Source organism: Hyperoodon ampullatus, assembly GCF_949752795.1.
Source record: "Hyperoodon ampullatus genome assembly, chromosome: 5".
Taxonomy (NCBI): domain Eukaryota; kingdom Metazoa; phylum Chordata; class Mammalia; order Artiodactyla; family Ziphiidae; genus Hyperoodon; species Hyperoodon ampullatus.
The window spans coordinates 91,920,374-92,064,552 of record NC_136918.1 but is presented as its reverse complement, the minus strand read 5'-3'; the positions used below and the strand labels follow the sequence as shown (position 1 = coordinate 92,064,552).

The window sequence follows — 144,179 nt, the reverse complement described above, 5'->3', positions numbered from 1 at the left end:
TGAAAAGTAAGTATTGGGAGGATTTGACCTATTAGTAGAAAGGTCCTAGCTACTTTATAGAGACATATAATGCAAAATGGTATTTTAAGTTAAAGAAGATCTAGGATAATATGATTGCAGTTTTCAAGCATAGTTGAATGTGGCATTTCATGGAAAAAACCTAGGTTGAAAATGTTGTGTAGTCCAGGTAGAAACTTCATGGAACATTTACAGTGTTTTTGAATTTGTGATGTGCTGTACTGTCACTAGTTCCTTGAGATAGGATACACCCTCAGTGTAAGGTGTGAATCATTTAGAGGTTGAAGTAGGGGGTGGTGTAAAAAGCAGCCACAACAGTGGAAGAATATAGACAATGTTTTTTTTTTTTTTTTTACTAAGTTCTGTCGTCTGTTGGAATATGGTATGGTGAGTTAATCAAACCTTTCCAGGATAATATTATGATCTTATGAATTTTCTCATAGGTCTGAATTCCTTCTTAGATCTCATATATTGTTTTGCCTTTTTTTCAAGGTGGTTGGCAAGGCAGTGGATGCATTTGTTTTGAATGTTGAATGGCTGTTGATCATTTTAATGAAACAAATTTAACGACGTGAATTTTTTTAAATAATTTTTAAAAATGTTTATTTATTTTTATTTTTGGCTGTGTTGGATCTTTGTTGCTGCGCGTGGGCTTTCTCTAGTTGCAGCGAGTAAGGGCTACTCTTCGTTGCTGTGCGAGGGCTTCTCAGTGCGGTGGCTTCTCTTGTTGCGGAGCATGGGTTCCAGGTGCACAGGCTTCAGTAGTTGTGGCACGCGGGCTCAGTAGTTGTGGCTCGTGGGCTCTAGAGCGCAGGCTCAATAGTTGTGGCGCACGGGCTTAGTTGCTCTGCGGCATGTGGGATCTTCCCGGACCAGGGCTCAAACCCATGTACCCTGCATTGGCAGGTGGGTTCTTAACCACTGCGCCACCAGGAAAGCACAATGACATGAAATTTAGTGAAAAGAAATGTTTATACTTTGTGGAAAGTGTCAATGATTTGCTTTCTTATTTTAAAAAAATATAAAATGAATAAACTTTTAGTTATTATTAAATGTTGCCTTTTCAATTTCCTCAGTGATGAATGAAAATGAAAAATTAATCCCAGGGATGACTTTGTTACTAGTCCCAGCTCTTTCACCTTGAGCAAGTTCTGGGACCTTGAGCAAATTTCTTCATTGGACCTGAATTTCCTCCTCTTTCACAGTTGAACGGCTAATCTTTAAAGTTTGTTCTAACTCTAGAAATCTGTGATTTTGAGTCAAGAACAAAGTAGGAATTTGAAATAAGTATGAGTATTCATAAATCAAGTTATTGAGGTTAATAAGAGAAGGAGTTCCACATTCATTATGTTTTTAGCAGAATTTTGATGAGGAAGAAAAGAGAACAAGTTGGTAGAGAAAATATTCCTTACAGAAGTGATGCAAGGAGTTACATGGTAACACAACCTTGTGTGGGATTCAGTAACAGTGAGATTTGTTTGATTCAAGCAAAGGTTTTTCCTCGAGTAAGATAGTGAGTTTTTATATCCTGTCAAAAAGTTCCATTTCTGATAAAATGGCCATTTAAAATCTGTTTATAATAAACTTTTATTCTACATTTCTTTCAAACCCCCAGCATTTTTGCTTCATTACCCACCCACTCCCCACCCCGCCAAACCATAAGAATTGTTTTATTCATTTCCTCTTTAACTGAGTTGTGTAGTTTCTTCCCCAAATTAAAAGCATAGCCAAAAGTTAAAAAACTGTCAGGCTGTTGGAGAAAGAAGATTAATATTAAGATCAAAGGTGTCTCCTTTATAATAAGATTTTCCTTTTTACAAATTGCTCTTTGATAAGAGAACAGATTATTAGTAAGACCCACTTCAAAATTTTTTCTTAGAAATATCTCTTAGGATGTTTGTCTACTGTATGTTTTTTCAAAAATTAGTGTAACATATTACATGCAGAATTACTTTCAAAATTAAGAAGCCTATTTGATAGAGATGCATTTCTTAATATCTAAACATGTAGACCTTTTTTCATTTGATAGTTTATTTTCATCTAGAACAGTGAGAAGTCTCATAGAACAGTGTCTGTAAAAGAGGAGCTGTCTTCAGTGACAGTCTTCAAGTATTTCATTTATGTTGGAAGATAGAAATGAACTACTTTTTACAGGGGGGTGTGATCACAAAAGTAAAGTTAATTCTTCTCCCTTTCGAAAAAATAAAGTGCATTCAAGCTTACATATGATGTATTTTGACCGAAACCATTAATAATACTCATGGAGATACATTTTTCAAGGGAAAAGAGCCTGTAAGTAAATCATCTATAATTGCCTTAAAAGTTGGAAACAAGTGTTACAGGAGCCTGAAAATGAGGCATTCAGATGTAAATATCTTTGAGAATTCTCAGACTGTGTAAGTAGCATTAAAAATGGTTCCTGTTGATTCTACTTGATTCTTTTAATAAGTGCCAGTAATACCTTTGATCCAGAAAAGGTGTATGTGAACGTTCTTCCAAACACATACATCGTGTAATTCCTGAGTCATGGTCTCACTATCCTTTTAATTTTTCACAAATTAGTCTAAGTTTGTAGTAACATAAAAAGATCTCCTTTGTAATGATTTAAAAGTTATCTCATTTTGAAAGTTTCAGACTGGAACCCTTTGCACCAGTAATGACTTTGAGACTCTTGACATTTAGCTGGATGACTGATCCCAGTGTATAGTTGCCAAGTAAAGGGAAGACCTCGAGGCCTGCGATGTGTAGAATTGCTTTGACTCACTCTGGTCCTCTGGCAGCCGTTGCAGCCTGGAGGCAGCAACACCAAATCTATGCACTTGCACATTTGAAAGCTGCTTTTCTTAGGCTCCCACAGCAGTTTGTATAGAGGAGGAGCCAAAGTAAAATGTCGACAGAGGCTTTCTCAAAAGCAATTCACTTATAAGCTACAAAGAACCCCTTTTAGATTTGGTCCTATCACTACACTCCTCAGACTTCAAGCCTTTGCTGAAGACGTAATGTTAGAGACAGGCCAGATAGGTTTTGTTGCGTTGAAGTCTATTGTAAAGTGTTCTCAGGAAATAGAGCCTTAAAATAATTTAGAGCTAGATGAGCCTCTCCAGAGCCAGATAGAGCAACCAGAGATTCAGAGGTTAGGTCATTTAGCCAAGGCATGCCCCTGCTTAGAGTCGGTATTTGAATCCACGTTTTTTGTTTTTTTTTCCAGACTTTCACTTAGTGTGTATTTACCGTGTCAGGAATATGGCCCTATGAGTACTAAGAAATAAACAGTAAAGTAGTAACAAAAAGGACACTTTTAACTGTAGATTAAAAGTTAAAGAGAAGTGTCACTTTCTCCAAATCTGACAGGAAGACCACAGATAAAAGTTTCAGACCCTGGAAACTGCAACTGATTCAGAGCTGAAAGAATGTGTGGTGTGTATATACTTACTCTTTGAGGTATGAGAGGTAAAAAATAGCAGTTCTGAGGGAAATCAGAGTTTTTCTTAAGTAATATAAGTTAGCCTGTGCACTTCTGTTTACCCTGCGAACTTCTGTTTCTCAACTATCACTTTTTGAGCACCTGTTGAGGAAATGGTATCTCCCCAGCTGTTGAAAGTTTAAGGACCATGCCAGTGGGGAGCAGAGGTGGCTCCTTCTACCCTCTCAGTAAACAATAACGGTTCCCACTTTAATAACTGCTGGGTCTGCTCCCTGGTCTCTTGGTCGCCTCTTCAAAATCACTGATGTACATTTCTCCACAGAAGCTGCTTTGCACCCATCCCGCTATATTTTCTTTGATGATCATGAAGAAACTCACAGCTCTAACACTCCTATTTGCCCTTCATGCACATCTGGGCAGCATTTACCATGTGGACCTTTTATTTTAGTTTTTAAATTTTATTATTTATTTATTTTTAAGATTTAATTTTTATTTATTTTTGGCTGTGTTGGGTCTTCGTTGCTGCGCGCGGGCTTTCTCTAGTTGTGGCGAGCGGGGGCTACTCTTGGTTGTAGTACGCAGGCTTCTCATTGCGGTGGCTTCTCTTGTTGCGGAGCACGGGCTCTAGGCACCCGGGCTTCAGTAGCTGTGGCACGTGGGCTCAGTAGTTGTGGCTCGCGGGCTCTAGAGCACAGGCTCAGTAGTTGTGGTGCACGGGCTTAGTTGCTCCGCGGCACGTGGGATCTTCCCAGACCAGGGATCGAATCCGTGTCCCTTGCCTTGGCAAGTGGATTCTTAACCACTGCACCACCAGGGAGGTCCCCATGCGGACCTTTTAGATTAAAAGTGAAACTGTAGTACTTTAAGAAGAATTTAATGGAAACATTCCATTTCTGTTTGAGGAAGAATAAAAAGGCAGTGTGAGATAGTGGGAAGGGTTCTAATTTTGTGATTAAGAGACCTGTATTTTCACTCTGCCACTAAGTTATTTGGTGAACTGGATCTAACCTTTGACCCCTGTGGATCTTGTTTTTTCCTCATCTATAAATTGGAGGACACAGTGACCTCCAAGGATTGGATTTTGGATTTGCAGTCCCTGTCCATTCTATAAAAGGAAGCATCTCATTTTTAGAAGAGTAGCTCCTTACCTTAAACAGAAATTATACTATAAATTAAATATGACACCCAGGAACAGTAGTAAAACATGCAAAATTTTCCTAAGATGTCAAATACAACCGGTTGTGAACAACTCTTTTCTGAGTCAAAACTTTTCATCAGTGAGTATGATGCTCTCCAAATAAATTAGTCATTTCTGTTTTACAATGTGGGAATCTGAAAATATCTAGATAATTAGAAGCTTTTAAAAATATTTATAGAGACTGCTTCCAAAGGCAAAATATTGAGTCTATAACTAGGAAAATTTAGATAGATATGGAATTCATCTGTTTAAGGTCTACCCCTAAACTGTTATCTGAATTATCACATACTAAAACTATGAACACTTAGGTACCTCAGCCTTCTACTTTACCTCGATTATGTGTTTATATCACTTTAATTCTTTTCATTAATTTCATTTTAATTGGTCATAACTTGTGTTGCTGCCACCTCTAATGGTAAACGAGGGCCTTTGCAGCTTGTACAAAGGCTTTGCTGGAAACCCTGCTGATTTCTAAATACCAGATATAGTGTATTTAGACTAAGTGAATTTGTTTTCATATAGTGTAGAGCAGATGTAATTACTGTCCTCATATAATGATGCTAATATTTTATTGTTATCAACTGAAGTGAATGATAAAAGGATGTTAAATTGGATCTCCTTTCTAGCTAATGTATGCTGTCGTTACAGGTCCTGGAACACTTAGAAGATAACTGGGCTCTTTTTTATTCTCTGTGATGGTGGCAGAGGTTCAACTTGAGATATAAAATCAATATTATCAGTCAGAGGTGTGTTTTTTTAAAAAAATGATATGTTATCCACCAGCTCAGATCACTAATTGGTGAGGAAACGCTGTAAGGGATGGCTGTTTCCTCATATAGAGTAGCTGTCTATTTTTATTGAGATATAGTATTATATTAGTTTCAGGTGTACAGCATGATTCACTATATAAGTGTGTGTATGTATATATAGTAAAATGCTTACCACAATAAGTCTAGCTAACATTCATCGCCACACATAGTTAGAAATTTTTTTTCTTGTGATGAGAACTTTTAAGACCTTCTCTCTTAGAAACTTTCAAGTATGGACTTTAGTATTATTAACTATAGTTACCATGCTGTACATTATATCCCCAGGACTTATTTATTTTATAACTGGAAGTTTGTACCTTTTGACCACCTGAAGTAGCTTTTCTAAAGATTACTTCATAACACTGAAGTGTAAGCAGAGAAAGTTTATAAAAATATCCACTAGGTGGCGCTTTATATTTGTGTTTAGAATTAGCCCTGCAGCATTCCTGACTAAAGGGTATCATTGAAACAGAAAATGTCTTTCTTTGAAGGTTGGGTGTTCATGAGTATCTGGACTTACATGAACTTTAAAATAATCCTAAAGTGAAAAGTTTTTATCAGTGATTTTGTCGTATCGCCCACTCATTGTAAGGAAAGTTTCTACAACATCCCTGACATGTTCTCAAACACATGATGTTGGTAACCTGTATTAGTAACATGGGGAAGCCTGCTTTCCTAACCATTTTTATCTTAATTTTATAAAAAAAACAGCAAGCATAGAAAAAACTGGTCCTCTATTAGAATAGCCATCAATTAGAAAATAATGTATGTTTTCTGCCACATACAGACATTGTGCTTATAACAGATATAAATTTTATATTTGGTGTGGTTCCAAAGTTCCTTTTAAGATAAGGTTGTAAGAAGCACTGGCCTGATTCTATGGAAGATTTTTGCTATTCGAGTTAAGCTTTCAAATAGTTAATTATTAATATGCTAATAATCTTATTCTGCATAGTGCATACAAATTTATGAATGATTTGGCTAAGCTCTGTTTAGCCAATTAGTATTTTTAAAAGCTTATTCTTTATAAAAGCTTACAGTATACCCCAGTGTTTTCTTACTTTCGGTTTTTGAATTATTTTTATTTATTAAAAACTTAACAAAAATTTAAAAAACTCAGTCCTGTTATATAGAGATAATAGTGTGAACAATTCAGTGTTCATTCTCCCAGGCTTCTTTTTTTTGTCTATGCATATATAAGCATATTTATTATGTCGGGGTTTTTTTGTTTGTTTTTTTTTGTTGTTGTTGTTTTTTTTTTTTTTGCGGTATGCGGGCCTCTCACTGTTGTGGCCTCTCCCGTTGCGGAGCACAGGCTCCAGACGCGCAGGCTCAGCGGCCATGGCTCACGGGCCCAGCTGCTCCATGGCATGTGGGATCTTCCCGGACCGGGGCACGAACCCGTGACCCCTGCATCGGCAGGCGGACTCTCAACCACTGCGCCACCAGGGAAGCCCTGTCGTATTTTTATAAAAGAGAAATTTTAATCTTATGTCTCATGAACCTGTGCCTTATTTTTTTCATTTAACAGTTTATCTCAAATATCTCTTCATGTCAAGAAAAGGATTTTCATGTTGTTCCTTTTAAACTAATCTCCCACTGTTTATATTTTGGTTTTCCCCCAGTTTTTTCTACCCATAGAATTTTGAAATGCAGAAGTATTCCTTTACTTGTAATATTTACTGATAAGAGCACTAGATTAAAGCAGCGTGGGTCAGCTTAGCATAGCATCTGTTTATAAGTTGTGGCATCTGTTTATAAGTTAAGTTCTCAGTGTTGAATGAATTTGTTCCTTTTTTTTTTTTTTTGCGGTATGCGGGCCTCTCACTGTTGTGGCCTCTCCCGTTGCGGAGCACAGGCTCTGGACGCGCAGGCTCAGCAGCCATGGCTCACGGGCCCAGCCGCTCTGCGGCATGTGGGATCCTCCCGGACCAGGGCACGAACCCGTGTCCCCTGCATTGGCAGGCAGACTCTCAACCACTGCGCCACCAGGGAAGCCCGAATTTGTTACTTCTTTGACTATATGAAGTTAATGATTAGTAGTTGTTCATTATAGTTTATTTCAAGTTGATTTGAATGCTTATATTCTGTGACTAATCATAACGATGATAATAATAGCAAACTCTCATATACACTTACTCTATGCAAGGTTCATACATATACACTTACTATAAGCAAGGCAGTACTCTAAGCAGTTCATGTATATATATATAAAAAGAAATTGGTTTAACCCTCACAATGTGGTAGGACTGTTGTTCCCCTTTTTATAGATGAGTATGCTAAGGCACAAAGAGGTTAGGTTACTTGCTTCAGGTAACACCGTTAATTATTTGTTGATCGAGGTTTATGAATCCAGGAAAAAACAAGAGTCCACACTGTTAACCTTTCTGCCAAACCACATGAAGCACTAGATGTAGCCAAAGTGGAATTAGGCAGGATGGTCTGGGATTTCTTTCAAAGTTGTATTTAAGGGCTTCGTTTAAAAAAAAAAAAAAAAGACTAGAAATCTAAGTGGCTTGTTTAAAATTGATATCAGTATCATCAGATTTTCTTACTGAATATGATACTGGACATTGTAAAGTTCTCAATATAGATTAGAGTTATGCTACCTAGCAAATATTTTGTGAAGATGATACAAAGATACATAATTTTTAACTTGTTTGTAATTTATAGACCATGGTAATAATTTAATGTATATTACCCTAAATTTAGGCTCATGGAATTTTCTGGGCTTTGATTCAGGGCAGGCATTTAAAGCAGAAAGTCTGGTAGCAATGAATAGCACCAGTAAGAAAGTCCGATCTGAGTCCCAGGGATCAAGGAAGGCTGGGAACAACAAGTGTAAAGCAGAGCGTAATTTAAGATTTCAGATGCTTCCTGTTGAGCCCGTAAGTGTTACTGTGCCCAGAATGCCATCACTGACAAGCGAGTCCTATTTTTGGATGATAGAGGGCCGAAGAAGCCAGACTTGCTCATTGGCCACATGGGACTGTTTGGTCCTGAGGAAAGTCTAGAAAAGTTGTTTGCAGAGCAGAGTTGAAGGGTGGCATAAACGAACACATCTGGCTTCCCTGTTTTAACTAGAGCTAACCCTGAGCAGACTCATTTATCTCAAGGAGTGTCTGTTCCCAAGGCAAAAGATCGTGAAATCCAAATAGGATTCCAGAAGCCAAGGAGTACAAGTGGTGGTAGACATGCAAAAAGCAAGGGTGAAGTGGTTTCCAAGTAAAATGAGAATGTTGATTGGCCTGACTCTGGCGACAGAGCCAAATTATGAAAACATTAGGACTTGCTGCACCTGAAGGAGGCTGGGTTTTCAGTCAGAAACCACTAAAACCACTACTTATCTAATTTATAGGAGACCATTTGTGATTCTATTGAAGTACCAGGTCTTGCTATACCAGTTTTTAAAAGGCCTCTAAGCTGTTGACGGGTCCTATAGGAGCTGCTGCACATGTAAATAAGGCAGGCATTCATGTTTCAACTTCTATGTAAGTGATTATTCAGTTCTGACAGTGAAAAAAAAGTAGAGATTTACAATTCTGAAACAAATTAATTTCATTAATTGAACAAGTTGGGTCTTTGTCGCTCTTCAAATAACTGACTAGAGGAAGCATGATTGTAGTGCAAATAAATAATGCTTTAGAAACCTGTTTTGACAAGGTTAAATCAATTTAGATATCTCATATGTAATCAACACAGATAGACATGGAAATATTAACTGACATAGAAGTTTTATGACATAAGGGTTAATGGTCAGAGGTTCATAGAACATATTCAAGCTGACCAAGGATGCCTTAAGAATATAGTGTAGGTGAGCCTTGCATATTCCTGAAAATGGAAGGGGTGAGGTTGGGGTGATGGAGGTGTTAGTGAATGCAGTCATTCATGGGCTCTTCATGTGGGGAGAGCCCTATGAAGCTTGATTTTTAGGGAGTTTAAATTACCTTTGTGAATTTTTATATATAGGGTTTATTTAGAGCAGTGATTCTCAACTGGTGGGGGTGTGGTGCGGATCATAGTACTCCCTCCAGACCCTCACCTTGGGAGTGTTTGGAAAGTTGTGGGACATTATTTTTCTCAGCGATTGGGGAATGTTACTACCTGAGATTGAGGATGGGGATGAAAGGATGGGAAAGGAGCTAAGATGTATGTTGACTCAGCAGGGAGTGAAAACAGTCTCGCCTAGTAAAGACCTGTCCCACCCAAAATGCCAAAAGCATCCTCACTAAGAAATGCTGATTTAGAGTAAAGGATATTCCTGTAAGTTGAGCAGAACCACATAAGTAATTGGAAGTTTCTCTTCGGACTCAGAGGATGCATGCCACATACATAAAGAATAAGGTGGATGGTACTATAATCCTGTAGAAATTCTGGAGGTTTCTACACTTACTATTTTATAAAGTTAAATTATCTTGTGAATACTTCTACTCAGTTGCTTAACTGAGGGTAAACTTTTATCTCCCAGTCTCAGAGTAAAACTAACAGCGGGGATATAAACTCCCCAAATCTAACATCTGTTGGCTATAGAAGTCAATCTAGATCGTGGAGGAGGCTGCACCTATAGCCACACCTAAAGCATGTTCTCAGCAGCTACTGATCATGTAATCAAATGTAAAATAAAATGACACATGTTCAGCATTCTTCATAAGAGCACAGTGTAATGAAATCCAAAAGATAATTTGTAGTTAGTGAGGGAGAAAAATCAAGTTTTATAATCGTACTACAGAAAAAAACTAATTTTGTCCCTCTCTTTTTAAAAGCAGATGTTGAATAAATTCTTGAAGATGTTAGGAACATGGATGGGGGGTGAGCAGGGGGTTGAAGGAAGGAAAGAAGCCTTAAGTTGCTAGAAACCTCTCATAAGGAAGGAACATTTACTAGCTTTCTTTCAGTGTTTTATGTTACTGAGATTACAGATGATTCACTATGATTTCTTGAGCCATTTCTGACATTTGTCTGCAAGTTTAGTTATTTCTAGGACAGTTTGTTCTTTTGTCTATCATTTACTGGATGCATTCTTTGTAGTCAGTATGCTTCAGTCAAGTGTGGAAGACATGACAATTTCTATCCAAGGTGATAAAGTCACAGCAGCTGTGTGAATAAAATACGGTGGGGCCCAGGGAACACATTCTAGCAAACCAACTCTGGCGTTTGATCACAGTGTGGAAATCACTTACGTTACCTGGAAATGAGATAGAACAACGTCTCTACTCTCCCACTAGACCCACAGCGGTGGTTAATAAGCTAGGAGGCCTCTGGGATAAATAGACAATGGAATTTTTAAATTCACTCTTAATTAGCATATGGTATGTTGAGAGTCTGCTATATTTCTCTGTATGTAGTCAAATGCATGCTTCACGTCTTAATATTCTAACTATAAAACCTTCTACAGTAATTGAATTACAGACAAAAAGGCCCATTTGCTGTAGTTGCAGTCATTATGTAGTGAAGCAGTTAATTTTGAGCAAGTGTGAGAAGATGTCACATGGTCGCAGGCAGGATCAGAAAGAGAAAATGACTTTCCACTGCAGCTTATTGATTTGGTACCTCAGAAGCCTGCTACTTTGTTCTCTATTAAATTACATTTAAAATATCTGCTTTTAAAACACCTTATTGGCTTTCTTTTTTGTTTATAATACATGTCGAAAACACTGAAAAGCCTGAAGACAAAAAATGGAAATCACCCTCAATGCATATACTACTCCATATCCATTGTGACCACAACGTTTTGATGTTTATCCTTCCAGTGTCTTTTCTATGTATAGATACACTTCTACAGGTTGTTTTCTTCTAAATTAGAATCATGGGGTATAAATGTTGCTATAAATGCATTTAAGGAAAGGGTTTTTTTGGTTTTTAAAATTTCTTGATTACCTAATTCCTATGCCCTTTCTTGTTGAGAGTTTTCTTCCTATTTAGTGTTTTATTTGTATTTCACAAAGATGGTGGGATTCAGGGTTTGATGTGCTCTGGAGCTGTACATTTTAGAAATGTATGCTTTTTTATGTGTGTTCCCTATATATCTGTAAAATCACTGTCATTTCGTAAGGATGGGAGGCAAAGTTTTCTTTTTCAGGGAAAAGAAAATGGCTATTTTGCTAGAATATTGTAAGGATTTATTAATGACAACATTTGCCTGATGCTGACAGAGTGACATGATTATCGTTCCTTAATTCTGCAACCTAGGATGTTACTTGCAGGTACTGTGAGTCACTGTGTGTTCACATGCTTAGGTGGTTAATGCTACTTTCAAAGAGTCTCAAAATTTAGATTTGGCTTTTGGGGTCAGGTTCAGTCAAAATCATATTTTATGAAAGCATGGAATACTTTACTATCCAAGTTCAGATAGCAGTTCTCTGGTATCTATCAATATATCAGCTCTACACTTTGAGAGTGTATGTATATGTGTATGTGTGTATGCCTGTGTGTGTGTGTGTGTGCGCGTGTGTGAACTTTAAAAGCATAGCTCTTTTCTATGGAAGGTGTTCTTTTTCTCATTGCCTGAAAAAATTCTATTGTTGTAATGGGGGATTTTAACCTAGGATTACAAATCTTTCTTAGCGTTCAGTTAGATACTACTGTTTCTCTCTACTAATTGAGCTTTAAGGGCTATTAATTACCAAAGATAAGAGCTTAACCCCATAATTTTACCATGTTAATGTCTCTTGTTTCCTCCTTATATTAAGAGATCCACAACCAATAGCTGTTGAAGTTAAGAAAATATTTTTGAATAAATGGTACAATGCTATGGTATTTATCTCCCCTAATTGTTTAAAATGGACCATGGAGACACTAGGAATATTTTTATTGTTTTAAAATAGACTTGCTTCATTATTGAAGCCACATATTACCATTAGACTTTTGCTGAAATAGAAAATGAAGGTTGAGAATGGATTTCATTTTAAAACCTTAAACAGAGTTTAGGTTTAAGGTCCTCAAACTTTTTTCTCATAGTTGTAATTATGTTTTACTGAGATAATGGTCCCTGTCCAAGGAGATGCTGAATGACTCTCCAGGACAGTCCGACATCACACAGGTGGTCAGATGGATGCCATTACTATGACAAGTCCTCATATCGTCAGATCAGGCAGAACTCTCCCAGGCAGCAGCAGTGGCAGAGCATAAGCAGCTACTTCTAGGCTGACGGCTAAAAGCTAATAACTCACATGATTGAATTTCAGGGAACATTTTCCCCATATTTGGGAGCAGGGGTGCCTAACTGAACTATCAGTGTCAGCTATGAACAGTGAGAAAAATGCTTTTCCAAGATCAAAGGCAGATATTGTACTTGGAATTTGTTCAAGAAGAGTAACTTTGCAATTACAGATATACTTTTAACTGCAGTATCTTGTTATCTGTCTTCAAAGGAAAACTGCTTGTTGATAGTTAGGCTACTTCCTGCCTTTCATCTTTTTTTCTGACTATGGACAAAGGGCTGGGGGGAAGCAGCACCATAGTAGTAGCGATCCTTTTTTATGAGTCGTTTTAAAACACCCGCAACTGATTTAGGCATTTTAGAAATTAAAATTGGCTCTGGTAGAAATGCAGTTCTAATTCTGTGGTAGGGTCACTGCAAATGGCTTCCAGATAACTTCCTGCCAGATCAGGTCAACGGTGTAATCTTCAGAGAAAAAGGAGAAAGGAAAATAAGAATTTACATGCTTTAGGAGCCAGGCCCTTATATAGATTGATAGGAGGCTACCAAAGTGGAGAAGCAAGTTTTAAGAAATAGGAAACCGTCCTGACAGGAGACAGTATCCGACAGGGTAAAGATACTGATTTGTCAGCTTGACAGGTTCTTGTTCTTGGAACTGGTGTGAAGCTACCTCGATCCGCTTAACCAGAGGGTATTTAATCAGGTGCTTGCTGCAAGGAATGTTGAAGGTGGTAATTTGGGTCCACATTAGGCTAGTTGCAAAGTCACACTTGAACAACCTAACCAAGATGACTTTTCTAAAAGAAATTGAAGGAAGGAGAGGGAGGAAAACTCATCCAGGATTGAAACTCATCAAAGTTTGCTGAAAATTACGTGTGAAAGAAACACCATTTCCTTTCTTTCTCAGCCTTCATTTCTCTTCATCCACTCTCGCCAGTGATGCATCTGTAAGAGGATAATGCAGGCTATCCTGCCATGAGTAATGAATCCTGATTTCCACTTTTCTGATTGCTTGCTATCTGCTGTAAGTAATGCCTTACAGAAATACTCCCTGTGTCCTAGAGCATTTTGACTAATATTGTGTTTTGGGCAAAAGTCCCCCAAACCATGGAATCCTTCATTCAACTTTCCTGATTTTTGTCTTTATTGATTGGTTTTCAGTTAACTCTCAGTGCAGGTTTTTGCTCTCCTACATTTTGCGGCCACTAGGTTTTTTGTTGGTAGGTACTTTTTCTTTGAGATGTTTTATTCTTTCAAATAGCAAGGAACCTGGAGAATTGTAAGTTGCTCTCAAACAGATCATTTCTTGGCTGTTCCATTCTGCAGTGATTTCTTTCATTAGGATAATAGAATAAAATTGCCCTTTAGAAGCTTTTCCTATATTGATCGAGTTCATTTCATAGGCTGAAAGTGGAGGAAGAGAAAGAAAGAGTTCTGTTATTTGATTGTAAATAAATCTGGCAATTCTGAATTTTTTAAATGGCGGTTTTCTCATTTGTCTTACTAATAATACAACTTTAAAGCAATCTCAGGTTTGTAATTCAGTAAACAACAAACCAAAATACCCTAATAATAATGATAATAATTTGCTCAAAAGGGACCAAACTTTATACCAACTCAGAGAATAAGAAGATTTAATTTTAAACCCAATCTTTTGTGAACTTACGTTTACAGATCTTTAAATTGATGGGGTTGGTCTGTGATTTCTAAGGTCCCTTTTAGTTCTAATGTGCAGTTTTATTAGCCAACCCAAATTTATATCTCGTAGAATCCAGTGTCTAGAAACAACCAGGAGAAATCTTCTGGTTTGCCTCTCTCCATTTTAGCAGTAGTAGAGTCCAATTTTTATATAAGAATAACCATTCTTGGGCTTCCCTGGTGGCGCAGTGGTTGAGAGTCCGCCTGCCGATGCAGGGGACACGGGTTCGTGCCCCGGTCCGGGAAGATCCCACATGCCGCGGAGCGGCTGAGCCCGTGAGCCATGGCCGCTGGGCCTGCGTGTTTGGAGCCTGTGCTCCGCAACGGGAGAGGCCACAACAGTGAGAGGCCCGCGTACTGCCAAAAAAAAAAAAAAAAGAATAACCATTCTTCCCTCCACCCCTGTTCCCTTTTTAATGTGTTTAAAAGAATTTCATCTTTTTTGATGATAGGTACCTGGCCAGTAATTTCTGACTGCAGTATGTTTAGGGAGCATTCCAGGCAGGACTTGAGAATTATAGTTACAGAATTCCCAAAGTTCCGTAGTGGTTGTGGTTCAGATACTGTCACATTTATGAATGAAGTAGTTATAGCTCTTGCACCTGTTGCACCTCCCACATACTTTGCTTTATCCTACCCAGGGTATGAGATTTGTAGTAACAAAGGAGAAATTAGGATTTAGGGATCCATGTAACCGTTTGGTAGCAGAGATACCTCTTAGATGAACCTCAGAATTTTTGAAAGTTGTTATAACATATGGACTCCAGGATATTTGGGGAATACTAAGTAATGCAAGTTTTAGTTATGAAATACTTAACTAATCAGCCAAAGAGTGGGGGGGGGAAATCACCCAACAAAATACTTATCTGGATTCTGTCTGTTAATATTTACTTCTTATATAAAAATCATTCAATGAACTCAAGGATATTTAATAATACAACTCTTATAAACTACCGAGGTAAGGCAATGATTTAATTGTGGTGCAGGCTCATAATGCTAATTACAGGGAAGTTAAACTATACTAAGTCACTTTAGCAGTACATGGTGCATGTCACTTGAAAAAGAAAATCACAGGTTAAAGCTGACAAAGGTAATCATCATGTGTTTTACTTCTGAGGCCCTCTTGATCTTCAGAGGACTCAATAGGAACCTTTTTAGTTTAACCCCATTTTAAAAAATGCATTGCGACAACTGCAGAGTTTATCATTTTGCCAAATGCTTCTAGAGCCATCTATGTATGGACAAGAAGTATTGAACAGCAGTGTAGTATGGCAGCTGGACCACTTGAGTCTGAATCCTGGTGTCCATTGTACCAGTTTCCTGGCTGTTACCCTGGGCAAGTTTCCGTCTGGGCCTCAGCTGCTTTATCTGTAAAATGTGGATAATTAGGCTTCCTACTTCATAGAGTTGTTTTGAGAATTAAATGAACTAATGATTGTAGTTAGAATAGTGTCCTGATGTATGATTAAGTCCAGAAAGAAAATGATAAAAGCCATACTTTGTGCACATGAAAATTCTATTTTCAGTTTTAAATTACAAGTCTTTCCTTATTTACAATTAAAATGTAGTTAACTAAATTGAAAGTAAATGTCTGAAGTGGAAGTGCTTATTATTGTTTCTATTACACAGCATTCTTTTTGACTTTGTAAATCCTAAATATTAGGTATAACAAATTTAAATGGATATATGATGACTAGATTTCTATTACTATAGACCTGTGGTAATTTTTAGGTAGAAAAGTAAACATTTTAAACTGTCTGGAAGTTAAGTGTTGAAAGAATAGTGACAGTAGTTGCCTGGGCTTGGCACAGTTAATAATTCAGCACTTTCAGTGGTGAAGGACAGCCCCCTTTGTCTACTGTTCATGTATTAGGTACCTATAATTCCCCATTAATCCTTCCATCACCAAGGAGCTCTTCAGTGTTCCAGCTCGTTCCCCTCTTGGCACATGAATGGTTTGGATTGATGTGAAGAGACCCAGGATGTAAAGTCTCAGATTTAGCCACATTTATTACCTGTCTGAGCTGCATATTGTGGTGTTCAGATTTTCCAGTGTCATAGGCAGAGTTTTGCTCCAGATTCTCCAGGCTTATGTGATTCTGAATAAATGCAAAAGTAGGGCAAAGGTGATTTAATCCTAACCAACCTGTTAGCAGTCTGAATCTCCTGGTCTTTGAGAGTTTAACATCTCCATAAAAAAGCATACACTCAGTTATTTATAAAGTAAAAAAAAATTACTAGGCGCCTCCATGGCCTTGATTTGAAGCTATTAGAAATTGACTTTTTCTTTTAAGGAAAAAAAATGCTTCCTATACACTCTCGAAAAAGATGTTGGGAAGTCTTATTTAAAAGTTGGAAGAGTGGCTTTCTGGTGACTCAAACCCTCATGTGCTTTAATCAGTAAAAGAAGTGGATAAATGAGAATAATTACTAAATAAAGTTCAAAACTGGGTAAAAAAAAGTTGGAAGAGTTATTTTTCCTTAATATGGAATTCTAAGAAGCACATGGAAAATGTTTAAAATGTCAGTAATTAAAAACAACTTAATGAAGATATACAAAATTCAAAATTGTATTCAATTTTCAAATTATAGAATCCAGTGTTAATTAATGGTAGAAGGGGTTGGCATAGACTGTGAGAAAAGCAATGTGGGAAGAAATATACAAAACAGCTGTTGTATTTTTTAAAGACCTACCTATACAGGTGAATTGTCACCAGTGTAAATGCTGTGTGAGGGGCTGTGAAAGCTGATTTATTGTGTCTTTATCTTCCTGGTAGGAGATGAGAGAGGGGAAGGAAGGCCTATATACAGGAGAGGGGGGACTCTGCAGTACAGCCTGGTCTCAGCTGGAGACATCGAGGCAAAAATCATAGCAGAGAATGGTAATAATGGGTCTTCAAGGTCATCTAGACCAAGGTTCTGATGCTTGAAGACCTTCCACAGTTTTCCTACTTAATCAATTACTAATTTTGTCCTTGATTCTGGTCTGGTTTTGAATCTTTCTCTTTTTCTGAGGTGAAAACCAGGACTAGATGCTGGGCCTCCTTACTCTGAATCTGCTACTATTACTGGTTCCATAGTTCCCATCTTCTCTCGATGCAAAAACTCTACAAGCAAGAGAAAAATGAATATGAGAAGCATGAAAATATTATTACACTTTACACCTGTCTCAGATCATCATTGACCAGTTTCTGTGTGAATGCCAACAAAATTCCAGTTCTGTGTTCCCTTAAGCATCACTTTTTCCCATAAAGTGCCAGCCAATTCTTCTTAAGTCAAGCCTGAGGTTTCAGGAATAGCCAGCCACCTGACTTCCTTCCAGCTACCTCATCCTTTGGAAAGTTGCAGACCCTAACCCAGTCTTAAATAACAAGACAACGAGGATCTGAATAGTTGTTTTCAGGATCTTTTCAAAGGGCTATTTTTGCTGGTGCCCAGAGTAAGAGAAGCCAGGTGAGAGCTGGCAAAGTTTGCAGTAACAGGGAAATCCCAGAACCTGGAGTTCACCCCTGACAGTGCCCTCAGTGATGTGGGTATGTTTAGCCTTTAGTTAAAGGGTTAACACTGGGACAAATTGGGATCATCAAAGTGAATAAAGAGAATTGTCTGAATTCTCCAATGTCTATTATAATTGCCAAGTATCTGGGTGCCGAGAATGTCTTATTATTGCATACTAAATATTCCCTAATCGTTTGGACCATGTTTATTGCACTCTATTGTGTGCTGTCTAGTTCCCAAATTGTTTCATTATTATATAGATTTTATCTCAACAACAAGTCCTTTATTGGTCCAACTCATCTTTTATAATCAGTTTCATCTCTCTTTTTTTTTTTTTTTGCGGTACGCGGGCCTCTCACTGTTGTGGCCTCTCCTGTTGCGGAGCGCAGGCTCCGGACGCGCAGGCTCAGCGGCCATGGCTCACGGGCCCAGCTGCTTCGCGGCATGTGGGATCTTCCCGGACCGGGGCACGAACCCGTGTCCCCTGCATCGGCAGGCAGACTCTCAACCGCTGCGCCACCAGGGAAGCCCTCATCTCTTTTAATCCTAGTGCATTAGTAGGTCCTTAAAAGGTTGATTTGGGATCAGGAGGTCTCCCTAGAGGAGCAACATAAGAGCTGAGGAGGAATTTGCCTACCTCTCAGGAACAGATTTGGTAGTCACTGAATCCAGACAGCTGGGATAGCGCTGCAAGCAGAATTCTGTGACTCCTCAATGAGGCTTACCTTCCAGTTTGAGAAATGCTTTAATAGGATATAAATAATGTACCTGATATTTCCTGTTAGCTTGTGACTTTGGGTACACATCAGACAATGACAGGTTTTATTTATTTTTTTCCCTAAAATCGGGGTGAGCAAGCATATTTTATTTACTCCAGTTGGTTCTTTTTCAAATTCTTGCCCAAACTTACTTTTATTCTAAAACTGTATATATTATTACATATTTTAAAATCCAGTAAATACTTGGATATATGTAAAAAACCTCTTTTTGTAATAAATATGTTCTGAATTTTTGTTTATACTTAAAAATATTTGCAATAACCACAGGAAGTCTTATGCTTCTGTAGGATTATATGGCAGATTTGTAGTGCCCTTCCCTTACATGTTGTGTTGCTCATGGAAATGACAAGCTTTCATGGTATGTGTTAAACTGTAACCTGCCTATTGTGTTCAACGTAGAATGCTGAGTTGAGTTGAGAAATCATGTTGTTTGTTCCACCCTGCCTCTCAGAATAATTAGATGGAGATGCACGTGCTCTCCATCAGTAAAGCATATTTGTTTTGAAAGACACAACACTCATGGGCTATCAGTCATAACTACTTCTGAGAGCACTTTAGGAGCTGCAACATCAATATTTACAAAATGCAAAGTGAAGCAAAGTACCCTGAGTCACAGATACATATGCTTTCTTGTTCCCTGATTCCCTCCCTTCCCCAATGTATGTAGTATGTCTAAATCCATACAAAGGACTATTTTGAAATATGACTGGAAATTTGGGAATTCTCTAGCTAAGTAAATGCTAAGGCACTAAAAAAATGCTTTAAAAGGCTTATGAAATGGATTACTTTTCCTCTCAAAATAAATGTATTGACTGAAAGCTAAAATCAGTGATGCAGTTAAGTGGAAGAAAGTAGTCGTGCTTTGGGATTAAAGTCAGAGCCTTTAGGCTGTGCCCCTGTTTTGCCCCTTGATGACATTGGAAAAATTATGTAAATCTGAGGCTCCTCTTACTCAGCTGTAAAGTGGGCTTAATTACACCCACTTAACAAGATTGTATAATATTAAATAAATTAATATATGCAATACATGCTTTGCAAGTTACAAGGTGGTTCATGATTGGGAAGTAGCAATTAAAGTAGCCAGGAGGTTTTTAGAGCAACACTGATTTTTCTTATTAGAAAATATGTTTAGAACTTATTAGTGAAATGTACCCAAATTTCATATTATAAAGAGCTTTATTATAATAATCAAAACAGAATTTCTTACATATGTCCGCAAAGTAACTTCCATCTTTGAAAAAAGGAGGTGAAAGAAAAAGGAGGTGAAAGAAAAAGGAGGTGAAAGAAAAAGTAGTGTGGGCATATGGGTAGCACTGTGTAGCCCCTGTTGTTGACTGTATATTCTGCCATTAACTCTTGCTGCTGTGACAAATCACTATGTGTATGAGTGAGGCAAGCTCCCTCCTGCTTGCCCACTCTACATAATGCCCTTCATGTAAATATGGAAGGCCTGGTTAGATACTCATTGCAAAGTACTATGGAGATTCCAGGTTAAAAGGAACTGAATTAATGAGAAATGGTCTTAGTAGAGTTAAGAATCTTGCTTAGGGGCAAAATGACACTAAATTTGAAAATTCAATATTTGGAAGACTGCTTCTCCCTAAAATCAGCTAATGCCATGCCTTAATGATGTAGAAGAGCTTCTTAAGTGATTTTCCAGGTTTATTTGGTTTATAATTTTTTATATAGGAGCTTTTGTTTTCTTTATAGTATAACGCATTGCGTTTTTATTTAAATAAGATGCTAGAGGATAAAAATTCGTCCAGCAGAGGGAGCAGACTTACGTAAATTAGGTTGTAAGAAAAATATTGCAGGATGCCTCAGTAAACATATATTTTGTGGGCAATGTCCATTCTCATACTGTGCATTGAGAGAAAAATGGAAGGAAAGAAGACTGAATTTAGGGTCATCCTAAAACAAACAAACAAACAAACAAACAAATATAAATGGCTAGATCTAGCCATTTATATTCTCACTTTGGTAGTTTTCAAAAGGGAAAAAACACGTGGTATGCAAATAGGAACTTGTTTTGTTAATTCTATGAAGTGAAGAACTTTTTAAAACAAATATGAATTTAATACATTTGGTAAATTTAAAAAAGCTTTCAGTACTTGGCACTGAAGTTAGAGCACATTCAGACCAAACATTTTAAAGGACTATAACACCTGAAAGGAATATAAATGGAATGTATAATGCTCTGAACAGGGCACTGTTATGACTCTGAATCAGCAAATAAGCACTTTTGTATCTTGTGTATTAAGTCAGAAAATTGGAATATATTTAAGGAAAAAATTTCACCAAGTGTGAAGCAAGTATAAAACATGGTTTTCTGCTTAACTCTAAATGGAAACTATAAATGTATCATAGCTCCCTATATATTCTAATTAATTTCCTTGGCAAATGTGCAGTCTGATATAACATCATTAAGTTAATGCTTTTTCAAGCACTTTTCATTAAATACATAATATATTCAAGACAGTAGTCCAAGCATTTGGGAATATATAGATAAGGAACATCCTACCTTCTTAAAATATGTGACCTGGTAAATGACAAGTTAACTCAATTCCGGTGTGCCACAGTGTAAAGCAGGTGGGCATTGCAGAAGCTAGGATAAGCTGCTTCAGTAAACACTGTAACTACTAAAATAAGAAATACCAATTCTTTTTTACATTGTAGAAAAATAGTTTTGCTTTGTAACCATTAAGACTGAGAAGTTTTGCTTTATTAAGTAAACTAAATTTAACTGTAACTTAAGATTATTTGCCATCTTTTTAGAGTAAAGAACAGTAGCTTAGGAAAAAGAGATTTCCATCTAGAAGTATCATAGATTGTTGATTCTTAACTAGAACCATTGTTTCTGGGTGTTTTTTTTTTAAGTTATAATTAGAGATCAGGATGGTGAAAGACATCCAGACCTTTTTTATTAGTTTAGAAAACGTTTTAAGTTAATATAAATGAAAAAATAATTTTTTAAACTTTGATTATTTTAGATGGAGTTTAATATATTTGCTTTTAAAAATATGCATGTGCATTCTTACAATTTAAAGGGCTGTTTGCAAACTGGTGCACAGGAGATTAAATAGTGTTCAGTGATGGGTACAGGAGAAAAGGGAATAGATAATTATTTCTCTTTATGAGGTCAAAATTATTCATTGAGTCATTTTGACATTTGTTGCCTAGAAACTAGTATTTCCAAACAAGTAAAATTGCCAGGTGTTCTGGTTTGGTAGTTTGAGAATGCTATTTGAAGTGGGTGCAAGCAACTTCTGAGATGGAGAGTCACAGGTGAGGAAGGAGCAGAAAAGAAGCAGTGGCAAGTGAGAAGCAATGAAGGTGACAGGAAGAGACTGCAGGGAGCAGACCTGAACAAGTGTTTGCCCACAGTGGGCCCGGCTCTGTGTCAGGCCTTGCAGATACTGTGGTGAATATTATACAGCCCTCGTTCCCTGTCAGAACCAAGTGGGATATACAGAGGGAAACGCTCCGTTTCATTGGGGGATGGATATTGAGTACAGGGTACTGTGGAGACACCTAAGAAGCACCTCTTTCTCAGACTAGTAAGGGCCAGTGGGGGCTTATGTGAGATCCGAGCTCCACTGGGAGGAGACAGTAGTACAGATGCTAAGAGGTGAGAGTCCCTGGTGAGTTCCCGGTGATGTCATGTAACACAGTGTAGGTAGAGCTTTAAGAGTGAGAATTGAGCAAAGAAACGTGAGCCGTAAAACTAAGTAGGGACGAAGTCAGGAAGAGTCTTGTGTGCTCTGTGAAGGAAGAGGTTTGGACGTCTTCCTGAGTACGTTGAGGGACTGACTATTAAAGAGAATCATGCAGGAGAAGGGCATGAGCAGATATTTGTAGTGTGGAGAACTGGAGTCAGCATGGCTATAGATAAGAAGACCAGACCGCTGAGCCAGTATGGGGGATGGACGGGAGCAGACCATACATGTAACAGGTGGAGGGAACAGAACGTGGTGAGAGGTTAGGTGTCAGGGGCTAGGAGCCGTTTGCAATGATTTGAACTTACGGTGAGAAAGTAGAAAAGATAGTATATGTTTTCCAGATGTTTCTGTGAAAGGAAGGAATGTCTAGTTCCTAGACACCATGCGGGCTCTGGCGTATTTCCCACGGATATGGTGGAGACACAGGGCTGGCCCAGGCAAGGTGTTTTCTCTGAGAGGCTAGAAATCAAAGATGTAAGCGTGAATTATTGAGGTAGAGAAGCCAGAGCCTGTGACACAGTGGGAATGAGCTGTGAATGCTTTCTAGGAAATTAATCCTGGGCTTTAGAACCAAGAAGATTAGGAAGGAAGTCAATACGGGAAGTGCAGAGTGGAGCCTGTGAACAGTCTTAGTACCAGACAGGCCAGTTCTTCTTGGCTGCTAGTTTCATGGCTTGGGGTTAGGCAGTCTCCTGGCCTGATGGCTGGAGGCCAATTTGTACCAAAAAAGAGGACTAGCTAAAGGAGGAGGAGGATTCAGAGAGGGCTTTAGACTTGAGATTGTGTACAGACCGAAAGAGAAGGTATTAACTAAAAGGAACTGTTGATAGTTCATCAATAGTTCATCAAAGAAACTGAAAGACTAATGGCCCAGGGTAGCAGGAAAGATGAGAAGCACAGACTGGGAGTGAGAGGAGCTGACCTTGAAACTCTGCCATTGAGATAGGGTAGAAGAAACAAGTTTTGAAATTGGTAGGCAAGGTGGGACTTTGGGAGGGTCCACCTATGAAGACCTTTCTGTTAACAGGGGGCAAAGACATTTTCTTAGAATGACTAGGATTACGGGGGGAAGGACAGTATGGAGAAGCTTGGGCTCTGGGGACAGAAGACCTAGGTTTGAATCCTGGCTCTGCCACATGCTGGCAGAATGGCCTTGGGCATGCTGTTGAAGCTTTGTCATTCCCAGCTGCTTCCTGTATAATATATGACCATTATAGTTCCTTTCTCCAAGAGGTATATGGAGGATTAAAGAAATTAATTCATGTACAGTATTCAGCAGGTAGCAAAGGTTTAATCAGGTTAGTTATTATTAGGAGGCAATATTGTATAATGGTCCAGAACCAGACTCCAAAGCCAGACTGGAGCCAGATACTGGCTCCGCCAATTATGTGCTAGCAGTGTGACCTTGAACATTCTGTAATGTACAAACATAATGCATAGTTAATCAGGTGATCAGTAAATATGTATTCAACTTCATTGACAATAAATGACTCCGTGAGCTTGTCTTCTTGTGCTTCAGCTTCTTTCCAATGTGATAATTGTGTCCCACCATTTTGATACATATAATATTATAAAAGCCTTTGTTAACTTAACAAACTAAACAAGGCAAACTATATGTTATCTGTGCCTCAGTTTTTTTCATCCGTAAAAAAAAAAAAAAGAGATTATAATAGTACCTACCTCTTAGGCTTGTGGTGTGTTAAGAGAATTAATAAGTAGAATGCTCTTAGCTTCTGGCACATAGGAAGCAATATATACATAAGCATTATATATATAGAAGCATTTTATTTATTTATTTATTTTTGGCTGTGTTGGGTCTTCGTTTCTGTGCAAGGGCTTTCTCTAGTTGTGGCAAGAGGGGGCCACTCTTCATTGCAGTGCGTGGGCCTCTCACTATCGCGGCCTCTCTTGTTGCGGAGCACAGGCTCCAGACGCGCAGTCTCAGTAGTTGTGGCTCACGGGCCTAGTTACTCCACGGCACGTGGGATCTTCCCAGACCAGGGCTCGAAACCATGTCCCCTGCATTGGCAGGCAGATTCTCAACCACTGTGCCACCAGGGAAGCCCTAAAACATTTTATACATATATATAACTATTATTACTATCCTTACTCATCATCATCAGCAGGGGTTGAGGAGAAACCAATAAGTTATAATGGGCACTGTGGGATTGGGTGGGACTAAGACACGTCAGGACTATGAACGAGCACTGAAGACCAACCTGAGATTGGAAAAGTCTGTAGTAGTGTGAGGCCACGGGAGCAGCTGGCAGCTTGGGGACAGACTGGGAAAGAAAAATGGTTAGATGAGTTCAGAGTTGAGGTTAATTAGCAGACCAGTTATGATAGGAAAAGAGAGCTAGTGAGCTGAAGGTGCTATGCTATTCTATTTTGAGAGAATAATGAGAGTCAGTAACAAATAACCAGAGAGGGGAATAAAGCTATGGAAACATGTTCTTAGACTAGAACTGACAGCTGTTTGGAAGTGACTTAGATTTCATTATATTTATTACATCGCCTTGTCAATTTGCCTGTTTCTCCCCTCCCCTCCCGAGCAACCCTTCTGGGTTCTTATTTTTCCTTCTCTGCATATTTTCTTTTCAAGCCTTATATCTCTTCTGCCTTCTAGCAAAACAACGTAAAGAAACAGCATACTAAGAAAGCAGAGAGGTATTGTTTCTGTGTTCACTTCCTCATATACTCCCTGTCTAACACAGGATGTTTGCTCTGACAGATCCAGAAAATATAGCATCTGGCATGTTCTTTACCCTCAAGGGTCTCTGTGGGAGGAGTTCATATGGAATCATTATACATACATTGTATGGGAAAATGATGATTGTTATACAATCAAGGGTCAAAAAATATGGCACAGCCATTAAATGTGGGTGGCCAAAACAGGTGCTCAGGAAGGAAAGAGACAGGAGCTGGGGCAAGTGAAGATAGCTCTTCAGAAATAGGAGTTCAGGGGGACTTGCACAGAAAGTGAGAATGGGTGTGTGGGGTACAGTGTGCGGGCCTGGGAGAGCTGAGGAGGAAGCACAGGGCAGGTGCTGCCAGACAGGACGACACCAGCCCGGCAGGGGAGCAGAGGCGGCAGGGGCGATGGTTAAATGAGAGGTAAGGCTGTACACTTAACTCCCACAGTGCATAGCTCAACATGCGATCAATAAATACGCGTTCAGCTGCATTGAGAATAAATGAGGAAGAGACTCCCGTGAGTTTGTCTTGTTGTGCATCAGATTCTTGTCGGTGGGATAAGTATGTCCTAACCATCTAATTAAAAAAAAAAAAAGCACCTTTGTTAATTTAGAAGCGAAAAGAGGCAAATGTATTATGCTAAGCCTGTTGAAGAATAGGAATTTGGTGACTTTGTGATGAAGAATGTAAATGCCACGATAAAATTATAAGAAAACAGAGAGTTGGGCTTTTGGGGGAGGGTGGTGTGATGGGGAACATGTTCCAGCCTGTTACTGAATTCCTTGTGTAAGTAGTTTTTCTTCCCTAAGTCACTTCTTTTGGTGCCTTATCTCTTTCAAGGTAGCTGTTGTTTCAATCTGTAGCCTAGAGTAGCATGCTTTTTTTTTTTTTTTTTTTTTTTGCGGTACGCGGGCCTCTCACTGTTGTGACCTCTCCCGTTGCGGAGCACAGGCTCCAGACGCGCAGGCTCAGCGGCCATGGCTCACGGGCCCAGCCGCTCCGCGGCACGTGGGATCCTCCCGGACCGGGGCACGAACCCGTGTCCCCTGCATTGGCAGGCAGACTCTCAACCACTGCGCCACCAGGGAAGCCCGAGTAGCATGCATTTTGAGAACCATGTTAAACTCTCCTAAGGCTAAATGTCATGGAATTGTAAGTATTAGAGATCTTAGAATACATATTCCTTCATGAGAGAAGGACACAGGAACCAGAACTGCCAGTATAGCTAAGCCGTTCTTTAAATAGTGTGTGTCTTATTAGCATTCATGAAGAGCATGTAGATAACATCTTGACAGAGTTAAAGTTTCAACTTGAAGAGCTACTGCTTTTCAATAAGGAGTGCATTTAAAGACACTCTTTGCATGACTAGAGTGAATTGCTTCTAAAATGAGAGTATTACTTTATAGAAAGATATTTTTCATTTAATCTGTCTACAGTTTAAAATTGTCATTAGAATTACAATAAATAATAATGATTAGCACTTGTAGGGCTTTAATCTTCAAAGAGTTTTTAAAGTTAATCTAATTTAATTGTCGCTTGGAGTCATCAGAGATGTACACCTACTTTTCTTCCGTGAACCATTGAAAGTGTTCACTTTCCAACCCTTCAGTGCTCCCTTTAGGTAGTTCCATGGCTCATAAGCTATTTGTTCCATGGGAAATGCCCAGAGCATCAACAGATGGAAGGCTTTATATTAGAGCTTCTCATCCTAGGTGTGCATTTGGGCTTTTGAGTTGGGCTTCCTGCTTCTAGTGCCAGCTTCTCTGCTGCTAACTGTGTGACCTTAGGCAAGTGGCTTAACCCTCAGCTTCTTCAACTGGGATGCATAGTATAGTACCTGCCTCAAGGGTTCTTATAAGGATTAAATGAGATAATGAATATTAAGTATGAAGCGATTAGTATTTAATAAATATTAGCTGTGTATTAGTATTGTTTTTAAAATTATCCCGAGGAACAGTTCATTCTGGGAAGTTGTGATATGTGGTTAAGTGTTAGGTGAGGAAATTATAAGCCATAAATACCCTTTACAGGGACTGCTGTGTACCAGGCTCAGTTTGAGGTCCTGGGACAGAAAAGTAAGAAACCATGACACCTTCCCTCTAGAAGTTCACAACCTATTTTGTGGAGGATAGTGAGGACGTAGATAAAACTAACTGAAACACCATGGTAAGTGCTTGACCAGCAAGCTCAAGTGTGATCAAAAAGCGATGGCATTTGACTTAAGGTTTTCACAGAAAGCTTTAGAAGGGAAGTGATACATTACCTGGGCTTTGGAGGAGGATGTCCGTTTTGGCAGAAAGTGGGAGAATTTTAGGGAGTGCGCAAGGCAGTGGAAGCAAGGGGTGTCAGGAGCAGCAGCACTCTTCAGAAGGTTTTAAGCAGGTTGGTCCAACTTGTGGGAAGCTCTAGAGCTACCGATTTACCACCATTTCTTTGCGCTGATTTTTCATCTTCTCTGTAGATCCGAGACAGCTCTAAAGCTTTACAGTCTTAGTTGGACCCAGGAGAGGCCTTACTTGAGGTTAGAACGCATGGCTGTCTGACAATGAAATTTCGTGGGCCTCCCTTACCTTCCCCTGTCTCATTTGGTCTGAATTTCCATTAATATGATTTGAATGGGATTTTATTGGACATTGAGGAAACAGTTTAAACTCTAAAATACCCCTGTGACACAGTTAAATTTACACAGTGTTTTAAAAGCTAAAGTGTACTGATTGCCTAAGTTGTGAGACAAGAGGAAAGACTAGAGGATCTTATAGAATTTATGACTATGCCAAGGCTCTGTTTCTGACTGTATATCACTCAGACAAAAGAAAAGAAACTTTCCGTCTTTCTTTTTCAGTTGCTGAGGATGGAGCTTATATCATCTGGGAGGCATGTGGACCACTGTTAAATGGGAGTCCTCTGTGCTCTCTCTTGAACTGCATCTTAGGCTGAGTTAAGCGAGAACGTGCTGCCTGTTAAACCCATACTCCCTCTAAAAAGCTTGTGGGTAGGGCCTCCCTGGTGGCGCAGTGGTTGAGAGTCCGCCTGCCGATGCAGGGGATACGGGTTCGTGCCCCGGTCTGGGAGGATCCCATATGCCGCGGAGCGGCTGGGCCCGTGAGCCATGGCCGCTGAGCCTGCGCATCCGGAGCCTGTGCTCCGCAACGGGAGAGGCCACAACAGTGAGAGGCCCGCGTACCGCAAAAAAAAAAAAAAAGCTTGTGGGTAAAGGGAGGATTTACTAACATGGAGTGAGAACCTTCTAGATGCCAGGCTCTGTGCTGGGTGTCATATAAAAAGTGTTCTCAAAGTAGAGGTATTACTTAGTTTTAATGTGTGGAAAGATCAGCAAGATGAATAACTTTACAACAAGCAGTTAGTGGTAGAGGCCGGATTCTAAAGGAGGCCTGTTAGGCTTTAGTGTCCATTTTTTTCTTTTGTTACATGTGGTATTTACTTTGTCCTGTTTCTTCTATGATATTTCTTCTTTAAATTTCTCATGAAGTTTGACCTCAGTAAAGGTCTTCATGAATGGACTTGCTGCATTTGAAGAATATACGTAAATGAAGTTTTTCCTAATTTATCACCAAGTTGATTTACATTTACTTCAGTATTATGAGTACTAATTAGGGTAACTCATCTGGCAAAGAAAAGGGAACACATGGGTTGGTTTGTTTTTATAAGATAAGTACATATTCAATACAGCTGACCCTTGAATGCAGGGGTTATATAGCTTTAGAGTCACCTACCTGTATCCATGGCTCCCCCATCTGTAGATTCAACCAACCGTGGATCATGTAGTAATATAGTCTGTTTTTATTGAAAAAAATTTGATATATAAGTGGATGCTCACAGTTCAAACCCGTGTTGTTCAAGGGTCAACTGTATTTTGGATAGGGACCTTCAGCCGCCATCGTTCGGTAATCTCAGCAACATAATTTTATGATATTGAGTCTTTCAAGTACAGAGTCCACTGGTAGTTGAATAACCTGATTTGTTATTCTACAGTTGCCATGCAGAAAGGAAGAAGGACCCCTTTTGAATAAGGTCCCCCAATTGCTTCATTCATTACTTATAGATTGCTAGCTTTATTTGCTCATGTTCCAGAACAAGAAGCCGAACTTTATAATGTGTGTGGGGTTTTTAGTGGCAAAGTAATTACAAAGGTAGCTCTCTGTTACTGTCAAAAATTAACAATTTTTCCTCCTCATTGTTGAAATAAGAAAAGCAATATGCTTGAGTCTCAAAATTCTGCCTTCTTTTCCCTTTTCTTTCTCAGAAGATGTTTTTCTTCATCTTTTCTTGCATTCTTCTCTCTTGCTTTCTCATTACTTCTGAATGATAATCAGGAGCATCATCCCCTCCCCCCTCCCCCCACACACATTCTTTTGCCTTCTTTCAACAGTTTGAAGACAGATCCATGGTGAATTAAAGAGTAATCAGATAACTATAAGTTATTAAAATCTCTAGTTTATAATTTGGGGTATTTCATGGTCATTAGGTCAGTTACACTTTTCTTGACTATTTTGTCCCAGGTTTACTATCTTCAATTCAGCTTTCATTCATGCTAAAAATACTTACTTCCCCCCTACTTTGTTCTAGACTGTGCTAGAGGTTATCAATCTTACTTTTCGTACAGCCCGGGCGTTCGGTGGTTCTCACACAGAACATGCCACCCTGGCCCGCATTCAGTGTTATACATAGTTTTCAGACCTCCTTTTTTCCCACTCAGGAAGAAATATCTAAATTCACAGGAATGAGAGAGATGGGGGTTAATTTTGAAGCCATTCTACTGTATAAAAGTAGTGAATTATCACCATAATTTAGCATGGAGTTTCATATGGTTGTTTATAACAATCTCACAACTAACTGATCTTGATGTTCTGATAAGCCAGATGCTTCTATATAAAGATAACTAGTCTTGGATCATCAAGAAAAAGGCCTAGTGATGGAGGTAGGATGTACCCAAATAATTGTAATTCAAGGGAAAATGTGGTAAGTGTTGTTAGCAATATAAAATCTTTCTATTGTATTTATGGGGATGGAGAGATTAATTTTGGGAGTATCAGAGAAGATATACATTATCGTAGTGCTGTAGCAGCTATGTGGAAAGAATCAGAACATTGAGGTGGGAGGAGGTGAATGTGGTTATTTTGAACCCCAAAGCCACATATACCATCCGTTCATTTAATTCTTGATATTCTATTTTCTGTTTGAATATTGAAATTACACATAAATATATGCAAAGGCACATACACTTAAACACAGTTCACACATAATCAAATAGCATAATCAGAATCCTTGAGGCTAAATGATGTATTTTTCTCTAGGCACCAGCAATCACTTTGACCTCTCCCGTTGATAACAGCTTGCCTGACGTATAGTTTCCCATTAATTTCTTTTATTGTTTAAAAAATGTGTTATAAAATATCCGGTATTAAAACCCAGTATGGGTTTAATTACCACTCAAGCATCTCATCCTGAAGTGATTAATAAGCCACAAAAATAGCTGTTTCCTCTTCTCTCTATATAGCGTTGGTATTTTTAGAAATTGGGTTTTCCATGCCAAGTTTTATTTGTAGATAGACTGGGAATCGTTAAATGGTCTATCAATTCAAAGAAATCGTTGTTCCTTTATTATTTATTAAGAGCATACCAGATAACTAATTCCATTTAGAGTTTTCAATAACTTCTACTCTTGAGGCAGCCACATGAATCATGTAATTGCTTCAGATACTCAGAAGTTTCTTGCTAAGAAAACCACGGGAACATGTTTTTCTCACCTCCCCACCTTTTTTTTTTTTTTTGGCTAGACACAGATTTTAATAATGAGGATTTTATCAAAATGAAGATTAAAAGATTATTAAAATGAAGATTTTATTGTAGTACAAGAAATAATCTGAACGTCTGTCAATCATGGAATAATTGAGAAAATTGTGATATGTTCGTATTTTGGAATATTATATAGTTATTACAAAATGAGGATATCAAGGTGTATTGACTTAGAAGAGCATGATATTTTCAACTTAAAAGTTTTAAATGGCTGTGTTACTGATATATTTGTGTATAGAAAAAGGTACAGAATGATATTGTCCTAAGGATGTTAAAGTTGGTCAAAGGATAGGAAAACAGAGGGGATGATTATTAACAGAAGAGAATCCAGAAGTAGACTTACACACATGTGGTAATGTAGTATAGGATAAAAGTAGCATTTCAAAGGAATGGGGAAAAGCTGGATGATTTAATAAATGGTTTGGAACAGTTGGTTAGCTATTTGGGGAAAAAAAAAAGCTAGATCCCTCCCTCACTCCTTTGTCAGAATGAATTCCAGATTGATCAGTTATTTACATGGTTTCTTTAAAATAATGAAGTCACGTAAGTTCTCAAAGGAAACATTAGTGAATATTATTCGATTTTGAAGTGAAGAAGACTTAAATATGACCCCAAACTCAGAAACAAGGAAGGAAGATTAAAAAATTGCTTATGTCGTATTGTTTTGAAGGCTTGAGAACTAGATGAATATTGAAACTATATGTTCATGGATCCTAGTGTCAGCAACATGGCATTAAGTTTATTGATAGGGCTTCCCTGGTGGCGCAGTGGTTGAGAGTCCGCCTGCCGATGCAGGGGACACGGGTTCGTGCCCCGGTCCGGGAAGATCCCACATGCCGCGGAGCGGCTGGTCCCGTGAGCCATGGCCGCTGAGCCTGCGCGTCCAGAGCCTGTGCTCCTCAACGGGAGAGGCCACAACAGTGAGAGGCCCACGTACCGCAAAAAAAAAAAAAAAAAGTTTATTGATAGTACTTTACAAGTGTTTGGACCAATACAGTTTTAAACTGACCAAAAAGACCACCCCCCTGTGATTTTGGCAACGGCATTTACGTTTGTAATTGGCAGCATGAACCATTTAAGTTGATGGCATTTAACTGTATTGTTTCAATTTTCACATGACTGTGTATAAAGAGTAATTTGTATATTAATGTTACTTCAAATGAATGAATGAAAAATATTAAATAATTATGAGAAAGCATGTAAGAAACTGTGTACAATTTACCTTTGGGCTGTGGGACTGGGCATGATGGAGAAGGTAAACCTCATTTTTTGTTATTTTCACCTTTATAATATAAATACGTAGTTTCTTTCATTGAGAAAAACTTTTTAAAATATTCACTGAAAAATAATTTAGAATTTTCGGCTTCTGAAAGATACTGTCAGATTCATAGCCTGACTGTAGCCTAGCTATTTCAGCCAATCGTCTTTTAGGGGAAAAAAGCCTAGAGAGCAAAACTTTGTTGCTGGATTGTAGTGCATATGTAATAGGGAGATGCAAAGATCTTTGTGATTTGTTGTATCACAGGCCGGTACAGAAGGGTGCTCATCCCACTAAGTGATTCATGCATAGACGGGATCCTTGGAGGCTGCACAGTTAGTTTTTGAAAAATGTGTGTCGTCTTATGAAATAGTTTTATTTTAAATCTAAAACATTTGATTCTTATAAAGCATTCATTTTACTGAATAATACTTCAGACTCAGATTTATCATAGTATAGAATGTGAAATTCATGTAAATTATAATGATAAAATAGGAGCCATTGGAGAATGTAGGGAGGCCCACCTCTGTGAGCACCTTTGCTCCCCTGAGAGGTATCTTTCACATTCCTCTGGTGGAAAACTTTGAGAAACACTATTTTGAGTAAATACAAACAGGTGACAGTAACTTGTAATCATCCTAACACTTTATTTGGGTTTTGAGTTCTGAAGTTATGAAGTGGAAGGAAGCAGATTTCATAAAAGGCAAATTTTATTAGCAATTTAACCCACTAAAATGAATGTTTGATTATGTACTTAGTTCTTACTGAATCCAGTAAATGTCTAAGCTGATAGATATTTTAATCATTAAAACTATAATCCAGTTAAAGTTAAGGAAGCTAAATAAACTAATTTTAATCAAATTTACTTTGATTTCTCTGTTTCTCCTTTTTTTCATTACTACAGGTCACAGTAATGAAAGGCAGTAATAGAAATAAAGATCATTCCGCAGAAGGAGAAGGAGCTGGAAAACGACCAAAACGCAAGTGCCTTCAGTGGCATCCATTGCTAGCAAAGAAACTTCTTGACTTTTCAGAAGAGGAAGAAGAGGAAGACGAAGAGGAGGATATTGATAAGGTAATTTCCTCCTTTTATTGTAGAAGTTTTAAGTTTATTTGACCATTCATTCTGGAAACTGCAGTGAACATGTGTGGTGCAAAGGAGGCGTTTCTAGGAGTCTGTATAACTTGAATCCTAGTTAACGACTTAATCTACATTTTTATTCCAAATGTTGATGACTCTTAAAGTATCTGTAGTAGTAGTTTAAACTGAAACAGATCCTTCTTAAATAGTATTTCTGTCAATTAACTAATAATTTGCAGAGAATAATCAAACGCAGTGAGTTCATAAAATTTATGTGCTTACCTGCACCCACCTGCGGCTCTTGGCCTCTCTTTCTTCCCTCCCAGCCTAGCCTTGCCACTGTAGGCAGGTTCAGAGCTGTTCAGGTCCTCATCTCTGAGGCCTCCAGAGCATCTGGCTGCTGTCACCCCTCCGTGCCTCTGTGCTCAGTCAGGCCTCCTAGTCCCCTCCTCTGGTCTCAGACTTGAGCAGCCGGCTCTTGCGAGAAAGTCACACAGCCATGCAGCTGACTTTAGAAAGCCACACGTCCCTCCAGATCTTGGCATGACTGGTTCCTCCTCTTCATCATTCAGGTCTCAGCACAAGGACTACCTCCCCATCATCTCAGGTGTCCCTCCAACCCAGTGTGCATTCCACGTCTGAGGATTTCCTCCCTCACACTTCTTCTTATTTGCCTTGTGTTTAGCTGTGCACTTGTTTATGTCTGCCTTCCTAGACTAGGCTATAAGCTCGGTAAGAGCAAGGGTCTTGCCCTTCCTGTCCTCTTCTCCTTCCTCAAAGCCTAGAATGGTGGCTGGCACAAAGTAGATTTTGAATAGTTATATGCTCAGTAGAAGAAGAGATGAGTACTGGACTTCCCTGGTGGCGCAGTGGTTAAGAATCCGCCTGCCAATGCAGGGGACATGGGTTCGAGCCCTGGTCTGGGAAGATCCCACATGCCGTGGAGCAGCTAAGCCCGCGCACCACAGCTACTGAGCCTGTGCTCTAGAGCCCCCGTGCCACAACTACTGAAACACATGCGCCTAGAGCCCATGCTCCTCAACAAGAGAAGCCACTGCAATGAGAAGCCCACGCACCGCAACGAAGAGTAGCCCCCGCTCGCCGCAACTAGAGAAAGCCCGTGCGCAGCAATGAAGACCCAACGCAGCCATCAATCAGTCAATCAATAAAAAATAGATGAGTACTTATTTTGTGTCACTACAAATTTCATAAACATGCTTTTACTCTTCTTCAGGCCTTCGATATTCATTCAGTTTTTTGTCCTAGGCTTGGGTCAGCTCCCTCTTCCACTCGTCTCAGCAGGAATTATAAACATTTTTCCTGTTTCACAGACATCTTCTCTGGGTACTGTTTATGGTCTCCTGACTGTTGAACTTCTCTTTCACAGAGAAAATAGAGGCCACCAGAAATGACTCCTTCAGCTTTCTCTACTTACTCATCTTACTCTTATCTCACTCCTTATCCATCTTTTCCTTTCCGTTTTCAGAGAAATGGTGTTATTCTTCCTGTTTGAGGAAATTGCCAAGTTTATGCTTATGCTTAATTTGATCTCTCTGACACATTTGCACCTGTTGATCACTTGGTCCTTGAAGCTGTCTGCTGTTTCCATGACAGCAATCACTCATTTCTATTCCTACCTTCCCAACTATACCATTCTGGTTCCTTCTAGTTGATGTCCCTCCATTATTCTACCTTCAAATGTTGATGTTCTCTGGGATTCTTATCTTAATTCCTGTCTCCACCCTGGACCTTTCTTCTAAACTCTGGACTTGTATTTCTGACTGTTTACTTGACATATCCACTTAGATATCAAATCAGAATCTCAGTTTGAATGTGTTCAAAATGAAGCTGTCACTTTTCTCCTGCAAACCCCGTCCTCCTACATCTTTCCTTTCTCAGTGAATGGCACCTCCAACTGTCAAGTTGGTCAGACCTGAAACCTTGTCTGTTTTCTTTTGCTCAAGTCTCACATCTGTCCATCCATCAGTAAATTCTCAGCCATACCTTCAAAATAGTTCTCAAGTTGACCCCTTGTTAGCAATGTCACTACTGCTACTTGATCCAAGCCACCACCAATGCTAGTGCAGATTATTGTGTTCTCCCTCTCTCTCTGCCTCTGCTCTTGCCGTTCTACAGTCTGTTCTCAACATAGAGGCCAGAGAGATCCTTCCACAGTGGCAGGCCAGTTGTGCTAGTCTTCATCTTCATGAGGATGGGGAGTCTGTACGCTCACTGTTCTGTCTGCATCACCTAGAACAGTGCCTGCTCCATATCGGGTGCCCAGTAAATAGTTATTAAGTGAAAGAATGAAGTCATCGAGTCCTCTTCTCTTTTTTTTTTTTTTTATTAATGTGGTACACGGGCCTCTCACTGTTGTGGCCTCTCCCGTTGCGGAGCACAGGCTCCGGACGCACAGGCTCAGCGGCCGTGGCTCATGGGCCCAGCTGCTCCGTGGCATGTGGGATCCTCCCAGACCGGGGCACGAACCCGTGTCCCCTGCATCGGCAGGCGGACTCTCAACCACTGCGCCACCAGGGAAGCCGAGTCCTCTTCTCTTTTTGGTCCACATTCAGAGATCTCACCCACACCCTTGGTCTTACTTGTTTATATTGGTACATCAGTTCATTATCCCAACTGGGACTTCTCTGCTAAGAGGCACTTCACATTCTGCCACCAGATCTAATTTCTCTCATTTGAGAAAAAGTGTTCTCTGTTGTGTATGAAGGAATCTTGCTGCCAAAGTTGGAAACACTCTTCCTTTTTCAACCTTTACATCCAGTTAGACACCAATCACTCTTGGTTCTACCTCATTAGTGAATATTGTTTCTGTTTTCAATTCTCCATTCTCGTGATTACTGCCTTGATTCAGCCCTGCCTCCATTCTTGCATGGACAGCTGGAATAAACTTTTAACTTGTTCCTCTAGTTTTGTTTGACTCTAGTTTTGCTACTGTAATTCATGCTCAACACTGATGACAGGAGTTTTCTCAAAATACAGATCTAACAATGTCTTTCCCCTGCTTAAAACCACTCATGGCTCTTCATTGCATCCAGCTGTGGTTTCCATATCCTGGTCCAGTGCTAGTGTTGATTTGTTGCAGAGTGTTACTTGGCCTCTGGTGAAAGAAAAATAGGTCCAGATACCTTTTCATTTTAATTTAATTTGTATATCATACAATTATTTATTTGTTTACTTACTTTTTGATTAGTTAATTTAATGAAACAATTATAATATTAGATAGTAGTTAAAATTTTTTTTTAATGTCCATACTTGGCAAAACAAAAAGTTGGTAATCTGTGTTGATCCCCTCCCAAGGGTTTTTATTGATCCATGCAGTCTGAAACCACTCATTTACAGGGTTAAATGCACTTTTTTTTCTTTTTTTTTAACACGACAGAGCACATTCTTCATGAAGTGACCCATACCTTCTTCTGTAACCTTAGATTCCTGTTCTAATCTTTTATATACTGGTACTATTGAGCTGCATATAAGTGTCTGAACTATTGAGCTTTAATCTCTGTTAGTTCCCCATGACTCCCCATTGACTACCCTACACACTCTGATTCATCTTTCAAAATTTAGCCCAGACCACACCTTTTCTAGGGAGACTTCTCTGTTCTCCTACCCATCTGCTAGTGCTTCATTACTGCACTGGTTCATTGTTGCAGTCATCATCCTGCTTTTTAATTTATTTGCTTATATATCTTTCTCCTCTCCCCAAACAGTGAGCTCCTTGGGCCAGGATTTGTCTTATTTATCTCAGCTCTTGGCTTGAGTTTTATGATTTAGTAACTGAATCAAAAGTTATTCTTTTCTGAAGGGAAACTATAATTACTTCCTCAACCTACATAATACATTTTTTTATGCCTGATTTTTTTCTGTAGCTTCTTAGTTTCAGAATGCTAAATAAATATTCCTTGAAAACTCACATCATTTTTAATGATTTTACACATAATGAGGAAGATCACTCTGTATCCTTCACCCCCAGTAATAATCCCTAATGTAGTTCCAAATCAAGTAGCTATGACTTCACGATTGTTCTGTACTATTTGTGTTTGAAGATAATTGATGGTTAATTAAATGCATGTGCAATACTTAACTTAAACTTAAAAGACTTTTAAAAAACATCTAATTGGATGAAGCTAATGATTTGTCCTAGAGCGTCTCTAACAGTTGCCCAATAAACACGATATAAGAGAACCTGGTTGCCTTATAGTAGTGGTTCTCGAAGTGTGATCCCCAGGCTAGCAGCATCAGCGTAACCTGGCAACTTGTTAGAAATACACATTCTCAAGGCCCACTCCAGACCTACAGAATCAGAAGCTCTGGGAATGGGACTTAACAATCTGTGTTTTAACAAGACCTCCAGGGATTCCAGTGCCCACTCATGTTTAAGAACTACTGCCCTACTGTGTAATGCAGTCTAACAACTACCTCGATCCTTCTTGATTTTAACTGTGAAGCAGCAAGTAAAGAAATGGTTTTAGTAAGCATACTGGACTTCTGTTCTTGGTCGCACTGTCATATTTTAGCCTTAGAAGATACTTAACAGTCATGTTACATTCTGAGATTCTGTGATCAGAAATGTGCTTTAAGAAATTTAACCTGCAGCCATGCGCAGGAAGTATTGTAAGAGATTGAAAGCATGATGACAAGGCCATAGGCAAGAGTGGTACTAGGGCAGTGGCAATGAGAATTACACAGATGGAGAGGATCAGAGCTTTGCAGAACCTTGAAGACCTTGAATGAAATGCTTAGGAAAAGGGAGGATTCAAAACAGATTTTGAAAGTTTAAGCCCTATCACCATTGAATTTCAGTGGACAAGAAAGTGTGATATCTACAAGCTTGAAAATTTACTATGTAGTTCTTCCTTCAAATAATGTTAGAGGTCTGTTTTGATTTTTAAACTAGGAGGCTCCACTTGTGATATGCACAAAAACATTAAGTAGTCTGTATTAGATTTTTATCTACTTTCATGTTAAACATTTTCATATTATTAGTTGTACAACAGGACATTCCAAAGAGTAGAAAGGGGCTTCCCTGGTGGCGCGGTGGTTGAGTCCGCCTGCCGATGCAGGGGACGTGGGTTCGTGCCCCGGTCCGGGAGGATCCCACATGCTGCGGAGCGGCTGGGCCCGTGAGCCATGGCTGCTGGGCCTGCGCATCCGGAGCCTGTGCTCCGCAGCGGGAGGGGCCACAACAGTGAGAGGCCCGCGTACCGCAAAAAAAAAAAAAAAAAAGAGTAGAAAGACAGAACTAATGCTCATGTATCTTATGTGGATATTGTTGTTAATCTTGAGACCCATATATCACAGAATGGGTTGAATCCTTCATTCAGTACTTAGTTAAATACTAATGTTAGACCAGACATTAAGCTATGCACTGTGTATGAGGAAAATAAGAGAGCTTTTGTCCTCAAAGAGCTCACTGTTAGTGAGAAAAAAATGTAAGCAATTATAACAACAATGTAATATATGCTGTAATACAGACATGCACAGGTTGCTGTAGAAACTAAGCAAAAGAAAACATCTTAAGTTGGTTACCAACCACAAACAGTGGTTGATGACTTTTAAAAAATCGTTTTTTTCCCCCAATTTGTAAGTTGTTTAAGTGGAGCTAAGGAAAAATACAATTTGAAAACCAAGACTAATTGTTAAAGCAAAGTTATCCAGGATGTGTTAAACATTTGGCTTTTGTTTTATTGCTAATAGGTTCAACTTCTTGGGGCCGATGGTCTAGAGCAAGATGTTGGTGAAACTGAAGATGATGAATCACCAGAACAGCGAGCCCGGAGACCAATGAATGCATTTCTCTTATTTTGCAAACGTCATCGCTCTCTTGTACGTCAGGAACACCCCAGGCTTGATAACCGAGGTGCTACCAAGATACTAGCTGATTGGTGGGCTGTTCTCGATCCAAAGGAAAAGCAGAAATACACAGACATGGCCAAGGAGGTAGGTTACAGTGATGAGGTTTTATGGTGACCGTGAGCAACCAATCCTATAACCCCCAGTCAGTAAATTTGGAGTCTGTGCTAAAGGTCTAGCAGCACGCAGGTGAATCCTTGAATCAAGTGTTAAGTGAAGACATACAAGCTTTGTTCCTATTCCTGAGTTCCAAGTCCACCTTGCAAATACTGGTGAGGTGCCGAAAGCAACCTATTACCAAGAAGTTTTTTCTCATTGTATATATTCCACTGATTGATGTGGGGGATTGATTTTTATGAAGGTGATTTTATTTATTATGAATGGTTTTTGTTTTTAGTTTTTCTAGGAACCCGCTTCTGCTGTCAGAGAATGCCCATAGTAAAGATGAAAATATTAATCTAGTTCTGATGCTGAATAGCTTTGTAACCATATCTAAGTCAATCTCTGGGTCTCAGCTTTTCTCTTCTTTTCTTTTTTTAAAATATGTTTTTAGAATGAGAAAGTTAGAGCAAAATTTGTATCCCTTCCAGCGCTAATACTTTTTGATTTTGCAATAAACGCAATTATCCAGAGATTTGCCTTGTTTCTGTAGGTTGTGCAGCATGAATATTTAAAACCAGTAAATGAATGAATGGCAGTGGAACAGGATGTACTGTGATGTGTGCATGCATGTAAACACTGTGTAGGCAATAGTTGGTGAGAAGTATTTCTATGCAGGAAGGCTATTCAGAGAGGTGGGGCATTAATTCCAAAATGTGAGTAAATTTCTTGAAAAACTGTATTCTGGTCTGTTTCTAAAATAATCTTAAATTAATGTGAGTTCATTATGCATTTAAAATGTAATGTCTAGTGGATTTAGCAAGTAAGGGGAAAGCAAAGCAATATCATTGTGGTTAAACTTGAAAGGAGTAATTCTAACTGTTTCTTGAGGGTTGCAACTTGCAAATAATCTTGATTCATGAAAGCCCTAGCCACGCAAACATTTGGTTAAGTTCTATGGAAAGATGAACCAGCAGGGGACAAATACAGAGTTTCTAGTGAGACATTTTATTAGATATCTCAGTATGTAGAAAAATAGTTATTTCAACTGCTGTGGTTTTATTGAGTTTTTTAACAAGCTAATATGGAACATAAAAATTTCTTATGCAATGTTCAGGGACATTTGAATCCAGAGTAAATGATTAGCATAGTTGCTATGTAATTAACGATTACATAAGGCTTCAGGAATTAACTGTATTGTTAAAGACAGGATTTTAACTATATAGAGCATCTAGAAAATTTAAAATCAATTCCAGTAACCTACATTATTTTAAATGTTGCAGGACATTTTCATGAGCATAACAGTAATTAACAGTAAAATTTTCCTATTAAATAGCTTTAGATCCTTTCGTAGTCATGCTTATATGATAAAACAAACAATTATCTGAAACCTCATAGGGAACTGCATGAACTTCCTATAATTAAACTCTTGAGTTTGTTTTTGGATTAATGTTTTTGGATAACATGTAGCCTGTCTCACATATACTGTTTGCTTTTTCTTAAATACTGCTACTTTACAAACCAAATAGGTGGCCATTTTTAAGAGGAGGAAGCATTATTTTCATACAGGAATTCCTTTACTAATTACTTAATTAGCTTCACATTATTTGCCATTGTGGTGAGTAATGAAATCTAAATCTGATAAGGTGCCCCCCACTGCAAACTACTTCAAGTAGAGACCATAACTGGATCTTCCATCTCACAACTTGCCTTGTTGCTCTTATGAAATATTGTCTCACTTCTAGTACCAAGTGTGGAAGGTTCAGTTGCTTTGAAAATCCTTTATACAATTGGTTTCTAGGCATAAGTGATACTCGTTTCAACTTATTTACCAAATGGTTTCGAAATTATGTTAAAGTGCAGGTAATTGTGCTGGTGCTTTTTGTGTTAATATTGCAGCCTTAATTGAAATGTCAGCTTAATCAACAAAAACTTATTGGGTGGCTTCAATGTGGCTTCAATGTCTTAACGATTGTTAGTGATAAATATGGTCTCAGTTCCTCAAGGTCCCCTCTCTCCAGGCAGTCATTTTTAAAACTATTTTTATATGTGTAACCTTTTAATTTTAAACCCCCAATTTAAAATGTGTTCTCTATTAGGAACAAGACATAGTCTTGCAGCATAGTTTGCATGTGAGTGTAAATAGTTATGTGATGTTCACCAATATCTATTCTGTCATTATCAATTGAATGAGAAATACTTAATTTTTCCATTCTCTTCTTGTTTTTAAAATATATTCTTCAAGTAATAATTAATACAGCTTTGAAGAGATCATTTTTTTTAACCTGTTAAAACTTTCTCTGACTCTTCCCTTGCTTTTTGATTATTTTCTATTTGTGCATCTGGTAAGAGGACGTACCTGTTTGGGGATTTCTTTTTGGTTTCTTGAATTATTTCCCAGTACTGATTGGCATTGTTGAAAAAATGGTTGAATGAGGGTTTCATATTCTCTGATGAATCTCATTAGAGCAATAATTAGTTATAAGTAATTTAAAAAATACTGTCCTAAGGATATAACCTGGGTTCTTTTCTTAAATTCAGCAGTGTGCATGATGGTGCAGTGTTGTGGACATTCACAGGCTCTAGCTTCTTCAACTGCCTGTTAGGAGACCCAGAAACAATATTATTTTTCCTTTTAACATTTTCCCTTACAAATATATGAATATAAGCCTGCATTTTTGACTAGGATATTGCTGGAAACTTCCACATGTCACTTAAACTAATAGTCATAGTTAATTAATGGACAGTCAATGTAGAGGATCACATATGTTGTCCTTCAGGTAGAGCAGAGTCAGTGCAAAGAAGAGGGGAGGACCTGGAAAGTTAAGGCAATTTTGAGTGACCTTTATAATACCTCCTCCTTTGGTTTTTGTAGGATCTGAGGCATGAGGCAGAATGCATGCATTTATTAATTGGTTCATTCCAGACTGGATGTTTTACCTAAGCACAAACATGTAAAGTCAGTTATCCCATTCTTCAGAGCAGCGATCTAAGGCTCTTTGGAGTTAGTATCTTGACCACTTCTACATTGGTGGAGCCTGGGATACTCTTGCTTATTTGACTCTAGCATCCTTTTAGTATATACTGCTCACTTTAGACAGCTGAGAGACTAGAGATTTGAGTAAGTCAGTCAAAAATGGTAACAGTAACATGTCGTGGGTCTTACGGGAAGAGTCTGCCTGTGCAGAGGTTGGGGTCAGGTTGGGGGTATTTCAGATAAGGCTTTATGAAGTTGATAGAATTTGGCGTGGGCTTTGGTACAGGATTCAGAAGAAAGGCAAGGATAAGAGCAGATATGGAAAAGTGAGAACAATTTTAAGAACAAGAAAGTTTTACCCCAAGCCTGGGGTATTTGTATCAGAGTAACAGGAAATGATGATAGAAAGGCAAAAAATCTTGAGAGACTGGCCTGAAAAGTTGGAAGTTCAGTTGTATGTCAATAAAAGAGCTGTGGAATTAAATGCAATAAAATACAGCTTGAAGGGAAACTGTAATAGCCTTTCGTAAATGTTGGTATCTGTTGTTGTCAGTAGTCTAGGAGAGATTATCACCACAAATCTCCATGGGGTCTTTAGTGATCAGTTCTTCCTCCATGTTTCTTCAAGATAAAATTAACGTATTCATTCCCTTGCTTTGATTTCATCAGAAATGTATTCTTCTCCAAAGAAGATTTACCGTCATTTTCTCTTGTATTACTCTGAACAGCTTTTGTTAATTATCACATCATGCTTAACAGAATTTGTATTTTTACAAGAATGCTGTGGCATCTTTCATACTACTAAGCTAGAGCAGCACCTCATTTATCCCCACATTCTGGAGAAACAAGTGTTACTCAAAAGTGATTTCTAGGTAGATGAAACTTAGCTGTTTTTTTAAACACTCTTATTTTATATATTTATCCCAGAAATTTTATGTAATATTTTGTTTAAATACTTCCTTACTTAAAAATTTCAGAATGCCTGTTGAATTTTTTCAAAATTTCAACCCATTGTTTCTCTACAAGAATAATTTTATAATCTGTAATTTGGTGAGACCTTTGTGAACAATTGAGTTACAGTCATATTTTTATCTGTATATTAAATGATTCTTAACCCTTTTGTTCTTTTGAATTTCCTCTTTGCTTTTCCATGAGTCTTTCTTTTCGGTTCACCCTCAGCTGTCAATTGACATTTCTTTCTTCTGTCAGCCACTTTGGACTGCCTCTAATGAAATGACTTTACTCTGTGTGGAGTTTTCTGAGTATCACTTAATTAGGGGCCCCGCCACTTTGCGGGGAGGTGGGTAGTAAAACCAAAGATTTGGGCTTCATGTTTCCCAGTACTTTTTGTTTCTGAGACCTTTCCCATTCCTGTGTTCCAGATGTCAGGACTTTCTTACTATAAAAAATATTCAAGTGTTTATTTTTGAAATAATAATATCAAGTTTTGAGTATTGCTTTATTCTGCCCAGGATTCCATTATAAACATTTGACTCACTTAATCCTAAGAATAATCCCATGAGTTAGATATTATTTTCCGAAAGCTAAGGATGAGGACACTGTGGCCCAGAGGACTTAAGTGACTTATCCAGGGCAGCAAATTAGTAGTAGTAGAGCTTGGGTTCTCATACTTGGCCTTCTCCATTCTCAGACCTTTCTGAGTTTCCACATTTATAAATGGCAATAAAGATGCCTGCCCTCACAGGGTTGAGGTAAGATGCAAATAAGGCATTGTGTGCACAGGCATGGTCTGAAGTTTAAAATGCTATACACACGTTAGTTGTTCCTGATAAACAAACTTATGTTTGTTTGTATTTGTTACTTCTTTACCTAGTAATCTTTTACTGTTTTTATTAGGACCTGTTAACATGCTGAAGTGCTACTGAAATACAAAATTAGTCCTTGAAACACAAGAATCAACAAAACTAAAATGCATCATTTGCCCAACTTGGCAGATACTGTCCAATGTGATTAATAATCCCTAACAAAATAGATGTTCCATTAAGTGAGCTAACTACTTGATTTCAGAAACATCAATCCATTTGCTAATTGTTAGTAAACACTACCATTTAAATATTCAAATCAAATAAAACTATAGGGACTTTATAAAGACCCCATAGCTAGTGATAAAAAAAATAGACCTCATAGTGAGTGACATATTGAGAATTTAAACTGAGTCTCTTAAAACTAACTTTTGGTATTGGTTTCAGATGTTAATATTTGGATTGATTGAGGGACCTAATACTCCAATATCCTGCAGTAAATCTTGATTACTTTGGAATTTGTGGTCATTCAAAGGGATGTAGGTAAAAATTAACTTTGGTACCGTTTGAAACATTGCAAATTTATGCCATAAACTATTTTTAAAAGAAAAAGTTTAAAGTGTTTAAGGAAATTACTAAACCTAAGCGAACACATTTTTTAAAGAAAACATTTTACAATTCAAATTAGTTAACATGAATTATCTATTCATACATTTTCAGAAATGTAGATAGTTTCTTACCCAGATCCCTATCTACCTTTTAAAATGTACCAAAATTACATTTTAAAAGAAATTCTGAAATTTTTGGTACTTTTTAAATAGTGCTAACTGATTAAACTGACTTTCTCCTCCTTACCCAAATTAGGGAGTAAAATTGTCCTTTAAGAAACTTTATACGTGGAAATGAACTGCCGTTGCCACAGTAATCCTTATAGGCAATTTAGGCAACTGTATCTGTAGCCAACTCAGTTTTTCCTTTATGACTTTTCTACAAGAGAACCAAACAATTCCCTGGTCACTTATTCAAGTCACTTTTTGAAGTGTATAGCTTTTACTGTAGTGGCTTTAACATGAAAGTTTTATAGGTTAATGTATAATTTGAAATATTTTTATTCTGTTGGAACTGTAAACTTAATTCAGTGTTCTGTCATATAAAAGTCTAATTAATTTTCTTCCTATTAAAATATCTGGTAAGAATAATTCAGATCTAAATGAGAAGTTTTAAAGTTTTGTGAGGGAAAGTTCCTAAAACTGAGGAAGTACAAATTAATGCCACTTCTCAAATATCTTCCTCTCTTCCTCCACCCTATATAATGTGATTTCTGCCTGCCAATGTGAAAAGGTACAGCTGTCTCAAAATTCATTAGCTGTCTCAAAATTTATTATGCTAGGGATTCACTTAGCCCCCTGCAGAGTTCTAAGATTTAAAAGTGTGTTATAGCTCTTTAAAAATCAGATAATTCCTGTGTAATCTCTCCTTCATAATTCCGGTAGTTTTTTTTTTTATCATGGTGATATTTCACGTATTTGCACCAGAAGCAGCTCTCTTCATTTGTATAGATATTCCCAGGGTCCCTTATTACTGGACCTCACCAGGGTTATCATTCTCTTTCACTCTGTTGAGAAGATCTAGACTGTAATAATAGCTAGAAATACTCCTGGACTTTTTGATACATCTCCTCCCCTCCAATTAGAAACAAACAATTGGAAGACAGTTAATAAGTACATCTCTCCTTAAGGTGCTTTTTAAGATCACATTTCCCATTCTTATAAACGATCTGCAAAGGTATGTAATGTTGAGACCCAATTTTTTAAAGATTAACATAAAAGAGTGTTGTCTTTTGGTATATAGTAATGCCATTGTCATATATGAAGTAGACAGATACTGTGGCAAAGGGTATGTACTTAATACCATTCTTGAATAACAGTGATGTATTAATCATTGCTAATGAAATGTGGTAGTGGTTGAGGGTGGACAGAAGGGAGCCAGCATTTACTGAGCATCTTGTGTAAGTCAGGATCTGTGCCTATAAGGTAAATTCACTTAGGTTATCTAATCAGTTGGAAATTTGCAAAAATAAAATAAAATAGGAATTTTTATATTAATGGGAGATTTAAAAAAATCAGTGTTTTAGCAGGAGGTTAGTTACCTAGGAGATAGGACGCCTGTGATTGATGTTCTTGGAGGATAACTGAGCTTCCCCTCCCACCCCCAGCCTGAAAGCCCTGCCTTGGGGATCTGGATGGGTGGGCCTGTCTCTTTGGTCCTTTCAGTCCTGTGCTGATGGATTTTTGCCCACATGGTTGACCAGCTTGCTAATACTTTCACTCAGCTATTTGCTTCAGACTATATATAGTCTTTTTTCATTTCTCCCTTACTCAGCTTTCTCTGTAATCCCTTTCCTAATAACCTCATCACAACAAATGATTAAGCCTTTCTGTTGTCTCTTATAGCTGAATCAGAGCAAGTGATTGATGATGAGCCCAGTTCCAAGGACAGACATCCTCACACGCTGAGGGTTTTCTTCCTGCCTCCGCCCTCACTTGGTGTTCATACACTGCTTGTGTTGACCTGTATGTCTTTTCGTGAATTTATGACATCTCCATCTAAGCTTTAAACTCCTTAAGGACAAGGGCTGTGTGTTATTCTTTTCTCTGTCTCCTACATTCTTAACCCTTTTGCTCAAATATATACTTGATTGAGCTAATGAATGTTGTTTTACATCGAGTTTAAGACAAGGTTAAAATTGTAATACATTTATAGAGCATTGACTCTCATAGTGAATTCTCAGTCACCATTTTCCATAAAACCTCACATACTCCAGGCGTTTCTCTTGCCTTTTGTTCTTCAACACATAGATAGCTTCCCCTTTTACGGACCCTCTGCAAAACCATTTTTCATGCCTAAGCCAGGGGAAAGTCCGTAGACCATGTATAAGAAGAAGTAACATTTTGATTACTGATTGTGGATTGTAAACAGTTTGAAGGCGGAGACTCTATGCTCTTTTAGTCCCCAGTGTCTAACCAGTGTCTGTCACCTAGTCTATCCTCACAAAGTATTGAGATGGATGTGGGTGGGTGGGTAGAATAAGTGCAAGAGAAAGAGATGTGTATGGTCAGTGATTGTCTCTGCTTTATGTTATCTTCGGCACAGCTCCACATCATAAGTTAGTTTAAGCTAACTTATTTATTAATACCATCAGTGCTTTTAAAAATAGTTGATGCTGGTAATAATTCATTCATAAGAATGACAGTATTATCATTTTCATTACACATGTTGATTTTCATCAAAGCAAATTGCTAAGTGATTCTTAGAAAAGGATGTAATATTTACTGGGAAAGAACTTACCTAGCAGATCGACAACATTGGAGGGGAGGAAGGGGACACCTAAGAAACAGAAGAAATCTGAAGGCTAGTGACATCCATCTGTCTAGTCCCATCCGTGAATTGGGACTTTTTTCTTAAGAAACCACCAGAAGTACCCAAAACTTTTAAAATTTCTTATGACAAATATGTTAATTTGTTTGATAGTCTTTTGTTACGTTATAGAGTGGTGACCTTTGTCCAAATGACTGTTCATCTGACAGACCAGCTCGTGTGCATTTTGCTGGGACAAAATAATGATGCATGTGCCTGCTGCTTTTATCTCACCCTATCATTTGTCACTTTCCACCTCCAGACAGCAGGCGAGGCTATTTGTCTGCCTCAGCTTAACATGTAAATCCCCCCATGCATGTGAATGTGCTGGGATAGAGTACCTCTTACATTACATTGATACCTCCAAATTTATTCTGTTATGTGGTGGTAAATTCTAGTTTGCATCTGGCCTTGTATCCCATTTTAATTATTTTTGTAGGAAAAGTAGAACTGTATCTTACTGTTTTTTATGCTTACCTTCCTTCCTCATATACCTATGTATCAATATGCAGATATACAGCTTTTAGTTTAAAAAATTGATTATTCAGAAAATTTGAATTGAGTGATTTTTGGGGATGATTCTAAACCATTGACTACTAACATTGCATTATATTATTTACAATACAATTTTCATTTATATGATTTAAAGTGAAGTGGTGGAAAAAGTTTGTTAGTTGGATTCCATATACTTTTCTTACACTAAGGGTAAAGGAACCTTTTTTTTCTTTAATGAGTTAGATAAAAAAGCTATTTTGAGCTTACACTAAATTAATTTTACACACAGAGTGACCATTTTAAAAAGAAAGTTTAGGGGATTGAAAGAATTGTATTAATTAAATAAGGTATCTAGCAATCATATAACATAAAATCATTGAAGAATACATGAAAAATACATTTTATCAGATAACATAACCATTGGCAATATAACATGAATAGCAAGAAATATATTTTTGTTTAAGTATTGTCAGGAAAGGGAAAGAAATGGCCGAGTTGGGGAAAAGGGAGAAAACCACAGAAAAGTGAAGGAGGAAGGAAGATATTAACAGTGAAGTTTGAAACCTCCAAGTAAAGACATACAGTTTGTGATGGATTAATCTGCAACATCACACATCACAGCTCGCAGCATGTTCACTTTTGAGATCACATGTGCTCATTACAAAACCCTGGGATGTTACCAGGTGCAGCTACACTTTTTAGATGGAAGAATTGAGGCTGAGAAAGGTTGTATAATTTGCTTAATGTCCACAGCTGGCTAATAGCAGAGGTGGGTTTTGAAGCCAGGTCATCAGACTCTGCATCCAGTACTCTTTCTTCTACATGGCCCTGCATCTTCAAAGAACTAAAAAGTTCTGCATCAGTTTGCCCTACCTTGTTCTGCATCTCCCATTCGTGATCTTGGTGCTTTTATCCCACAACTGATTACTTTGCTCTGTTAGGTTTCCCTGCATTTGCCTGTACAGATTTAATTTTTAACATACTTAGCAAATTAAGCAGTGAGCAGAATCTAGTTACTGGCCCTGGTACTGACTCACATTTTGTAAGGTACTTGATACTTACTTTGAAATAGGTGCTGCTTTACGTACCACATTATGAATAACTCCCTTTCTTTACCAAGGTCAGGTAACTTTTTGGATCCTAAAAAAAAAAAAGAAGAGGATTAAAAGATACAAAATGTGTTGCCTCTGAACCCTCATCCCACAAATGAACTTTCTAGTAGATAAATTCACGTCCTAGCTCTAAAGCCCTGTACTGAGATTGTCATTCTTCTACAAGGAAAGAACTTACTGAAAGTGTTTTTTTCATTCATTATCTAAATACGGGAGTAAGGTGAAGGTACTAGAACTTTTTCAATCTATGTGTTAATTAAAATATGTTATCTATTCTTTATTTATAGTATAAAGATGCATTTATGAAAGCAAATCCTGGCTACAAATGGTGTCCTACCACAAACAAGCCTGTGAAATCCCCAACATCCACTGTCAATCCACGGAAGAAACTATGGGCCTTCCCACCTGACTCTTCAAGAGACTTGCCAAGCCCCAAGAAAACAAAGCCTGAAGAAATGCCTCAGCTTAACTTTGGGATGGCTGGTGAGTTTAGACACTAATTTCACCTGTTCTTTAAGAACAGGTCAATTCATTTAGGCAGTATTTTTAACAGATAATAGAAAGAGAGAGAAAAGCAAAATTTAACCAATAGGAAGCAATGGCAAATATGCAGCATAGCTTACAGCTTTGGAGTATAACATACATAGAATGTGTATATATAATATAGTTAAAGAAAGGAGGTATAGACCAGGTGGTTGAGTCATTACAAATATGTGTGGATTCCTGACATTGACATTATGGAAAAGCAGACAGCAATGTGGAGATTTGTCAGGAGCTCAGGGAATTTTATAATGTAACAAAATAGCTTACCCACTCATGCACAGTATTAGGGTGTCCCAGTAAGCACCTTAGTTATCTTGGATACCTAAAAAAACCACAATTATGTAGATCATCTGAGGATATTCAACATCGAAGCCAAGAGTATGAACAACTCCATCACAAATCTGTGATGGATCTGACAGCTGTTTCTTAGAGGGAATTTCCATCCTACCCTCTCTCTGGCCCCCATTCCTGTTACGGGCCAGGCAAATTTAACATTCCAGATGGTCCCATTTGTTATGAGACCTTAATACTCTTTGGGTGGTAAGGAATGCTACAGCATTTATTACCATGAAATAAAGCATTTATATTCACCCTGCAAATGATTCTATCTTCCATGGTTATTATAATACCGTAATCAAGAGAGGAGTTTTCCGGGATGAAATAGGGAGATTGGGCAGGATGGAAGCATTGAAGTTGGTGTTGAGCTATAGGGTTCCTGTTTCATTATTACAAGCAAATTTTCTTTAAGATGAGAGCTCTGAACAGTTTGCAAAATGGAAAGCTTGGGAATGGAATTTAGGCAGTATTTGATGACACTTCATTTTCTTAATAGCCAGTAGGCCTAATGAGATTTAACAGTGCAGTGTGTGATTCATGGTATAACAAAGTGTGTGGTGATGTCACATATAAATCTAGGAAATGCAGTCTGATGCAATGGCAGCATTCTGGGAGAACAAAGTCTTCAGGTGATTGTTATGTAAGTGTCTGTAGTGTAATTCTAGGTGAGCTTCCAAAATGATGCTTTTGCATATCCCAGAGGAATCAGAATAGAAATCTGTCCTTGTTTTAGCTGTTACTTTGTATAATTTTAGCTTCAACCCACTTGCTAGTAGTCGTGGTGAGCTCTCTAGACTCCCCAGATTGTGTCAGTAAGAGTTTCTTATAAAACATTTTATCATCAGGACCAAATAAGAGGATATTATGACTGGCTTCTAAATAAATTCCTTTGATTAGCATTTATCTTCCATTGCTTTTTCTCCCAGTTCTAAATCTAGATTGGTCTATGTAGGTTTTTTTTTTTTTTTTTCACACAGTGGCTCTTCAAAAACCAAAAGTAATTGTAGATAAACTACAGAAAGCAGTGGAAGATGTCTGCCTGTAGCACCGTTTCTCACAGTTTATTAATCTGTTACACCTATAAATTCAAAGTGGGACCTAGACTTCAACCAGTATATTTACAAGTCAGCTTTTATTTTTATTTTTTAAATTTTATTTATTTAATTAATTAATTTATTTTTGGCTGTATTGGGTCTTTGTAGCTGCACGTGGGCTTTCTTCTAGTTGTGGTGAGCGGGGGCTACTCTTCGTTGTGGTGCTCGGGCTCCTCATTGTGGTGGCTTCTCTTGTTGCAGAGCACCGGCTCTAGGCACGTGGGCTTCAGTAGTTGCGGCTCGTGGGCTTGGTAGTTGTGGCTCACAGGCTCTAGAGTGCAGGCTCAGAAGTTGTGGCACACGGGCTTAGTTGCTCTGCAGCATGTGGGATCTTCCCGGGCCAGGGATCAAACCCATATCCCCTGCATTGGCAGGTGGATTCTTAACCACTGTGCCACCAGGGAAGCCCCTACAAGTCAGCTTTTAAAAACAGCATTCTTTAAGCAAAATACAGGAAAGAAGGAAAACAACTTTCTCGCATTTATCTCATTATATATAAGGGCCTGTGACGGATGTTGGAAATCCATGATCAGAGCCCTTGTTAAGCTAGTGTATAGTGGATAACGTTGGTGTGATGCTCCTTTTTAACACAATGAAAGCAAATTAATTTGCCTTTAAATGAAACATGGTGCTTAGCTGTTTAAATCTAGGGGATACTATAGGGCTTTTAGAGGCCAGTTTATGCTTTTCCTCAACCTGGAATCTCATTTTGCTTTGTTTTCCCAATAGTCCTTGTCACATGACATTTTGCATTTTGAATAACCCCAAAGCAGTCAAGTGTATGATTTCCAAGGAGGGAAAGCTATGTAGAATTTAATTTAGTAGAAGCCCTCTCGGTGAAGGGAAAGCATGCTATTTATATAAATATATTTTTGATATATCCAAATAACATTATATAAGTATAAATTAATATAAAAGATGATGATTTCTTGTCTGTGTTTTAGTATCTATACAGCAAAGTCATATTGGTATATAACTTAAATAAATTATCATGGAAGTATGTTCCTATTTTACTTTATAATTTGAACTAACACATTTTTGTCTTTATTAGAATGCAATTATGCACTAACACATTTTTATCTTTATTAGAATGCAATTATGCAAGACTCCTGATCTCTAGAATGGCAGCTGCAAAAGTATTTAGCTGCCCAGAGAACCAAAGTACACCTTTACTTTCTGCTAAATTCATTTCTCTCTCCTGATTTTTATTTGCCAATAGATTTACGTGTCTCTTTTAGCAGCCAAACTAGTTCATAAACTTAACATTTAATTAAGAATGGACTCTTAAAACAACAACAGAGAGCCTTATTTCAGCAAACCAGCTCATGTTCCTCTGTGTATTCCTACGTGGCTACCTTCCAATATGGAGCTGTTTTGTGACCACCTGATTGTTTGGTGACATATTTTCCCCTCTACTTAGCCGTTCCTTCCTTCCTTCCCTCCTTCCGCCCTCTCTCCCTCCTTCCTTTCCCGCCCTCCCTCCCTTCCTTCCTTCCTTCCCCTCAGATTCTTTTTTCAAAAAAAATTTTTTTTTAAAATTTGACTGTATGTAAGATGTGGTCAGAGTTGCTTCATCAGTTCCTGAGACAGATTGTATTCAAAGATGTACTTAAGCGCATATCTTTAAACAAAAAAATCAAAAAAGAAAGAGAAGAGAGACACCTCATTGTCTTCAGGCAACACTATGTCTGGTCCTCATTTTGAATTGTAGAGAGATTACTAAAATAAAAAGTGCATTTATTGAGGACCAATATGCACTGGGATAAGCACTGACTTAGGCAGTTTCAGATATGTTAGTTCATTGAAGTTCTGAAATGTAATTCATTTAAGACAACCTTAAAGTCTATAGGTTTCTTATTGTCTGTTGTTTAGATATAATCCTGGGTCATAGATCTACCAGTTTGCTTTTATTTTCTCTCTCTTTTTCTGTTGATTATTAAAGGAATGAAAACAAAGACCTTTGGAAGTATAAAAAGTGTTCATTTTCAATGTTAAAGGTATTTTGAGGCCTTTCAAGGAAGCGCCTAACTGTACCCCCTAAGATTTAAGATGTTATAAATACATCATTGTTTAATTTAAATTTGTTTTTGAAAGTTTTAAAGAAAGAATATTTGAACAAAGCCCACTAGATTTTTGGAGTCCCCTTTGTAAAATATCTCCCTGTTCTCTAGTTCCTCTGATGGCCTTGTACTTTTTATCAGCCCTGATATCATGTGGCAGAAATAACAATTTGAAAATAACAATCTCAAGTTTCTTAGAAGACAAGTATAAGCACTCTTTCGTTTAAAAAAAAAAATCCATCCAAACTCCCCATGCAGTAAGGAAAGAAGCATCGCATTAGGAGATAATTCATGTTATAAACAGCTGTGGTATTGAAGAAAGTATTTTGTTGGAATGGTGGACAACAGTGGTATTTAAAAAGCTCACAAAAGTATGAGCACTAAGCACATGTACCCCAGGTTTTTCCTTCATAAAGAGTTTCAGAAGTTTTCTGTAATAAGTTACATGTGGTTCTGTTGGATTTCTGATTGCTAGTCTTTGTGAGTATTCTTTTTCAACTCTGGATTATATGTAGTTCATGGTTATGAATTGATGATTTACTTGTTTTTGACTTATTTAGATCCTACTCAAATGGGAGGCCTGAGCATGCTGCTTTTAGCTGGAGAACATGCTCTTGGTACACCAGAGGTAAGTGGTCCCTCATCCCTCTCTACTCTGTTCCTGCTGGGGGTTGAGAACACAGACATTTGTGTTCTGTTCACACTGTTAGTTCTACAGTTTCACTTTTTACAGCTCATGAATAAACTCTGCTTTTAATTGTTTTCATTAAGATCTCTATGTGCATTATATTGTGCCTTGAAGGACACAAACACAAGTCAGATTTTGAGGAGGTTCCCTAAGCATAGGAATAAGACTTGCAATGTACAGATAATTAGCATTTGCCATGACTGTGTCATGGGGTGCATAGGGTGGATCCTATGATTCATTCATTCTATTCATAACATTCTCTGCTTTTGTGATGTTCTCATTAGACTTGCTAGTGAAAAGATGAGAGTTAAAAAAAGCATGAAACTGTCAGTCTCTCTGGTACCTGAATAAATTCAAACTTCTGTTTTTGAAAATCAGGAAACATGGCATTCCAAGATTGCTTATTTTTTTAAATGGAAAATGAAAAAGGACCCAGGCCCTTATGACCTTGGTTTCATTTTTTATTCCCTTGTATTGTTATTGGGCTGTTTTTGCTAAATATTTTTAAGTATGGTTTTGATAGGCAGGTAGTATCCGGTAGCCATGCATAGTTTGCATTTGTGGAATTCCTCTATTTTCCAGACCCATTTAACAGAGGCCAGATGCAGTGACCTGCAGATCATATTATTTTACCAAACTCAGGTCCTTGAGCTGGAAGTTTTTCAATCCCCAACCAGAGTTGCTATTTAGGACAAAATAGCAATTTTATTGCATATATATATTTCTTTCTTTCTTTCTTTCTTTTGTTTTTTAAGTCGTGTGTGTGCTATATGGATTACAGTTGAAGTCTATTCAGATAATCGTTTTAGAGGATACCACATAAGATATTTACATCACAAAAGGTTTTTATTATTTACAGTTTATATTTGGGATCCATAGTACTTGACCATGTTCAATTTGATTTAACTTTTTATTTCTGTTCAATTCAGTGTAGCAGTAAATGTGTAAATTTGGTGGACTGGTAGTTATTTACATGTACTAATTTTTAGCTAGAAAAAGTCAACATGTCAGTTTGTACCTTTGCATACTCATTATTCAGCATGTTTGTACTTCCTCACACAATAGCCTTCTCTGGCATCATTTTACTTTCTAACACATGGTTGCTCCCTAATGGCAATCAGACTAACTCTCACTTGGGTGTAGAGTATCCCAAGCATGTTCCCACAGGTGAATGTTGGAGTAATAATGCACATTTGACCTTTCAACACAGTCTGACTCATGATTTCCAAGAATACACTGTATTGTGAAAGTCAGTATCATCTTTTCTAACAGATTAGATAATAATGGAGTTTTCTTCCCAATATCTATTAGCATTCCTTTTAACTTTCAGGAAAAAATGTAAACAAATAAACATCTAAGAACTTACAGATAGATGCTATCTATCTGTAAATGCTAGTCAAAGAAAGGAATACTTTTTTTTCTTTGATTAAAGTTTGTCTCTTGGGCTCTTTTTAGTGAATAGCTCTTCTCACAGCTTTTAAGGACAGCAGAGTTTGACACAAGCAGTTTAAACCATGCATTGGTCAGCCTTCCATTTCTGATGAAGGGGAACTGTTTTGAAAATTCTCAAGCTAAAGAAATAAAGTTAAATGGCTTAAAGAAGTAAACCATACAGGAGAAGGGAATTTATGCTAAGGAAGAAGTTGCCAGCACTTATTTCTTTAAGAACCACTTCTAAGAATACAACTCTTTCTTCATAATCCCTACTTTTCATCTCAGATATATTTAGGTCATTATTGAAAATAATCTTGAGATACTGAAATAATAAAGCAGCAAAATTTGTATAAAATAATGCTGTCTCTAAATATAATTAGTTTGAGAGTTTATGTCATAGGTATCAGTAGATTTCATTTAGCACCTAATTTCCATGTAATGTCTTATTCCAAATATGTAGACATGGTCTTAGAACTTTAGGGGCTTATGTATGTTGGCAGATGACAAATACAGTGAATACATATTTATATTTTTAAAAGAAAATTATAAACATAATGAGATAAGGAGAGAAGTACAGAAATTTTATGCTTCTGACATTTGGAACAATTACTGTGAAGTCTGTTTATACTGTTAGGTAGGACCAGTCAAATAAAGTGACATTTTACAAAAATTCTGCCACAGAGGAGGTCTAATCATAATGGCTTTTTAAAATGCCACGAGAAAATTCTTATTCTGAAATATTTTATTTAAAGGGAGATTTTCCTTTGTTCAATAGTCTAAAACCTAATCACATAGAAAAAGTCCTCAAAAGTCTATTTTTTTAATATAGAAAATTTAATATAGGTAATAGCTGTATTTTTAAAAACAATTCTAGAAGGTAGAGAGGCTTGCTGTTACGGGAACAGTAAAATTCCAGGTTAAAAGCTTCTTTGGCCTGTACAATTTCCCAGATCTACATGTGATGTGCTCTTAGGGTTTTCAGAGAGAAATTATATGTTCTTGAGATAGCAGTGAGCAAATAATAACAAGCAAAATGTTTGAGTTTTCTCCTTTTTTTCTCAGTCTTCTGATTAACTCTGAATCTGCCACGATAGATTTTTGGCATTATCAGGTCAACATTTTTATATGCTACTGTTATTAAGCCAAGCTTGGTTCTGTAATTTGTGTCTCTGATGAATAAAAGGGATAAAAATTGCATTTATAGTTTGTTTGATTCTTTTTCCCATAAATGATCAGTCCTATATTTTCTTTATACCCAGAGTACATTGAAATGCATTACATATTTGGGATAAATTTTAAAAAGCAGTGTTTGTTATTAAAGAGTTTATGGATTAAAGAAGCAAGATAAACGTATAGGCATACCTCATTTTATTGCAGATATTGCATTTGCAGATGCTGCATTTTTTACAAATTGAAGGTTTATGGCAACCCTGCGTCCAGCGGGTCTATTGGCAACGTTTTTTCAACTGTATTACTCGCTTCGTATCTCTGTGTCACATTTTGTTAATTCTTGCAGTATTTCAGACTTTTCCTTATTATTATATTTGTTATGGCGGTCTGTGATCAGCGATCTTTAATATTACTATTGTGATTTGGGGAGGGGGTGCTACAAATCACACCCATATGAGACAGCGAACTTAACTGATAAATGTTGTGTGTTCTGACTGCTCCACCAACCAGTGGTCCCCCCTCCCCCTCATCTCTCTCCCTCTCCTCAGGCCTCTCTACTCCCTGAGACACAATAATGTTGAAATTAAATCAGTTAATCACTCTTCACTGGTCTCTTAAGTGTTCAAGTGAAAGGAAGAGTCACATGTCTCTCATTTTAAATCGAAAGCTAGAAATGATCAAGCTTAGTGAGGAAGGCATGTGGAAAGCTGGGAAAGGCTGAAAGTGAACCCTCTTGCGCCAAACAGCCAAGGTGTGAATGCAAAGGAAAAGTTCTTGGAGGAAATTAAAAGTACTATTCCATTTAACACACGAATGATAAGAATGTGAAACAGTCTTATTGCTGCTGATATGGAGAAGTTTTAGTGGTCTGGTTAGAAGATCAAACCAGACACAACATACCCTTAAGCCAAAGCCTAATCCAGAGCAAGGTCATAACTCTGTTCAATTCTGTGAAGGCTGAGAGAGGTGAGGAAGCTGCAGAAGAGAAGTTTGAAGCCAGCAGAGGCTGGTTCATGAGCTTTAAGAAAAGGTGCCATCTCCATAACATCAAAGGGCAAGGTGAAGCAGCAAGTGCTGATGTAGAAGCTAGAGCGGGCTTCCCTGGTGGCGCAGTGGTTGAGAGTCCGCCTGCCGATGCAGGGGACACGGGTTCGTGCCCCGGTCTGGGAAGATCCCACATGCCGCGGAGCGGCTAGGCCCGTGAGCCATGGCTGCTGGGCCTGCGCGTCCAGAGCCTGTGCTCCGCAACGGGAGAGGCCACAGCAGTGAGAAGCCCACGTAATGCAAAAAAAAAAAAAAAAAAAAAAAAAAAAAGAAGCTAGAGCAAGTTATCCCAAAGATCTAGCTAAGATACTTCATGAAGGTGGCTACACTGAACAACAGATTTTCAGTGTAGATGAAACAACCTTCTATTGGAAGAAGATGCCATCTAGGGCTTTCATATCTAGGGAGGAGAAGTCAATGTCTGACTTCCAGGCTTCAAAAGACAAACCCACTCTCTTGTTAGGGACTAATGCAGCTGGTGACTTAAATTGAAACCAGTGCTCATTTACCATTCGGAAAATCCTAGGGCCCTCAAGAGTTAGGCTAAACCAACTCTGCCTGTGCTGTATAAGTGGAGCAGCAAAACCTGGATGGCAGCATATCTGTTTATAACATAGTTTACTGAATATTTTAAACCCGCTGTTGTGACCTACTGCTTAGAAAAGAAGATTCCTTTTAAAATATTACTGCTCATTGACAGTGCACTTGGTCATCCAAGAGCTCTGATGTAGATGCACAACGAGACTAATGTTTTCATGCCTACTAACACATCCATTCTGCCACCCATGGATCAAGGAGTCTCTTCGACTTTCAAGTCTTATTATTTAAGAAATACATTTTGTAAGGCTGTAGCTGCCATATATAGTGATTCCTCTGATGGATCTGGGGCAAAGTCAGTTAGTTGAAAACCTCCTGGAAAGGATTCACCATCCTAGATGCCATTAAGAATGTTTGCGTTTCATGGGAAGAGATCTAAATATCAACATTAAGGGAATTCCCTGGCGGTCCAGTGGTTAGGACTTGGCGCTTTCACTGCCAAGGCCTGGGTTCGATCCCTGGTCGGGGAACTAAGATCCCAAAAGCTGTGCAGTTCAGCCAAAAAAATAAAAAAACACAAAAAAATAAACATTAACAGGAGTTGGGAAAAAGTTGATTCCAACTCTCATGGATGACATTGAGGGGTTCAAGGCTTGCATGGAGGAAGTAACTACAGATGTGGTGGAGATAGCATGAGAACTAGAATTAGGAGCTGAAGATGTGACTGAATTGCTTCAATCTCATGATAAAACTTTAACAGATGGGGAGTTACTTTTAATGGAGCAAAGAAAGTGGTTTCTTGAGCTGGAATCTACTCCTGGTGAAGATGCTATGAAGATTGTTGAAATGACGAGAAAGGATTTACAGTGTGACATAAATTTAGTTGATAAGCAGTGGCAGGGTTTGAGAGGATTGACTCCAATTTTGAAAGAAGTTCTGCTGTGGGTAAAATGGTATCAAACAACATCACATGCTGTAGAGAAATCGTTCGTGAAAGGAAGAGTCAATTAATGTGACAAACTTCATTGTTGTCTTATTTTAAAAAATTGTCACAGCCTCCCTAACTTTTGTCTACCACCAACCACCCTGACCAGTCAGCAGCCATCAATGTCGAGGCAAGATCCTCCATCAGAAAAAGGATGACTCACTGAAGGCTCAGATGATAGCATTTTTTAGCAATAAGGCATTGTAAAATTAAAGCATGTCCTTTTTTTTTTTAGGTATAATGTTATTGTACACTTAATAGACTACATTATAGTGTAAACATAACTTATATGCTCTGGAAAACCAAAAACTTTGTGAGACTAGCTTTACTGCAATATTCACTTTTGATTGTGGTGGTCTGGAACTGGACCTGCCGTATCTCCGAGGTTTGCCTGTATTGAGCAACACAGCCATCAGGGAGTGACACCCTACACCCCATACACACACACTCAGAATAGCAGCCTAAGCTTGTCTCTACTGACACCCGGTGAAATGTAAGCATAGAAGTCTTATTAGGAAATAACCCCATAATAGTGAAGGAAATGGAAACGAGTGTTTCCAATGAATATAAGATTTTAGGAAACAGAAGCTGAAAAACAAATGGAGCTTTTTAATCAAGAAAATATGGTATAAGCTTAAAATATACTAACCAGGGGGTTGTAGAGAGCCAGTCCATTCTACAGTGTCTAGCAGCTTTAAGTGAACACTTTTCCTTTTTACTTTAAAGGAACAAGAAAGAAAAAATAGAAGAAATAAAAGTAATAATGTTCACATCAAACTCTGGGAAGAGCTAAAGAGAAGGCAGTTAGTTACACTGAGTTAAGCCTTTATGATTCATATCAGTGAGTTACTATCTGAAGATGAAAATGTAATAAATAAAGTATAAGTATTTGATCTAGAATTTCTAGAAGTAATCTCCAGGACTGAAAATTTCTATATGTTATATTTTTAACTTATTTTAATAAAAATGTAAAGCTAAATTAAATTTAAAAAATAAAGGCAGGGAGTGGTACTTTTCAGAAGTGGAAGGGGAGATTATTCAACACATAATATATAGAACAGCTTGGAATAATATTGGAAAGGTCGACATTTCAGTATTGGACCTAAGTGAGCACCAGAAAGTCATCTTGGCTAAAACAGAAAAGATGGTTTGGGGAATAAAAGAAAATAAGAAAAGTTAGGCAGAATAATCTTGGCTGATGAAACGGTTTGACGGTATCAATATCTATTTAGTTGAATGAATAAACTGAAGGCAAACTTTCAGATGTTTGGGAAGTAATATTAGACCTGGGTCTGTGATTTTAGAATGCCTAGTTCTTTTGTTGGAATGAAGAGATATGACAGAGTTACGATCAAGCCACGCTTTTCTTTGCCTTCCATCCTGTAAAATGGAACTAATAATACCCACTTGTTTTTCTCTTTCTGATTTACTTCACTCTGTATGACAGACTCTAGGTCCATCCACCTCACTACAAACAACTCAGTTTCGTTTCTTTTTATATACACTACCAAATGTAAAACCGATAGCTAGTGGGAAGCAGCCACATAGCACAGGGAGATCAGCTCGGTGCTTTGTGACCGCCTAGAGGGGTGGGATAGGGAGGGTGGGAGGGAGGGAGATGCAAGAGGGAAGAGATATGGGGATGTATGTATATGTATAACTGATTCACTTTGTTATAAAGCAGAAACTAACACACCATTGTAAAGCAATTATACTCCAATAAAGATGTTAAAAAATAATAATAATACCCACTTGCTTCTAACTCCCAAGACATCTATGAAGATTAATTAAATAAAACCTGTAAGGCATATTCACCTCTCCTGAAAAGCATTCTTATAGGTACCTAGTATTATTACCATAATTTATTCTTGGTATTTCATACTTAACTTGAAAGCTTATATTATGTCAGGCTGTTACTCCTACAGGCTATAGTATGTTTTACTAGCAGCGTATTCACATTGAGTAAATAATCTGTTGAAGATTGTGTAGCTATGAAGTGACAGAATTAGGATTTGAACCCAGGGTGACTAGCTTCAGTCTTCATATAGCCTACAGGGACCTTTGTGATTCAGTCCCCACCCACCTGACCTCAACTCGGGCCACTTATGCAGTGGTGTCTGCACCCTTAACGCAGCCATTTCATGAGTGCTTTCTGGGGACCAAGCACTGTACTAAGCACTTACACTGATTATCTCATTTCATCCTTCCATGATCCTTAAGAGGTTGGTTTATTATTCCCCATTTCATAAATGAGGAAACTAGGCTAGAGAGGTTAAACAGCCTGTCTAAGGTCATAGAGCAAGAAAGTCATTATACTAGGATTTAAACCTGTATATTTTCCATTAAGTAATGAGATGGGTGAAATCTAAGATAGAGAAAAGGTGATAATACCAATACTTGTTAATGAATATGGAGTCACACAGGATCTTTGTCCTTGAACTCTGAAATGGAATCCTCTACCCCCAACCCCTCTCTTCCAGAAGAAGACAACTCCGCCTTCCACCGCTGCCTAAACAGTCTTCCTTCTCTCATATTCGCTCTTTCGGTGAAAGGGTTTAACTTACCTTAGGAACACTGGCACTGACTGACCCCTCTCCCTCCACCCTGACACCTTTCCAGGCAATTACTGAGCCCTGGCAAATGCCATCTCTGTTTAATTGGGGCCCCGCATCTCAGCTGGTTTATTTCCTTAACCTTCTAATTGGTCTCTTGCCTCCAGTCACTCCCCAGCCAAGGTCATCCTGCACTCCACTGACAGAATTATTTAACTACACATCTCTCATCATGCCGCTCCTCTGACTGAAAACCTTGGCTGACTCCCCATTGCCTCCAGCCTAATTTTCAGAGTTCTTAACCTAGCATTCAGTTCCCTCTCAGTCTGATTCATCTCCCACTGCACTCCTGGGCATCTCAGGCTTCAGTCACACAGGGAAAGTCACTGCTTCTCTCACACACAGGGCACTTCCTCCATGCTTTTCCTCCTGCTGTGACCACATCATTTCCACAATTCTGGTGTTCCTTCTAGGGATCTCAGATGCTACTTACCTTACTTCTTCCATCTGTCCCCAGAAAGAATGAAGGCTGCTTCTCTGTCCTCCCACAGACCTTGTAATGTTCCACCAAGAGGCACGTCCGTTCTTAATGTGTAGCTGTCTCCTGCATGGAAATGCAAGCAACTTAACGGCCAGACACATCCCCTTAGTCTCATTTTATTCCCCAGCATGTAATGCACACAAGTGGGATGTAAGCTTCTTGAAAGAGAACAGCAGTCTTTGTGGCTGGTATGTAATGGTGGTTTATTGAATGGTTGTTGAAGGAGTGAGTAATCAGTAAATGTTTAAATTAGCAAGAGCAGGGATGTGGAGTTCAGATACAACCAGTGTACTTCATCCCTTTTGTAGACTATGTGTCCATCACAATCCAGCTCTGTGTCTGTGGTCGTGTGCCTTGCGAAGTAGGAATGGGCTCTTAATAAAACCTAGCTTTCCAAACAGTGTGTCTGAGTGGCTTGATCTTGTTTTATATCAAGGGGCTGGATCATGTTTCTATGTCTCTCGTTATCATGATGTGCATTTTGCCTGTGGGAAAAAAGTATTAGCTCGTCGTAATTCTTAATTATACTAATCATTCCCCTTCCTTGGTTATTGAGATTATAGCTAATTTAAAGGGAAGATTGGATTTAAGGGAAGTTGAAAACGTATGTGGTTAACAAAACTGCTTTTAAAATCCCTTTAGCAGTTTTCTTTACTGGGCATATAGCAACACCTAGTGGCTTTATGGATTATTTCAGACACTATTTCTAAAAAGAGCTTCTTGGGTTTTTTGAATCCCTACTTATTTGGTATTTTTTCTTTACTCTTAATTGATGAACGGATATCTCTTTTTTTAAATAGATTTATTTATTAATTTATTTATTTTTGGCTGTGTTGGGTCTTCGTTGCTGCCCGCGGGCTTTCTCTAGTTGCAGCCAGCGGGGGCTGCTCTTCATTGCAGTGCGCGGGCTTCTCATTGCGGTGGCCTCTTGTTGCGGAGCACAGGCTCTAGGCGCGCGGGCTTCAATAGCGGTGGCGCGTGGGCTCAGTAGTTGTGGCTCGTGGGCTCTAGAGCGCAGGCTACGTAGTTGTGGCACACGGGCTTAGTTGCTCCGTGGCATGTGGGATCTTCTCGGACCAGGGCTCGAACCCATGTCCCCTGCATTGGCAGGCAGATTCTTAACCACTGCGCCACCAGGGAAGCCTCAAAACAGATATATCTGATCTCTATATTTTGTTATGTTTGGAAAGTAAGCTGGCTTTAGATGAAGAATGGATGTTGAAGAATGATGTTTCTCCATAAAAAGCATACCCCACCTAATAAGTAATTTATGATACTGTAAATACAAACAGCAAGGTGATATTGCAAGGTGACAAGGTCTAGGATCCTCTAATAACATTAAACAGGAGTCTTTTGTGGGAAATAACCTCTTCCTTCCATGTGGATGTAATGCCAGATTTCTTTGCCAAACGTTTACATGTATGCACAAATATATACACTTGCACTGGATGCCTCATTTATCAAACACTCAAGAATGAATTCTACCTCAGTACATTTTCCATGTCATTGAACCATTTTTACATTTTGAGATTTTAGATGGAAATATGTCTAACATGTATCACATGCATTTCTGCCTTTTAATAAGGAATATTTTTATAATTATTCTTATCTTGACAACTTAGAATCACAGTTATAAATATTAATTACTACATTTAGGAAAAACTTTAGGACTACTTGCTCTATTTTATTATTATTTTTAAATTTTATTTTTTAGCTTTTGTGATAATCCACTTTACTAAATAACCGAGATTTTTAAAAATTTTAATACAATTTTGGAAGGTTACTTTCCATTTACAATTTTTACAAAATATTGGCTATATTCCCCATGTTGTACAGTACATCCTTAAGCCTATCTTACACCCAATATTTTGGTTATTTGTTTTAAATAGACTACAGTGCTTTATAAAACATTTGTGTTGTAAATCAACTGTGCTTCAATAAAATTTTTTTTAAAAATTGTGCCTACAGTTTTTCTGTCTTTTTGCTTTGTGTCTTCTTGCTGGTGGCATTGTTTCTTTTTCAATCCTCTTCCTTCTTTAAAAATTTATTTACTTAATTTATTTTTGGCTGCGTTGGGTCTTCGTTGCTGCACGCGGGCTTTCTCTAGTTGTGGTCAGCGGGGGCTACTCTTCGGTGCAGTGTGCGGGCTTCTCACTGCGGTGTCTTCTCTTGTTGCAGTCATGGGCTCTAGGCGTGCGGGTTTCAGTAGTTGTGGCACGTGGGCTCATGGGCCTAGTTGCTCTGTGGCATGTGGGATCCTCCCAGACCAGAGCTCGAACCCGCATCCCTGGCAGGTGGATTCCCAACCACTGCGCCACCAGGGAAGCCCCTCTTCCTTTTTCTTATCCCCACTCTTGGCCCCTTCTGATTTGCTGCTTCTGTTAATTCTGTGGCCTAGAAAGTCAGGTAACCACACAGCTTAGTAGTAAGCCAACTCTTCTGGCTCCTAATTTTGTGCTGTTTCCATTATACTACACTGAAAATAAAGGCTAAACCCACAGTGCTTTAAAGTAAGAGTAACTAGATTTTAAAAGGAGACGTTATCCACTACAGTAAAATGCATAGCCTCAGTGACTGTAATCGCTGTTTTAACCATTGGACAGCCTTTGTTGTGTGATTCCTGGCCAGGTCATTGAGGTTCCTCATATTCATAAACACAGAGAATCAAGTCAGTCAATCAGTATTCATTGTGCCTCTACTGTGCATCAGGTGTGTGGGGAGCACAAACACGCATGCATAGACTTCTCTGATTGCATAGTACAATTGACATAATGTGTAGGATTATAGGTGTCTTGATAAGTACTTACATTTGAATTCTCCATACAAATAGAAAGTTTTATTTAAGACCATCCATCATAATGATTGCAGAGGGTCTCATTTAACTTTAAACCTTTATGACTGGATGTATGTATAGTCATGGCCATATTATCTATAATGGCACTTAAAAGAAAGTTGACTTTTCTTCTTACAGTTAACATGAACTCTAATTGAGCCATAGGTTAGCTAATCTCATAAATGATAACTCTCTCATGCATCATGGGATTAGAAATAAAAATATGTGTTATATATTATATAGGCTTTATACAGGGTAGTTACCCTATATGATAATATACTTAATTCTAAATATCTTCATAGCTTTCTGTCATGTGTACAACCTACATTATTAAAGTTTTATAAAGTCACTTTATAATTTTTATTTAGTCCTAGGCTCTATTTTATTTTATTTTATTTTATTTTAATTTTTGGCCATGCAATTTGTGAGATCTTAGTTCCCCGACCAGGGATTGAACCTGGGCCACGGCAGTGAAAGCACCAAATCCTTAACCACTGGACCGCCAGGAAATTCCCTAGGCTCAATTTTAAACAAAATTTTGATTATTTACCAAGATATCTGGGGGTTAAGCACACAGGATTTCTTTATAAGCCAGGGCAGTATTGATTTTTTTTCATTGTTTAGAAATTATAAAGATACAGTTCATTCAAGTATTTCTTCCAATTCCAATAAAGGAATTTTTTGTGTCTAGTAATTTCAGGATTTGCTGGCCTTTTTTAGTACATTTTGTGTCTCCTTGGCTTCAAAGTTTTAGAAAGCAAATAAAAACTTCTGGACTTTTTGGCACACTAGTTTTCAAATAGTCAAGTGACAGGGAGGGAATCAGGCTTTGGCAGCCAAGCCACAGGTGGCAAATTAATTAAAGCTTCTGCACCTTTTCTATGGAGCTTATCACTGGAAGAAGTTGGCCATTACCCTTTCAAATCCAAAGGTGACAATTAAAAGTTTAAATGCTTGTTCCTGCCCAGTGGCCTATGACGTTGTTAGAGAAACACATCTTCCATGTCTACTGAAGAAGTTCAGTGAGAAACTCTAGTTTTAGGAACATAACCTGGGTGACTGCCAGCTCTTTCCATAGATTCAACCATCTAAGTTAATCACATGCAGCTATTAAAATTACATCGGAAAAGGTTTAATAACAGGAAAATCAATGTATTGTTAAAAATGAACATTTTGTAGTACATCGTCCCATTTCTGTTGAAAACATTATCTATACACACAACTGGAAGAATATACATGGAATATTACCAGTGCTTATCTTTGGGAGATGATTCTTCTTCTGTTTTTTTTTTTTTTTCAGGTTTTCAGTAGTGATCTTGGATTATTTTGTTGTCAGAAACATGTTATTAAAAAGTATTTTTAACTTTTATTTTTCCTCTAAAGTGAAAGATAACTTGTTCCCTAAGACTCTCTAACCTTGTCATTCAGGAAAGGAGGGAGAGGGGACAGACACACTGTTTTGGTGTTTAGAAGACATGTTGTCAATTTTGATTTAGTTACTTCAACAAATACTTGAGTATCTACATTGTGCCCAGGCAATGTTGAGGATTCTGCATTAAACAAAATCCCTGGGAGAAGATGGACCATAAACACATATTTATGTCTTGTGGTGGTCAGTGCTAAGTGCTATAATAATAAAGAATAAGGGGATTATTGAATGTTGGGGAGTAGAGATGTCATTTACCTGTCTGGTCCTACGTTCCTTTATCTGTAAAAAGGGTTAGATCAGAGAGATGCTGAAATTCTTCCTCTCTAACATTCTATGACTCCTATGACTTTTGAATTATAGGCTACCACCTAAGTTATTATTTCACCCAAATGCAGAAATGGGTCAATTTTTAACATTGAGATAAAGAGGAATTATGTATCCTGAGAATAGTACTTGATAAACAGCAAGAATTTTTTTAAAAATCAGTGGTGTTTCTGTAACTGTTGTTAATAATGAAAATCACAGGTAAAGATTGTAGAGCGTTAAATGTTTACCCAGTGTCGAAAATAATATAAAGAATATTTTATAAAGGAAATTTCTCTTAGGAAAATAGTACTAACTTTTCTAAGATTGGGGCTTGTATATAAATACATGAAAGCCCTGGAAAACAAAAATTGGACCTTAGTTTTGTTTTCCCAAAAGGCTTATAATCGAAACACATTTGCGTTTTCATGTAGTCAGGTTATATGAAATAGTGGGGAAACACAGAACATGGAAGAAGTAGATATTCTTTGGATTTGGTTGCAGAAAGCCAAGAGATCAAATAGGCATCATTGTAGACATTTCTCTTTGGTTAATAGTAATTTTCCTGAAATACATTGTCCTGTCTATCTCCTACAATTTATGGCATTATTTAGAAGTTGAATGAATATATAAAACTTGATAAAACCTTGTGTAAGACTTTGCAGAATATAACTACCTTTTTGTCACAGTACTGCCTCAAATTTGGGGAGTCAAAACCATTCCTTCCTCAAATAGGAATGTTTTACATGACATTTGTCTTCTGTTGTCTTCCAGAAGCTATTCTTGTGATGCCTCATACCACCTTTCTTTGTTTCAGATATCCTCTGGCACTTGCAGGCCAGATGTTTCAGAATCCTCTGAATTACGTCAGAAGTCACCATTATTTCAGTTTGCCGAGGTAATATATTACAGTTCATACTTAATGAAAATGTAAAGTGAGCTTAAATTTGGGCTGATGAAAGTAACTTAAAGCAAAGAAGAACCCTGCGTTCTTAGCTCAAGTAATCATAAAACGGAAAATAGTACCAAATTCTGGAACTTTAGAGTCTCTTAATTAAGGAATAAATATGTTTATGGAAGCTTGTTATTAACTCATACTAAATATTTTTGCACTTAAACCTCATCACTAATTTTTATTCATGGATAGGGAAGCTAAGAATATAATTGAACTATTTTTAGAACTTAGTGATTTATCAGATATTGATTTGTCAGGTATTAAATCAGAAGACAGAATTGACTCATGGTTATTGGCTGTGCATTCCTTTGTATTTATTTTAAGTAAACTTCTCGTAATTGAAACTTTAGCATGCAGTTGGCAGTTTTCAAAATCTTATGTCTTGTGTCAAACCTGTTTGGCTCAGTATGTCTCTGACATATTCAGAGATGATGTAGAAAAGCACATTATCCTTGATATCAAGTCTAAAGGTTAAGACTGCTTCCCAAAATATCTGCATTTACCCTAGAACTCAATATGGAGCCATCATTGATTACTTTTTTCTAAACTTTAAACCACATGATCTTCCCTTGATCATTCTAATTGTCTTTCACTAGACCTTCTTTCACACTGTCATCCTTCCTAATGTTTGCCCCTTGTAGTACTTGTACAAAGGAGAGCATATTTTTAGTTGCAGAATTTTTTCTCCTCTAGTGTCCTTTCCTGGTGGTTCTCAACATTTCATTGGCAGAATTACTTTTCACACTGGCATATTAAGTCCTTTTATGACATTGTTTATTATATGCCTAAATGTCCTGCTGATATCACCAGAATGTTTTAATATATATTTGCTCACATAATACTCCTTATCTCTCACTTTCCTCTCTGCTCTCTGTGAGATGTGCCATGAATTCCAATTGTTTTTTATATTGTTTCCTCAAGAATTTAATGTAATAGCAGATTCAATCTGCACTCCCTTTTAAACAGTAGTTTTAGACATATTAAATAATGTTAGTCTCAACTTTGAAAACAGAGATACTTAACCAGTGATCCCTGGTGAAAGATGTAGTGAAATCTCTCAAATTTCACATGAAATTTTGGGTGTGTTGACACATGTGCATGTTTTTGGTTACTACAGCAAACCAAAGATTCCAAAGAGATCCCTGACCCTAACATAATATTTCTTCAGGAGCTCCCTGTTCATGTCAACATCTCCTTTATCCCAATATTAATTTGGAGAAACATCCTTTTGTTTAAAGACTTGTGAAATGCTTTTCAAAAATCTAGATTGTTTATACCACTGGTTCTGTTTTGTTCACTGTCTAATTTAATCCTTGAAGAAATATATTGTAGGTCAGGCATTTCCCCTTACACAAACTATTTATTTTCTTTAACTTTTATAGAGGGTTGGTAGGAGTGAAAAGTCATGTCTGAAGTAAGACCTACAGTTTATAATTCCCAGGATTTCAGGAACATCCTCGTGGATTCATATCTGCAGTCTGTCACAGTTTGCACATGGAGGGCTTTTGAAATGATAGGTTTCATGGTTTGACCAAGAAGAGTTCTACTTCTTTACCCTGAAATATTTTCAAAGTACTTGGTTAGATCTTAGCCATTTACGACAATTTGTGTATGTCTAGTTTGTTAAATAGGATCTGGGAGATCTTTTTTCTTTTTACTGACATTCTAAAAATGCTTATTTGTCTGATGCAAAAGATATGGTGGAATTAAAATTTTCCTAATGCCTTCAGCAGTGAATAGAGTCAATAATTCCATCAGGCTGTCTTCTAATTCTTTCTTATCCCTAAAATTGACTTTGATATTGTATCACCAACTGGCTCCATTGTTTTTCTAAACAACTTAATTTAATTAATATGAAAAATTGATTCCTGGAATTGAGGAGTCATGATCAAGCTGCATGTATTGCTTAGTAAGTTCCCTTTGATGGAGTCGGTGAGCACAGTTAATTGAAGAAAAAGACTTTTGTGGAACTGGAAATGGGCTGAATTTACAATGCTCATGCTTTCTGCTCTTGTGACTCATTTTCACCCTAATTTGTAGTTATATAGAAACTTTGTTCACTTTGAAACCAAAATTAATAACTGACCTTGCTCTCAAAACATCCTAAAAACTATTTCCATGTGGCCCTCAGAGCAAACTTTTAATGAGGCTACCATAATCACCAAATAGAAACAAAAGTTCTTCTAGCTGAAACAAGGGTGGTGTGACAGAATCCTCTATCCACTGTCAGACACCTGAGGGGCGTGTGTGTGTGTGTGGGGGATGGGAGGATGCATGGTGTTATAAAATAAAGAAATGCTGTTCATATTCAAGAAACAATTTATTGAGTTTTGGTGCCATGCCAGGCAGTGTATTCTATGGCTTATTTTCTTCTTACCATAATCCTGTAAAATGGGGATTATCATCATCATCATCAATTTACAGTTGGGAAAAATAAATCTCAAGAGAGATTAGCTGAGCTGCCCAAGGTCATGTAGCTAGTGAGTAGCAGAACTAAGATTCAGTCCTAGATACTCTGACCCACATGGTTTGCTTCTCCAACCCTGTTTCACAGCTGTCTCAAAGCAGAGAACAGCTTGAGGGGAGTGCTGTAGGGAGGAGAGAGATTTACTTGCAGCTTTCAACTTTTAATAATATTTTAGAAAATTCACTGAAATAAGGAAATTTATCTCTACAGGTGTCCTCAACTGCTATTTGATACATATCTGACACCCTTTCAAGAGACATGGCAAATGAGCCAAACTCAGTCTTTTTTGTTCTTTCCACATGTGTTTTTAGAAACATGGCCTTTGTCTTCATTTATCATTGATACTGTTTTTCTAAAAGGGATTGAGGGTGTTTTTCTAAAAGGGATTAAGACTCATGTCTTAATCTTTACTTGTGTGTACAGTGGAAATATTTGACAGAATCTATTAGTCTGTTATGGTAAAATGTCCTTGTGCCTTAAAAATTATTTGTTTCCTTTCAGATATCTTCAGGTACCTCCCACCCTGATGTTCCTTCAAAACAATGTCAAGCATCAGCCTTGTTTCAGTTTGCAGAGGTATGGCCTTCTTTTTTGTTGTTGTTGTTGTTTTCCTTTTCTTTTTGAATTTTATTTTATTTATTTTTTTATACAGCAGGTTCTTATTAGTCATCAGTTTTATCCACATGAGTGTATACATGTATACATGTCAATCCCAATCTCCCAATTCATCACACCACCACCCACACCGCCGCTTTCCCCCCTTGGTGTCCATACGTTTGTTCTCTACATCTGTGCCTCAATTTCTGCCCCGCAAACTGGTTCATCTGTACCATTTTTCTAGGTTCCACATATATGCGTTAATATACGATATTTGTTTTTCTCTTTCCGACTTACTTCACTCTGTATGACAGTCTCTAGATCCATCCACATCTCAACAAATGACCCAATTTCGTTCCATTTTATGGCTGAGTAATATTCCATTGTATATATGTACCACATCTTCTTTATCTTATGGTTTTCTCTGGGTATATGCCCAGTAGTGGGATTGCTGGATCATACGGTAATTCTATTTTTAGTTTTTTAAGGAACCTCCATACTGTTCTCCATAGTGGCTGTATCAATTTACATTCCCACCAACAGTGCAAGAGTGTTCCCTTTTCTCCACACCCGCTCCAGCATATGTTATTTGTAGATTTTCTGATGATGCCCATTCTAACTGGTGTGCGGTGATACTTCATTGTAGTTTTGATTTGCATTTCGCTAATAATTAATGATGTTGAGCAGCTTTTCATGTGCTTCTTGGTCATCTGTATGTCTTCTTTGGAGAAATGTCTATTTAGGTCTTCTGCCCATTTTTGGATTGCATTGTTTGTTTTTTTAATATTGAGCTGCATGAGCTGTTTATATATTTTGGAGATTAATCCTCTGTCCGTTGATTCGTTTGCAAATATTTTCTCCCATTCTGAGGGTTGTCTTTTCGTCTTGTTTATAGTTTCCTTTGCTGTGCAAAAACTTTGAAGTTTCATTAGGTCCCATTTGTTTATTTTTGTTTTTATTTCCATTACTCTAGGAGGTGGGCCAAAAAAGATCTTGCTGTGATTTATGTCAAAGAGTTTTCTTCCTATGTTTTCCTCTAAGAATTTTATAGTGTCCGGTCTTACATTTAGGTCTTTAATCCATTTTGAGTTTATTTTTGTGTATGGTGTTAAGGAGTGTTCTAATTTCATTCTTTTACATGTAGCTGTCCAGTTTTCCCAGCACCACTTATTGAAGAGACTATCTTTTCTCTGCTGTATATCCTTGCCTCCTTTGTCATAGATTAGTTGACCATAGGTGCGTGGGTGTATCTCTGGGCTTTCTATCCTGTTCCATTGATCTATATTTCTGTTTCTGTGCCAGTACCATATTGTCTTGATTACCGTCGCTTTGTAGTATAGTCTGAAGTCAGGGAGTCTGATTCCTCCAGCTCCTTTTTTTCCCCTCAAGACTGCTTTGGCTATCCGGGGTCCTTTGTGTCTCGATACAAATTTTGAGATTTTTTTGTTCCAGTTCTGTGAAAAATGCCATTGGTAATTTGATAGGGATTGCATTGAATCTGTAGATGGCTTTGGGTAGTATAGTCATTTTCACAATATTGATTCTTCCAATCCAAGAACATGGTATATCTCTCCATCTGTTTGTGTCATCTTTGATTTTTTTCATCAGTGTCTTGTAGTTTCAGTTTGCAGAGGTATGGCCTTCTTTTAAATAAAAATATATATATATATATATATATACACATTGGGTTCAGAAAACTTATTGAGCTCAGGAAGTATTGGAATGGAATTTTATAACATATAGAGAACTTTAGGCATGCCTCTTGCCACTACTAACATAATACACATGGGAGGCTACTTATTGCTTTTTGCTGCCTTTGCTCTAATCACAGATCAGCTCCAGAATTTATACCTATTTTACAAGCATTCATTAAAAGGTTCACTCAGAATACACTCCAATAATTCATTTATTTCATTTTGCCTTGTTTTTAACTTATTTTAAAAGCTTAGGAAAATTGTCAACGTGAAGGCCATAGCATTCCGACTTATTAAATTTTTCCAATAGTGAAATTAGATGCTGTAGTTGATGAATAACTCTCACAGCGAATGCAGGGGTGAATAGGACCTGTTAGATCATCAGTGCTTAGCTTTGGGTGTGATGTAGCTTCAGCCAGTATTTTTATTAGCGTTTAACCCTGGGCTTAGGTCAGGTCAGCTCATGCAGAATCTTAGATTTCTTCAGATTGTCAGCCAGAGAGAGAGAGTACATACTGGAGAGTATTTTCTTGCTTGGTATGATGAGAGGCAAATCTGATAATGCTTGATTTTGCCACAAAATCCCTGGCCTCAACCATATGCTTATTTCTAACGAGCACTATATGACAAATAATAAAATATATCCCTTTTGTAAAAATAAGATGCCATCTGCTTTAGGTCTTACCCCATTTTCCTTTTTATTAATTTCAACCAAAAATGCATATAATAAACTAAGCAATTTTTTATAGGGTTGAGAGAAAATGACAAGCAGTACTGTTCTGTTTAATATTGATGTATTGAATCACTTTGATTCATTTGCATAAAGAGTGCTGCATAAATGAAATGTAAAATGATATCCTTTTGGCAAGAGAAAACCCAGCATCTTACTTCGAGAATGAGAAAAAATTACTTTTAGCGCTTACATTAAAAAAAAAAAATGCTACTTCCTCTTTGGACACTTGTGTCAACCATCATGACTTTATCCAACCCTCTGGCCTGTTTATCTGTTAGGCTTCTCTGCCACAGTATTTGCTTTACTCGTTGAGGTCTATTCTATAAAACTGGTAACGAAAATATCATATAATGGTATCATTTCACGAAGAACAATTTGCTTGATGAATCTGAATAAATTAAGATTTTATCATAATTTTTCATTATAAACAGGCTTTTCTTTTCATTGTCTGGGGAATAGTTTTGTTTAATATTTCTTTGCTTTCCTCTAGTCACTGACATCCTTTTACTTGATACTAATAGGTTTTTCAAAGGTAAAAAAGAATTTTGGCGTGATGACTGTAAATTTATTTTTAATATTGATACCTGAGCAGTCCCATCCAACCTTTTAGAAACAGCTCCTTCAAAACAGAATTTATTTGCCATATATTCTTTTTGATTAAATTCTACACTCTGTAGCATGAATATCAGAACGTAATGGCTCGTCTTTGACACATCTGATATTTACATGTGCACTATTTACCAAGAGTTTTCCATTTAACTAAAAATGTTTGTATGACATACCTCAGCTGACGCATTTCTAACTGGTATTGCCACTCAGAGTGTGGTTCTTGTTTAAGCGAGATCACCATCAGATTTATTAGGTGCCTCAAAGCCCTGGGCAGCTCTGAGGAACCAGTTTGATAGTGTAACAGCCACTGTCCTGTGATTCTGGAGAGTGAGATCCCATACCTCTCCTAAATTAATTTGTTCTTACTGCTCAGTACACTCCTCAAAAAGAAAGTTTTTTTTCTGGGGAAGAACCTCTTCTTACTTAGGAGCAGTTGTGCAGGGAGACATTTCCAGATGTTACTCCTCTCCTCAATGGCACTCGTCTTCTGAGGGTTTTTGATTGTGCACTTACAAGATTTGAGGAAGCTTTAAAAAAATTAATTTGAAAACTTATTATGAGTTGTTTCTGGCATCATTAACAGAAGAAGACATGCATGATGGAGAAACCAAAATAAAATGTTCTGCCCTAGAATCAAATAAAGTTCCCCTTCTCAACTCTGTATATTGTTTTTCCCAGTTATATTTTGCATAGGTTGACAATTAACAGCCCTTACAATTCCTAAGCAAAATAAATTATTACATACTTAGTTGTTTACTTGTAAATGTTATATGTGATTATACAAGAAAAGTATAGTACATGGTTCTCTAAGGATATTTGTGACCTCCAGTCACTTTCCTCAGCTGACTCAAGAGAAGTTTCAATCTCTCTCATGTTATGATCTGACCATATTGTCAGCCCAGTACTGGGCTGGTTTATTCAAAGCTAAACAATAGCTAACTAGATGAACTAATAAAATTATCTACTACAATCTGCTATGAGCATATCTATTGCAGTAGAAATAGAATAGCCTATAATTACTGTGATTGTATCCCTAAAACTCTTATAATTATTTCATAAAACACCCATCACCTTTGAGAAAACACAAAGACTCTTGAAACTCTTGTTCTAATTAGTCTATAGCAGAGATTCTCAAACTTTAAAATACACCAGAGTCACCTCAAAGGCTTCTTCAAACGCAGATTGCTGAACCCCACCCCCAAAGTTTCTTATTAAGTCTGCAGCGGGGCCTGAGAATTTGCACTTCAACAAGTTTCCTATTAGGGAACCTCAGTTTGAGATCACTGCTCTGTAGTTTGCAATTTTTACCCCAGGTTATTAAATCAGCATTGGTAAGGCACTTTCTGGTATCTCTGGGACCTTACAGGGAAAGGGTTAAGTGAGGAAGGAATGGGCAGATAATAGAAATTTACCCAATGGGCCACTTTGTACCCCTCATCCCTTTTCAGAGGGATTCTCAGTCCTATTATGTGCACTTAGAGAAAAGTAGGTGTTTGTATAATTTAGGAAACAATTTACTCTTTAAAAATGTTTAGCTTTGTAATATCACTTTAAGATCAGGTTGCAAAATTCTTAGAGACCATTCGCATTAATTTCATTTACAAGTGTTCATAACTCTAGGAAGACATTAGCTATTGGTCATTTATCGTGTAATACAATTATCCTAGAAACTCAGTTTTTAAAAAAACAGTAAGCCCTGGGCATTTCTTTAAGTTGAAAATATTTTTTCTTTTATGTCTTGGGTCTCCGTGTCACAAGCTGAGAAGCATATCTTTCCTTCTTAACCAAATCTGATAGTTTTAAAACCCATTGAAGTAACCTGCGTGGAACCATGAAATTGAATAAAGAACACTTTGTTTGTAGGTTCCTCATAGATGTTTATGTTTAAAGGGAGAAAGATACATCTGCTTTATAAGATCTAGAAAGAAATATAGAGTGCAGTGCCTGTTTTCCTCGCATTTCAGCCTGTCTCCCATTCTGTATTGATGCTCATAATTCATCTAGATTCAACTTGGCCCTTCTGAAGAGCCATCACTCTGTTTCCAGGCTCTGATCCATTAAGTTGGTCAAAGTGAGTTTCCTATCTGCATTTTTTGTTGTTTACAGCTAGAGTGACACATCTGTCACTGCTTAGATCTCGTTTACTGAAGACTAATGACCAAATGTAATGCCAGAAGGGAGCTGTTGTCTTCCGTTATTTAACAAGTCTGGAAGCCTTGCCTGGTCCACATATCCTCTTCTCTGCTGTGTGGCTGACTCTTACACCTAGAGTATATCTTTGCATTGAAAAATTGCACATATACTTTGAAGACAGGGAGCTAATCTGGACAATTTAGACAAATAGATTTCAACATTAAAACTTTCCTTAGAAGGCTTTTACTTTGCCAATATGAATACAACCATAATCTCACCAAGGTATCGTCACAACTGGATATAAGCAATAGGTGCACATTTAAAGCATTTATTTTCATGATGGAATGCCCAATATGTTACGGAATATTACACTCAACACAGACTCCATATACTCACACTGCAGCTCATCAGTGTGAAAGTCTTACATGGTTTATTGGAAGTGTTAATATTTCTTTTAAGGTAAGGAAGACCAATCATCTCATATTGTTCATTTGTTCTCTGATTCATTTATTCACTCAACAATTGTTAGTCATTTCCTCCCAGGCTACAGTGTTTATGATACCCCTCATAATTGCAAAAGCCTTCCAGCTAATTTGCTTTTGATCTTTGCCACCTCTTTGGTGTGCTCCCCTACCTCAGTCAGCTATAAAATTAACTGTTTTAACACCCAGGGTGATAATTTTTCTTGGCGCTTTTGCTGTACATCACATACTTTTAACACCCACCCTGTTTATCAGAACATTCCATAATAGGCAGAGGAGAGACTACAGTGGAGTTAACAGATTAGCAAGCACCATGCAACTTGAGGAAAATAAAAAGCATAGCCATGAACATGTGCAGTATGGCCCACTACTGCCCCCTACCCAGGAGGGTAGCATAACACACACTTTCCACCACTAGCTGACGTGTCACTGAAAAACATGTATTAGCTACATTATTCTTACTTGAAAGGATGTGTATGTCTCTTAAATAGAAAAAAAACAAACAAACAGGGAAATGAACAATGGTATAACAAATTGGCATTACACAAGCTATGCTTATATTAGAAGCCATCAGAGTAAGTGAGATTACTGAGAGAAAATGTGTAAAGAGAAAGAGAGGGGGCCCTAAGACAAAACCCTGAGAGAAAACATTTAAGTGCTCTCTGTAGAAAGGAGAGCCAACAAAGAACAGCAAGGAGTGGCCTGAGAGATAGGAGGAAAACAAGGACTCTGCAGTATTGGAAATCCAGAGGAGACTCTCAAAAGAAAGGTCAGCTATGCCCAGTGCTGCAGACATTAACATATATTCAACCCCCTGCCCCCAATTAAGAAGCCAAAGGACATTTTTAGAAACTATATCTCACCGCTAAGTTGTTCTATGAAAATTTTATTGTTGGGTGATTCTAGAAACATTGGACTGCTAAAATATGTTGACTCTCCCCCAATATCCTCTGAAAATAAGGCTTCCAGCAACCTTGATCATTTAAAATACTGCCCTGTACCTACAGATAGGTAAAAATCCTCCCATAAGTGATGAGGAAAATAGTTCTTACTAAACATCAGGTGGTGGTTTCTTTTGCAAGGCAAGGAACCATTCTCAAGCCTCGACTCAAACAGCTGTGCATTAACTCAGCTGGCAGGTAATACATCCCAGCGGTCAGAAGTTCAACGCTGAGCCTCTGGGTGTGCCGTGCAGGCATTTGACAGGCTTCGTGGTAGTGAACACACACACACACACACACACACACACACACCCCACACACACACCACACACACACGCAGCGTCAGGAACATAAACCTACAGCAGCAAAAGCAACGGCAGAGGGAGCCAGTGGAAGAGCTTAGAAAACAGTATCAGGCTGTGTAGGGGAGCATCACCCAGCTTGTTGTTCTCTTGAGGGTATCGTATGATTATGTGACACATTTAATATTTTATACATTATTAAATTTAATAATTCTCCTCTGACATTGAAGTTTTTAATTCTGTTCTAATTTCACTCTGTAACTAATTTTTGGAAGTGTCCTAAAAGAGTTTCTTTATTAGTGTTAACAATGATAAATCCTTATTACTAATAATTGTACTGTTTATTGAGAGCATAATGTGGGCTGAGCACTGTGCCGAGCCCTTCACTAACATAACATCTAATCTTCACAAAAGTAATTAATATAGGGCAGGTATTGTTTCTATTTTGAAGGTGAAGATGAGGTCTTAATTATTTGCTGAAGTCCACACAGCAAGAAGTAATGAAGGCATGTTTGTCTGACACAAAAGCCATGTCCTTTCTATTATACAACCTTGGTTCACGGGACTGGCATTGATGTTCAGTACTTCCTTCCCCCAAGTCACTAGAGTCAGTGATTATATTAAATGTATTTATTTCTCTTAGTCTAGTGATAAGGTTAGTAATTGAATTCACCTTGTCTAAAAAAGGAGAAATGGCATATATCAGAGGAGATTCAGCTAGAGGAAAATCTTCAAAAAGATTCAGCCCCTAAGTTGATCTTCTAAAGAAAAAGTAGGTGATTGGGATAAATAGGAAAGGACTCTTTTAAAAATGATAGTACCCAGGAAGAAAAAATCCTTAAAACTTTCTTAAACTAGTCCCTTCTGAGTGGCCCAGGTAGCTTATTAAATATTTGGCTCTTATTCAGCAGGTGTTCTAGGGAGAATTTTCTCTAGCAGTAAGTCCCCAGTCTCTTCTGGGGCTGACAGCTCCATAGAATTCCCTGGGGGTCTTGGGGTCACCTGTAAGGGTATAGACACAAGGTAGGTTTGTCTCCTAAACTGAACTGAGAAATACCTCTGTCTTAAACTGAGAAAGAATTCAGAATCACGAAGAATATTAAAAGCTTAGACCATAGCTAGCTGCTCTAATGATGACAGAACTTCTCTAGGAGAAGAATACTTTGTAAAGATCTTTAAGAATGTTGCCCTTCTCCATTCTTTATGGAGTTAAGCTAGAAACTGAAAATTTCTAGAAAATTTTTCTAGAAAAATTTTTCTAGAAAATTTCTAGAATAAGCTAGAAACTGAAAATTTTCAATTGAATTGAAAAGTTTTCATATAAAAATGAGAAAGGACAGTGCTGTTCATTGTTATTAGTGCCTGGCTGCTGTTGAACCAAATTTGCAGAAGAGGATGCAGTCACAATGTAATGTTGTGTGTATGTTGATGTGCTACAACTTAGGTCTTAACTGTATGGCTTATTGAGATTTGTGGTCTTGACTGTCAATCTTTGTGTACTTTAGAGCATACTCTCAGAGCCAATGCCAGTGTTTTATGTAGAACTTTTAGCTTCACCAGCTCTTGTCATATTGCCTAGCACATTTATACTGGATTCTCAAAAAAAAATGTGTTGACTGGCTTGTTGACTGTCTTTTCACAGTGATTCCAAATATATTTCAACAAAAAATTAACTAATTGCTTTTTGGTAAATATAAAATGACATTAAATCTCTTTTCTATGTGGCAAGTTGCTGAGTTGGTATTTATATGGAAATGGAAATGCATAATTTGTTGTAAGGTTGTAGAGTTAAATTTAGGGCCTGGAATTCTCAAGATAATAATACTCTTGTCATCTAACAGGCACCCAAGCCACACCTGTTTTTTTGCTATTATTTTTGAGGCTATTTACTAAAATTGGTTTCAAAATTATAATCCCAAGCGTAACACATTTAAAGTTATTTGGTACTTGGAAGCAATGACATTCTCATTAAACTAAGGAAAGTTCCTGAATGTGTGTGAATGGGGAGCGAAAATTCTGATATCACAATTAATATTCCTTATGTGAATTGTTTTCAATATAGATTTCTTCGAACACTTCACAGTTGGGCAGTGCTGAACCTGTAAAACGCTGTGGAAAGTCTGCACTCTTTCAACTGGCAGAGGCAAGTTCTAAGAATATGTTGTGATAAGATCTGCAGTGGTCGAAGTCACAAAAAAGTTAATCGTCACTGTGTTCCCTAAACTGTACCATCTCACCTGTGACCATAAAGTGTGTTGTATCTAATTTTCAACAATGAGAGGCTTAACCTTTAATTTAAGGAAGTGGACTTTTGCTACGAAAAGTCATTAAGCATTGAAAAAGTTTACCCAGGGAAATTGCAAAATCTTTTTCACAGGTAGTATTTTAAAATAAGGTTAGTTTTTGTCTCTCTCAGATTGGTTAAGTAAGTACATCCTAAACCGAGAAGAATGGCCTAGGTCATTTTCCACTTCTCTGATTCTCTTGTGATATCTATAAATCCCTAGAAAGCACTACCGTTAAACTAGGTGGTTGATATTTTAATGTGGGGGTTGTTTTCAGTGAAGAATTCAAAGGATGTGTTCTAAAGTCTGGTTTTATAGCATCTATCAGTTGTACATTTGATGTGATGTGGGTGTAAAATGCTACTAGTCCTTTGGCAAAGTAGAGAAGATGCTTTTGTAAAGCCTAAGAAGGACAGAGCCCTCACTTGGCGGGGGATGGTGGGGGGGAGAAGATGCCGGGAGTGGTCATTGCTGGGATGGGTGGCAACAAGGCTTCCTCTGCCAAGCTGGACCGATCTGCCCTATGGGGATGTGTGCAAGAAATGGCTATAGTGCCTGGACACTATTGTAGCAGTTTTCTCTTTTGGTGAGACAAATTAGGAGGTACAAAATGAGTGACCCAAAATCTCTATATTAAACTTTCTTTTCTCTCTTTTTTCTGTCTTCCTTCCAATGAGTTCCTTCTGAGTTTTTTTGTGATATGGTTCTTTTATAAATTCTTTGAGTTTATTGAACTTAATGGGACAACCTGTCATTTTCTAAATTTTATGGTAGCTTGTATCATAAAAATTTAGCAGTTTTAAATACCTTTATTTTTTTTTAAGTTTTATTTATTTATTTTTGGCCGCACCTCGTGGCTTGCGGGACCTTAGTTCCTTAACCAGGGATCGAACCCGGGCCCCGGCAGTGAAAGTGCTGAGTCCTAACCACTGGACCGTCAGGGAATTCCCCCTAAATATCTTTAAATTAAGCTTTTAAAGTCCAGCCAGATCCAAATTAGAAATATAAAAATGAAAAGGCCTGAAACAATATAGTATGTAAATAGTGGGACAAACTAATCCATTTTTGTCTGACATGAAGCTGACATGCTTCTTGTATAAGAGAAATTCAGACTCAGATAGAGGGCTACGAATGACTAGAAAAATTAGGAATTCCACAGGGAATAGTTTTTAAAAGAACTGGGTAAGTCAGTGGCAAAGTACTGTTTCTGATAGAACTAAAATGATAAAGATCTGGCAATGAATCTGCCTTTAGAGTTGTAAACGTGTCTTAGTAAAGAGGGAGACTATGAGGCCATAAATTTGTCCAGTATCTTTAAGACTATATAGATTGTCAAGATAATTTATTTGAAAGAAGTGATTATTTTTCTTAAATAAGATGAATATGGCCCTTTCTGCATTTCCAGGGGGGTGGGGTATGTACATATATACAGACATATCCATATGGTCTTTTAAATATTAAACAACACTGATTTATAAAACACACTAGCTTTCAGTGTGAATATTTGTTTATTAAATAGTTTTGTATTAGAAATGTATGGACCTTAGAGGTGCTTTGCTGTGGGCGGGGTGCTAGAGCAATGAATCTGTCTTCTCGTTTTCTTTCTTTGGCATAGCAGTCACAAAAAAATGGATTCCCCATTAAATCAGAGCTCATTAAAAAGAACACTCTTCAAATTTGTAAGGATGCATCCCAAATATAAAACAGATGCTATGGTTTAACAGATGTTTCAATGCTGGTATCATAATTTAAAGGGGTAAAATGACTGCAATAAGCCTATTCCAATTATAGCAAATCAGCTTATACTCAGACTTAGTTTCTTATAACATCCAAGTAAAAATAATATGCTTTTGATGGAACAGGGTTGGTAAAAAATAATTTACCAAGAAAATCTCCTCACATTATTATTTGCACCACATGAATATGATGCCATAATGCTAATAGACTGTGTTTTAGAATAACATCCTAAAGCCTTCCCAGTTTATAATTAAACATAAATATGTGCACAATGGATTAATCAGCATCTCTAAATAATCACCAGTAGAAATATGCTTCCTCAGTTATTTTTTATTCCTTGTGTATTTGATGTTCATTTTTTCTTGAACAAAGTATGATATTTAATTATTTTGGGTACCTCTTTAAATAAGTATGATAGGATATTGAGGAGGATTTTTCCTGTGGCCCAGAACTGATGCCATTGTCTGATATCCTAAGGAACATCTTTAAATGTACACATTCTAAAGGGAAAGCCATCAACAAGCTACCTTCAGTTTGGGCTAGATTCTTCTCTTGGGATTTATAAAGAGACAGCCTTATCCAGCTGTCATCCCTTCTACCACTCCAAGGGTTTCCCCACCCTAACCCCATGGGTGGGGCTATCATGGGCTTGGCAGTCATCTGGAATATTGTGGCTTTCTCCTTGTCCTGTGGAGGAAAGCAGGCAGTGCTTTCCCTTCTTCACCCCTGGCCTCTGTCAAGCAGAGTGAAGACAGCTCTGAGAGAACCCCTGTTAAAGACTAGGGGTCGTACTGCCAGAAGTGTCTTCTCATGTTTCGGCGAGAAGCAAGCAATGTTTTAGACATTGATTTACTGCAGTGCCCTTCACCTCTCTGACCAGGCCAAAAGAGAACTGGAGGAAGTCAGCATCAGGGAGAGACTTAGAATAGCCTGATGCACTGTCTTGGCGTTGCAAAGATGCATGAATTTTCCAGGGGCCAAATGAACAAGTAGAAAGTAGTTCAGCTTGATCAGGCAAGAGGCCACGGAATGGTTGTGGGGAGAGGGCAGGCCTGGGACCATCCCATCTCTCACTTGAGGACAATGAGGAACTCCCACAAACAGGAGTGATGTTCAGCTTGTTTGCACCAGGACAGCTGTCCCGGTACTAAAATACAAAATACTTCCTATTGTTGGTAAAAAGACTGGGACCCTACCCCTCGAGTACCTTTGCAGTAACTCTGCCAGCATCCCAGGTCTCCCCTATCCTTCTAGCGACTGGACAGCACAGCAAGGGGCCTGCAGCACCCTGTTCTACCCCTGAGACCGCATCCCTTCTGATTTTTTAGCACCCCTGCCTGTTAAATATTTTGTAAGTTGCCTCTGTCCTTGGCATCTCTGTCAAGGTCATTCAGTCTTATGTGGAGTTAGCAGGAACAGACAAAGACATAACCATGCACAGTTGGTTTTACCTGCACCATTCCTTCCTCTGTTCTCTCAACCAGAGGCTATATGTCTTGTGAAGGAAGGGCCAGGAACCAGTCCCAGAACTAACCATTCACCCTTCCCAGCTCCATTCTGGTGGGTGGACATGGGAGAAGGAGTGAATGAGGAGCCCTCCCAAAGAGGGGTTTGTTGCTTGCAAGAAAACTCTTCTCTTGGAGAGAAGCAAGAAATATTGTAGGCATATATTTATTGCTGTGCCCTACACCCACTTCAGCAGGCAAAAAAGAAAATTGGAGGAGGCTGGCAGCAGATAGAAGAAGACTTAGATTGGCCTGCACTCTCAGTTTGGGCATTGCAAGGAGCGCTCCCCATTTCCCAGCACCCCAAGCCAGGAGATGCTCCGGTGGAAGGGTTTGCTTCAGGTATTTGATTGGCATTTTAAATTGGGTGGATTATTATTATTATTATTATTATTTTTTTTTTTTTGCGGTACGCGGACCTCTCACTGCTGTGGCCTCTTCCGTTGCGGAGCACAGGCTCCGGACGTGCAGGCTCAGCGGCCATGGCTCACGGGCCCAGCCACTCCGCGGCATGTGGGATCTTCCCAGACCGGGGCACGAACCCGTGTCCCCTGCATCAGCAGGAGGACTCTCAACCACTGCGCCACCAGGGAAGCCCTGGGTGGATTTTTAATAGCTGAAAGTGACCTGAAATTCTGGAATCTATTCCAGGTATTTTTCAGGAATCTACTCCAGCTAGGAAGGGAGATTTGGCATTGTGCTGCTGAGGTCAGGGAATTGTAAAAAATACAGTCCTTTATGTTTGAACCTCCATGAGATTCATACTGTTCAGTTAATCAGTTAATGGCACAGGTACTATAATGCATTGTGTTTCCTTTCCTTTTGAAATTAATTAGGTCAGGTCACATAAAGAATAGCAAAGCATCCTCCTGGAGATCATTGTGTATTATAATTGCTATACTTGGAGAGCACACAGAAACATCTTTATCTGTACATTTTAGTAAAGAAAATTCTATACTTAAAGATATCTGTTACTAATATTGCCTAGTACAACAAGTGGAGCAGTTTATTCATTTATTCTAACAAACAGTAGTTTCTGAGGGCCTACTCCGTGCTGTTAACAGCGAGGTTGTTCAAGCTACCTGCATATGGATGTACATTGAGATAACTTGTGAGCCTTCTTCTGAGATCAGTGGTATAGGAAGACCTTACCTCGAGATCCAGTTTTGGTGTTTGGAGTGCCATGAGAGGCTGGAGCATAAGCCTAAAAATATTACTATTTGTTTTACTTCTAATTTTTTTATCTGCAAGTAAGTTTTATTATCTAACGTAAGATAATAATGACCGACATTTATTATCTACTGTGTGCTAGGCACTTTTCTAGGTACTTTATATGTACTCATTGAATTCTCACACCTGTCCTTTGAGGTAGGTACTATTATCATTCCTCTTTTCCACAGTAAGAAACAAAAGGACAGAGAGGTTTTGTGACTTGCCTGAGGTCATGTGAACAGGAAATATTAGAGCCTCCGTAGAAACCCAGTCAGTCTCTCCACAGCCTGGGCTCTTCAGCACTGTGCTATTCTGTCACCTTGTTTTAGATGAATATCAAAGACTGTGCAAGTTACTTGTTATAGGAGTTTGCATGTTATAGAAGTCTCTGTGGAAGATAGCCTACGCCTACACATATGTTTATGGCTGAATAAAATGACAGATTGTCCAAGACTGCTGTCAAAGAAATGGAGCTGATATTTCCTTTTTTAAAAGTGATTCTACTTTTGAAACTGCCAAGATACATCCTACACCCTTAAATAAGTAAGTGCCTGTTTGTGAATATACTTTGGAAGATACGGTGAGGACTGTAGGAAATTACAGTGTATGCCTCCTGTTCTCCAGGAACTTATTCTCCAGTTGCAAAGAGATAAAATATAAAAAGTTAAGGGATAAGAAATAAATTAATGGTGCAAGTGGTTTCACAGGAAAGCATGCAATGAGGAAGTTCAACTTGAGTGATACCAAAGTGAACGTGTAAAACCAGGAAACGGAGAAATTAATATCAACTGGAGTGCTCTGGGGACCCAGCACAGGGGAGAGAGCGTGAAGAAAGATGGTTCTTGATGAAGGAGTAGTTGAGGAACAGAGGTTGAAACTAGCATCCTTTGGGCCGCATCCAATTTTGTTAAGAGATGCTTTCTTTGGCCCACAATTTGTTGACCTGCATTATATCTTACATTTGAATTAGTGGCTAATATTTTAAAATTATAGATTTCAAATAAATGCGTACTCTGACCTCTCTTGAAAATGTAGAGGGTCTGGAGAGACTGGACCAGCCTTTCTGCATGAGAACGATTGGTCAGAGCTGATAAATGGCTGCCCCTTTAGAGGTGTTTGCTGTACAAATGTCACCATCCTCTCCTTTCCCTACTGAGCCCCGACTCTGAGTTCAACAGTCATTGCCAACACCCATTTACACTTGTCCACACCCCTTTATACCTAACCACCCAAACACAGTAGAGACTGATTTATGCATAATTAAATGGAGAGATGGGGGAGATAGAGCAAAGAGATAAAGGCAGGCAAACATGAAATAGGTAGATGATAAGTAAATCAGCTGGGCAGAGGAGAGGGCTGTGCTAGGAGATATATGGAAGGTGAAGGTAGAGTGTAGCTGCAAGTCAGAATTGGGAGGGTGTTTAGTGTAAAGCAGAGAAATTTGTACTTGAAAATAATGAAGGGCGGTTGAAAATTTGGAGCAGGGGTGTGCAGTGGTGAGAGCAGCGCTTGGAGAGACTCACTTGGCAGCTGTGTAGAGCAGAACGGAAAGCCTCTGGACGTCTGGGTGTGGGAAGACAAGAACCAGCATCTGGGGAGCTGGCAGTGGGCATGGGAGGCTGCAGGGGATTCGGGTGCATTTGGTGATCGAGTCAATGAGAGAGGTAAAGCAAAGGGGAGTCCGAGACAACTCCAGCTCTGAACCTGAATGTGGGAAAAGAACGGCTTTCAGAAGTTTACCCTGATCTTGGAGCCCAACTTCAGGAAACCTGGATGTTTGTGAACTGAGAGGGGGCCCCACAAGTAGAAAAGCAGAGATGAAAGATGCTGAGGGGGAAGGGATAACTGAAGAAATCCAGTACTGAAAGAGTCAACACGAGGGGATTGCCAGCTAGGTAAACAGTTGAGTTTGGAAAGCAGAAACCCATGTTCCTCTGAGCACAGAAGAAAGAAAGGTAAAAAACGGTCACCCCAGGATTGCTGGATTTGTCTATGTTGTACTTTTCTTCTTTATCTCAATTTGTGAAACTGATAATCTGTTACGGTGAAGTTGAAGAAAGAGAATGCTGGATTTCTCTAGACATGCTCTTCATATATATAAAAAGCAAGATTGTAGATATGGTGGGTCCAAGGGAATTGGAAAAGTTGTCTGTCATTAACCCTATTTATTAAAAAAAGGATGAAGACATTTTCAGAGACCTCAACACCCTAGTTTTTCTTGCGTTCTAATTTGCAAAAAACCCTTATAATTATAGTCAAATGGGTAGGTAAAGATGAATTTATTCTAGTATCTATAAAAATTAAATCTTATGGAAAATTATGGCTCACTTTAAGAAAAGATGAGTTATGTTAAAATTACAGAAATTCTATACTATATTGAAAAAAGTAGGAAATCCCACCCCCCACCCCCCACTACCAATTATAGCTGGTATTTGATTGAGGTATGACTCCATTCAGGTGTTCTGTTGTGTTCTTATATAATTGATGTGCATTATCCTTTCACCCTACTGTAACCCCCTGAAGCCTAGAACCTCAACATGTAGTTCCCAAGTTCTCAGCTTCACCTGCACTCTTATCGTAAAATTGAATTATAACACTTAACGATATATTAGAGGGGGCCTTTTGTTTGAAAGTGGTGTGTTTCTTTCTTTTTTGTGCTGAGTTGCAAGTCATTTTTAGAAAACTCCTATTCTAAAACTTTTCATTTAATTTCCAATTGCACCAACTTCCTTTTGTAGGAACTGAAATATAGGAATGCACCTAATGACTTCCATTAACACCTTTCGGGGAGACTTCAGTAAATGGCCTTTTGGAGCAAAGTCCATCTCCACCACATCTAGTGTCTTCAGAAATGGTATAGTTTCTGAAGAAATAGTGAATAAACATTTAAACCACCATTTCACCTGGCCTAATTGTTTCAGCAAACCAAACAGTAAGCTACTTAATATGCACAGATTTTAGTGCTGAGAGACACTTAGACCACTGTTCTGTGACCAGTTATCTTTTATAATAAAGAAAATTGAATTATCTTAGCAGTGATGCTATTCTTTAATCTCTGAAACCATTAACCAGTGTATTTTTATGGCAAAAACATTCTGGTTCTATTTAATTATGGGAGACATGCACATCTTGGAGAAACACCGCGAAATGCCATCTTAGGGTTATGTCTACACTGTTTTGGCAGATAATAAGCCAGTACAAAATGATTGTAAACATACCTTGGCTGCAAAACATTTGTTTTGTACTAAAAAGCAGAAATTTAGAAATGGAAACTTCTTGATTAGTGTCAGTGGGTCTGTTTCCATACTGCCTTGTTTTTAATCTAGCTGGCTCCTTTATAACAAACAATGAAAGACAAAATATAATTAAGAGTGAAATAATATGGTACATTTTGGAACTACTTACCCATTTCTTTGTACCAGTTAAGGGCATCTTCTTCTGTGGTATTACTTCTCATCTAGTGCATGCTTAATTATTTTTCACTGGCCATTTCACTCAGTCTTTTAAAGCAGGACACATTAAAGAAATGAATCAGTATCTTAACATTTGTAGAAAGAATACATTTTTAAATGTCTTTAAGGAGATAAAAGCTTGGTGCCGCACAGATTTATTGTGTGTTTAAAGCCACTACCCAATAACAAACCCTGAACCTAAGGTGTGGTCATACCTGAACTGAAAACGACAGCCTCCCTGAACTCAGGGACATGAAAAACAATCCCTCCATTTTATCTCATCCCTTCAGTATCTTTATTGATTTTTTTTTCCTTTGCAATCATTTTGAAGAGGATAGTTTTTTATATGTCTGTCCCACGTGTACATCCAAAGGATCTGGGTTTCAACATAATGATTTTTGGTTTTCTTTTGGGAATGAGTTACATTTCTTCTAGCACATCACTATCAGGCCACTCTGACTATGCAAAACAGTAGGAAACTTCAGTGTGGTTTCGGTTGTCCGAGGTAAAGTTAAAATATTGGTGATTAATTTTCACTGGTGCTCCTGGGAACCATAACTAAGGACAGTGTGATCACTGGTCTAGGCCAAACAGTGGCATGGTCATAATTAGCATTGTTCTTTATAGACTCGTTAACTCTTTCCTGGTATTAATCAGAATGCATTTTAGATTCATCATTTACCTCGGAATTAATGAACCATTCAATTCAACACAATTATCTGTTGAATGCCTTCATTTTTTTACTAGGATATTCTCGGAGGAGAATACAAAGGCGAACAGGATATATTTTGTGCCCCTGCCTCGGAAGTTACAGTTATTAAAAATAGAGTCGTTCCTGAGGAAATAGATGATATATATCAAATATTTATGCCCAGCATTTGATTGAAAACATTAACATTTTAACTTCTTTGAATACAGCCATGGGAATTCCATCCAGAAGGTGCCTGCAGATGATTTTCCATTCTCACTTTTAAAGAGGGTTATTGTTCAATTTAAAATAATAACAGAAGAATAAGTTGTCATTTACTAAGGCATGTTCTGTTTCAAGGTCTGATTAACAACCAACCCTCTCTCTCTACTAAGGGCAAGTTGGCTAATTAATAACAGACATTAATTCTGTGCTTCCCACAGTGCAGTTTTATTCACTTGAGTTCACATTGATTTATGTTCTTTTGTGTCCACTGTGTGCTTCTCTATGTGCACTCCATGCATATGTACATAATGTAGTTTGTGTGTGCTCTCCTAGGTCCCACTAAAGTATTGATATATGGACCCAAAAGTAGATGTGAGTAGATAATGCTTGTACCCAAAAGTAGAACTGAGCTTGATTATATCTTTAATAAGAGTTGCTTCTTGAAAGACAATTGATTTAAGATCTTGCTGAATCTAATTTTGTTGTGTATGGTTTTCCCCGCGGATATAGAATCATTCAACACTAGAATGAAAAACTGGAGCAAAGCAGTTAGCCTACCAGGGCTATGATGTGCTGTTAATGACACAGTACGAATATTACTACTAATAATAATAGCCAGCATTTATCTTACATGACATTAAGCCCCAAAGGGATGGTTGTCACAATACATTATTCTCGCTCTGTGCTAGACACTATTTTAAGTACTACACATGTGCAATTCATTGAACCTCACAGTATTCCTAAGGCAAGTACTATGTTAACATCCACATTCTGTAGATTGAGAAACAGGCACAGAACGGTTTAGAGAAAAGGAGCTTAATTGGTGGCAGAGTCAGTCTGTTGTCATAGACAATCTCTCTAGAATCCCTGCCTTTTGAAACTGCCTCTCAATATAAAATTTGTTCACATCTCAGAATGATGTCATCTTCTAAGAGTTACTACATCCATAGCTGTTTCTGGGCTCTGTTTATGTCATGTGAAAATACAGACTATTAACTCCTAGACACTTTTTTTTTTTTTGCGGTATGCGGGCCTCTCCCGTTGTGGAGCACAGGCTCCGGATGCGCAGGCTCAGCGGCCATGGCTCATGGGCCCAGCCGCTCTGCGGCATGTGGGATCTTCCCGGACCGGGGCGCGAACCTGTGTCCCCTGCATTGGCAGGTGGACTCTCAACCACTGCGCCAGCAGGGAAACCCTCCTAGAAACTTTTGAAAATTATTTTTAATCATGTTTGAACTCATAGAAAAGAGGATGAAAACTGGGAATTATTGAAGTCTCCCCCCAGCCCTCAAAGTTATTGTCTAATGTGCTTCCCCAGAATCTCTGTACCCTGTATGCTGGCTTATATCCCAGGTGGCTGCAGACTGCCTTTCCTGGGTTCCTATGTCCCCTGATTTCTAGCTGGGTTCAACCAGTGGGAGACACTGGCAGAAGATTAGGGGATGGGAGGAAGAGAGAGGCTGGGATGTGTAGGGAAGGGGTGAGGAGGGGTGGGAGTAAGCAAAGGCATCATCTCATCCATGTATCCAGCTCCCTCCAGATTGGCCCACCACAGGTCTATCTTCCACCAGGGACCTAGCCCCTGGGTTTCGTAACACTCCTTCCGCCATTTGTCCCTACTGTGCCTTCCTGCTGTTGCTAATCCCTGGGTTACCTCACGACCTCCTGTTTTGGTATCCCAGTTCTTCATGACCTGTGTAATTAATTTATTCCTTGCATTAAATTCCCTTGGCTAGATAGATATGCTTTAAGTTGTTTCTGTTTGCGTAGTTACACCCTGACTGGTGCACAAGCCATCCTCATTTTGTATTTTGTATGCTTATAAAATAGGCGAAGAGAATGCTAATGGCATACTGTACCCAGATTTCAGCAAAACTTCTGACAGACAATCTTATGTCCTTGTAAACAAAATGGGGGGAGTTTAGACTGGATTATTAAACATTCTTAGATTGCTGGAGCTTATTAATGTTCAAATCAACCTGATGAAAAGGCTCTAGAGGTTTGCCAGAAGGCTCTGTCCTTGGCCATGACCTACTCAACTTTATTACCAAAGATTTAGACGAAGACATAAAAAGCAACTTTATCAAATGTGTCTATAACACAAAGCTGGAAGGTAATTTAACTCAAATTTTGAAAAGATATACTTTGTAAAGAAAAATGGAAACTCTTGCATCTAGTTACAAAAAGTATAAAGATACAGAATGGGAGAGACCAAGCTTCCCAGCATAGTATGTGGGTAATCCAGGATTTTAATTGACCACAAGCCCAATACAAGCCAGAAGTTTTGACCTGTTTTTTTAAAAACAGGTGGGATATCATATATTAACGCATATATGTGGCATCTAGAAAAATGGTATAGATGATCTTATTTGCAAAGCAGAAATAGAGACACAGACATAGAGAACAAATGTATGGATACCAAGGAGGAGGGGAGGTGGGATGAATTGGGAGATTGAGATTGACATATATACACTACTATGTATAAAATAGGTAACTAATGAGAACCTACTCTATAGCACGGGGAACTCTACCCAATGCTCTGGGGTGACTTAAATGGGAAGGAATCCAAAAAAAAGAGGATATATGTATATGTATAGCTGATTCACTTTGCTGTACAGCAGAAACTAACACAACATTGTAAAGCAACTATACTCCAGTAAAAATGAATTAAAAACAAAAACAGTGGGGCAAGTTCATCTTTGGTTCTCATTAGAAGATTAGTGTCCTTATCAACTGACAAATAGTTCCACTTTTCATCTAGAGTATTACAGGAAGGCTAGGAACTTAATCTAAGATACTGCTAAATTGAAACGTCATTGTTTTCCAGCCCTTATAAGCTTTATGTCATTTATGAATTTTATTTGCACACATTTGTTTACTTTTGCCTGGCAACAACCCAGCGGAGGATGTACTGTTACGATTTCTCAGCCTTTAATGGGTTCAGGTATAAGCTACCTGCCTAGCTCACTGTGTGGCCTTAGGCAAGCAAGTATGGTGCTTGCACAGAAACCCAACTTATTTCAATAAAGTCCATTCTCACATCAGGACAACCATACTGCATCTGGATAAGAGGGACCCAACTTTTGAAAGGTTGGGAAGCCTTTACATATAATGAGCAGTTATTCCAGGGGAAGAGACTCACGGGAACATAAAGTCTATCTTCTAGGATTTAAAAGTCTGTCACATGAGAGAAGGAGTGGATTAATTTAAGTGGCTTCAGGGAACAACCAGGACTGATAGGATTTGTAGATTTTTGCTCAATATTTAAAAAATTTCAAACAGCATTGCCCTTTAATATGGTCACTGTCTTTGTGCAAAAAGTTGGATAATTCTCAGGACTTTTATAATAAAATGAATTTCTACATTAGGAAGAATGTTAAATTAGATAACATTAGATAAGATAATTAGGTAAGTCTAGAGTGACACCCAACTCTGAGAGTTTGATTTGTGTTTGTTTGGGGGTTTGGTTAGTGAGATTTGTGATTTGTAGTTATTTGTTTTATTTTTATAGTTTAACTTCCAACCATGTAATTGTTTTTCTTATAATTTAGAATTAACATGCTCTATTTATGAAAAAACTTTAAGAGCCTGAAACAAGGAAGTAAAGCATGACTAGTGCTCGGGGTAATTACCTTCCCAAGAAATATGCTGTTTCCCAGAATATGTCCCCAGAGTGAATGTCTGCATTTGTTCCATTTCATTCCTAGCTGTAGAATCCTATCAGGGGTGATGAGGAGAATTGTTTTGAAATACATTGAAGCTGAGAATAGAGTTTGCAAAGTGTTATTGGGTTTGTTAAGATGAACCTGTGCAAATGCAAACCATTGGCAAAATCAGTGCTTGTGTGGCAAAGGTCCCTGAAGTGACTTATTAAAGGCCACCAGAGCGATAGTGGTTGAAAACCATAAAATTTACCTTGAGGATGCCTTTCTAGCCTTCTTCTAGCATAGTCTCTCTCCCCACATGGGGTAGTTAGATTCATGAAGGACTAGTATAATTGAGAAAGGAGAATAAAAATTATTCCAAAATTGATGCAAAAACAGCAAATCTCCCCTGAGAATAAAGCATGCAGGGAAGATGATATGTACCCCAGTGTTTCAGAATTAATTTAACATTTTGCTTTGATCTTTTTTCTGGTTAGGTTTAATAAAGGGAAGTTCTCAGTCTTCACAACTACTTGCTGAGGTCTAAAAGTTAACTTACATGATTTCCTGAAAAAGACAGCTCTGTTGTGAATTCATGATATTACACATCTTCCCTGTGAATGATCCTGAAGGGCTGGGTACTCTTGTCATGTTCATTTTTTTAAAAAAACCTTGCACTGTCTGCCTCCTCCCGCCCCTTCTCCAGCTTCTTCCGAGACTTACTAATCATAACATAATTCTCATGGAAGGATTTGAGATATACTGAAAGTACTAAGGGAAAAAATGAGGTAAAATAGTATCTGATGTTTAATTCAATGTATTATCCATTTAAAAAATGAATTTTATAGCTGTTAACAATCTCTGACAACTTGCCATTCCATAAAATGGTGATTTTTCTTTTAAAACAGATCAGTTTCCTACTCATGTACTTGATTTGGGGGGTTCAGCAAGCCCTAATAGTCTTTTTTCCTCTAAATTGACAGTGCAGAGTAGATAAAATGAGTAATGGTTAAGAATTCCTGTGCTGCCGTTGGCCTCATCAGCCTTGTAGTGACTCGTGATGAATCCCTCCGAGGGGCTGAGGGGCTGGTGTGGAAGCTGTCAGGAATCATGGGACAGACCTTATTGATCTTTGCACCTTTAGTGTCCCCCATTGAGCCTAGCACCGGGGAGCCTTATGGGGAGAGTTTATGAATGAAAAGCCAGGTATTGAAAATGAATTTTACAATGAGCTGTAATTTCCTCTTTTAGAAAATAGCTTTTAGATTGCAGTTTCAAGGTACATAGTTGCTGGAGAGGAAGATGGCGAGTTTCTCCTTTAATGTCCTATATGTGAAATTTGGGGAGTTTAAAAACTTAACTGAATTGCTCCCAGATGTGTTTTGGTGCTCAAAATTTTTCAGATTTTAGGGAAAATGGTGCAGTGTGTGTATCTTACAGTATGCCATTAATTCCCCTAATATATATTCAAATTCATGGAGATTTAATAGCAAAAACATGAATAGTCACATTAAGTCAGATAATAGTTCTGGTCAGAATTTGCAGCCAGGTAAGTTTGGATCAGATCGTTTGCCATCAAATGAGTTTAAAAAAAAAACAACCACCCTCCACTTACTTTTCAGAGCTTTTGTGACCTTTCAGGTTATCTGTTGGCATTTGTGGACCTATAATGTTTTGTTCATTAACCAAAACCTTCTGTAGTTCTTTAGTGAATCATCTTATCATTTCTAATTTTAAGCAGGTAGATGGAAATTGTTGCTATTTCTCTCATTTCCCCAAGAAAAAAGAAAAGGTAAATATCTGAATAGAGTTTGGGGATGATTTACTAAGTACTCCCACATGTGCATCATCTCACTTAGACCTCACAGGATCCTCTGAGATAACTATTATCATCATTTTTATTTTACAAAGACAACAGAGGAATGAGGACTGAAATGACTCATTCTAGGTGCAGAGTTAGCAAGTAGCAAAATTAAGACTCAAACTCAGGTCTTTCAACTCTAGATCCCATCCTTCTTTTACCAAATCTTGTTCTCAGAGGAAACCTTCATGAGAAGCTGGAAAGTGAGAATTTGAGTATATACTCCTCTAGAGTTGAATGAACATATTACAAAGCCTTTTATTAATTTGAATAATTTAAGTTAGTTTGGCAGAAGTGGACTTGTAAAATTTGAACTTTGTTTTGATTATTTTTTAAAAGGATGTAATTTAAAAGTTTAAGCTAATTTCAAGTATAGAATAATGTATTTTTGTTGTTCTCTCATGTTTAACTGTTTAGATGTGCCTGGCATCAGAGGGGGTGAAAATGGAAGAATCAAAGCTAATAAAAACAAAAGAATCAGATGGCGGAAGAATTAAAGAATTGGAGAAGGGCAAGGAAGAAAGAGAAATAAAAATGGAGAAAATAGATGAAGCCAGGATACAGAAAGAAGCAGAATTTGAAAAATCAGCTAAGGAAAATGTAAGAGATTCTAAGGAATTAAGAAATTTTGAGGAGCTGCGAATGGATGATATAATGGGTATAAAAATGGAAGCTCCTAAAGAAATTAAAAAGGAAGAATTAGAGGAAGATCAAAAATGTAGTCACTTCCCTGATTTTTCTTACTCTGCCAGTAGCAAGATAATAATAAGCGATGTTCCCAGTAGAAAGGATCACATGTGCCATCCTCATGGAATTATGATCATCGAGGATCCCACAGCATTAAGCAAACCAGAAAAGCTGAAAAAGAAAAAGAAGAAAAACAAAATGGATCGACATGGAAATGATAAATCCACACCCAAGAAGACTTGCAAAAAGAGGCAGTCCTCGGAATCTGATATCGAGAGTGTCATGTACACCATTGAAGCTGTTGCAAAGGGAGACTGGGGCATCGAGAAGCTTGGAGATACCCCTCGCAAGAAGGTCCGTACATCCTCAAGTGGCAAGGGAAGCATTTTGGATGCCAAGCCACCAAAGAAGAAAGTGAAATCAAGAGAGAAGAAAATGTCAAAGGAGAAATCCTCAGACACCACCAAAGAGTCAAGACCTCAAGATTTTATCAGTATTTCTGCCAGCAAGAACATTTCTGGTGAAGTACCAGAGGGTATAAAAGCAGAACCATTGACCCCTACGGAGGATGCATTACCACCCAGTCTATCGGGACAGGCCAAGCCTGAGGACAGTGACTGTCACAGAAAAATAGAGACTTGTGGCTCCCGGAAATCCGAGAGGTCTTGCAAAGGTGCTCTTTATAAAACCCTGGTGTCTGAGGGTATGCTCACCTCTCTGCGAGCTAATGTTGACAGAGGTAAGTGACTTCTCTAAATCTGAAAAGAACATGGAAACCTAGCAGAATTTCTCCTTTAGATGTATTGAACCACAGTAAAGAACAGTATAGTACCAAAATAATATTTTACACTTGTACAATTCTTTACAGTTTATAGATTATATACATTTGTCATTTTACCTATATGTTTTAGCACCATTAAGGAGAGTTTCTATTCACTTTGTACATAGTTCTCAGAATATAAGTGTTCAAAGTTACTCCAACCTTTTTTTTTACTGGTGTTGGCTGGCTTTTTGTTTTGAAGGATCAGTATTGCATGTGTAGAGCTCTTAAGTCTGGGGTTTTGTTTGTTTGTTTGTTTGGGTTTTTTTGCGGTACGTGGGCCTCTCACCGTTGTGGCCTCTCCCGTTGCGGAGCACAGGCCTAGCGGCCATAGCTCATGGGCCTAGCCACTCCGCGGCATGTGGGATCCTCCCGGACCGGGGCATGAACCCATGTCCCCTGCATCGGCAGGCGGACTCTCAACCACTGAGCCACCAGGGAAGCCCCAAGTCTGGTTTTTTAAATTGATGGAAATAATTTTCTGAAACAAGCAGATATGTTTGGCAGAATCTTGACCTGTAGACTCTAGAAGCAAATAACTTATCTAGCCCTCCCCACTAGGTAATCAAAACTGTAGTTGAAATGAAGAACTCTTTAAAACATAACAGTATCCAGAAACCAGTTAATATATATACCTTTATTCCACAGAGTGTTTCATATAAATTCATCTATTTTAAAATATAGTATCTGGCTAGGGGACTACCTGTTGCCAAGCTAAATTCCAACTATAGAGGTGTGTGAAAATAGGTCTAACAAGTCCTGAATGAAGATCCTTGAGAGTACATGGTTCTCCAGGGATGTCATTCCAGTAAGTCTTGGGGAAATTAGAATTAATAGTGCATACCAGAAAAGGGCTCCCACACCTCAGGCTGATTATCTAATGGAAAAGCTAGTAGTATTGATAGTTAGTCTGTCTCATGAGTCATGTTGCACCTGTTATGATGAGACTGTGGATCTCAGAGTCTGTAGGTTACTTTTTTGCATGTTCTGTTATTAAAGGTGGTCCATCAGGAATCACTCTGAGGAATCTGAAATAGTTACAAATGGCATCATGCAAATGATACCTAAGGGGTCAAGAGGTCACTTGTGAAGCAACTAAGATGATTTCCCTTCCATCCCAATATACCAAGCACACTCTTCCTTTTGAATTTCCTTAGGGAAACGAAGCTCAGGAAAAGGAAACTCCTCTGATCATGAAGGGTGTTGGAATGAAGAAAGCTGGACATTTAACCAGAGTGGGACCAGTGGAAGCAAGAAGTTCAAGAAGACAAAGCCAAAGGAAGACTCTCTCCTTGGGTAAGTGTCTGTGAGCACAGTCAGACACACAGCACAGACCCCAAATGTGGTGGTATTTTCAAGGTAAACAGATCACTAACTGCTTGTTCTTTGAGTATCCAGTCAGCACTTCCTGCCATCTTAGTAAGCACATGAAGGAATACAAATCAAGTGTACTGCATGATTCCTGCTGTTAGCATGGTTGTGTGAGTGATAGTGTCATTCATGTTTTAAGTATAGTACAAAATGTGTAGATTTTAGACTTAGACCTGAGTTTGAATGGAGGTCCACCTTGTATTAGTGGCGTTACATTGTATATGTTTTTACATTTACAATGCATCTCCAGGATGCATTTCTCATCTGAAGTTTATGATGGATATTATATAAGTATGTTTATACTTTGCTAATTTTACATACTGTATGTACTTCATTTAATATTTCTGAAGGTTATGTACATGTTTATAAAATAATGACAGCTGAAAATGTAGATTAAATTATGTTTCTACCTCTGACTTTGTTTTGTGTAAACCATATTCTAATGCTCTGAGATTAAAGTATTAGATTAAGTATTCTCTTGATACAGAGAATATTCAGCAACTAATTATGTATTAAAATGCAGTATCAAGAAGGAGCATACATCAAGATAAAATCATTAAGAATTATTTCATTTTTTATTATATAAAACAGACTCCTAATACCAATCTTAACAGAAAGCATTTTGTTAGTTAGGAGATTCAGTACTTTATATTGGTGAAGAAATCATCTGTATATTCAGTTGTACTGCTTTAAAAATCCTTTGAGATTTCTCATTAGCCCGATTTGAAAGAATACATTGACTAGAAATAAGTACATTTTAATATATTTTCCATATTTTTCATAAGTATGTTAGAGGCATGCAAATTTTGTGCATTTGGGAGTATTATATTTGGTTTATCCATAAATATTTGCATTTCTCTTTGTGGGATAGTGTATTTTTTCAACTGGGCATTACAGTGCTTTAAGGTCTGGTTAATCTTAAGGTCCTCATCATACAGTGGGAGGGTGGAAATTATTTCATGTGACGATGATTCCTCAATATTATTTATATCGAGATGATATATTTATAATTTTATATATTTTGTTTCTAATGTTTTTAAAAGTCCAAAGTAGTTCAATTAGTTTTGCTGACATTATGCTTAAAGAATGACATGAAAATCCTCACATTTGTCATTGTCAAATACAAAAGTATTTGCACGATTTTCTTAAAAAGTGACAATCGAGCATCAGGACCAGTGCTCTATATCTCCTGGAACTACCAGTGCCCTGTGGGTCTACAAACTGAGAAAGAAGCAGGTCTTGTTGCAGACAGTATGAAGGCCAGGGGAATTCAGCAGGCATGAAGGCTCCCCAGCAGAAAGTTCTCTGGTGCTTCCATTCGAAACTGCTGAAGCTATGAGAGAGATATTTTTACCAGTCTTCTTTGAGGAACAAGAAGAGTGAAACAATCTTTTGAAAATCTGTTCCTGAAAAGAGATTGGGGTGTGGGGTGTTTTTGTTTGTTTTAATCATTTCTAAGGAAGCCACATGTATTTAACTGGTAGTGTTGTTTTCTACAGGCTAAATCGGTGATAAAACTCTGATCTTTCCTCCTCTCCCTTCTTTAAATATTGGCCTATCAGAATCAGACTATCTGGGTTTGCTTTGTTTGGAACATGCCAACGTAGTTCATGAGCAGTGAAAAATGCCAGATCCTGTCAGTCTTCTCTGAGATTTCTAAATGAGTATTTTAAACCTTTTTATCGCAGAAAATGTGCTACCTGTTTAGTTAACTATAGCCAAGGAAAATTCACTCAGTATTGGCAGTTCTACTTTTATAGACTTCTCCACGAAAAACATAGGTAATTATTCTAGTTGAAAAAAGAAGGGACCTAAGGAGTTACAGCTTGCATTTTCGTATTTTTCTTTTGGTTATCCAGAGTATCTGAAAAATTTACGACTTATAGATAGCTTTCTGACAGCATCTGATTAGTATCAGATAGTATCTGATTTTCCATTAGTATAAATATTTATTAACTGAAATGAGAAAAGACAGTTTTATTAAGGGAGGAACATCACTCCCACCCACCAACCTTCACTGCTTTGTTAGAACTTAGTAGTGGCCTTTTTCAGCTGGCCATTCTGATGGTCATCTGACTGTCTTATCTCTGCTCCCAATTCCTGTACATTGCTCCAAAACTGAGAATAGTCTTAAGTGGACACACCTCAAGGACATCCCTCAGGTAGCGGCCTAACACGTTAACTTCTTGTAAGTTGGTACTCAAAGCTGCTCTCTTCTCAGTACGCTTTCCATTTTCCATCTACCAAGCACAGCAGTTCTCCCATCTGTTTGGGTTGCATCTTAGCTAATAAGTCTCACTATAAATGAAAGCCAGCAGCTAGCCTAGGATCCAGCAGGCATACTGCCATTGCTGTGAGGGGGACTTAGAGACAGTCAAAAGCAACCCAAGGATTTCCCAACTTTGCTGGTGGCTTGCTGGTGGCATTTATGAAGTCATTTGTGATTTGCGTTAAAGCAATGTTGCCTCTCTGCCAGTTGTGTTCTTTGAAAACTGGCTTTACTTTTCTCATTGAGTGTCTTGTCCTCATCCTGGTCAACTGCCCAGAATTTTTTTCTAATATTCAGAATATTTGTTTTGCATTTTCTTTGTGTGTGTATATTTTAATCACGTACTAGTCAATAATTTTTTTAAATTAAGCTTACAAAATTACCAATATACCATACTATCAGTAAGCTTGCATACACACACACACAAGAATCTTTAGAATGAGAAACTTGTCTGGCTGGAATATGCTTTGTATTGAACTTAATGAAAAATTCCCATGCCAATGGAAAGAACAGCGAATTCTCCACTTAAAAATATTCTGCTATTTTTATATAATGTTTCTACTTTTCTAAGATAATAACCTGTTGTGTGAGTTTATGAAGAAGATTGTGTTGGTAAATCTCAAACATTTCTGAAAAGATGTTTTTTGTCCTTGCACAGAATTTATTAATAATGCCCTAATTCTTAGGGACCCCATTTTCAAATGGAATATCTTAAAATATATCTTAGATCATTTTCTGTTTAAATATTTACATCATGTGCTGATTGATTCTATCCCCTCCCCTCTTTTATTAGCTCAGCAAAGCTGGATGAAGAATTTGAAAAGAAATTCAACAGCCTCCCTCAGTATAGTCCTGTTACATTTGACCGGAAATGTGTACCTGTCCCAAGAAAAAAGAAGAAGACTGGAAATATGTCCTCAGAACCGACTAAAACCAGCAAAGGTTAGATGTGTGCTGTACTTTTCCTGCAGTGTGGTCAGAATCTAACTGAAGCCTCTTCTCAGCGTCTGCAGCTCCCTTTTAGATAATGTAACTGGGTTTACAGTTGGAGCAGTGAGTTGGAATTTCAGGTTTCTTTCCAAGATTATCTTGGTTCCTGCCTTACTTCTCTCCCTCTTCTTTCCTTCCTAAGTCTCTTCAGCCCTTGTCCTTTGGCATCTCAGCCCCATACATTTGCCCATAAGTGTGTAGCTCTTTTGAAAGTGTTATACATGGTCTTCGACCTCCTGCTCTCCAGAATTCAGATTGGGAATGTTGAGCTTCTCTTGAGCAGAAACTGCTGGCTGAGCCTAATTCTTCTGTTCCCTGTCTGTCTGCAACAGGTTGGACTCTGGGGCAGTGAAATCCTTCCATTCACCTAATAGGGAGACTCTATTCTTTACTGGCAGTGTGAATCAAATGAAAATAAAAATCCCTGTAATACTCCGGCAATATAATTTGTATTGGTTTCGTTAAATTTAGAAAAATGCTGTGTTTTCGAGAATATCAGATTCTCCTCTGTGTATATCAAGGAAGCTTTTTAAATTATCAGTGTGACTTGGGTGGATCTCAGCACTCATTAGGGGCAGCACTGTAGTCCCTAGAGGGGTTTTAAAGAGTGGGGGGTGCCTTTTCAGTGGTCTCAACACCTGGGACCACCATTACATTTGTGGGGCAGGGGCTGGGGTTCTAAACATCCACACCCACTCAGGACATTCAAGTACAATGAAGAATTGTCCTACCCTAAATGACAGTATTGCTCCCAGTGAGAAACTCGTCTTCTGATTTTACTTTAGCTCTAAAGGTTGATGGGCAAATATACCTCTAGTTTTCCATACAGATGTGAAAGACTTCATTTGGTAGCTCTCCTATAAGGGTAGTGAATGGAGAGATGAAGAACTAGTGTGGCCAAGGTTTTGTTGTTTCCAGGATCAAATTCTGAGCAGGATTTGATAGATTTCTCATAATTACCCTGTGAAAGAGGCTACCTGTTTCTTGCTTTATGGCAAATCAGATTAATTCTTTTGAGTGTGTGTATTTTTGTTGGATAGATGGATAAATGATGACATATATCTTTACATAAATCTTGCCCAAATCTAGCAATCATGGATAATGATCAAAGATAAATGTTAATGAGGGTATATAATTTCATGGATTTGGGGAAGTATATAAGGTATATATATCTAGGGAAAAATTATTTCTGAAGAAACCTGAACCTTTTTCCCTCAAGACCTAAAACACCCATTGTACACTGGAATTGAAACAACTGAGGAGACCTCTATCTCAGGATGAATCTGAAAGGTTGAAAAATATTCTCCCTTCATGATTAAAGGCAGGGAAGAATGTAAAAGTGATTTTAGAATGAGCTTGGATTTCTGCTGTGGTTAATAAAAACAAGTCTAGTGCATAAAGAACTAAAAAAGAAACATTGCATCACCAAGTCTGCTCATCTGGGAAAATAAAATAGGGTTGTTCTGAGATCTCCCAAGATAGGTAGGAAAGACATAAAGCAGCTTGTTGACAGGTAGGTAGCTGAGCACTGCAATAGATTGCCAAGTGAAATGACAGTCCTTGTGCCCTAGAGATATTTAGGAATAGGTAAAGTAGTCCATGGGCCCAAAGATGCCAGGTATCATCAGCCCCATAATTCTTGGATTTAAAGTTGCTGATAAATACCTGACAAGCTAATAAAATGGAACTTAACTGATTGCTGTGCAGGATGTATTCTCTTCCTCCACTCCATGCAGTTGGAGACATTCATTTTAGAGCTCTGAAGTTGGCTGAATTATCCTTGAGGGACAGTAACAATAGATTTATCTTTGTAAAGCTATAAAACCCTGAAGTTAGAATGTATTTTCACGAGACCTTCTCTTGGGTCTTGGTTGTCTGTTATATGTTTTTCCTCTCCCAGCTGAGATTAACAGTATTTCTTTTGCTATGAAGTAGCTTTTTGGAATTTTGGATTATACTTTATACAATATCACCTTAACTCTTCCACTATGCCTCTCAAGCCACAAAGTCCCTGGTTCTTATACAGTATATCAGTAATTACATAGGTAGGAGGTCTGTCAGGGCTTTAGATTTTGCTCTGCATTCCGACTTGTGGAGCAAAATGCGATTAAAATAAAGCAGAAATTAAATAATATATTCTCTATTTAGCAAACTAAAGAAATAGTATTTGTGGCTGATTGTAATTTGGCATTAGCAGCTCCAGTGTACTATCCTACAAGTTATTAATGAAATTATCATACCAGCTGTGCTGTAATTGCCTGATCTTTAGAGGATAGAGCAGATTGTTTTCTTAGAGTCTAGACCCTTTGCATCTTTACATAATGAATCGTTCAAAGCAAACATTGTGAGTGAGATCATTAGTTCTTTAGTAAAGGAGCGAGTGTTCATAGGAAACCCCATTTTTTCTCCAACAGTTTGCCATTTGTCTGTATTTTATTTTCTCCTATATTTGTTATTCAACACTTATTACATTTTTTTTTTTTTTTTTTTTTTTTTTTTTTTTTACTTATTACATTTTTTCCCTGCCTTATACTAGGTACTTTTTTAGCTCCTCCAGGTTATATGTATAGAATTTTTATGAAATGTAATTTCTAGAGGAAAATGATTATGTATGCATTTATATAGTTACATATCTCAAAATCATAGCACCTGCTTGGGCTTACAATTCTGTTTTTCCAGTGGTCTTCTTATTTATATTTGTATTTCTAAGTAGTCTTCCCCTTTTCCATTGCCCCCTCCACTATCTCTGCCCTGTCCCTTATGTCTATGTAATAGGTCTTGTCAGAAACTTTACAATAAAAAGGGATGAAAATAATTGTCACCTTCCTCCAACGAGGCTCAGACTACATTATAGTAGGCTTAGTATATAGATGATTTAGGAGTAGAATTTCCCTTTGCTTCTAAGAACAAATTATCCAGGAAATTATAATCCATCTAACTCACAGTGCAGGTCAGCTGAAGCAGCCCATTCCTATAGTGTTTTCTGGTTTCTCTCCCACAGTTACTTATATATATTCAAATGAAGGCTTTGAATTATAAATCTAAATGTAATTGTAACTTCTTAAGAGGTTTGTTTTGACACATTATTTTAAGTGTTTATTTACTCTTAATGTATGAAGCACTTTTTACAAAAGTGTCAGAAGTCGGAGGGCTCTGTAAAATAGTAATTTTCAAGCAAAGTAGGGTCATGGAGAAAAAGTTAATTGAGTTCAATTTAGAGTGTTTAAATTATGCCTGAGCTTGACCCTTGACTTACTTTCTCCTCCCTTATCTCTTTATCATTTCATATTGTTTTTTAGCCCATTAACAAACATACTGTTGGTCTTTCTCATTTTTTTTCCAATTCACACTTACACTGCAAGATTGAAATTTCAAATGGTTAAGGATTTGAGATTTTAAAAAACCACAGTGGGATAAAAGAAGCAGGTTTACAAAATAAAAGATTGAGGACAGAAACCCCTGTTTGGGTTTGAGCCAACCTGAGGATACTTTCTGTGCTCAAGAGCTGAAATGTGATGAAAGCCAGGCCATCCTTTCCTATCAGGAAGTGATAGCTTCCAGGTTGGGCAGAACTCTGTTTTTCGCCGTGTAACTGTTTGAGAGTCTTCACTGCCACCAGACATTTTCTTGAACATGGTGACAGCACATTTGCTTGTATAAAAGGTATACCTAGTATAATCCTGAGGTTTTTTTTTTAAACAAGGCATGTATTGTCTAGTGCACTAAGGTGGCCCCTTCCCCTCAGTGAATCCTAACTTGATTGTGGCTGGTTTACTTGAACATACTCCAGTCCACAGATTCATGTGCCCAGCAGCTGGGAGCACTTTGGTATAAATTATTTTTTTAAATAAATTTTATTTATTTATTTATTTATTTTGGACTGCGTTGGGTCTTTGTTGCTGCGCGTGGGCTTTCTCTAGTTGCAGTGAACAGGGGCTACTCTTCGTTGCGGTGCACGGCCTTCTCATTGCGGTGGCTTCTCTTGCTGCAGAGCACGGGCTCTAGAGCGCAGGCTCAGTAGTTGTGGCACATGGGCTTAGTTGCTCCCCGGCATGTGGAATCTTCCCGGACCAGAGCTCGAACCCGTGTCCTCTGCATTGGCAGGCAGATTCTTAACCACTAGGCCACCAGGGAAGCTCTGCTATAAATTATTGCAAAGGAATTTGTTGATACGCTGGTCATTCATCACTTATGTGTTCATTACAGAAATGACAGCCTAGTCTTAGAATAAACCTTCATCCCTTTTTATAGCTTAAAAACATGAAACTATAGAAACTGGACATTAAGCCACCACCATTCTAGTTATGCCGAACACTTGTTTCCTATAATAGTTCTCCAGAGCAAGGTTCACTTAATTCACCTTACTTGCTGACCTTGAAAAGTTTTCATACCATGCTGATACTGAAATGGCTCCTATGTCACTACACTTCTCAGCTGAAACATGTCCATTTTTCAGCAAACCATGAACAACATTAATGTTTTGGAAAAGTTATTGTTAATGTCTCTATGGCACCCCTCTTACCCTCTCAGATTGTGGTTTGTCTCTGCTATTTTCTACCCAGCTGTGAAGTTGGGGTGCCAAAGAGATTGATACCTTCAAAACATAGGTCATCCAGCCCAAAAATGTAAGTGGAGTCCTAAGCTAGTTTATATGCCAGCAACAGGTGATTTTGTCATAAGGAAGTGGAAGCTGATACAGTCTTTCAAGAAATTTGGTAGGAAGACGAGGAGATGAGATGACATGGAAACATGAGATGGTGTTTTAGTGAAAGACAGTTGCCATTTCTTTGCTTTCTGAATGATTCCTTCTAAAACTCTTTTCTCTGCTTTTGACTTCCTACCTTTTCCCTCCATGGACATTTCTATGTCAATTGAATAATTAACTACGGAAAAAATAGTAGTATATGTGCTATTTATTACAAACTTTGACTTTATTTTCCTTGAACAAAATACCAAACATATGTACCATACTGGTGGGCAGGAATCAAATTGTTCACTTCTTGACTCTAAAATTACTGCTTTTCAGTGAATACCATCATATCTTATCTATTACTCCTTCAAGTTTGTCACTTTCTTTTTTATCTGAACTTGTCATTTGCTTAGATTTGTTTTATAGTTATAGTTTGGGGATGGCTAGCAGCAAGGAGTTTTAAAAATATAAGTTTACAGGAGCTCTTCTATGTACTAAACCACCCTGGATGTTCTTTTTTTATGTTAAAATTGGCAAGCTCTATATTTAGTTTTGTCCTTAAATTATACTTTTTAGATTTGTCTGAGTATGGTTTGGTCTGAAGATACGTATTCTATTCTTCTTTCTTAACCCATTCCATACATCAAATCAGTTTGCTTCTGTGAACTACTTCCTTATCCCATTGTCCTCATACACAGTGATGAACACAGAAATCATTCTCCCTGTGAGGCAATAGCTTATTATTATTAAATTATTTTCCTATGGGTAAATCACTAGGATCCTTATGGTCCTGAGAAGTCTCAAAATTGTTTTTCTGCTTTCTTCTTCTGTTTTCTGTGATCACCCATGTATCTGTCATTCATGTGCACTGGCCTGCAGTTTCCTGGATTGTATAAACTACATAGGAGTAATTGCAAATGGACTATAGAGAATACCTATAATATTAGTGTAGATTGTATACATGATATATTTTCTTTGTATTTGTTAAATTTATTTTCTTTCCCTTTTTGCTCACTCCCCCCCCACCCCCCAAAACAAACAAATAAGAAGTGTTTTCTGTTTCCATTTCAGATCACCACCACCCAATTCAGAAGTATTTGCTATTGGTTATTTAGAAGGATAACTTGGTGTAGTCATCAAAAAACACTTGTACACCTTTATGTTATCAGTAATAATAGCAAAAACTGTCATTTCTTGAGCTCTTTATTGATGCCATCAGTGTTTTAAGAGCTTTATTTGGGCATGCAACAGTATTGTTGAGAATCAGTCATGTGTTAAGCACCACTCTAGGCATGTAGAATATATCTGTGAATGAAAACAAAGAACACTGCTGCCAAGGAGGTTACATTTTAGTGGGACTACCAGGAATAAACAAGCCTAAACAATAAGAAAAGTATATAATGTATCAGAAGGTGAGCAATGATATGGAAAAAAGAACAGTTTTGATAGAACAAGAAGGCCAAATATCAACAAAGAAGGAGAAGACTTGAACATTATACAACAGCTAGACCTAACAGATATATATAGAATGCTCCACCCAACAATAGCATCATATACATTTTTCTCAGGTGGACATGGAACAGTCTCCAGAATACACAGTATGCTGGGACATTTAACAAACCAGTAAATTTAAAAGGATTGAAATAATTCAAATTATGTTTTCTGACCACAGTGGAATGAAATTAAAAATGAACAGCAGGAAAAAATGTAGAAAACTCAAAAATATGTGGAAATTAAGCAACACACTCTAAATAACCAGTAAGTCAAAAAAGAAATCAATAGGGAAATATGAAAATACCTTGAGATGAATAAAATGAAAACACAGCATACTAAAATTTGTAGGATACAGCCAGAGCATTGCTTAGAGGGGAATTTATAGGTGTAAATGCATATATTAAGAAAGAAGAAAGATCTCAAATCAATAACATAACCTGTCTTGAGACACTGTTAGAAGAACAAACTAAAGGAAGTAGAAGAAAAGAAATAATAAAGATTCAGAGAGGAGATTAATGAAATGAAATTAATTAAAGAATAGGAAAACAATAGAGAAAATCATTAAAACCAAAAGCTAATTCTTTGAAAAGAACAACAAATTTGATAAAAATGTTTAGCTAGACTGACCAAGGAAAAAAGAAGACTCAAATCATTAGAATCAGAAATGAAATAGGGGCCATTATTGCCGACCTTACAAAACTGGAAAGGATTATAAAGGAATACTATGAACAGTTATATGCCGGTAAATTAGATAACCTACATGAAACAGACAATTACTAGAAAGACACAAACTACCAAAACTGACGTAAGAAGAAGTAGACAATCTGAATAGACCTATAGCTAGTGTGAAGATTGAATTTAGTAATCGAAAAAGTACCAGACCCAGATGGCTTCACCACTGAATTCTTCCAAACACTTAAAGAATTAATACCAGTTTTTCACAGGCTTGTCCATAACATTGGAAGAGGAGGGAACACTTCCCAACTCATTCTGTGAGGCCAGTATTATACTAATGTCAAAACTAGACAAACACATCACAAAAAAGAAAAATTACAGACCACTATCTCTAACAGATATGGACACAGAAATCCTTAACAAAATACTAACAAACTGAATTGATGTAGGAAGAATTATATACTGTGACCAATTGGTATTTTACCCCAGGAATGCAGGGTTGGTTTAACATCCAAAAATCAGTTGATGTAATTTACCATATCAGTAAAACAACAACAAAGAAAAATCCACAGGATCATCTCAATAGATGTAGAAAATGTAGAAAAAGCATTTGACAAAATTCAACACCTTTTCACGATTCACACCCAACAAACTCAGAAATAAAAGGGAACTTATTAAACCTGATAAAAGACACCAAAAAAAAAGAAACCTCACAACTAGCATTATGCTTAATGGTGAAAGATTGGTTGCTTTCCCCCTAAGATAGGGAATAAAGACAAGGGTGTTCACTCTCACCATTTCTATCCAACATTATAGTGGAGGTTCTAGCCAGGGCAGTCTGGGATAGGGAGAATACAGATATCGGGAGGGGTGATAGCTAAAGAATATGGGATTTATTTTTGAGGTGGTAAAAATGCTCTAAAATTGATGGTGGCTGCAAATATTTGTGAATATAAAAACCATTTTATTGTATACTTTAGATAGGAGCACAGATAGTTTGCCTCTGGCAGGAAGGCAGGGCATGTGGATGCAGACACTGGCAGGTGGGTAGATGCAGCAGGAGCAGCTTATAGAGCTTCTTTTTTTTTTTTTTTTTTTTTTTTGGGTATGTGGGCCTCTCACCACTGTGGCCTCTCCCGTCGCGGAGCACAGGCTCCGGACGCGCAGGCTCAGCGGCCATGGCTCACGGGCACAGCCGCTCTGCCACATGTGGGATCCTTCCGGACTGGGGCACGAACCCGTGTCCCCTGCATCGGCAGGCAGACTCTCAACCACTGTGCCAGCAGGGAAGCCCTAGAGCTTCTAATTTTTAAATTCTCCCTTCAGCCCTGTGACTTGGGCATTATTGTTATATCCATTTACACATGAGGAAACAGAAGTTATGGAAAATGTCAGTTTCACATAGGAATATCAGCAAAGTGTAAAAAGCAACCTGCTTTTTGGAGGTCAGTGCTGTTGTTGGCATTTCTGATGGGTGACTGAAAAATCCCAATTCTCTTTTCTTTATGTGAAAAAACTAAGATACAGTCTGAGACTTCTCCCCACTCCCCTACCCCCCGCCACCCTCCAAAAAAAGTTTTGGCAAATATTTTTCTATTTTTAAATCACTTTTTTTCCTCCTAGAGTATCCTCAGAATAGGCTAGAAAGCTGTCGGGCCAACCTGAAAGTTGTCTTCAAACTGCTGTCCTTGTGAAAATCAGTTTCTTAGGAGAGATGAAATGCCAGTGCCATCCTTTCCTTCATGGTATTTAGGAATCTAAAGTAAAATCTTTTATTACAGACTACACCTACTCTGCTGTTACTGGTGTGGTCTGTCTCTAGTCACTAAATCTGCAGTTTCTGCTGAGGGAGTCCCAGCCCTAATGGAGGCTTCTGTCCAATATATTTCTAAGGAAAATCTCACTGGTTTTTTAGTAAGTCTAGGGAAGGGCGCTAAGCACAAGTTAGATGAGAAAAGATGCAAGATGACATTTCTTGTGAATCAGTTTGCTTATTCCACAAGCTGGGGGAGGGTGTAATTGTTTAGAAACACAGTATTTTTTTATGAAACATTGTGAATTTTAAATATATTTATATTAATATTGTCTGTAGGTCCTTTCCAGTCTCAGAAAAAGAACTTATTCCACAAAATTGTCAGCAAATATAAGCACAAAAAGGAGAAGCCTAATGTTCCGGAAAAAGGTATTGGTGCCTTCCATCCTCCATTAAGATTTCTTGGCCACGTCCATTGTGAATTCATCTTTGAGTGATGCTTCACTGCACTGCCTTTGCCTCTACCTCCCCTCTGCTTGCTTCAACGTCATCCGCTCCTGACGCAGGCACATTCATTGTTTCTAGATTCTGCAGCTAATTGCAAAGAGAGATCTTCTTCACTTGGATTCCTACTGAAATCCCATGTTTGTCTCTATTTTCAGAGTTCCATATGAATCCTAAAGTTGCTTCTTTTTATTTGTATTTGGTGCATTTTCTAATTTAGTCTTCTTGAGCTCTTCTCCACTTATTTTCTTTGACTATGCTTGTTATTTTCATGTTTGGCAGCCTTCATAGCAGGACCACATTTTCCTGCCTCCTGAAATCTTACCAGTTTCGTATTCGTATGAAAGTCCCAAAGTTGCTATACTTTCTCTGACACTTGAGGATTCTTGTCCAGGAGGATTCCACTCCTACATCGTAACCTATCTCTCTTCTTTTTTTCTATTTATATACTTTGTCAGACTCTTCCCACCTCCTTCAGTCACATAACTGTTATTTCCAGAGGGCACTAGAAATATACGCACTCTACCCTCCCTTTACTCTGAGCATCTGTCTCGTTGTTATGATCTGGATAGGCCCTTGAACCTCTTCAGGGCTCCTCTGAAGATTTGTCTCTTCTCACAGGTCAGGCTCCTATTCTTCTTTCACACAGAAGATAAATCCCATCTGGTTCAGTATAGCCATGTGTCCTGGAAGTCAGGCTTTCTCTAGCATCTTCTGCATGTTAGTGTCGTGACTGCCATGAGCCTGATGCCCATTTGCATCCTACTTGCATGGCCAGATGTGGAGCCTTTCGTGTTTCTGGAATGAGGCTTTAAATGCAGCTGTCTTCCATGTGTAGACATATGTGCCTCTGTGTTCCTGTGTGTAACCTTTTACTTAATTTGGGTTTTATTTTCACCTCCACTTTAGCCTCTTAGTTTTGTTTTGTATGTTAATATTTATTCTCTGCTTCCAGTGGAGAAAGATCACTCTTTAGGTAAAATGTCAGCTTTTATCCTTACCTTTTAACCAATCTTCAGGTTATCTTGATTAAAGTCATAGAAATTATCCAACAACATATTTTTAAAAAGGCAAATTTGTTTACTTTTAATGCATTTCCTATATGACCTAATTATTTTAGTTGGCAAATGCAGTTTTGAGACTTAAATAGTTGAAGTAAAATTCTGCTTCATTTGTGTGATAATGCTTTTTATTGAAGTGGTTTTGTGTATTGTCTTATTTTTGTAGTGTATGTGTCTATACTAGGGGTAGAGTTTCACTTTCCTTTTCTGTTGTTGTTTTTTTAGGAAATGGGGATAAATGGTCAAACAAGCAACTCTTCTTGGATGCCATTCACCCTACAGAAGGTAAAAGAAGCAACATTCATTGTATCATTTCAGGTAGTCTGTGCTGGAAATGGCATAAGTTTTGTAGGTTTAAACTGGCATAATTTATATAGGTTTAACTAACGGCATTAGACCTGAGTGTTCATAATTGGGTTATTTTTAATTTTCAAATCAAAACTGATAGATTTTTGATCCTACTAAGGGTCAGGCTGTGTGTCCTGTGGAGTTTAATTTGTGAAAGGGGGATTTGTAAGCTTTGAACCACAATAACCAGAAATTAGAGGTTTTCATAACTGAAAATATTCAGTATTGCAGCTCACGTTGCAGGCGGGTGCTCATGGGGAGTCAGATAGGGCAGCATGGGGCTCTCCCGGTTTGCTGGACGTGGGTGCCCTGCAGACATGGTTCCTGACCTGAACTTCCTTCCTAGCCCACCTCCCACTTCCCCTAACTGTGATCAAGTGGAATGTCCCTGAGGCTTATGGTAGCCAAAGAAAAGTCCCATGTTGACTGGTATGATGTTATAGGTACAGATTTTATTTCAAAATTTCCCACCGTCGTATTTATTTGTGACTTTAATTCTTAAATATTGAACCCTTAGGTGAATGCTGACTTCGTGGTGGTAAGGAGCCATCCTTCCATTCTTCCCACTGATGCTCTCTTTTCCGTTTAGATATTTTAGAAGAGCTGAACATTTTTGTAGTGCTTAATGAGGAGTCACTTCATTTGAAAACTAGAAGGGACCGTCGTAATCATCGTTTGATTTATTACCCCTTTGATTTACTTATGGGGAACTTGATGAACGAGTCCATTCTCTTGATTTCCAAATGTACTCTCATTTCTTTGTTAAAAGGAGAAAAAAATTAAAATGCACATGTGGCCTAAGTCATTTATAAAAAAATACTCATGTTTTAAAGATGTTTGTGAAAAATATTCAAATTTGAGTTCATTATAAACCTGAACTTCTGTTGTTTGGTAGGCACAGTTCACATGAGTAGCATGTCTGCTTTTGTGTCGTTTTGCTTTTATAGAAAATGCCAGCAGTACATCCTTTTCTGGCTTGTTACTTCACATTTACAACCTCTATGGAGTATCATTTCTGCACTTTGCTGGCAAAACAAAATATGAATTGTTGTGCTGCTCTCAGCGTTAAATCCTAACATCCCCAAATTGACATACATTCACACTTGTGTATTTTAAAAATAAATGTAAGGCACTGATGAACTATTAGAGGAATCTAAAAGAGGCGTTTAAGACAATGTTACTCTTTTCTTAAAATGGTACTGTTCTAAATATTTTGGTTTTAAACAATGAAAACCCTACTTCATATAAAAGGAGGTATCATAGCATGTGCCAGGGTGGTATCAAGGGTGAAGTAAGTAGGAATTAGGGGACCTGGGTGCTAGTCTTAGATCTGCCACTAATTAGCAGTTTTCAATAGGACAGACCATTTAACCTTATTAGGATTCACTGTCCACATTTGTACTCTGTTGTAAGATATGTGTGTTTAGGGGTGGAGTGAATGAGAAGGCATAGTAATACATGATCTATACATTTCATTTCCCTTCTAACACCTGATGATTTTATTACTGTGATATCTTGAGGGGGTGGTGTGATACTAAAAATACCATATTCTGAAGCCCTAATTTTCTGTCCTTTGGAGGGCAGAAAAGCAAATCAATTTTGAGTCTTCTAGGCAGTCCGAAGGGTTTAGTTGGAAATATTTATTATTGTTGATGTTTTTAAATTATATTTACTATTAATGTATATGGAACAAAACTGTGGAGAACATGCACTGAAAATTGCATGTCCTTTAGTGTAGAATCAAATTCATTTTACATGGCCAGAAAGAAAGGAATCAATTTGAGGGTTGGAAGTTAACCAGTAACTTAAAGTGACTTTTTTTGTTATTTATTTTTATAACATCCCCTACATTTACTTGTTCAGGTGGTGACTATGTGCTTTGTGAATTATCTAGGCCCTTTACTCCATCCTCTTTCTCACCTATGTCCGTATCATTGCTTATTAAAACTTTACCTTGGATATTATAAATATATAAGGGCAGAAAAATGAAACCATAATCAGGACAGTTAGCATGTGTAGGCTATCCTGGGCAAAGGTTAGGCAGGAGTTGTTTGGAGCTGATGTCTATAAATGAAATATTGACTCAACTGAGGCTTCACAGCTGTTAGCCATTCCTGGCTTCTGTTAAAGTGGATGACTTAAAGTTCACTATCCTTTCTTTACACCACCCTGAGTATAATTGGCTTTGAATTTTTTTTCCCCAAGATATTAGAAATTTTCAGGTGTTTAGTAATCACATCTGAGGTTTAAATGCTATGCTTATAATCTATTTTAAGCATTCTCCCCATGCTTTTAAAATTCAAAATCGCTAAACCACTTCTTGAAATTTTTGCAGATCATAAAAAAAAGATTGCCTATAGGCTAGAGTTAAAGTTTTCAGATAAACCAAAATGACCTCCCTCTGCCACTGTGTTTATCTTTCCACCAACTTATGGTGTCATATGTTCATGCTTAAGGTAGAGGTTTCTAATTGTAGTAATAATGATGGTGATGATTACTATATTGCTTTATGTTTCCAGAGGGCTTTCACATATACTTTTTGTGAAAACTAATCGTAACAGCAGCTCCAGTCAATTTAAGGAGACCTTATCAGCCCCAAATACATGATAAGGAATTGAAGCCTGACCAATGTAAGCAGGAAGGGAAGAAACCAACACTAAAGTACACTGGCCACTGCAGTTTTGATTTTTCAGGTGTTTCTGGATAGCCCTCATTTGTTGAAATTATAAATGCTGTCTTACAAGAAAAAAAAAAAAACCTAACCCTCAAACTAGGTATCTCTAAAAGATTAGTTTCTTTGCAATACATAAATCTAATTACAGGGGAGAAAAATCTGGTTTTCTAGTTAGATTTTGAAATATGATCCACACACTCAGGCTAACTTGATCTCTTTTCCTGAGTTCAAAATAGTTGCTTTATAATTTCAGCAAGGTCCCCAGGATCTAGGGTAAGGCTCATTCATTTGATTCCTGTGTTCCATTCAGCAGTTAACTGCATTTTCAGCTCATGGGAGACTAACCCATGGCAATGAGATTCCAGACTTGGCTATAATAATTTCAGTGCAAGTTTGACTCCTGTAGTTGGCATGTGAATTCATGACTCTGGAGCACTTTAGCGGCCTCCTGGAGTATAGTACAAGCACAGTGTTGCTTTCCCAAAAAACTTACTCTACATTTTGGGAGCAGAGTTTGGAAAACAAGATAGTCTCTGATTGCCACATTCCTAATGTTGCTCCGGGAATCAGCTCACATGATCACCCTCACATGATATGCTCCAAGTATGTTGTGATGATTGTGGAAGCCCTGTGGACTTGTTTGGTGGTGCTTGGGTAGGTTTGTGTGTTCAATTACAAGCCCAAAGAGAAATGACTGATTTGTTTTTAGAGGACAAAACCTTTCTTTTCTCACATTTCCATTAGTTTGGCAGGGAGGGCAAAAAAGGAGCTGCCTTGCTGTCTTGGTATACAGCTTTGGGCTCTTTCTCTGAGTTTTTTTCATTTCCTGTCCCTCACCCCTGTTGGCCTGAAACTAATAGACTGCCAGTTATTTCTCCAGCAAAGATGGGTTTATGTTGGATCAGCAGAGAATATAAATTTGAGGTGTACAACCATGGTATGCAAGTCCTCACACGTCAAGGGAAGGAGAATTTTATAGGCAGGAAAGAAGTAGGTAAGGCTGTGGTAAATCAAGTCCATGGCTTTTCATTGGCTGAGTCCTTGCCGGGAAAGAAGAGAGGAGTCTTTGTTTTTCTGTTGGGCTCTGCTGTCATCACAGGGCATGAGAGCTCCCCCTTCTGGTCTCCTGACTCTATTTAATTGAGGTTTCTGTTTATTAATTTTTTGCACCACTAAGCCTTCGTTTGGATCTTGCAGGTTGATGGGGAGGACAGTGGATGCAAATCTGAATAAATTGTGTCCCAATAGACCACAATTTCTACATATGGTTAGGGTCCCTATCTGAGATCCTTTTGACAAGCTAGTCTGGAGAGGATGATAAAAGAAGTTTCTCTTTGCTAATGTTGCTGGACTCAGATCTGCTGTTCTGTCCCAGACAATTATAGTTGACCCTTGAACAAAGTGAGGGTTAAGGGTACACCCTCCCCCTTCACCCCCTTGGTCAAAAATTCATGTCTAACTTTACAGCTGGCCCTCCAGGCCCTCCATATCAGAGGTCTGCATCTGCAGATTTAACCAATTGTGGATTGTGTAGTACCATGGTATGTATTTCTTTAAAAAGATCCACTTATAAGTGGAGCCACACAGTTCAAACTTGTGTTGTTCAAGGGTCAACTGTACTTCTTTGACTTAGCCTTACCTGCCTTCCCCAATTCTTCTCTCCTAGGAGAGGGTTCTCCCTGAGCACTGACCCTGAAGACTGTCATCCGTCTAGGCCGCCAGAAAGACAGGATGTTCTAGGGGTCACCCATGGGTCAAAGCATGGGGTAGACTCACTCTAACCTTCTCTTCTTAACTCCAGCAAGACCACATTACGTGCGTTTCTCAAATGTGGATGATCTATAGGCCCTGTGGTTACTTCTTGATCTGACAGTAGGTTTAGAGAAGACAACATATAGAAGGGTTGCATTGCCTCCTTTCCAGTGATTTATGAGAACTTCCAGTGCATTCTCCTTTTTTGCCTCTTTCACTTGGTCTGCAGCCTGATTCACTCAGTACCTCCCAGCCTCCAGACCTCTGGGACTCGAGGATCACTTGTATCTATTGGCCGCCCTGCCTTTGACCCCGTGGCTCCTTGTCTGCTGGTTTCTGAGCTTCCCCTAGTCTCAGTCTGCCTTAAGGCCTGATTCACCTTCCATTTGCAGTCCCTTTGCATCCATCCCCTTGGCTTCGTATTGTGTTTTTATCAATTCATCTGGAACACATAGGAAAATGAGTAACCCCTGAAAAGAAATTAAAACATCTGATGGCTCACCAAAAACAAAAACCTAACAGTCCTAGTGAAGGGAATACTCTTCCACAGCCTTGAGACTCTGAAGCTGGCTGTAGAAAACACTGGCCAGGACACTGATTCTAGGCTGTGTGGCAAAATGAAAAGAATTTTAGGGCTGGATGGCTCCTTTAGAGCTAATCTCGTCCAGCTTCCTTCTGTACATGAAGAAACTGAGACCCCTGGTCCCACAGTTAGTAAATTAAAAAGTCAAGAGTAGAACCTAGGTCTCTCTCTGACTATGTTATTTCCATTACCCCTGGTCTTGTAGAAACCTGGTCATCTTTCCCAGCCCTCTTAGCCCTTTTCTGGTGTCCATGCCTTTTCTTTGACCTCCTTGGTTTTTCTTTCCATAAGCAGTAATTTGAATGTAATACATTTGGAATCCTGCTGTACCCTTATCTCCACAAGTTCTGGATTTTTCTGGGAAGAGGTTCTTGCTTTTTCTGGAAGATTCATCTGTGATTCAGTGATCATACTGGAGAGATCACAAGTTTCCCCCTGTAATCAGAAGGGACAACTGATAGGCCTGGATAAGAAACTAGAATTTTGAAGCTTGTGAATATCCAGTAGAGGTTGCTGTAAACTTAGACTTTGGCCTCTTTGTATAGGAGGCTTTGAACTTCAGGGCTAATGCAGAGTCATGAAACTCCTTTGGAGTGTTTCTAACCAAATTATCTTTTCACTTTGCTGGTAGCTTTTATTGAAGTTTAAGTGTAAAAAAATTTTTTTTTAATGCATATGTACTACCACTGGCCTATGTTAACTATCAAAGTATAAATAATTAAGACTGTTTCACCTGGGTATAGACCTACAACTTGAAAGGAGCCTTTTTCCTAATTTTTGATTTCTTGCTTGAAAAAAGGTGTTTGGGAGCATTGCCAAATAGTTTTTGGGTTTTTTTTAAGTAACTGTTATCTTAAGCCTGTCCACACACAGCCATCTATTATGCAATAATATGGTAAGGCCACGCCACAAATCATGGTATGATTTCTGCTTTACATCCTTTCTCTTGATGTAATTGAAATTATTTCCCACTTGTTTTGGAATAGGAAGCCTGGAATCAAGTGCTTGAGGGCAAAGATGTTACTAATTTATAGCCTCCTTTCTCAAGGATGTACCTAAACCCATTAGGGAGCTATATTAAAATTTTTAAATGAAACCTATGTAAGTGTTTATACCAATAAGTGCATTTTTTCACACCCTGAATTGTTCTTACTCTGTTCCTTTTATTTTAGCTTTTTTTGTCTTCCTACTTTACATATATTGTCTTATTTCCAGTGTCTACCTTCGTATCCACCTTCTTATGAGCACCACCTGGTATCCTCCAGGTTCAGTTTGCACAGAGTTTGTCATGTCAAACAAACATGACAGTGTGATTTCCTGAACCACACTCCCCCTTTTCTTTATCAAAAACAATTTCTATGCCTGTCTTAAGAGATTGGATAGTTAAAAAATGGAAAGATGCCTCTTTCTCCTGCCCCAAAGCCCTTAGGTCACTGGAATAAAAACAGTCCCAATGAGGAAATGACTACAAATATATACTCCTAAATGCTTGTTGTACTCACATCTGCATATTCTTGTCTTAATTTAAATTAAGGGGGGAGGGGGAGAGATGAACTCCTAAGGAAATGAGTAAGAAGAGACACAGCATTCCCAGCCCGTTTGAACTGGAAGCAAAGTCTTTGGTGGCAAGTATGTTCCTTACTCTTGACACAGTGACTAATAGGGTACAAGTGTGTGCTATTAAATGATTTGCTGGTGTTACAGTTAAAATTAGAGTACATAGAACTAACCTTTCGGGGTGTCCTGCTGACATATGGTACTTTATGAAATTATCTCCCTAAAGCACATTCACCTGGTCCTAGAATTCAGCCGATGGGAGAGAGTTTCCATAGGGGCTGGCTTCACCAGTGTTTGCCAGGTCCTTACTGAGTACTCAGTGTGCATAAAAGAAAGTTTCTTTTCTCATCAGTCCAACCTGGAGGTTGAAAGCAAGTGTCCCAATGATAACTTAAATTTAAGAAGCACATACTTAATCTCAGTATCCTCAGAAGAAGAGAAACTTTTTTTTATCATCCTCTCCAGACTAGCTGGTCAAAAGGATCTCAGATAGGGACCCTGACCACATGTAGAAATTGTGGTCTATTGGGACACAGTTTATTCAGATTTGCATACACTGTCCTCCCCACCAACCTGCAAGATCCAAACACTTAGAAAATGTTACTCCAATGGCCTCTTAGTTAAGTATTCTATTAAAAGATAGAGAGGGCATCCTATCCCTCTGTACTTAATTTATCAAAGCACATATTTAAAGAAATATTTGTTTCAAATTATAGTCAGTATTTCTTTTTTCCATCAATACTCTGAAAACTCTAAATGTAAGTTCTTGTTCAGATAAGTCAGACATTTAGAAATGTTTCCTTCCCAGAGCAACGTTGGTGCCTTGTATTTTTGTGGGTAACGTTATATGGTTTGTCTTTTTCAGCCATATTTTCAGAAGACAAAAACACCACGGAGCCTGCTTATAAGGTTAAAAATGCCCCATCCACTCCCAACACTCCAGAGCCAACAACAGCGCAAGAACCCTTGGTGGGCAGTCAAAAGAGAAAAGCAAGGAAAACCAAGATCACACACCTTGTCAGGACAGCAGATGGCCGGGTATCACCAGCAGGAGGTACTTTGGGTAAGACAAGGAAGCCTTAGACAGAGATGACCAGAGCAAGCGGGTGACCATCAGGGCCACAGTGGCCAGAAAATGACTATAATCCAACTGTGGGTCCTCACTGAAAAATGGGTCTGTCTGTCAGTCTGGTCACAGTAACATTTTCTCTCTCTGGATCTCCTTGAGAACTGGTTTCCTACAGCGTTCTAAGCATACATGTTTTAGTCCATGTTTTAAAACCATAGCTCTTTTCCCAAGAGCATATCTGGAATTCCTAGGAAGGAAAGGTAGTTTTTAGGACTGTCAGCTACCTTCTCTTTCTCAGCATGCACAAAAACAGTCTTAAGTAAATTCCCAAAGATCCGAGACTTTTAAAAATACTGGATGAGTCTTTGTCCCTGGCTCACTTTTTTTTTGGGGGGGGGGGCGGGGTACGCAGGCCTCTCACTGCTGTGGCCTCTCCCGTTGCTGAGCACAGGCTCCGGACGCACAGGCTCAGTGGCTATGGCTCACGGACCCAGCTGCTCCCCTGGCTCACTTTTTAAGTCATTACAAGCCAGATCATCAGGTGTTTAAACCAATGAATTAAGAAAGCTGAGAAAGAAAGCCTCCAGCAGTTCCTATACAGTTGATTCAGACCACTAAGGGAGCCTGAGAATGCTTCTGGATTTCTTGATTCTCTGGGCTAATCCTTAACCAAATATTAACTTACAGTGAATTTCTCCATTTCAGTCTTGGCCTGTGGTCTGTTTACTGTTCCTGGTGGCCTCTGTGGAATTGCCTGAGGGGCCCGGCTTAAGCGAGTGACACTGAGCATCCCCCCCTCATGTCTAGGGGTGGTACACCAACTAAGCATTAGTGGGCTTAGCTGCTGCCTTTCTACCTTTCAGTGCCTCTAGCATCTCATTCTATCAGCCCTGAAGGAGGTGTTCCCCTCCCCTTACCCTAACCCAGTTTCCAGAAAAAGGTCAAGGGTCCATAATGACTTCTATAAACAGCAAGAAAAAATGTTTAAATGAATGCTTTTTGAGAATATTTATAAATAACTGATTTAGGTTAATCTAGTTGGTAGACTTATTGTATGCTGAGATAGAAGTCATTTAGTGAATGTTGTGCACTTGTGTTTTACGTATGTAGATTGTTAAACCTTAAAGTATATTAAAGACCCCCAATTTTACTGTCATATACGAAGTGAAACTCAAAGAGGTGGAATTTTGTTTCATAACACATCGAACCACTAAGTAGGATGAGGACTAGAATCTAGTTTTCATGATATTTAGTCCAGCAGGCTCCTCTCTCCTTCCCTTTCCACTCTGGATTCTGCTCTGTGATTTTCACGTTGTATAAATTGTTATAGCCTCATTTTTGCTTGTAGGAAGAGTGAAAGATTTTAGAAAATATTCCCTTTTATGTAGAAAAGCACATAGCACTTCATGTTCTAATATATGACATTTACAGCCTTTATCAATTACTTTCTGTTGTTAAAATGTTTTATTATAAAAACCATGGTAAAGATTACTCCTCTTCCTCTCTAATGGCTGTATAAAGTGTACTTATTTCCAACAAATGTATTGGCGTAGCATTTCAGCCACCTCTTCATAAATACCAGAGGGCCCTTTGCTTCCTTTCAGTAGGTCTTCAGAACAAAAATAACAGTTTAGGGTCTCATTGGAACTGATAAATCTCATTGGGATTAGTTTAGGCCACCCTAAGTGTTGGTAACACAGCATACTGAATGCCCAAGGTGCATAGTAGGGCATGCTGTGGCTTCATCAGGAATGTTTGGTCAGTTGAGTTTTTAAGGGCCATTTTACAGCATCCACTGGCCCCTCTGCAGAAGTCCCCTGGGTTTTATTTTGGCCACGGTCCATTTTTCCCTCTTTCTCTAAGATTGACCTATTCTTTTTTCTTGGATAAAACACAGCTCCTCCGCTCAGCTTCAGGGCATGGTGCTTCCCGTGGTTGCAGTTGAGCTTAATAAAAGAGTTTTATTCCCATGGAAGAAGAGATTCTGTAAAAGTCTTAATATTCGGTGGATGACAGGAGTGAATAGTAAAGCCTATTAGCTCATTTCACATTGACTGACACTGAGTCTTCTCTGTGTCCCTTCTCTGGGGAGGATAGAGCGATCCCTCTCGTGATGAATTTATTTCCCTTTCGTTACAGATGACAAACCAAAGGAACAACTGCAGAGGAGTCTTGCTAAGGTGACCGAGACAGGCTGCAATGACGAATGCTCACACAACCGAGAGGCCACGGAGACGCGGAGCAGCACCCCGGAGATGCCAGCCGTGTCTGCGTTCTTCAGCCTCGCTGCGCTGGCCGAAGTGGCCGCCATGGAAAATGTGCATAGGTTAGCAGTGGGCAACCTCGCTGCCCTGGGTTCTGGGGATCCTGTTCAACTTCACCCCCTTTCACGGAACATGGGTGGAGACAGTGATATGGAAGCCCAAATCATCCTTTCTGATGTGATTTGTGATATTTTTCACAATGATTGGGGTTCGGGAGACTTTTGTTTATGAGGTGTTAACAAAAGTATATATACTATTTAGCAGTGTGGGAAAATATAAGGGAGTATTGCCCACCAGGTATTTTACTTTGAACGTAGTATTATTCTGTGATTAAGCTTCATTTCTGAAAAAGCCTGAGAGAGCAGAGAAGCAATATTATCTAATCATTAAAGCTTTAGTGTCAGGTCTCAGACCTGAGTTAGAGTCCTACCTCTGTCACCTGAAAACTGTAAGGCCTTGAGCAAGATCATTCACTTCTCTATCCTCTGTTTTTTCTTTTATACTATGGCTGTAAGTGGTTCTCATTTCATAGAGATGTTATATAGAATAAATCTAGTGTCCCAGTACTGGCACATGGTAACACCCCCATTGAGGATGGCGTTGGTGGTACTAGCGGAAGAAAACAGTGTGGTTCAGGAAAAAGAGCATCTCAGCATCTGACTCATGGAAGGCAGAAGGCCTGGATTTTTCTTCAGCTCTCTGTGTTTGTTAAAAAGTCATTTATTTCTCTGGGCCTCAGTTTTCTCATCTTCTGTTTAGCATAACAATATCCCCAAAGAATCACAAAGTTGTAAGGCTCAGATGAGACCAGATATGAAAGCCTTTTGAACTCAGTGAAGTCCCACAGAAAGTATATTAAGTTCTAAGTATATAATTGGGTGTTCTGCTACTTAATGGATCCTTTGGGAAGATAAAAAAGCCTTTTGTAAATTCAGGTATTTCTTGTTTTTATTCAAAGTGGATTACCCACAGATGAGTTCTTTCTTAGGTTTTCAGTCTTCGGTCCAACAGAGCTTGAAATCTACCCCAACGTGTCTACCCATCTGTCAGGCTCCATTCTCCTTCACATCCAGGTTTGGGAGACCCCAGTGGAAGCTTTGTTTGCCTCTTGCTGTTTACCTGTCATATTACAGTTCTAGTGCTTCCTCACAAAGAGCCTCTAGATTTTTCCAAGAAGTCAAATTCCTTTTCATGTGTACACTGCAAGTGCCTAATAGCAAGTGAACGGTGACAGACATTGTTAAAATCTGTGCAGGTCTCTGAGGGAGATAATGCACAGACACTTCTCCACTCGTGAAGTTTTACAGTCGAGCACAGAGGACAAACTCAGAGCGCATGCAAAAGGAATTAACAACATGCCTGAGTGTTATTAAGCGCCCCCATAAATTGTAGGAATAAGAGGTCATGTAAGAATTCAGAGGGGGGTCATAATCCAGGGCTCAGGAAGGGCCACCACACAGTCACCTTTGCTGCTGCCAGCGTCCCCTTCTGAGCACGACTGGTGACACCTCTGCTCTGTTAACCAGCCGCCTCCGCCCCCGTGACTTCCAGTTGCAGCAGCAGAGAGCGGCAGCAAGCCTTTCCACTGTCACCACCACCTTCCTCTCTGTCCTGCGGTCATGTGGAATCGCTTACTCCCGTCCAGATAAGCCCGCTTCTTCCCTTTGTGCGTCCTCCTCTCGGGTGAACAGCCTGTCTGTCTTTTGTCCTCTTCTCTCAGTCTTCCTCCCGAAGTCCTGCACACTCGCTGTGCACACCTCTCTTAGACCAGCTGCCACACTGGGTAGTAGTTACTTGTTGATGCATCTGTCTCCTTCCAGGACGCTTTGAAAGCAAAGCACTGGTTTTATTCTTCATGTACACAGCTTCCTTAGTTCCTATTACACAGTGGACGAATGAACAAATGAATGGGTGAATGAATAAATGAGGTGTTCTTGAGAATGACTGCCTAAGTTAGCTAGCAGCCATAGAAAAAATGGTGTGAGTAAAGGTTCTTTTTTTTTTTTTACACCTCCCATTAGCAAGAAAAAATATTACCTATTAGAATTTTACTATCAACCTAACAAATGGTTAGTGTTCTCACTATCTAGACAGACAGCCTTGGAGAAACCTTAGTTGTAACTTCAGCGGTTAACCTGTTAAAGCAGAGCTCCCAGCCATCCCTCCATCTGCAGGCTTAATGTAATTGTACCTGGGTTGCACATCAATTAATTATTGCTTAGGCATCACCTAGTTCATAATTTAGAGGGTGGTCGACAGAGTTAGGGGTAAACATATATTACCTGCATTCTTACCACAAGAAATCTTAAGATTGGGTTCAGAAACCCAACATAGAAAAGCAGTTTTACAGAATGCAGGAAGTAGGAAATTGGAATTAACCTTTGTTGAGAGCCTGTTTATTTACTAGGAGTTTTATAAGGATGGAAGCTCATTACATTTATTCTTAAAATCAGCTCTGCCAGGTGCGTCTTTTTAGTTCCATTGTAATGATGGTACAGGCGGTTAATTAACTTGCTAAGAGCACACAGCTAAACTTGAGTCAAGATCTGAATCCAAGTCTTTGAACTTCATTGTCTTTGCCTTTGCTCCAGCGTGCCACTTAAGCAGGCATCTGTCATGTCATAGAGATTCATGGGGAATCTCACCTGACCTTCCCCTGGGAGCTGGAACCATCACTTCGCGGCAGCCATATCATGCTCCTACCTCCTTTTCTTTTCCACTGAATAAGCTGGGCTTTCACCCCAATTTCTCTCTCCCTCTTGTTTGCTCCTTTTTTTTTTGCATTGTACTTTTCATCTTTCACTAATTTTTCTTTGTATGTTTCCTTTTCCAATACTTGTTAAAAATTTTTTTCGCTTTTGTAATATTGTTACATATTCAATCTTAAAAGTAAAAAATAGCATTTTAATTTCATCTTTCTTGAACAAAGAGTTGAACATATTGAATAGTTGGTTCTTACAGCATGCCCACATAAATAAACAGATTAATCCAGAGGCTTGATTATAACACGTTTTGTTTTTCTAAATTCCTAGTATCTTAAGCTAAGTGATCATTGGATTCTGAAATCCCCAAATGTAATCCATCTGTATTAATTTTCATTTTTGTTCATCAAGAAAAAGAAAATTGGATATAGTTAGGGAGAGATACAATTTGAATTTTAAAATAGCTCCTTTTATTTCACATAATCTGAAGAAGATACTGTATTGAAACGGTCAAACCAGTGAAAACACTGCTGCTCTATCCCATATTTTCAGCACAGTGCTGTGCACTACAGGCCATCGTAGGCCAGAGCAGTGAGTATGCATTGTTGAGGCTTGGGAAACCTATTAGGAAATGTCAAGGAGGTGCCCAGTCCTATCTTTTTAGAACGAGAAGCTCTATAGAAAGTACCAAGAAATTTTCTTATAACCATGAAGTAAATCGTATTTTTCTTCCTACTCATTAAACAACAAGCTGAATGAAAAATAACTGTTTGATCTACATCTGTTTGATATAGATCCAATCCAAATTATAAGAATTTCCATGAATTTTTTTAAGTCTTGTCTAGAGTTCTTTCTCCATATGTGTTGATTTTGGCCCAAGTTGATTGGATTTTCTCACACACTAAAATTCAGAGTTGGTACTTGCCTTCTTCCCTATGCATTCTCCCTCCATATGCCTTTGAGACTTCTCTTTCGTTAGGGGGGTTTCAGTGTTTTCTTTTCATTCATTTTTTAAGTCACAGTTCACCTCTCTCTGCAGAGGCCATCCCTTTTATTGGCCTTACGTTTTGAAATTGAGCTTATTATTATATATCTCAAGAAATGAGCCTGAAGGTTATCGGTTAGTATAGGAGAGTCTTCTTCCCCTTGGGCAAGTCAAGGAAAGGAATGTGTCATTTTTTAATATAAGTAGATCCAGAGGAAAATTGTCATCCTAGAACCATAGCCCTTGACTGAAAGTTTCCCACTTCCTGGGAATTTCCCCAAATCTGTTGGTGCTTCAGGTTTTGTCTCTACATAATGGAGGTGGTTGTTTGGGGGCAGAATATGTTGTTGAGTTGTATGAGAGGAACTGAGATAAGAAATCCTTAAAAAAGAAAAATAAAGAAGCTTTAAGAATAAAAACAGTTTTAATTAAACGGTATAAGTAGTAAGTCAGTAGTAACTATTAAACAAGATATATTGGAAAGCTTTTGTTGGTCATTCATCATTCTCTCCTGTTTCTGATAATGTACTCTCAAAAAGTGATTTCTCTCTTTTTCTTCCTCTTATTTTACAGAGGTCAGAGATCAACTCCGCTCACCCATGATGGACAGCCAAAAGAAATGCCCCAGGCTCCTGTACTTATTTCTTGCGCTGACCAGTGAATGCCCTTTAATTGTAAAACATTGTGCTTTACCTACTACCCTAGCCTTGTCTTTATTGAGAGATGCTAGTGAGTCCGTGTGGTGGAAAATATAGACTGCAAACAAGTGCTTGTTGCCCTACACGGCCCAGATTCACTTGAAGCAGAAGTTGGCACCCTGGGCCAGTTTGTTCTTTCAGAACCCAGAGTCTTTGAGGGTGATGTTATCTGTCTGATAATGAGCAGAAACGGGATGATCCTAGAGCTTTGCTTTCTATTGAAGGCTTTTGATGGTAATAGGTGGTAACTTGGTAAGAGGCTGCCTTTACTGTAGCTCATCCAGCATCTCTTTTACCAACCAGAGAGTGTGAAACTAGTTTCGTATATTACCTAGTTATTCTTTCAAAACAAAAACAAAAAACAAAAAAACAAAAACTGACACACTGCACTAGTTATTATTAGATATTCTTAGTCTTTTTTGTACATGGAGATTTATGTTCTAAGATGGTTTATATAATAGGTTATACCTACATTTATATTGTAGAATAATATTAAAAAGCCTGTTCCAGAGACTCCCAAACAGCACGGGCAGGCAGATGTACCATTGTTAGCGGTGTATGCTCGGCCTTGTGGTCCATATATTCTGCACTTTTATATTTGCCACCAGAGTGGTAGTTTGCTGGCAAAAAGAGAAAGAGAGAGAAGAAGAAAAATTACAGTTCTTACAAGCAGAATTTTTTTCTTAGCCTTGAGTGACCAAGAAGAATTTGCTTGGGTCAAATTGTGGCGAATATTTTCCCAGACAGGGGAAGAGTCCAGCAGATTACAGATGTTTTCATGCCTTGAGGATTCTTTTATTTTTACACAAGGGTCTGAGTGACCAATGGATCGTTCATACAGACAAAAAAAGAAAAATATTATTCAGAAGTGACCTTAGTATTACTTCATTATTCAGAACACATTGAAGACACACTCACTTTGTGTGGTCTTTGAGCTACAGACCTTTTACATCCATCCCAGACAGACTGGACGGGTAGCAATTGCTATGCACAGCCTAATTGGCACTGCAGGTTTTTAGAGCCATTTTGAGTTTTTGTGGTTACGGAGGTATTGATGAGGGAGGTGTGCCTGACCAGAGTGGGACTCGCAGTTATAGATCCACCTGCAAGTTTCCTGTTTCCTTTTCACGTTTTGTTGCTTTTGAACATAAAACCAACCATACATATGCCAGTGCAAGTGGATTAACTGGCTTAGAACATTCAACATATTGACTCCACCACCTGACGTTCACAGTATCTTGTTTCTTAGCAACAGATGCAAAGTGATAAATCAAAATTAGTCGGCGGCTACAGATTTTACAGGGTATTTGTTCCATAGCACAAAGTATTTCCCCACTCTTGCATCACAGCACAAACTACCAAATTTTAATTATTGGATTCCAGCAATAATTTTTACTGGTTTTCAAACTGGCGGAATTTTGATAGTGTTAGTTCAAGTTTGAAACTTTTGAATTAGATCTCTAAATGGTGACAGTTTACAAGGTTTTATCTAGCTTTCTTATTTATACTTGACTGAATTGTAATGATGATTTTTTTTCTAATCGTAATTTGACCTAATAGCCATACAAAACAATGACTCTATTAATACTGACTAGGTTTAGCTTTTCACGGTTGTAGATATTACTTCAGTTTCGGTGCTGGAAAATATGTACAACACACTAACAGAATTGAAAAAGAACAGAGAGATTTGGGCTTTTTTTTTTTTTCAAAGCAGGTAAAGAGGGCATCAGGGCATTGGAATGGTGTCCTCAAAAATGCATATTCCTTGTGGGCATGGAGGAAGAAGGAATTAGTAAGCAAGGTTAATCAGAGGCAGAAGCTTAGCCCCATTCACACAGAAATAAATCAGGTGAGCAACCCCAGATTTTAGCATGAGATTTTTACTATGATGCTGTTGTATTAATATTTTCTAAATTTCGAAACACAAAGTGAATGTTTGAAAATTGCTGGGTCCCAGTGTTGGTGGCTCTTGGAGTTTCTGGACCGCTTGCTAGCAGTGATTTAAAAATTATAATTAGCTAAAATCCAAAAAAAACATAAAATCAACCACAAAAATTGCTTGGTGCAGAACATGCACCTTGACAATGGTACTAACTTGTTATTCTCTAGAACATGTTAGAATAGGTCTATTTTTGCCAGTGCCCTCTCCTCCAGTCCTCTGATTACATTTCACTAGAGTTCCTTAACAGAGTGCTGTATATTCATGGGACCTTTTTTAAAAAGAAGCAAAACAAAAGATTACTTTTTTCTATGTGATTAATATATCTTACTTGATCCGCTTTTCCTAAACCTCAGTGGCTTTTCCCTTAGGCAGGGGTCGGGGTGGAGGGCAACCTACTGGATACGACTGTTTTCAGATACTTTAGGAAAAAAACAAACAAAAAAAACCCACCTTTTTGTAGACATGCTTAATTTTTAAGCGGTTAGGCACTGAGAGTAGCAGAAATCCTGCACAGCTTTATAGTCTTTTAGACACCCGCCTTGTCATTTCTCTAAGTAAAGTCTTGATTTCAAAAATAGTGCTTTTCTCATGCCCTGAATCCACTGGAGAGGGGTGTTGGTATTTTCAGGTAACAACATTTGTTAGCACAAATATTGCAGACCAACATGTAGTACCCTCCCCCATTTATCATTTTCATTTCACTTCTCTCATTCTTTTTTATTTTGGAAAATCATATTGCTATGGTGTGTACCTTAATCTGCCAGCAAACACCATCTACACTAACATTTGTCCCACAAGCATCCTCAAGAGAAAAAGTTGTTGCACCTTATGTATATCTCAAGCAAACCAAAATATGATGCTCTTCTGCTTTTGTTTTATTCTAAATTGTTGTATCATATCTTTCTGAAACCATTCTGAATCTAGTTGAAATTATCAATATTTATGCTTTTAACCTTAATTTCTGGATTCAAACCTGTATATAAATCTTTTGAAAAAAATTGTCCTAGCCCTTCTCTGTGTTGCTGGAAGTAGATGATTTAGTCTCAGATGGAGACACAGTACTGTTCCAGTTTTCTTTAGCCTTTTATTTATTTAGTTATTCTGGGTATTTTCCTATGTAATTTTGAAGTGTGTAGAGTATATTATAGTTACTGAAGCTGCAGCTCTAAGAAGCTGAGTGAAAGAGAGAAAATACTGTAAGACACCCTTCTTAAGTGTTTATTTGTTTGGATAACTGTAATGAGGCCAGGAAAAGGAAAAAGGTCCCACAGCCACTTTGAAGACACAGGTTCTTATCCCCAAACTAGGTTAGTTCCCAGATTTTAGATCAAAATGGTGAATTCTTCAAAGCCCTCTTTTTTAAAGGATATATCATACCATTGTAATTCTGACAGTCTTTTCCCCCCCGAAAATATATTTATTTAATTCCGTCAGATGAGCTTTCTACCAGTGCCCCCTCAAAGCCATGCTGAACTCATTCCCACGTTATCACTGTTATTATAGTTCCTGCCATTAAAACTGCTGCAGAGAAAAAAAGTGATGGAACACTATGAACAAAAAAGGAGCATCTGAACGGGTCTGGTTGTTTAGAATCCAACTCGTGTAATCCCTGTCACTCTCTTATCAAGTCAGATGCTACTCTTCCTGAGTCATAGAAAATTTTGTTTGCACTCTGTAGTCCTTGGCTCATCCTCTGGAAATGTTTGCACCTATGTAAAATCTCAAGCAGATTATAAATCGATACAGCACTAGGAGTAAGCTGAAAACTGAATGACATGTTTTGTTTATACAGTTCCGGGGGAGGGATGGGGAATATCAAGTAACTCTGTTCCAAGTTTGGCATTTGGCATTAATGTGAAGCAGTGGGACCATGCTGCCTGCTAAACTACTGTACGAATCCTAAGTGTTCTGGAGACCAGCAGCTGGAGGCTGGAGGCCAGCATCCATACAGCAAAGGGGAAGCATCGCCGCTTCATGGGGGAAAAGGAAGGAAGTCGTGCAAGGCCTGGAGTCATCATTTGTAAAGGGAAAGTCGGGGTGTGCGTGATGCTGTGAGAAGGTTCACCTTTGATTGCACTGCTCCACAGAGCCCTCAGATAAGGCCAATCCTAATGGGCTACCTCGGCTTTAACGGTTAATTTCAGTAAGTCCTGTTTCAAAGGTTTGTCTTTTTTTGCTTCTACCTTCAGTGCCACTGTTTTCCGCTGCAGTGTTTTGACTTCCCAAACCACCTTCTCCAGAGAGAACAATGTATTGCTGAAAATGGGCAGTAGAAGCAAATGCTCTTATTACATTTGACCTATAAAGTATTCAGAGTGACTGCTAGGTGGGAATTAAAATTTAGCTTTCCCCACATAGGATCTTGTTTTGCACCTTATAAAGAGTGTACTAATTGTTAATTAGGTGTTGCTTTTATTTATACAAGCATTCCCAAAGAATTAGATTTGGATTTTGTGTTTATTTGAGTTTGGGGATTTTTTTTTTTTTTACAGTTATCTTATTTAGATTGACTAACATCATACTTACAATAAAAAAAGAAACAGTTGTGCAGTTCATCTTACCGGATATGTCTGGTGAAGTATTCAGAGTTTGATGGACTGCTTTGCTTTTATATAGTTTGGAAGTGATAGCGAAGTTTATTATACCCCATATTAAATGACCTTGTCCTTTTCACTGGGGACATTATCTTACATTTTAGAAAAAGAGGCAGCAAAAGAGTGAACAACAAGACAAGTACATTTGATTCCCCTCATACACCTCCATCTGTTTGTGCTACGCTTTCCTTAAAAATATAAATATACATTTTCTTCACATATACAAAGAAGTTTCCTCTCCTGGCCAAATTTTATTTGTGGTGGTATGATTTATACTAATAATGGAAAAGAGGAAACCTTGTACTTAGAAGTTCAGTGACCACTGTTTTCTTGTTGCAGTCAGTGGTCAAAATTGATCCTGCCCTTAAGTTGATCTTTATGCACAGAATTAGTTATTGTGAACATTACTACTCTTTCCAAAGATTTTCTAATAACTTGGGCCAGAACTGGTTACCGAGGAGCAAGGACCTAATTCCATGCCTCCACACCCTCCCACTGCACCGCACCACACATCTTACCTCACAAGTTCTAACCTAAATCACAGAGGCACGCGTTTCGTGGACTAACCATGACCTCCCCTTGCGGCCCCAGGGGGGTGCTCACGTCCCCTGACACCTCACTTTAGTGCCTCAGCTCGTAGCGGCAGAACTGGGGTGGGGGAGGTTTGTGATCTGGAGCTCAGCACATGCTCGGCAACATGTTTCTCATTTCCTCAGCACTCATGTCTTGCTCTCAGGAATCTGTCGAAAAGGAATAAAAACCACCTGAGAGTCCACATTACCAGATGATGAACTTTTCCCATAGGTTTGAATTGCTTACTTACCTGTCATAAATTAACCACAGCTTCATTTGACCTCCAGATCTTAAGTCTGTTGACAGTTTTCAGCATGACCGAATCGCTCATTTTTTTTGCTTTCAGAAATTGGCTTGGTTCTCTTTAGAGTTGGTGTAAACATGCCATGTAATAAATGATTTCCACTTAATGGTACAACAGAATTATTGCTTTCTTAGATGTATGTGTAGTAAAAGTCAATATACACATTTATATAATTTCTTTCTTCAAAATCTTATACTTAATTTGATATTTCTAAAAATTGCACATGTAAGTCATGTGTATAACATGCTAAAGTACTTTAACTGTGATCTTAAAACTGAATAAAAAATATTTAATAAAAATTTGAAATATTTTAAAGATATTATTCAATTTTTTTTTTTTTTTTTGGTTCACACTACTGGCCATAGTGTATGTGCCTTCAATATACCATATTTGCTAAAAACAGTAGGGAAAATACTTTAATACAAATAAGGCCTTTCAACTATTTTACAGTACCAAATGATGGTCTCCCCTAAACTTTACCTGAGATTCACCATTGTATGAGCAGCCTTGGTTGCTTTTTCCTAACGTGTGGAGCAGAAATCAGCCCTACAGAAGAAGGAAAACATGCTTCAGTCTGCTGCGCAGGAGGAGAGGCTCCTTGGGAAAGTGTGACCTGCCTGAGCATACCATCTTTCCCCGAACTATAATAAAAGGATGGAAATAGTATCGTTAAGACTGTAGTATAAACTCAGGCCTCAAGTTTGGTGAATATGATGTTCCTGAACCTTAGAACCTTGGATATGCTTTTTTTTTTTTTAATCCTTTGGATTGGCACACAATTGGCACAGAATTGTGCGCATGCACGCACAGTGTATAAATACATATGTAGTATAATTATGTCACAGCCGTTGCATTCAGACAGACTTGGCTCCAAAGTGTGGCTCCACCCGTTTACTGCTGGGTTTCTTAACCTCCCTGAATCACTTCACTAACCTAAATGATGGTGGTTAATAATAACTTCTTAACACCACTACTGGGATGAAAAGGAAATACATATGAAAATGTTGGCATGGGGCCTGTAACGGAAATGCCCATTAAGTGGTAATTGTTGACTGTATTATATTTATTCCACTGGAAGGTTGACATGTTAGTGTATTCAAAAGAGATGCTAAGTATAACTTCGTCTTCAGAATGAACTAGGGTCCTGATGCTTTAGGGATAAGCTGTTTGGATTTGATGTTGTGGAAAACTCACGGTAAGTTAAATTCACATAGCTAACTCATACTTGTATATGTAGCACTATAAGATTTTTCTGTAAAATCTATCTGCCTAATGAATTACATTTTCTAATACTCCAGCACACTTCCTTTGAATTATTGAGAATAAAATGTATTGGGGGAATATAAATTCTGTTAGGAAAAAGGGTGATAATATGCATATGTGTGTGGTTTTATGACCCTACATATACAATCACATCTGTCCTTTTGGGTAGAACATGAAATCTCTTGCAAGGAACAATAAAATGGTTCTTATCAATAAGTGAGCTAAAAGTAATACTACTGACTCTATTCCATGCATATTGAACAAAGGTAAAGTTGCTGATCATAATGTATCAGAAACCTTGTCACCTTTTTGAAATATGGAAATTTTCAAATATATGCAAAGATAGAGTGGCTAGTGTACTGAACTCCACGTACCCATCACCCAACCTCAAGCACCTGCATCTCCTCAATTGCTTCATCTGTATTTCACCCATTTTCCTCCATTTCATCCCCCAACCCCAGGTACGTATATCCCAGAAGTGTGATTTCATGTATAAATACTTCAGATAGTCTTTAAAAACATATATTTTGATATGCACAAATGTTCATTTTAAGTATCACCTCCTCATGATTGCAAAAGTATGTTTCTTGTCCAGAGCAAAAGGAATTCATGAGCCACAGCACTGCTGGAGTGAAGATCATTTGGAATTAGAAAACACTGTTCAGATTAGGTATCTCTGTATTTGACATTTTTAATTTACAGTTTCTAAACAGATTTTAAGAAAGACGGCCTTTTCTTAGCATGTTACTTATTTATTTAATTTATTTAGGTCTTGCTTTCTATGATTTTGTTGTAGTTAATGTCTAAAAAGGCCCAAGGGCTAAAATTTACAACTATATAAAACTTTTATAAAGTTTTCCCTCCAACCCTGTCCCTGCTGCATTTTCTGTCTCAGACTTTTAAGAGTGAAATCTGTTCTTGTAGGAGAGAGGTAGAGACAAAATTTTAGATGAACTCTGGAAGGCAGGTTGCCAAAGACTTTAAAAATCTGCAATCCTGGGTCAACAGGCCAGAAATTAAAGCATAAAGTGAAATCCCTTGCTGGAAGAGATAAAATGATAATTCCTACTTTAAGGTTCATCTACTCGGCGATCCCTTCCCCTAGAGAATTTCACAAAAGGTCATTTTGTCTCAGGATTGTGTGTTACAAAGTCAGAAGAGAAAATGTGGGGATTGAAACTTTCTTGAGAATGATGGAGGGTGAAAGGGGGAAAGGGAAATTTCATACAAACAGGCCTTTAGAGTTCAGTGTCTAAAAGTCAAAATGGTTTTGAAGCCAAAGTCAAATGGTTTTAAAGCCAGCATGGAAATATTTCCAAGAAATATGCTTGAGTATAATTTCTTGATTTTTTTCTACTATTGGGCATCATATCTGTGGTGCTTATGAAAGACATTAAACAGATAACAATTCATATCTTCCAGAAATAAACATATGAAAGCACTGAAAAAATACATTAAAAACAATTAAAATATACTCAGAAGATACAAAAATAGGTAATAATTTGCCATCTAATATGAAGCATCTATTTGAAATATATTTAATAGAAAAGCAAAATTGATATAATTAAAAAAATTTTTTTTCCTTGGAGATATAATCTTTAAGATAAATACTGGAGAAGTTTAGATGGAGTTTTACAAAATAACTTTAAAGTTTCACTTCTCCCATACTGTATCTTGGCTTAGGTATTTATAGCAATATATTAAAAATAAAGGTGATACTCTGACAAGTTCTCAGAAACCTAAACCCCTCTTGTAAACGGAATATGAAGTACTTAACACACCAATCCTAGCCTCACCTGTATTAAACCTGTATTGTGTATCAGTCAAAATCAAAACTGTGTTGTTAGAATACAACGCCTTAAAAACAGTGCTTCATCCACTTCTCTGTTTTCAGAGCCCGTGAAAATTAGTTCACCTCACTTGCTTTGGCTCCAGAAGAGTTCTTTACCCATACGGCACGTCCATTAAATTGCTGTCATGCTCTTACAACAATCCAGTCGTTCCACAAATCGGTGGATGCCTGCTATTGGACCGCTAAGCATCAACAAGACAGTCTTCTGAGGATATATAATCTAGTGGGGGTTAGAAATGGTCCACTGAAATACAATAGAGATGAGGTTGGGCATGGAAATCAAAGACTGTCAGAAAGAAGTTACATATAAGTGCATGTGAAACTTGATAATCTGCATTTTGAAGACTAAAAAAATTGGGTGTGTTACTGTTCTACTTTAAAAGAATGAAATTCTTTTAATTTCTCAGATCTCTGAGAATGACAAAAATGTGATAAAAGCCTTTGGGGACGATCCATGATGCAGCATATGTTTCTTTTATGTGTGTCCCAGGGTATGGAACCTCCCAGCTCTGCTAATTCCAGGACTGATGTGCAGTTAGATAGCACATCGGCTACAACCTTGCCATGATGGCTGGAGAATATCCGAAATCGCAAGATCAAGCAGCACAGTTTAAGCATTTGGCCTTAGGGTTAGAGAGGTAATCCTGGAGCCAGATAATATGACTCCCCGACTTTCTTTTCCTTCTCCGTGGGCTATGCATCTTTTCCCTACCTTAGTCCCAGCTCTTACATCTTGCTGAGACAGCACACTTTCCCACTTCCACATCCTCCCTACTCAAAAGCTGTTTTCTGTTTTCCCTTTCTTTTTTCTTCTCCACTGAGAATATCTGTAAGGTTTTTATGGCTGGGTGAATGACTCAAGAAGTGCTTTGCTCCAAGGAACTATTGGGAAAGATTCTTGTTTTTTGATGTGTGCTGCCACCATTTCAATTTGCGTCTCAATCGGGCACGTGAGTCTTTTGCTAATCCTCAGCCTTTAGAAAGGAAGAACCTATTCTTACCCAGAACTCTTCAGCATTACTTCCCATGTATTGAAGGCCATGAATCTAATTTTTAAGCTAAATATTTACCCCAGTACGGCCAAATCAAGATCCCCATTTTAGGGATTGATAGTTAAAGGAATTCTTTAACTCCAAAATCATCTGCTTTAGGAATTAGGATTACCTCTTAGGTATGGAAACTGCCTTGTAATTTATGTCTGAATTCAGAAAAGTTCTAGAACTTTAAAGAGTTTAATTCAAAGTTCATCAGGCCTCTGTGTGTGGCCCTCAAAGGCTTAAGTCAGTGGGATCTGTGTTGCCCAAAAGTCTTCACTGGTCTTCCTCTAACCCACATCCCAAAGGTCTGACTTCAAATGAGTGGGTCACATATGGAACAACATTTCCTGAGTGGCTAGCGTGTGCCAAGGACCGTGGCTGAAGCAACAGCGAAGACAAGGGTCTTCAAACGCTGGCACCAGCCCACCTGGTGTGACCCCTGAAATTCGAAGGGGAATGCAGAGAGGTTGTCTCTCTTACGCATGCCACATTCCTCCCTAGGGACACCATTCAAACTGGAATCAGACCAAGAACTTTTTCTTCTGTGTATGGGCATTTATCCATGTGGATTACTATTTTGGCATTCCTCTTTCACTCCTACACACACATCCAATATTCCATATGCCTTCTTTGAAAAAAAAAAAACTGGTTGTCTGGTCTGGGTGTGCACTCTTCTCTTCCGAGTCGCCTTTGTGTGACATTCTTGCCTGCTCCCCCTACGACCTGCTCCTCAGCCAAAGATCTATTTTAGACAGAATCTGTCCCAGCTTTTGAGCCTACCGCAGACAGCAGCGTCAGTAATTGGTGGTGGCGGGATGAACTGAGTCACAAATTAGCTGATGAATAATATTTCCTGGGGAAGAGCAGCCCTTCACCTGCAGCCAAAGACAAGGCAGAGCCAGCCAAGTGGCAAGATTGCACAGCGGGCGGGGCCCTGGGAGATGCCCGAGTCACGGAGCAGGGAACCGATTTTCCTCAGCGGCTCACCTTTCCCTGCTGAAGAGCGCTGACTGCCATCACAATCCGCCAAGTCTTGGAACAGAGCCACGTTTTCTGAGATTCAACTGCTACAGATGAGCAACGCAGTTTACACTTCTTGGTCCCTTTTCTTTGCTTCCTAGTCAATTATATATTAAGGTTAAAACTTTTTAACTTGAATGTCAGCCTCATATGAGCTTAAACCATTTACAGGTATACCTCAGAGGTATTGTGGATTCGATTCCAGACCGCTGCAATAAAGCGAGTCCACAAGAGTTTTCTGATTTCTCAGTGCCTATACAAGTTATGTTTACACTATACTGTAGTCTATTAAATGTGCAAAGGCATTATGTCAAAAAAAAAAGACATACCTTAATTTAAAAATACTTTATTGATAAAAAATGCTGATCATCAACTGAGCCTTCAGTGAGTCGTAGCAACGTCAAAGATCACTGATCGCAGATCACCATAACAAATATAATAATGAAAAAGTTGGAACTATTTTGAGAATTTCCAAAATGTGACACAGGGACACGAAGTGAGCAAATGCTCTTGGAAAAAAATGGTGCCAATAGACTTGTTCTAGACGTAAGGTTGCCACAAACTTACAATTTGTTAAAAATGCATAATCTGTGAAGTGCAATAAAATGAGGTACGCCTATACCTTCAAAACTTACCATATACACACTCTGTTCTCAGTTTGAAAATCAGGCAGAAGCGTGATCCATTTTCATGTAAATTTTTACGGCTGTTTTTTAAAAATAAAGCTAGTGTATTATAGCACTTATATTACAGTTATTACCCAATATGTTTGAATAGAATTATATGTGCTTCAAATTCATTCCACAGCCTAATCCACTTTTTTTTTTTTTAGCTTTAAAAGAATATGATTTTTTCCCAACTGCCCCATGAGCTATCAGTTTAACTGAGCAATCTCTGCTACAATGTTGTATAAACCTAATCGTGTTCATTTCTACAGAGCCCTCGTTTTCTTTGTCATTCATACCAGGTAAGTGTGACTCAGTTTATAAATCATTTGCAGTGTCTACTCTTGATCCTTGCACTTCTTATACCCAAGTTGGGGGCCTATTTCTAAGGCAACGTCAGAGTTCTGAATGTCGGGCTCCGTCCCAGATCAACAGGCTCACCATCGCCCTGCTGCAGGGCCTCCAGGGAACCAGAGAGCGAAAGGAGCTACCAGACAGCCAGAGTTCATTTTTACTTTCCACTTGGCTATGATGATGAGCCAGAGAATATTCTCCTGAGAGATGGCTGAGACCGAGTCTATTTCAAATGACTTCTAAAGGACAATGCTGTCATCGCATACTTGAGGAAATTGCCTGCTGTACAGAGGGAGAGAAGCCACTTTCTGAAATGTGATAGCAAAGCATAACTGTAAAATGAAAGCAATTTAAATGTATTACTGGACAAAAACCATTAGCCCAATGAACATAAATAACCTTACCGAGGAAGGGCACTGTTTCCAGATAACTGCTCCCTTAGTTTGGAGGAAATTTCTCTCTTACTGGAAGGCCTCTGAGTGTCATTTAGGGGGTTGCAACTGAAACATGTTATCAAAGAGTCAGATTTTTTCCACTTGTGTAAACAACCCCATTGGAATTACTGTGACATTTTTGCAGGCAGGGAAGCCAATAACAACTGGTATAACCAGAACCAGGCAATTTTGCTTTCTGAAAGAAGGGTTGTCAAGTCATGATTATTTCTCTCAGATGCTGCCAAATTCCTATGGACATCACCTACACTATTAACCACTCCATTAAATTCTTTGTAGTGCTAATGCTGTCTTTGTTTAATCTGATTCAGCCAAGAACAAGAAGAAAGGAAACTTTAAATCTCTAGGCTCAGGAAAGACGTGAAGCTGGAGACCCTGACACTGCCTTAGGCTGGACCTGAGCATCCAGGTGGGCAGAAGTTGACATGTGGGTCCCTGTGCATGGGTGATGTCATTGGGATTATCTATAGCGCAGAGTTACCATCATGGTTCCTTTACTACTAGTGATACACTGAAAGAGTTTATGCAGCTTCCTAATGTGTCATGAGTCTCAAAGTGTGGTACCCACCTCCGGAGAGGCTGAGACTAGAGTAAAATGGAGATCAGCAACCCCTAGTAGATGTTCTCACTCACAAATAAGCCAAAATGCAGTATGTCAGCTCACAAAAATAGAGAGGTTTCACTTTTTCATTTTGGTATTGTTTGTCATGGGTTGTTTTTGTTTTGCCAAAGGAGGAGAGAGAGTTTCTAGGACAATCACCTTGAACTCTAAAAAAAAAAAAACTTTTTGAAATCTCTTGTCTCAACATAGCTGCACTCCAGTGGGATCTGGACCACAGACACCCCAAGATGGAGGCTGAGAGCTGGTGGAGTCACCCCATGGAGGGCAGGAAAACTTTTCCCTCCTTCCCTCTAGGCTCTTTGGATGACCTAATTATTAAATTGACATAGAACAGATTAACAGGAGAAAACCAAATTTAATTTGGTATATAGGAGAATTCATTAAAAAATATGAAACTCAAAGAAGTGACCAAAGCAGTCCGCTTTTATACCTTTTAGACAAATAATAAATTTGTGAAGAATCGGCAAGGTAAAGAAGTTTAGGCTCGGGGTAGTAAATTAGTGAAGACAAGGCTTGCCTTGTCTTATTAGGGTAACAAGGTTTGTTTACACAGACTTCTCAGCCCTGAAGTCCCTATCTATAGTGGTAAGGATGTCTCTTCCTCCCAGTATAGAGAGGGTACTTTTCACTTGGGAGATATATTTCCTGCTTTCTGGGGAACAAAGGAGGGTCAGAGTGTCCTTCTTGTACTGGCTATCTTGACTTTAATTCAAAACAATCAATATGCCAAAGTGGCATGTTTGGGGTGGCCTGCCCTGAACCCCATCATCCACTGAGGGATGTGAGATAGGGAATGCTAGATGTGGGATCTCTGAAAACCAGGACACTCTTTAATATAAATCTTTAGCTCACTGCAGGCAGAAAACAGACATCTCCAGGAATCAGACAGTCCAGTGGGAAGGAGAGGGAGTTTTTTTTTTTTTTTTTTAATTTATCTTTATTTATTTATTTGGTTGCACCAGGTCTTAGTTGCGGCTCGCCAGCTGCTTAGTTGTGGTATACGAACTCTTAGTTGCAGCATGCATGTGGGATCTAGTTCCCTGACCAGGGATCGAACCCGGGCCCCCTGCATTGGGAGCGCAGAGTCGTAACCACTGGGCTACCAGGGAAGTCCCTGAGAGGGAGTTATTTTGTACAGCCCTGTAACACTTAGCAAGTACAGTGCCAACACACCACAGGCAGCCCCCAAATCCCATTGATCAGGGCAAAGCTTTCCCCACTCTGTACACTGAACCCCTACATAACCAGAATCAAATCACCTCACCTGTTTGTTTCCTCTCTAATGTGGGCATTATAACATCTGCTTCCAGGCGTCATTTTTTGTGGATGCAATGAGATACAACATTTGAACAAGTTTTGTAAATTCTAAAATTCTATAATACTTAAAAAATTAGGAAACTTTAAGAGAATAAAAAGACTAGCCATAGAATGTGAGAAAATATTTACAAACACATATCTGATAAAGGACTTGTATTCAAACTCTGCAAAGAACTCTTAAAACTCAACAATAAAAAAGCAACCCAATTAAGAAGTGGGCAACGGGATTCCCTGGTGGCGCAGTGGTTGAGAGTCCGCCTGCCGATGCAGGGGACACGGGTTTGTGCCACGGTCCGGGAAGAACCCACATGCCACGGAGCGGCTGGGCCCGTGAGCCATGGCCGCTGAGCCTGTGTGTCCGGAGCCTGTGCTCCGCAACGGGAGAGGCCGCAACAGTGAGAGGCCCGCATACCACACACACACAAAAAAAGAAGTGGGCAATAGATTTGAACAGACTCCACACAAGAGGTGATAGAGAATATACAGATGGCAAATAAGCATATGAAAAGATGCTCAACATCTTAAGTCATTAGGGACTTGCAAATTAACACAAGATACCACTATATTCCTATTAGAATAACCAAAATCCAAAAGACTGACAACACCAAATGCTAACAAGTGCGTGGAGTAACTAGAGAACTCTTGCTGGTGGGAATGCAAAATGGTACAGCCACTTTGGAACAGTTTGGCAGTTTCTTACAAAGCTAAACATAGGCTTACCACATGATCCAACAATTGTCCCCTTAGGTGTTTACCCAAATGAGTTGAAAACTTATATGCATGCAAAAACCTGCACATGAATGTTTATAGAAACTAAACAAACAAACAAATTATTGTCAAAAACTGGAAGCAACCAAGTTGTCCTTTGATTGGAAATGGATAAAGAAATGTGGTACAACCATACAGTGGAATATTATTCAAGGATAAGAAATGAGTTATCAAGGCACAAAAAGATATGGAGGAACTTAAATGCATATTGCTAAGTGAAGGAAGCCAATCTGAAGAGGCTACAGACTGTATAATTCCAACTATGTGACATTATAGAAAAGGCAAAACTATGGAGACAGTAAAAAGATCAGTGGTTGGGGAAGGTGAATAGGTGAAACACAGGGAATATTTAGGTAGTGAAACTCTTCTACATGATACTGTAATAATGGATTCATGATGTTATGAATTTGTTAAAATCCATTGAATCTGCATGAGAAAAGTGAACTCTTATGTAAATGATGAATTTTAGTGAATATGTCAATATTGGTTCACCAATCGTAACAAAGTCACCACACTAATGCAAGATATTAATGATGGGAAAACTGGGGGAGGGAAGTGCAGAGGGGATTTATTGGTATTTTCTGTACTTTCTGCTCAATTTTTCTGTAAACCTAAAACCAGTACAAATAATAAAGTCTACTAATTAAATAAAAATTAGAATAGCTCCTCCGCCTGTCTACTTCTCAGATATCACCAAAAAGGAACAGTTAGGTGGCTAAAAGCCCTTGTTAATTTTTTCATCAGCATTTTTCTGTTTACTAAAGTAATTAAATGGGAAAAAACCCACTTTTCCTCCTTCTGGGACTCAACAAGGCTAATTTTTTTTTTCCTATTTTGAATGGGAAAAAACAAGTCATTGGTAAATTTTTCCTTTTCCTGAATGGGCCTATATACAAAAAAGATTGCTAAAAACTGCATGAAATGAAAATAAGAAAGCTCTCCTCTGAAAGGGATACCTACCCCATTTTATGCGAGTGCTCCTGCTTGCTTCCAAATATAAAAGAGTGTTTTAAAAACTACAGTTGTCAGAAAGTCCTGATGCCCCTCAAAGGAGAAGTAGTTGTGCCTTGTCCTGTTTGACTAAACTACTTCAGTATTTTAGATTTGGAAAAAAATGACTTACAAACTTCACTACTATTTTGCATCAGGTTTGGCAAAGTGACGTATATTAGGACCTGGAAAAGAAAATCTGTGGACTTCCCTGATGGTGCAGTGGTTAAGAATCCGCCTGCCAATGCACGGGCATGGGTTCAAGCCCTGGTCTGGGAAAATCCCACATGCTGCAGAGCAACTAAGCACATGCACCACAATTACTGAGCCTGCGCTCTAGAGCCTATGAGCCACAACTACTGAGCCCACGTGCCACAACTACTGAAGCCCATGCTCCTAGAACCCGTGCTCTCCAACAAGAGAAGCCACCGCAATAAGAAGCCCTTGCACAGCAAGGAAGAACCAACGCAGCCAAAAATAAATAAGTAAATTAATTAATTAATTTTAAAAAATCTGAGAATGAATCTATCTTGAGAGGCGATAGACCTTCACTCTCTCACCAATTCATTTATCCATCCTCTCAGCAAATAACTGAGGATGGGGCTTGAGGTGTATGTGAGAGATACTGTAACAGGAGGAAAGGTCTCATTTCTGCCATCAGCAAAATCACAATCTGCAGGGAGGCTGGGAAGACAGAAATTTGAGAACTATGATATAAAATACGAATCCTTTTAATGCCAGAGGGGTACAGTGGAAGGAGCCAGGAAGGCTTCCCAGAGGAGAGGACTAAATTAAGCCTGGAATCAGGATGAGTCATCTGAACTCTATTCCCCGACCCAGGAAATCAAAAGGAATATTGCAGACTGGCACATCCTTCACCTTGCAACGGGAACTAGCTTCTGTTTCATTGCTGCAGGAAGCAGACCGTGGCATAAGGAGAGAGAGAAGGCAGGGATGGATTTCCCAGTGAGCACAAATGTTACAAAATTTGATAATTCACTCCTATTTTCCTTACAATGTTTTAGGCTTTTTACAGTGTTTCAGCTGACAATGCTAAAATCCAAATCACATTTACTTAAGTAGATTTTTGTAATAAAATCATTTATGGTCTTCAGCAATGCTAAATTAGAAATCGTAATCACTCTCTGAATTTTTGTAAGAAAAGTACTGATTCTTTTGCCTTTGTATATCTCATCCTGTTCTTCAACATTATTTGCCCATGGCCATCTGCACTTCAGTGCATTGGCCCTGGTGTAATGGTTTAGGGGTAGACCCAATATAGGGGCAACTTGTTTGCATTACAAACTGACCCTTACTTGAGGCGCTGGATTACCCAAGAAAAAAACTCAGGATATTCTTAAGGCATTAACAAGGCTGGGGCACCAAAGGAAACAGTTTTGAAATAATTTGACATTTGATACTATATTAGTTAAGTCCCAGCAGGAAATAAATGGCACAATTGAATTGGGCAAATTTGAGTTTAATAAGAGAATTGTTTAACAAGGAATAGGGGAACCACAAAAGATGGTGCAATGTCCTTGGGCTAGTAACAGTGGGCCCGGTGACCCCTGTCTATCCCAGGCCTGAAGGGTCTAGGTCCTGGAAGGGTGACCTACACCTGGAGACACAGAGAACTAGGGGGAAAGAGCAGGTAATAGGATCACCGTCAGCCCACGGTGACAAGGCTTCACTCTCCTCCTACTCGTCTCATCTCCTGCTCTGTTTCCCATTGGCCAGACCCTACTGGAAGCCAAGAGCAAGAGAACCTGTTGGAACAATCAGTCCATTTAGCCTCCCAGGACACAGAGCAGGTCAGAGAGAAGTGGAGAGTGGAAGAGGGCGGCAAAGGGAAGATACCCAGCATAGGATGTTTATGTAGTCATTGATGGCACCCCAAATGTCTTGATTTCTTTTTTTTTTTTTTTGCGGTACGCGGGCCTCTCACCGCTGTGGTCTCTCCCGTTGCAGAGCACAGGATCCGGACGCGGAGGCTCAGCGGCCATGGCTCACGGGCCCAGCCGCTCCACAGCATGTGGGATCTTCCCGGACCGGGGCACCAACCCGCGTCCCCTGCATCGGCAGGCGGACTCTCAACCACTGTGCCACCAGGGAAGCCCTGATTTCTTTTATATCTTAGTATATTATTTTGAAATATATGGTAAAGGAGCAACCACAATTTTATTTCAAGCTCTAGGCCTCTAAAAGTCTCAGTTGGCCCTCCCCTTTTGGAGCATCTGACTTGAAAAGTAAGGGTGTTATATCTTGGTCGATTTCAGTGAGCTCCAGCCAAGAATATCAAAGGCTCCTAAGGAGGGACCATATGTTTTGCTCAGCTGAGTTCACTATGTTCTGACCTTGAGAAGAGCTGGGCTGTTAGCCTGAAGGGTAGGAAGAGCCATAACTTGCTCATCAGGCCAGCCACACATGTGCCCTGCCACCTGCCCCTGTGTCAGTCTGGTCGGCACATTTCAGGCCTGGTAGGAGTAGAGAGACACATAATTCAGGAGGCAAGTTGCCCCACACAGCCAATTTAGAAAAAATTCAGGGTCAGTACATGATACCCCAGTGGATTTTTCCAGGGGAATGTTTGTGGTTATTTAATAATATTGATGTCTCCCAGTGGATCTCAGCAGTTAAACGCAGCAGAGCATTTTCATCTGTACTTGGTACCAAAACAGAGAGTTTGTATTTACATATTTGAGTTAAACATATCTTGTGTTCGTAGAGCATTAAATGAGGTTCACATTGTCCCACAGCTGCACTCTTTAGGGAGCTGGAATGTGTCTTCAATATTAGTCAACAAACCTTAGAAAACATTTGAATGGGAATCAGGACCGTGTCAGCTCCTCAAAGGGGCCCTTGAGTTGGAGAACGGGGAAGATGAACTCCGGTGGTGGGGATGGCACGGAAGGCGCGGATCTCAGGGATATCCTGGCTGTTATTCTTGCTCCTGCTCATTTCACCATCGACGGCCCGCACTGTCCCGGGACAGAGGCTGCAACTCCATCTAGTCAAGTCTCCCTTGAATTCCTAGAAAACGCCTATCTGACCTGTTGACACTGGCCTTGCACACTTGACTCCACTTTCCTCTCTTAACCTGGCCTCTAAATTCAGAAACTATGTCCTAATGTCTTGAAAGGGAGGGCAATTCACCAAAACAGGAGCTGAGCCATTGACCATGTGCCAGAGGTGCCCGAGTTGGTACCATCCTCTGTATCTGTAGTGTCCCCACTTCCTCCCCCTTGTTTAAACCACGGGGACACTGTGTGCCAGCTGAGGTGCGAGGTGCTCCAGTCCCCAGACCAGGGAAGGGGCTGGACCAACACCCCACCATCTTTCCTATACTGACCACGCAGCGCTCTGAGCCGTTTCTGGCTAAAGAGTCTGGGGGTCAAGAGTGCTTCATCTAATGGGCCTCATGCAGGTTAAGAGGAAATTAGAGTGCCAACCAACTGAGACCATACGTTTTCATCAGTGGCGTGGGCCTGGCCTGAGGCAGCTGGCTTGAAGGAAGGGACTGGGAAGA

At 38.5% G+C, this 144,179-nt stretch overlaps 1 protein-coding gene across 3 annotated transcripts; it reads left to right on the top strand.

Moving 5' to 3' along the window:
* Positions 1 to 32,975: 32,975 nt before the first annotated feature.
* Positions 32,976 to 124,899, top strand: BBX (BBX high mobility group box domain containing; the record flags this gene model as incomplete). 3 transcript variants are annotated; one of them, XM_079704992.1, is made up of 15 exons in its annotated part: positions 32,976 to 33,146; positions 38,865 to 39,107; positions 49,171 to 49,366; positions 53,477 to 53,544; positions 67,250 to 67,330; positions 70,356 to 70,430; positions 79,408 to 79,488; positions 94,372 to 95,380; positions 96,619 to 96,757; positions 99,895 to 100,043; positions 109,043 to 109,132; positions 110,494 to 110,553; positions 118,048 to 118,245; positions 120,391 to 120,577; positions 124,776 to 124,899. In XM_079704992.1, 15 exons carry the CDS (start codon positions 32,985 to 32,987, stop codon positions 124,861 to 124,863), a joined length of 2,826 nt encoding a protein of 941 aa, XP_079561118.1. In that variant the 3' UTR covers positions 124,864 to 124,899. The 3 variants fall into 3 exon arrangements, with proteins under 3 accessions (XP_079561118.1, XP_079561119.1, XP_079561120.1); XM_079704993.1 differs by lacking the exon at positions 109,043 to 109,132 and having other exon boundaries at positions 32,985 to 33,146; XM_079704994.1 differs by lacking the exons at positions 109,043 to 109,132; positions 110,494 to 110,553 and having other exon boundaries at positions 32,985 to 33,146.
* Positions 124,900 to 144,179: the final 19,280 nt, after the last annotated feature.